The sequence below is a fragment of the Hyla sarda genome, chromosome 11 (assembly GCF_029499605.1).
Source record: "Hyla sarda isolate aHylSar1 chromosome 11, aHylSar1.hap1, whole genome shotgun sequence".
NCBI lineage: Eukaryota > Metazoa > Chordata > Amphibia > Anura > Hylidae > Hyla > Hyla sarda.
The window spans coordinates 91,849,902-91,970,762 of NC_079199.1; the positions used below are offsets into that span (position 1 = coordinate 91,849,902).

A 120,861-nucleotide genomic window follows, 5' to 3' on the forward strand; every position below is an offset into this window, starting at 1 on the left:
TCCATCGCTGTCGCCGTGTCCTCGTCTCTCCGGAACGTCTCTGCTGGCGGCCGGGTATCCTCGCTCTCCGTCGCCGCCATCACGTCGCTACGCACACCGACACACGTACGCCACGACGTGATGACGAGGAAGGAGAGCGCCGGCCATACAGGGGATCCCTGAACGGAGAAGACACCGAGGAGGCAGGTAAGGTCCCTCCCGGTGTCCTGTAAGCACTAACTCGGCTATTCATTCGGGCTGTTCGGGACCGCCGCGGTGAAACCGGGTTAGTGTCACTTTCCCTTCAGAAGCGGCGGTCAGGTGTGATCGCCGCGTCTGAAGGGTTAATACAGGGCATCACCGCGATCGGTGATGTCCTGTATTAGCCGCGGGTCCCGGCCGTTGATGGCCGCAGGGACCGCCGCGATAGGGATGTATTCGCCGTATAAGACGCACCGACTTTTTCCCCCCAGTTTTGGGGAAGAAAAAGTGCGTCTTATACGGCGAAAAATACGGTACCTGCCGCAGAGGTCTACACATCTCCGAGGATCATACAGATCAGTGCCGGCAAGAAACAACTTACACAGCCCGTGACATCGGAGTTGCGTTGTCAACTCCAGGAGCTGCAGGATCGCACCGCAACGATCCGCACTCCCGTCTCCCGTGATCGGTGGGACAGGTAAGAGGTGCACAGCACCGCCGCACTATATACTGTAACATTATTTCTAACTTGCTGAATATTACTATCAATTGCCGGAGCAAGCGCATTATCAAATTCCTTGCTGGAATTAGCGCTATTCATCTTGCGAGGACATTAGAATGTATAATCACCTGAAAGTATAAAACATTTATGTGCACGGACTACAAGTGGCACAATGCCCTACTTACTTTATATTTTTTTGCACTTGATTTCAGCAGCAGTTCCCACGGCACTATATCTTTTCTCTATTTCCCATTATTTGTATCATTATTTCATGTTTTAATCGTTATTTTTACATAGCTAGAGATCAGCCACAAGGGCCCTATGGCTTTTCAGACGGCTATATATTTTATGTATTTTTTATATTGTTATTTTTAAAGGGGAATTCCGGTGGAAATTATTTTATTTTTTTGACAAATCAAGTGGTGCCAGAAAGTTAAACAGATTTGTAAATGACTTCTATTTAAAAATCTTAACCCTTCTAGTACTTATCAGCTGCTGTTTACTACAGATATACTACACAGGAATTTGTGAATTTCTTTTCTGCCTGACAACAGTGCTCTCTGCTGACACCTCTGTCCGTGTCAGGAACTGTCAGATTAGAAGCAAATCCCCATAGAAAACCTCCTGTACTGGACAGTTCCTGACACGGACAGAGGTGTCAGTAGAGAGCACTGTTGTCAGGCAGAAAAGAAATTCACAAATTTCTCTGTAGTATATCTGTAGTATACAGCAGCTGATAAGTACTAGAAGGGTTAAGATTTTTAAATTGAAGTCATTTACAAATCTGTTTAACTTTCTGGCACCAGTTGATTTGTCAAAAAAACATTCCACCGGAGTTCCACTTTAATAAACACATACAGTGACCCCTCGACCTACAATGGCCCCGACATACGATAATTTCAACATACGAAGGCAGCATCAACATACGATGCTTTTGTATGTCGGGCCATCGCATAAACGGCTATCCGGCAGCGCAGACTGCTTCAGCTGCCACCGGATAGCCGTTTATGGTGCCCCGCGTGGTCCGCTGACGATCACTTACCTGTCCTCGGGGCTCCAGCGCGTCCTCTTCGGGATCCCCTGCATCGTTGGCGCTCTCCATCGTCGTCATCACGTTGCTGCGCACGCCGTCCCATCATCAAATAGGAGCGACGTGCGTAGCGACGTGATGGCGGCGACGGAGAGCGTGGTTGCCGGGGAAGCAGAAGCCTTGCCAGTGCGTCGGGGACACCTCGGGGACGCGGCAACAGCGATGGAAAGCGACATCCCGGGCAGCGGTGACGAGCGGTGAAGGTTCGGATCGGCGGGGACAGGTGAGTACAACTTTCTCTAAAAGTGGTCTACAACCTGCGGACCTCCAGATGTTGCAACACTACAACACCCAGCATGCCCGGACAGCCGTTGGCTGTCCGGGCATGCTGGGTGTTGTAGTTTTGCAACATCTGGAGGTCCGCAGGTTGTAGACCACTGTCCTATACTTTACATCGCACGGATCCCTCAACGTACGATGGTTTCAACAAACAATGGTCCGTTTGGAACGGATTACCATCATATGTTGAGGGACCACTGTACTTGATATATTATATCCATGTAACTTTGAGCACCGTCATTCTTTCCCTAAATTTACATTATTTATTTAACACCTAGGGTACAGGTGCTTAGACGGGTTTTGCTCGGTTTTTGGTATTAAAGGCTAGGTGAGCGCCTTCCATTTCTTTTGCATGTTGTCCAATTTTGCCTGTGTGAATTGTAGCCTCAGTTTCCTGTTCTAAGGCTGGGTTCACACTACGGTTTGTAATTACGGTTCCCGTATACGGCTGGGAGGCGGGGTGGGCGGGGCTTAATCGCGGCGCCCGCACTCAGCCGTATAGGGAACCGTAGTTAATGTATGTCTATGAGCCAACCGGAGGCTGGTCGACCACGTTTTTGCCTGCGGTCGGCCGAAAAAGCAGCCGACCGGAGGCTGCGGTTCACTCCGGTCGGCTCATAGACATACATTAAAGGGGTACTCCGGTGAAAACCTTTTTTCTTTTAAATCAACTGGTGGAAGAAAGTTAAACATATTTGTAAATTACTTCTATTAAAAAATCTTAATCCTTCCTGTACTTATTAGCTGCTAAATACTACAGAGGAAATTCTTTTCTTTTTGGAATGCTCTCTGATGACATTACGAGCACAGTTCTCTCTGCTGACGTTATTATAATAATAATAACGCTTTATTTATTGTTGTCCTTAGTGGGATTTGAACCCAAGTCCCCAGCACTGCAAGGCAGCAGTGCTAACCACTGAGCCACCATGCTTCCCTTAGCATACGTTTGTTATGCATGGTTGCTAAAATGGACAGAAATGTCAGCAGAGAGCACTGTGCTCGTGATGTCATCAGTGTTCCAAAAATAAAGGAATTTCCTCTGTAGCATTCAGCAGCTAATAAGTACTGGAAGGATTAAGATTTTTTTAATAGAAGTAATTTACAAATATGTTAAACTTTCTGCCACCAGTTGATTTAAAAGAAAAAAGGTTTTCACCGGAGTACCCCTTTAACTACGGTTCCCGAATACGGCTGAGTGCGGGCGCCGCGATTAAGCCCCACCCACCCCTCCTCCCAGCCATATACGGGAACCGTAATGACAAACCGTAGCGGGAACCCAGCCTTAGCTGACAAGAGCGGCCCCACTTATGGTCTTCTGCTGTAGTCTATCTGCTGTAAGGTTTGACCTGTTGTGTATTCGGAGATGGTATTACTTTCGTTGAGCGGTTATTTGAGTTGGGCTGGGTTCACACCACGTTTTTACAATACAGTTCCCATATATATTTTCAATTTGAAAACAGTACAGAACCGTATTGAAAACCGTGCGCATTGACTCTCCATTGAAAGCTGTATACCAAAAGATGCATCAGGTTGTGTCCGTTTTGCATCTTGTACGGTTTTGTCCATTTTTTTCCTGTACCCAAAAAAAAACTTAGTCTACCACAGTTTTTGGTCTGGGTGAAAAACCGTATTGAAACGTATACGTGCTTTTTTTTTTTATACATGGGACTCGATGGGAACCATACAGAATCGTATGTGCGCACGGTTCCATTCGGTTTTCACTGTACGATTTTTGACTTTGCAGTTTTTTGTTGTTTTTTTTTTGTGGGGGGGGGGAATTTCAATCAAACAATTGAAACTTTATTCATAATGGAATGAAAAGTTAAAAACGGATACGTTTTTTTTTTTTGCTTTAAAAAACGGATGGAACCGGATTTAATTTTTCAAAACATAGATGGATTAATATTTGTACACACGTACAAAAACCTGATTGCAAAAACGTGGTGTGATTCCAGCCATTTACTGTTGCCTCTGTCGTCTTGGACTAGTCCACCCATTCTTCTCTGACATCCAAGGCATGTTTTGTGCACACTCCTGAAGCTTATTGGATATTTTCTCCTTTTCGCACTGTTCTCTAGAAATGGTTGTGCATGAAAATCCCAGTAGATCAGCAGTTTGTGAAATACTCAGACCAGCTCGTCTGACGCCAACAACCGTGCGACGTGTAAAGTCCCCCATCTTCCTTATTCTGGAGCTGGGTTTGAACTTCACCAGGTTGTTTTGACCACTTCTACATGCCTGACTGTATTAGATTGCTGCCATGTGATTGTCTCATTAGCTATATGTGTTTACAAGCAACTGAACAGGTGTACCTAATATAGTGGCCGGTGAGTGTATGTATCCAAATCGCTGCGCACTTTCATTTATTTTTGGTATAAAACTGGGACATTGGGGGAGATTTATCGAAACCTGTGCAGAGGAGAAGTTGCTGAGTTGCCCATAGCAACCAATCAGATCGCTTCTTTCATTTCTCAGAGGCCTTTTCAAAAATGAAAGCAGCGATCTGATTGGTTGCTATGGGCAACTCAGCAACTTTTCCTCTGGACAGGTTTTGATGAATATCCCCCAGAGTTTCTACCGCTTCATAATTAGGGTTGCCACCTTATTACCGGCCATGCTAATTTGCGTAATTAATTATGTATGCGTGACATCACAGGATACACATATGCGGGGGAAATTTTGTCCTATTTTGACCCCTATAACTTTATTATTTCTCCTTATACGGGGCCTGTATGAGGGCTCATTTTATGGGCCCCGATCTGTAGTTTTTAACAGTACCATTTTTGTTTCGATGTGACTTTTTGATCGCTTTTTTTAATTAAATTCGGGAGTTGTAGTTAGTTTATAACTACAACTCCCAGCATGCCCTGATACAACCTGTGGTTTAGCAGCTGTCTCAAACGAAAACTACAACTCCCAGCATGTTGGACTATATAGTAGTATATAGTATAGGTCAGTGTTTCTCAATCAGGGGTGCCTCCAGATGTTTCAAAACAACAACTCCCAGGAAGTTGGACTATATAGTAGTATATAGTATAGGTCAATGTTTTCCAACCAGAGGTGCCTCCAGCTGTTGCAAAACTACAACTCCCAGCATGCCCGGACAGCCGTTGGCTGTCCGGGCATGCTGGGAGTTGTAGTTTTGCAACAGCTGGAGGCTCTCTGATTGGGAAACATTGGTATAACATGGTGCAACATTCTGGGAGTTGGAGGATTGGTTGGATAAATTCCGCCCATTGCATTGCCAGTATTTTTAATATAAAAATACAAACAATGTGGACAACATACTGGCTGTGCCAGTAAAATACCGGCCAGTTGGCAACCCTATTCATAGCATGTATAAAGAGTATAGCTATTCCACAAGTGCTGTACATGTAAAACACTACATTTTCTTAGCCATTAAAGGGGTACTCCGGTGAAAACCTTTTTTCTTTTAAATCAACTGGTGGCAGAAAGTTAAACATATTTGTAAATTACTTCTATTAAAAAATCTTAATCCTTCCTGTACTTATTAGCTGCTGAATACTACAGAGGAAATTCTTTTCTCTTTGTAATGCTCTCTGATGACATCACGAGCACAGTTCTCTCTGCTGACGTTATTATAATAATAATAACACTCTATTTATTGTTGTCCTTAGTGGGATTTGAACCCAAGTCCCCAGCTCTGCAGGGCAGCAGAGCTAACCACTGAGCCACCATGCTGCCCTTAGCGTACAGCTGCTATGCATGGTTGCTAAAATGGACAGAGATGTCAGCAGAGAGCACTGTGCTCGTGATGTCATCAGTGTTCCAAAAAGAAAGGAATTTCCTCTGTAGCATTCAGCAGCTAATAAGTACTGGAAGGATTAAGATTTTTCAATAGAAGTAATTTACAAATATGTTTAACTTTCTGCCACCAGTTGATTTAAAAGAAAAAAGGTTTTCACCGGAGTACCCCTTTAAAGGAGTAGTCCAGTCCTGAAAAATACAATACAGTGGTCCCTCAACACACGATGGTAAACCGTTCCAAATGAACCATCGTTTGTTGACACCATCGTATGTTGAGGGATCCGTGCAATGTAAAGTATAGGAAGTTGTACTCACCTGTCCCCACCGCTCCGGACCGTCACCGCTCGTCACCGCTGCCCTGGATGTCGCCCTCCATAGCTGTCGCCGCGTCCCTATGGTGTCCCCGACGCTCCAGACATCTCTGCTTCTCCGGGATCGTCGCTCTCACGTCGCCGCCATCACGTCGCTATGCACGCCGCTCCTATTGGATGACGGGAAGGTGTGTGCGGCGACGTGATGACGACGATGGAGAGCACTGGCGATGCAGCGGAGCCCAAAGAGGACGCGCCGGAGCCCCGAGGACAGGTAGGAGACCATCACCGGAGCACAGGGGGCACCGTAAACGGCTGTCCGGTGGCAGCTGAAGCAGTCAGCGCTGGCGGATAGCAGTTTATGCGATGGCCCCGACATACAAAAGCATCGTATGTTGATGCTGCCTCTAAGAGACCATCGCATGTTGAAATTATCGTATGTCGGGGCCATCGTATGTCGGGGCCATCGTATGTCGGGGGGTCACTGTATTTGTTTGCTGTTTCTATTGACCCTTTTGTATGATTTGTCCCTGGCAGCTTTTTGAGATGCTTATTACTGATCCAGGCCTAACCTTTTTGCTTGGAGCCATAAGCCTTTATTGTAGTCTTTCTTCAGCTGCCCAGGACACTATACTTGCTGTCATATAGCCTGCCCATATACCCACCATTGTTCTGCTGTACCTGGTGCCTTTTGTTCCTTTTTCTTGTATCATTTCTTATTTGTTGTTTAATATTTTTCATGAATAAAATAAAGTTTTCTATTTTTTATCATTTATCTGCTGTGCTTACATCTCTTCTTATCGGTGTACTCAGTTCTACACACAGTTACTTACCTAAGTGTAAGATCTTTTTGTTTTTGGTGTTCATACTACTATATAGTCCAACATGCTGGGAGTTGTAGTTTTACAACAGCTGGAGGCACCCCTGGTTGGGAAACATTGACCTATACTATATACTACTATATAGTCCAACATGCTGGGATTTGTAGTTTTCATTTGGGGCAGCTGCTGAGCCACAGGCTGTATCAGGGCATGCTGGGAGTTGTAGTTAGTAACTAACTGCAACTTCCGAATTTAATTCAAAAAAGCGATCAAAAAGTCACATCAAAACAAAAATGGTACTGCTCAAAACTACAGATCGGGGCGCAAAAAATGAGCCTCATACAGGCCCGTAAAAGGAGAAATAAAAAAGTGATAGGGGTGTATGTGTAAGTGTATCCTGTGATGTCACACATATATAATTAATTATGCAAATTAGCATGGTGTTTTTTTTTTTTTAAAGAAAGGTGGCGACCCTACCTGGAGCTGCAGATGCCACATCATCATTCATTTCTATGGGAGTGCCAAAGATAACCCAGTGCTGTACTCAGGTATCTCCGAAATAAATGTAAGATGTAGCGTCTGTGAATAAGGGATACGTTGTTTTTCATGGAACAAATACTAATAACTATTCTCTTTTGGATCTTCGAAGTAAGGGGTAAACCCAGTTTAAACACTTACCTTCTTTTTTCAAGATTGGGGATACGTGTCAGACTGTGGTGGGTCTGACCACTGGTTTTTGTGATCTTAAGAACGGTGACCTAAGTCACGATTTGGAATGGAGTAGTAACATTTTCTTTCACTCAACAACCCCATTAAAGGGGTACTCTACTGGGAAACATTTTGTTTTAAATCAACTGGTGCCAGAAAGTTAAACAGATTTGTAATTTACTTCTATTTAAAAATCTTAATCCCTCCAGTACTTATCAGCTGCTGTATGCTCCACAGGAAGTTATTTTCTATTTGAATTTCCCTTCTGTCTGACCGCAGTGCTCTCTACTGACACCTCTGTCCATTTTAGGCACTGTCTATAGTAGGAGCAAATGCCCATAGCAAACCTATCCTGCTCTGGACAGTTCCTAAAATGGAGAGAGGTGTCAGTAGAGAGCACTGTGGTCAGATGGAAAATAAATTTAGAAAGAAAAGAACTTCCTGTGGAGCATACAACAGCTGATAAGTACTGGAAGGATTAAGATTTTTAAATAGAAGTAATTTACAAATCTGTTTAACTTTCTGGCACCAGTTGATTTAAAAGTATTTTTTTTTCCAGTGGAGTACCCCTTTAAGAAATATATAACAGTGGGTATCTACCCATCTTACTAAGCAGTCATCCTCTTACTTGTAGGTGAAATTGTTGGAGTGCTGATGCATTTGGCCTCGTTTGCACCAAAATTGGAAACAATACATCGGGAAAATGGTAAAATGACATGCCGAGGTATCCATGCCCGGACAGGCACAAAGTCCATTTATTTCACTGTTCTGAGTGTAGTCAGCCAGGGACTATGTTTAGGTAATTTCCAGAGTGTGTACAAGTTTTGGATCAGACAGAGAATTGTGTCTTTTAGCAATTTTCAGTCCGAGACAAAACTCTAATATGTTGGGAAAAGTACCCGAACATAGTCACTAGCTGACTACACTCAGGTCATTGAAATGAATGGGGCCTGTGCCTGTCCAAGCACAGATACGTCAGCATATCATTTTGACATCTTCTCAATATAACCTAGCCTTACATATACCTTATATTTTTTTTTAATTATGATTAGAGATGAGCGAACTTACAGTAAATTCGATTCGTCACGAACTTCTCGGCTCGGCAGTTGATGACTTATCCTGCATAAATTAGTTCAGCTTTCCGGTGCTCCGGTGGGCTGGAAAAGGTGGATACAGTCCTGGGAACGAGTCTCCTAGGAATGTATCCACCTTTTCCAGCCCACGGGAGCACCTGAAAGCTGAACTAATTTATGCAGGATAAGTCATCAACTGCCGAGCCGAGAAGTTCGTGACAAATCGAATTTACTGTAAGTTCGCTCATCTCTAGTTATGATGGTAACAATAATTATTATTATTTCCAGAAACATTCATCATGGGATCGGTCAACGACACTAAAAACGAAGACTTCATTTTGATCGGCCTATCCAGTGACCCGAAAACAAAGATTGCATTATTTGTATTCTTCTCCCTGGTTTACATGACTTCGATAACAGGAAATGCGGTATTGATCCTAATAACCCAACTTGCTAGTGATCTCCACAAACCAATGTACAGGTTCATCTGCAGTCTCTCTCTTCTGGATATTACATTTACGTCGGTGACTGTTCCCAAAATGCTGAGTGGGCTTCTCTTGGAACATAACTACATATCGCGTGTTGGATGTTTTACTCAACTCTATTTCTTTCACTTCTTGGGAAGCGCGGAATGCTTTCTCTTAAGTATTATGGGTTATGACCGATATGTGGCTATTTGCCATCCTTTACGTTACTCCCAAATCATTGACAAGAAGACCTGTATCCAATTGGCCTCCGGTTGTTGGATAACTGGGTTCTTTTACTCATCTGTTCATACAATACTCACTTCGGCTCTATCTTTTTGTGCTTCCAAGGAAATTAACCACTTCTTGTGTGACATGCCGCCCCTACTGAAACTATCCTGTACAGACACAAAAATCAATGTTATTGTTATTTTGGGTCTAGGTGGTCTTGCTGCTGGGGCCTCATTTTTATTGACCACCATTTCTTATTTTTATATCATTTCGACAATTCTGAAAATTCGTTCTGCGGAGGGTAGACAAAAAGCCTTTTCGACCTGTGCATCCCATCTTCTGATTGTGTTAATGTTTTATGGTACCATCCTGGTTATGTATCTAAGGCCCCAGTCAAGTTATTCCATGGAACACGATAAAATACTCTCCGTATTTTATAATATTATAACTCCGATGTTAAACCCAATGATATATAGCTTAAGAAATAAGGAAGTCAAGTGTGCCCTTTGTAAAAGCTTTGTAAGGAAAAACCAATTAGGTAAATTAAACTAGACTGTACAAATTTAAAGGAAATCTGTCATCAGTTTCACCTGCACTAACCTGTATATACCTGTATTAGACGTGTATAGTGCAGGTGACAATGATGTCAACAATACTTACCTGATCCCGTTTGGTGCTCTGGTTCATCTGTTATCTTCCACTGTATCTTCAGAGCTTCCTGACGTTACTGCTTTTGTTTGCTAGCAGTGGGACCCAGCAGAGAAGCAGCAGCAGAGACGTCAGAAGCTCCGCCCATGCTCCTAGTCGGCCCTGGGACGGAAGATACGGAGGAAGATAGCGGGAGTACTAGAGCATGGAACTGGATTAGTAAGTATCATTGTCATCACCTGTGCTACCAGTCTGTACTGTCAGGTTAGTGCAGGTGATACTGATGACAGATTTCCTTTAATATTAATTCCTAGTGTTTTAAAAATTGAAAAATCAAAAACAATATATGGATTAAAAAAACACTACTGGAAAAACTATGACTACATTTTTGACCCACAGTAAACAGAGCATATGGGTTAACTCCTTAAAGGGGTACTCCACTGCTCAGTGTTTGGAACAAATGCTGGACCCGGCGCCGGGAGCTTATGACGTCATAGCCCCGCCCCCTCATAACATCACGCCCCACTCCCTCAATGCACGTCTATGGGAGGGGGCGTGAAAGCCACCACGCCCCCTCCCATAGACTTGCATTGAGGGGACGGGGCTTGACGTCATGAGGGAGCGGGGCTATGACATCACAAGCTCCCGGCGCCGGCTCCAGCATTTGTTCCAAACACTGAGCAGCAGAGTACCCCTTTAATGACCAGGCCATTTTTCATTTTTGAATTTCCTTACCTTCTAAGAGCCATAGGTCTTTATTTTGCCATCTACATAGGGTTTGTTTTTTTTACAGAACCATTGTACGTTGTAATAATATTCTTAATTTTACCATAAAATGTACTGCAAACCAAAAATAAAAATTGGGTGCACTAAGGGGCATACATTTTAAGGGGTTACTAGGAGCATAATGACTAGGTTAAAGGGGTACTCCACTGGAAAACATTTTATTTGTGTAAATCAACTGGTGCCAGAAAGTTAAACAGATTTGTAAATTACTTTTATTTAAAAATCTTAATCCTTCCAGTACTTATCAGTTGCTGTATGCTCCACAGGAAGTTATTTTCTTTTTGAATGTCCTTTCTGTCTGACCACAGTGCTCTCTGCTGACACCTCTGTCCATTTTAGGTACTGTCCAGAGAAGGAGTAAATCCCCATAGCAAACCTCTCTTGCTCTGGACAGTTCCTGACATAGACAGAGGTGTCAGCAGAGAGCAATGTGGTCAGAAAGAATGTTTTCCAGTGGAGTACCCCTTTAAGGCACTAAGGGGACAACCATACTTAGTAGGAATACTACAATTTAGCATTATTGCTAAGCTGGTGGCTCAAATACTGTGTGTAAGACAATAAATGTACACCTGTAATAGAGGGAACATTTTCCTGTGTGTGGATGCACCATTATTGTGAGGTGAATTATAGGGGAACTCCGGTGGCAGAATGTTAAACAGATTTGTACATTACTTCTATTAAAAAAAAAAAAATCTTAACCCTTCCAGTACTCCAGTATCAGCTGCTGTATGCTCCACAGGAAGGTAATTTCTTTTTTAATTTCTTTTTTGTCTGACCACAGTGCTCTCCGCTGACACCTCTGTCCATGTCAGGAACTGTCCAGTGTAGGAGGGGTTTGCTATGGGGATTTGCTCCTACTTTGGACAGTTCCTGACACTGACAGAGATGGCAACAGAGAGCACTGTGGTCAGACTGGAAAGTACTGCATAACTTCCTCTGTAGTATACAGCAGCTGATAAATACAGGAAGGATTAAAACATTTTAATAGAAGCAATTTACAAATCCATTTAACTACTGGGACCAGTTGATATGAAAGAAACAAATTCCACCACCCTTTAAGGACACACAGGAGGCACTAGTACTGTGTTGATCACAAAGAGGGCACTACTACTATGGGAAGACAGTAACTCTCTTTTTTTTTTTTTTTTTGTGGCTCATTAACCTTTTAAGGACACAGCCCATTTTTGCTTTGGAGGCAGAGTCAATTTAAATTTTGTGTTTTCATTTTTCTTCCTTGCCTTCTAAGAGTCAAAACTTTTTTCTGTTCATCCACAGAGCCACACGATGGCTTGTTTTTTGTGAGATTAATTGTACTTTGTAATGATACTTTTCATTTTAATATTTAAACTACAGCAGAATGAAAACATTTTTATATATGGGGGCAATATAAAAAAGAGCAACTCAATTTTGCATCTTTTATGGGATTTGGTTTTTACGCAGTACACTTTACTTATTCATATACATGGCTGAATGAGGCCTCATTTTTTGTGACATGATCTGTAGTGTTTATCGGTATTATGTTTACATATAGGTGACTTTTAAAACACTTTTTAATCCCATTAGTTCTGGTATGTGATGCGGCCAAAAATCGGCAGTTTTGACGTTCAATGTTTGTGAATATTATTTGTAAGATGGTGGGAAGGTGCTAATTTATATTCTTTAAACATGTTTTTACTATTTGTTTTACATTTTTATGTCCCTGTAGTGGACTATTTCTGGAAAATTTCGATTGCTATTAATGTTCAGTGCTATACAGTGGCATAGTACTGAGCAATAATATTGTCAAACCACTTGTACAGCCTGCCTGATGGCAGACTACACAAGGAGATCCCTAAAGAGTGGCTCGGAGGAGGTTAAGAGAACTCCGGACGCCATCTTCACTCATCAGACCCCCGCAATCACACTGCAGGTCAGATGAGTGTCCCCAAAGTCCGCAACTGCTTTAAAGATTTCCATACGTACAGCGCCAATGGATGCTTCCAATGTATGGTGATGTATAGGAATAGAGTGGCTATTATTAGCTTCCATGTTATCAAAAAGAAAAGAAAAAACATGTTCAGCACCTTTCATCCATGTACTAGATGACTCAGAATAGAAAAGAGTAGTCAACTACATCATTCTATAAAGCAAAAGTCATTTCCAGCTCAGCTTGTTAAAAATCCTGTGTGTGCAGGTGATACAACTCTCATTATTTAGTTATGTGTACTGTAGCCACCATAACCCCCTAACCCCGGTGGCAGATGTCATTGACACAGTGGCAACCCCAAACTAGCCAGAACTTTTATTTTGTAAAGTTTGGTACTTGGTCCCCACACTGGTCCAAAGATGATGGTGCACTAGTGCTTCTGTCTGTGGTGCAAGGTGTATAGATGTGTCATGCCAGTTTTGTGGTGGTGGCTCATGTTTGGAAATTACCCTGTTCGTGACTCAGGTGGTTAAATATCACTTTGTGATGTCAGGGCACTGTTAACCTACATGGACCGAGCATACCACAGCTTCTCCTGGGCCAGGCGCGGGATAATGAAGTAGACTCTTTACTGTGCTGGAGGTAGCAGAACTTGAACAATACAGACTTTAGTTGCAGAGGGATGGACAGAGTGAAACCCGGGGAGGCTAATGCCTTGCTGGGAGTTGTAGTGGCTGTTGAATGCAGCCTGAAGATTAGTGGCAGCACATGCTGACTGAAAGCTTCAACTTGACTGACTGAAGTAGATATTTTCCCCACTGAGCTTTTGCTTACTGACAGGCTTTGACAATACACCAGCGCACCAGGGTCTTTTCCTGAGATTTTGCGTGGCTGTGGAATTTAGCAGACTTCTCCCTTAGGCTTCTCCTTAGCTTGATAGCTGGAACACACTCTCTTTTCAATCTCTCTGCAGCTCACACTGAGCTCTGACTAGATACTAACTGACACTCCTCCCCCCCTAGGTTTGGGGGTCTTTCATTGGGCGTCAAGGTCTTCTGGTCACTCTGCCTTAATTTCTTAAGGGTACTGTGCATAAGTAAATCCATAACAAAATATAGTGAAACAATACAGCAGTGGGCCCAGTAAGCAGTCAGGCAGGGTGGGTGTTCGGGGCAATCTCTTCCCCACAGGACAGACTTTGGTGCTGGGACACCACATTAGATTGATCAGTTCAAATGGTTCACAAAACTACAAACTATACAAATAGGCATTACATATCCTAGTTTAGTCCCCGAAAAGGAAAAGGTGGAGCCAAAAAAGGCAAAGGTTTGGCATAAAAAGAAAATGTGGGACCAAAAAAAGGTAAACAGGAAAAGGTCTGGTCTTGATTAGAAGGGTGTTGCTGGATTTCCGCCCTTCATGGTGTAGTTTGTTACCAATTGTTTTCTTGGTGACTATGGTCCCAGCTGCCTTAAGATTATTGACAAGATCCTTCCATTTAGTTCTGGGCAGATTCCTCCCCATTCTCATGATCATTAAGACTCCATGAGGTGTGAACTAACATGGAGCCCCCAACCGTGGGATATTGACGGTTGTTTTGCGTTTTCTTTTATTTGGGGAATAATACCATCAAATGATGTGAACTTCTCATCAAGCTGCTTGGCGATGGTCTTGTAGCCCATTCCAGCCTTGGGTAGGTTTACAATCTTGTCCTTGACATCCTTGGACAGCTCTTTGGAGAGTTTGGAATCTGATTGCCTCAGTGGACAGGTGTCTTTTATACAGGTAATAAGCTGAAAGAACAATCCCTTTAAGAGAGTGCTCCTAATCTCCGCTTGTAACCTGTAGAAAAGACACCTGGGAGCCAGAAATCTTGCTGATTGATCAAATACTTTTTTTTACTAAACTGTGTTTTTCTGGACTTTTTTTGTTGTTGTCATTCTGTCTCCCACTGTTAAAATAAGCCTACAATAAAAATGATAGACTGATCATTGCTTTTCTTCACTGTACATGAGCTCAGTCAGGCCTAGGGAAACACAAACCTAAATACAGCACTGAGTATACTGATGTATACAGGCCCCATGGAGACCAAAAGGAAAATATTTTGCCCTCTGTGGGCAAAATGGGGACCTAAAAATACATTAGACTTATACACTTTGGTAGTTCATATGCCAAATATACTCTGCACATTTAAGGCTCCTTTCACACTGACGTTTGTGCCGTCAGTGTGATTAGTAGATAGCGGGATAAAAATTTGTGCTTGCAACTTCTTTTTCTCCCGCTATCTTCCGGCGGAATAACGGGAGTCATAATGGAAGTTAGAGGTATCCCATTCAAGTGAAAGGGATCCTCTGTGCCCGTTATGACTCCCGTTAGGCTCCGTTACAATAACGGACGTTAATGGCATTAAAAGTGAAAAAAAAGAGCCCTTAACATCCGTTTGTAACGGAGCCTCACACATAGTGTGAAAGTAGCCTAATGGGAATTCACCCTTATGTGCAAAAGTGCTGTAATACAGACCTATTTCTAAGTATTATAATATGCACCAGGAGTTGATATCGGAGGCTACATGGGAGTGAAAGGGGTTAAGTAGAGGTTTTTATTTTCTCATGTAGTCTGGGCATAAACTTATATGCCCAGACTGCATGATAAAACAAAAACCTCTACTTAAGGGCGTACTCCAGCCCTAAAACATCTTATCCCCTATCCAAAGAATAGGGATAAGATGTCTGACAGCGGGGGTCCCGCCTCTGGGGACCACCGCAATCTTCCATTCAGCACCCACCTCGGAGAGATGCATGCCGCTCTGCCAGCTCAGAATCTGCCGTGTGACGACCACGGGGCCAGAGTATCATGACATCACGACTCCGCACCTGTGTGACGTCATGACCCACCCCCCGCTATGCAAGTCTATGGGAGGGGGCGTGGCGGCAGATTCTGAGCTGGTAGCGCGGTGTGCAGCTCCCCGAGGTGGGTGCTGAATGCAGTGGCGGGACCCCCGCGGTCAGACATCTTACCCCTTATCCTTTGGATAGGGGATAAGATGTCTTAGGGCTGGAGTACCCCTTAAACACCTTTCGCTCCCACGTAGTCTCAGGTATCACCGCCTGGTCTAAGCCTCCACAGCTGCAGGTGCCACATCACATCACTGCTCAGCCAATCACTGACTAGGGCACTGATACCGGAAGCTACAAGGGAGCAAATTAGGGGAGTAAACATTTAAAAATTTTAATATGCAGTCTAGGCACATAGGTTAGATAATCATTTTCACTGGGTAACCCCTTTTAAGTTCCATATGTATATTACTTACCTTACTCAATATTAGTGTTGAGCGGCATAGGCCATATTTGAATTCGTGATATTTCGCAAATATATGGACGAATATTCGTCATATATTCGTTAAATTTGCATATTCGTAATATTCGCGTTATATTTTCGCATATGCATAAGCGAAAATTACCATATGCAAATTTCCGCATATCCGAAAATTCGCACGCAAGTCTCACACAGTAGTATTAGAGCCTTCTTTACACCACACAAGCTGGAAGGAGAGAGGGGTGATCACTTTGATGTGTACTGTGAAAAAAAAAAAATATTCGTAATTACGAATATATATTGCTATATTTGCGAATATTCGCGAATTCGCCAATATGCGATATTCGTGAATAAAATTCGCATTGCGAATATTCGCGAGCAACACTACTCAATATGACAATTAGTTATGCTGCAATGCATTAAATTAATTCATAATTATGGTTGTTTCTATAACTATGCAATACCCCATTGTTCATTATTAAGACCTAAGGGATTAATTATTAGGAATACAATACCAATGGAATCTATAAGACAAATCATCATGTTCTATATTTACATTAATTGTATTTCCTCCACATATTGCTAATTGGCACAGCTGTTTAATTCCCCAAAGGCTTCACTATAGTATCTGCCCTCATACCCCATATATATAGACGTTCACGAGAATGTTGTGACTGCCGCCTTATATAGGTTGTGTCTGGCTGGTAAAAGACTCCAAGTTTGATTCATCAGGTCAGTAGCCATACATTTTCAACTTAAATTTGTTAGTTTACAGTATATGAGATGTATTTTTGGTTTTGTGTTTCTTTAGTACTTTGTAATACTTCATATGAGAAACCTGTGATAGATAAAGTCGCTTCATAATGACTAAAAAGAATTCCGCAGGTTCACAGATTTTTTCGTATTTCATAAAAGGCTTTACATTTTTTTGTTATCTAGTTGTTGCAACATTTCCACATGATGGTAGTTTTAGTTTTGCAACAGCTGAAGATCCTGTTCAGTAAAGGGCTCATTTCTGTGTTTTTAACTCATTCATTTCCCTAGAGAGTGGACGCTCATAACCTGCTCATATAGACTTAAATGGATAAGAGAATTAAAATGCCTTTGAAAAGTCTTTAGATCCTTACAGTTTTGTGTGTTTTGTTATGTTGAAGCCTTGTGCTAAAATAAAATAGAAAACCAAGCCTACCACCAAGTGATCACAGAATGTTAGAAATTGTTGCTAATTTATTTAAAGCTAAACCTTTGCACTGACTTCAAACTCTTTTCCCCAGTACCTAGTTGAAGCCCCTTTGGCAGCGATTCCAGCCTCCAGTCTTCTAGAAGATGAGACCACAAGGTTTAAATGATGCTGCTGGTATTGGGCTGGTGATGGACAGTGCCTTGTCTCCTCCAGACATGATGCTGCCCCCACCATGATCACTGTAGGGATGGTATTGGGCTGGTGATGGACAGTGCCTTGTCTCCTCCAGACATGATGCTGCACCCACCATGATCACTGTAGGGATGGTATTGGGCAGGTGATGGGCAGTGCCTGGTCCCCTCCAGACATGATGCTGCCCCCACCATGATCACTGTAGGGATGGTATTGGACAGGTGATGGGCAGTATCTGGTTTCTTCAGACATGATGCTGCCCCCACCATGATCACTGTAGGGATGGTATTGGGCAGGTGATGGGCAGTGCCTGGTTTCCTCCAGACATGATGCTGCCCCCACCATGATCACTGTAGGGATGGTATTGGGTTGGTGATGGGCAGTATCTGGTTTCTCCAGACATGATGCTGCCCCCACCATGTTCACTGTAGGTATGGTATTGGGCAGGTGATGGGCAGTGCCTTGTTTCCTCCAGACATGATGCTACCCCCACCATAATCACTATAGGGATGGTATTGGGCAGGTGATGGGCGGTGCCTGGTCTCCTCCAGACATGATGCTGCCCCCACCATGATCACTTTAGGGATGGTATTGGGCAGGTGATGGGCAGTATCTGGTTTCTTCAGACATGATGCTGCCCCCACCATGATCACTGTAGGGATGGTATTGGGCAGGTGATGGGCAGTGCCTGGTTTCCTCCAGACATGACGCTGCCCCCACCATGATCACTGTAGGGATGGTATTGGGTTGGTGATGGGCAGTATCTGGTTTCTCCAGACATGATGCTGCCCCCACCATGTTCACTGTAGGTATGGTATTGGGCAGGTGATGGGCAGTGCCTTGTTTCCTCCAGACATGATGCTGCCCCCACCATGATCACTGTAGGGATGGTATTGGGCAAATGACGGGAAGTGCCTGGTTTCCTCCAGACATGATGCTGCCCCCACCATGCTTCACTGTAGGGATGGTATTGGGCAGATGATGGACAGTGCCTGGTTTCCTTCAGACATGATGCTGCCCCCACCATGATCACTGTAGAGATGGTATTGGGCTGGTGATGGGCAGTATCTGGTTTCTACAGACATGATGCTGCCCCCACCATGATCACTGTAGAGATGGTATTGGGTTGGTGATGGGCAGTATCTGGTTTCTCCAGACATGATGCTGCCCCCACCATGATCACTGTAGGGATGGTATTGTGCAGGTGACGGGAAGTGCCTGGTTTCCTCCAGACATGATGCGGCCCCCACCATGCTTCACTGTTGGGATGGTATTGGGCAGATGATGGACAGTGCCTGGTTTCCTCCAGACATGATGCTGCCCCCACCATGATCACTATAGGGATGGTATTGGGCAGGTGATGGGCAGTACCTGGTTTCCCCTAGACATGATGCTGCCCCCACCATGATCACTGTAGGGATGGTATTGAGCAGGTGATGGGCAGTGCCTTGTTTCCCCCAGACATGATGCTGCCCTGAACATGCTTCACGGTAGGGATGGTATTGGGCATGTGACAGGAGGCAATTTTTAAGCACCAGGCCGTAACATAACAAAATGTGAAAAAAGTGTCTAAAAACTTTCCGAATGCTTAGTAGGTGTCAACCAGAGACCATCACATTCAATAGTAATAATAATAACTTTATCCAAAATAATACCTTTATCCAGAACAAAATACATTAGAAAAATATGAGTGCACCTAGAACTATCCAAGCAATCCCTTTGTGCTCCTTTACTGTGGGTGTTACTACAGCAGGCTCCTCTAGATTGTATAGACTAATTGTATTGTTGTGCCTACTTTATCACCTAAAACGGTTGACTGCCTATCCCCAGATTTGGTCAGAAATATCAGATCTATGAGAGAGTCTGACTTCTCAACACCCAGTGATCAAAAAGGTGCATTGACTGTACCAGTGCTACCGCCTAGCCTACATATTTCTTTGTATTAATTGTAATGGTTGTGCAAAGTGTAATGTTTCATTGCCATATTTAAGTAGTGTTTAAAATATTGGGCAGATTAGATGGGCCAAATGGTTCTTATCTGCTGACTCATTCTACGTTTCTAGTTGAGACAATGCCGTAGTACCTTGCACCCCCATTACAATTAGTATGGCATTTGCCAGACTGGCAGGGGACCCAGAAGTTAGATGCCTGCTTATCTTTTACTAATGGTCATTCCTGAGGACAGTTAACCTTCTTTCTAGAAATATCTGCATGATTTATTTATGTCACATTACACAACATGTTTTGTACTATTGCTGATCTTGTTAATAAAGTATATATATATATAAAAAAAAGGCTGCATAAACCCCTTAAAGGGTTACTCCACCGAAAAACATCTTATCCCCTATTCAAAGGATAGGGCATAAGATGTTAGATTGCGGGGATCCTGCCACTGGGGACCCCCGCGATCTCTCCTGCAGCACCCCCGTTTTTCAGCTGCACAGATCATAATCGCTCTGTGGCTGATGACGGGCGGTGCAGGGGATGGAATATCGTGACGTCAATGCAAGTCTATGGGAGGGGGCGTGGTGACTGTCACACCCCCTCTCTTAGACTTGCATTGAGGGGGCGGATCCGTGACGTCACAATACTCCATCCCCTTCACCGCCTGTCATCAGCCACAGAGCGATCCTCACTCTGTGCAGCTGAAAAACGGGGGTGCTGCAGGAGAGATCCCCAGCAGCGGGATCCCCACGATCTAACATCTTATCCCCTATCCTTTTGATAGGGGATAAGATGTTTAGCGCCAGAGTACCCCTTTACTCTAAATGATAGCTGAGCTTTAGTTACCAGATATGGCCACTACTCAGAACTAACTGCTTCTGGCCCTAGTCACAGCATAGATTTATCAATTGCAGCCCTACAGAAGAGCTGATCAGTGGGGGTGCTTGGTGTTGGCACCCAATAGATCAGCTATTAATGGCTTATCTTGAGAACAGGCCATCAATCACTTTTTTATAATCTCACCTGTTTAATCTAACAAGAAGTGCAGTGCCGCCTTATTAAAGGGGTATTCCGGTGAAAAAACTATTTCAACTGGCTCCAGAAAGAAAGTAAATTACTTCTATTCAAAAATCTTAATCCTTTCAGTACTTATCATCTGCTGAAACTGAGTTGTTCTGTCTGACACCTCTGTCTGTCTCAGGAACTGTCCAGAGCAGGAGAGGTTTGCTATAGGGATTTTCTCCTGCTCTGGACAGTTCATGAGACAGACAGAGGTGTCAGCAGGGAGACAGAAAAATACAACTCAACTTCAGCAGCTGATAAGTACTGGAAGGATTAAGATATTTTGATAGAAATAATATACAAATCTGTTTAACTTTCTGGAGCCAGTTGATGTGAAAGAAAAAAAAAACATTTTCACCAGAGTACCCCTTTAACATTAAATTACACAAATCACCTGGTCCAGATGGTAACCATCCCAGGGTTTTCAGGACTTATCTGCCATAAATACAGATTGGGAAGTCACTTGAGGTTTAAACCTGATGAGAAGCCCTATTTGGCATTAGCCAAATTCCTGCTACATTCCTGCTGATAAATCTGCTTTATGAAACATGGATAATGATGATATTAACACGTTTTTTTTCTTCCCTTTTTTTCCCCTTCATTTTAAGCTTTTATTATTGTGGTTCAATCATTCTAATAACCACAAGGAAGCACCAATAGGAACTTCTTTTTGGAAAATCTGGAAAATATTGACTTGTGTTTCGGTAAAAGTATTTCAGATATACAAACAATTTGGTCACTATGGTGATTCTCTAAATACCAACCCATTTTTGGGTGGTATTTAGAACTGTACTAATTTGTGAAATTTTACATAATTGCATATTTATTTAATTTTAAAGTATAATAAATGCGTAAACAAAGTATTGATAACAGATGATTCGGATTATATTGATAGTTCAACACAACAATTTATTGATTTCATTTAAAAATTAAATAAAGATTAAGGTAAATTGATGTATGGCCATATTTTGATGAATTTGATCTAATATTGAACAATGTATAATAATCAGAGCGTCATTGAATTCGTTGTGGTTGGGTTCGCCAGCATCGCTCCTTACCACACGTTACTTTTTATAGTATTTCTTTTCCTCTATATTATTATCACTAGCGGTAACGGAATTACCTTTGTCGTCATCGTTTTGAATGACCGCCTTCACATACCTATGTACCTTTTCATAGGTGCATTATCCATTGTGGAGATTTGTATTGTCACAACAGTTTATCCGACCACTTTTACCCTTTTCCTCAAGGGACGGGCAAACATTAGTTTACATTTTTGTTTATTGCAAATGTATGCTTTTGATGCCTTCTTAATAACAGAGAATTTCCTTCTGAGTATTATGGCTTACGATCGCTATCTAGCTGTTTGTATGGCTCTTCGATATCACTCTATAATGACTTCAAAATTATGCAAGATATTCATATGTCTATGTTGGCTTCTCGGTATGCTTAGCCCATTGGCCATGATCAGCATGGTGTATAGATTACCTTTCTGTGGGCCCAATGAAATTGAGCATCTCTTCTGCGACTCTTCGCCATTGTTAACCCTTGCTTGTGCCAATAGTAACCTTGACGTCACAATGGACCTAACCGTCACCTCCTTCTCGATCATCCTTAATTCTATCATCACTGTTATAATATACACAAACATCTTAGTCACAATATTTAAAATGAAAACGTCAGAGGAACGTCGAAAAGCCTTCTCCACCTGCTTGTCCCATCTTCTAATGTCCCTTTTTTTCTACGGAAGTGCCGCCTTCATGTACATGAATCTTCAGTCAACCTATTCTCCTGCATACGATTTAGCTGCATCGATACATCATTCTGTGTTTACTCCACTTTTGAGTCCACTTGTCTACAGTTTTCGGAACAAAGAGATCAAAAACTTTTTGAAGAAACAACTTCTGCCCAAAACTCTATTGATACGTAGGTTGAACAAGACACTTGGAAACAAATGTTGATGTAAATGATGTGCTTTATTTTATTTTGTGGTAACAAAATAATAAAGACTAGAGATCACACAGTGGATTTGATTGTCTTTTAATTTATAGTCTTGTCTGTTTATTATTGTCAAATAACTTATAGAGTTGAACTTTTTTAACTTGTAGAATTTCAAATCTGCACCTGAATTGACTTAGATTCGGTTTTCGTCACAATCAAGAAATCCATTTTGATACAAAAATATAATTTATAGATTGATAGTACCTCTAACTTATAGATGCAAACTTAATATTTATTAGTTAATCAAAAGACACAGATACTGGCACTGGCGGTTTTCTTTATGAGGTTTTTGGTAGGCTTACTCGGCTGAATAAAGAAACTCTGCTTGGAACGAAATACCGTGAGTGCCCTCGTATTTTCCTTTCTTCTTTACATGTTAATATTAATTAGATTTCAAAGTTTGGGACCCCCCGCGATCTCCCTGCAGCACCCGCATTCTATGAGGGGCTGCATCTCCAGTTTCAGAAACCTCTGGGTTTCCGGGACTGGAGACATGATGTAATGCCATGCCCCCTCCATTAATGTCTATGGGAGGGGGCGTGAAGGCCACCACGCCCCCTCCCATAGACATGAATGGAGGGGGCGTGTTGTGACATCACGTCTCCAGCCCCAGAAACCCTGCATAGAATGTGGGTGCTGCAGGGAGATCGCGGGGAATCCCAGCAGCGGGCCCCCCGCAATCAAACATCTTATCCCCTATCCTTTGGATAGGGGATAAGATTTTTTTTCCCGGAATACCCCTTTAATTGATAGATCTGTCCCTGTTTGGGTTTAGGGGGGAGAAATCTAGATCAAGGCAGGTTTGGAGAGGTGAGGCAATAGAGGTCCACCCCAATGGCTTGTAATTTAGGCAGCATGAAAGCGATGACAGGTTCCTTTAAAGGGAACCTGTCACCTTTTTTATGCTGCCCAAACCACTGACAGCATAAAACAGGAGCAGGAAGTAAAATCCCAACACACTATGATTAACATGGAAATGCTCAGGTGTTTCAGAGAAATCATAATTTAAGAAAGGTGGGTAAATAGTCATGGGGGGGGTACCTTAGGCCCCGAGTCACAAAGCAGCTACTGAGAATTGCCCCAACGACTAGATATTGGGTCCTGGCAGCTTTTTAAACTATGATTTTATTAAGTCATAGCCTTTTGGGATAGTGCTCTCCCCCGCCCCCCCCCCCCCCTATTATAAGCTGTCAATCGATGGCTTATATAGATTAATTTAATGTTAATGCATTACATTGATCCATGTAATTGGTGCTCTATTGCTAAAGCCTGCTAAAGCCTGGCTTTAACAATCGGCAATGTTAGGCCCCAGGCTTTCCCAGCAAACCATCAGCACCCCCCGATCACATCAAAGGGGCTATGGGGCTACTACACATTAGGAATGACCGGCCTTTAATGTTTAAACATGACAGACAGAGCAATCTCCGATGTATGTCATTACTGGCAGATATATACTGATAATGGCAGCATCGTTTGCTGGTTATGGCACGGACCTGACTCCCGAGCCCATCCCATGACGTACATGTACATCATGGGTCAGGAAGGGGTGAAATAAAAATTAAAATAAAAAAAAAAGACGAATCCACAGCTTGGATATCCCATTAGTACCGAACTGCTATTTAGACATCTGATCAGTTTAACATTGAGAATATAGGGATGATGCATACCCTGGATATTTACATTGAAGTTTTGGTTGGATTAAAACACTTCCCTTAATTTCAAAATGTAAAGATCTCCAGTTGATCACGTTTCCTGTCTGATCATTGGTTACCACTTTTTGGATATCGTTCGGCGTAAGAACATAATCCCACATATGGACATCACCTATTTCTCCCACAAAGCATTGATTCAAATCAAACCCGCCCCCAAATGAGTCTTGTTCCTGCCCAAGAATAATACTAATTTCTGGTTTAATAGCAAATCCTTTTTTGGAGACCCTTCGAGGGTAAAGTTTTCCATTGATCCATAGTTGAATTATTCCAGTATCTGAGTCCCAAGTCACACAAGTGTGTTTCCAATCTAGAGCTTCTGGATCGGTCTTTATGCTGTTGTGTATCTGATCTACATAGACAGAACATACATTGGGTGGTCTGACTAAGATGAGGAATGCATTATGTTGGTTTTCTCCAGACATGGCCAGAGAAAAAAGGCTGTAGTTGCGAGTAAGCTCCGTGTAGGATCTCAGGCAGACAGTAAGCTTGCCAAGTGATGTTTTGGCTTCAGGTTTTAGGATCACGTGTGCGGTGGAAGATTGTTTTGGGAAGAGGAAGACCTTGTTTCCCAGATCTATAAATAATATAAAACAATCAAAAGGGCAAGATGATAAAAACAGAGTTAGGAAAAGTTGAGCAAATAGATAAGGAGGAGCTTACACATAATGCAACTTTCAGTTTCATCAAGACTATGAGCCATAACTATTCTAATTTTTTATTTATTTTTATTTATAAGAGGACCTGTTTATTCTAAAACAATTGTACATTAAAAACGAAATATAGGAAGAAAAAAAAGAAAAGAAAAGAAAATTTGAGGGGTTAACTTGCAATTTTGGCAGCAATCTGAAGGAGGAGGAGGTGTATCATCTCTTTTTTTTATTTTACTTCTGTAAAAAACACCAGAAGAATTCCTCGGATCTCTGGATTCCATTACTCACCACTGAAGCAGCAACAACAGGTTCAAGGGTTCTTTTGGTTCTACTATGGAGTTGTAGAAATAAGCACCCGCTCATGACACATATATTTATCAATTGGCGATATATAAGAAAAAAAAACTAAAACTAATTTAAAAACTAATTTATCTATTTTGTTTGGGGGGAGGGGTTTCGACCCCATTCATGTTGTCGGCATCATGTCAAAAAATGGATGCCAATGTATGCTGTTTTGGACCCTTTGTATTCAGTGGGTATTTTAGGTGCGCTTCCTTCTCGTTTACGCTAATTTGGCCAGATAAAATATTGCAGCAGACTATGCTTTGGTGTATGTACCATCAAATTGGCGTAAACTAGCGGGAAGCTAGTCACTAGGAGAATCTCTTTAGGCCACTGAAGCAGTATGGACAGGGCCTTTATACAATAATATTTAATAAAATGTATATTTATTTATTTATTCATTCATTCATTTACTGTAAAGGGATTTTATTAGGTGCTTTTGAATACATAAAATTCATCAGCCATGATAAGAACCAGCACCCCACGATCGTGTTGCAGGGTACTAATGAAGTTACCATGTGTGACAACTGACCTCCTGCCATAATCTTGAAGGTACCCTGGGCAGTACCCACGAGATCATCATGACCCGTATACGCGTGCATCTATCCATGACATGTATACACATCATGAGTCATTGAAGGGATACTCCGCCCCTAGACATCCAAAGGATAGGAGATAAGATGTCTGACCAGGGGGTCCCACCACTGTGACCCCCACGATCTTTTTGTAGTATACGGCATTGTAAACAGTGGAGGCAGTGGTCGCTGCCCGGCACTACGCCAGTGTTTAGGCTAGGGACCCACTCTAAATAGAAGGCCTTGACGTGGCGAGTGGACTTGTACTTTTTGATCAAAATGTATACTAACAACCCGTTTTGTATACTAACAACCCGAATTTATGCTGAGAATCAAGTAGATCAAAATACAAATTGTGGATGTGCGGCTGTGTTTCTTTTTCTCTTTGTGTCTTACAGTTGTAAACAGTCTGTTTGGAACGCTGGGTTCCCATAGCGGGGTTTGTGACGGCCGTCACTCCCCCCTCCCATAAACCTGAATTGAGTGGGCATGGCATGACATGATGTCGCAAATCCTGCCGCGAGAACCCAGCGATCCGGGTGCTACAGGGAGAACACCTCCAGGCTCTGAGATCCCCCGCGATCAGACATCTTATCCCCTATCCTTTGGACAGGAGATGAGATTTCTAGGGGCGGAGTATCCCTTTAAGGGCTAAATCTAAAACGTTATCATACTTCTGTATACTGCACATAAAAATACCATACCTTCTCCTGCATGACATTCCATGACACCCATCAGCAGCAGTGCATATAAAATCATCCACCTTAATAAAAAATAAAAAAAATCTGACATTTAATAAGTTTTGCTCAACATGCAAAACTCTTATCTGGCAAAACAGTATATTGTCATTGAACACTGAGAGTGGATACATTAAACAAAAATAACGTAGAGCTCGCTGCAATATGCCATCCAGCCGGGATAAACAGTAATCTCCTACACCTAACATAGACTAAAAACTAGTAAAACTGAGGTGGTTACTTTTACAAACAGCACCACATCTGTCCTCAGGTTGTGTATGGTACTGCAGCTCAGTTCTTTTGAAGTAACCACAAAATATACTTAGTTATACTGAGTTTTTAAGGTCGGAATTACAAGATAAATTAGGCATTTATTAAATCCCATTAGACAAAAGACAATTTATTGTAAGAACAACTAGGGTGCTACTTAATGTATGCCCTTGCAACAGTGATGGCATATACTCAACACACATTTAAGGTATACATCACATCATGTCTTTCTGAGCAAGGAGAGGGGGGTCTATGAGAAGGGGATTTTTTAATAGTGTTGAGCGGCATAGGCCATATTCGAATTTGCGATATTTCGCGAATATATGGACGAATATTCGTCATATATTCGCTAAATTCGCATATTCGTAAAATTTGTGAATGCGAAAAATTCGCGTATGCGGAAAAATTAGCATATGAAATTTTTTTCCAGCGTATAAGACGACTGGGCATATAAGACGACCCCCAACTTTTACAGTTAAAATATAGAGTTTGGTATATACTCACCGTATAAGACTACCCCTCTACCGCGATGTACGGTACCTTACCAGTGATTGGCTGATTGTTGTATACAAACCCTGCTTAGATTAGTCAGCTCTCCCTGCCTTCCCAGCCCTCCCTGTCTCCAAGACTATCAGAGCGGTACATGCCTCTTTCACCCGTCTGGCCCACCCTTGTATCCTATTACCGTACCTCCATCTCTGCCTCTCAGATCTCGCATATGCACCACCCTTGTATCCTATTACCGTACCTCCTTCTCTGCCTCTCTGATCTCACAAATGCGCACCAGCGCCTCCTGTCAGATTTCGCACATGCGCACCTGTGGCGCCTCTCAGATCTCGCACATTTACACCTGCGCTGCCTCAGATCTCACACATGCGCCGCTTCACTGCAGTCCTCAGGACTGAAGCGAGATCTGAGAGGCAGAGAAAGAGGTACGGTAATAGGATACATACAAGGGCAGGACGGACGAGTGAAAGATGCATGTTTTTCTGGGCACAGCGCCGCTCTCTCTCTATCCATACCCCGAGAGCCCCGCTCTATCTCTATCCATACAGGGGTGGATCCAGAGTCTAGCCTTGGGAGGGGCACAATCGTGTAGTGGTCGACACGCCCCCTCCGATAGACTTGCAATGAGGGGGTGTGGCGTGATGTCACAAGGGGCATGGCCGTGAAGTCAGAACCCCCGCAGCCCACACCCAGAGTTCAGAACAAAATGTTCCAAATGCTGGGGCAGTCAAGTACCCCTTTAAGTATGCAGCATTGTTCCTCCACACTAGGTAGGGAGCATAGTTCCCCCCACATTAGGTTGTCAGCATAGTTCCCCCCACATTAGGTTGTCAGCATAGTTCCCCCCACATTAGGTTGTCAGCATAGTTCCCCCATATTAGGTTGTCAGCATAGTTCCCCCACATTAGGTTGTCAGCATAGTTCCCCCACATTAGGTTGGCAGTATAGTTCCCCCAACATTAGGTTGGCAGTATAGTTCCCCCACATTAGGTTGGCAGTATAGTTCCCCCACATTAGTTTGGCAGTATAGTTTCCCCCACATTAGTTTGGCAGTATAGTTTCCCCCACATTAGGTTGGCAGTATAGTTTCCCCCATATTAGGTTGTCAGCATAGTTCCCCCACATTAGGTTGTCAGCATAGTTCCCCCACATTAGGTTGGCAGTATAGTTCCCCCAACATTAGGTTGGCAGTATAGTTCCCCCACATTAGGTTGGCAGTATAGTTCCCCCACATTAGGTTAGCAGTATAGTTCCCCCACATTAGTTTGGCAGTATAGTTTCCCCCACATTAGTTTGGCAGTATAGTTTCCCCCACATTAGGTTGGCAGTATAGTTTCCCCCATATTAGGTTGTCAGCATAGTTCCCCCACATTAGGTTGTCAGCATAGTTCCCCCACATTAGGTTGGCAGTATAGTTCCCCCAACATTAGGTTGGCAGTATAGTTCCCCCACATTAGGTTGGCAGTATAGTTCCCCCCACATTAGTTTGGCAGTATAGTTTCCCCCACATTAGTTTGGCAGTATAGTTTCCCCCACATTAGGTTGGCAGTATAGTTCCCCCACATTAGGTTGGCAGTATAGTTCCCCCACATCAGAGTGTAGTTCCCCCCACATTAACCTGGCAGTATAGTTACCCCACATTAGGTTGTAGTTCCCCCACATTAGGTTGGCAGTATAGTTCCCCTACATTTGGTTGGCAGTATAGTTCCCCCCACATTAGGCTGGCAGTATAATTCCCCCCACATTAGGTTGTAGTTCCCCCACATTAGATAGGCAGTGGCCCCCCACAGACATACAGCCTTCAGCCATGTGTATGGTTGTATGTCTGTGTACTGCCCCACTTCAGTGCTCCGACCACCGCTCCTCCGGTCAGGGGTCATGATCTACTGCTATGGCCTATAGGCCATAGCAGTAGGTCCTGGGACTGGAGGAGCGGCGTTCGGAGCACTGAAGATGAAGTGCCGCTGGTAACTTACCATGCGCGCGTCCTCCTCCTAGCTGCTCCGCTCCACTTTGCTCTGTTTCGATGGGCGCACACATGGGAAAACAGTGATGTCCCTGCGTGCGCTACATCCCGGCGGCCCTTGTGTTTTAAAAGTTAATGCGTGGGCTGCAGAAAGGTAAGCGGGACATCCTTGCATCCCAAAAATATCTTTAGGGACACAGGGATGTCCCGAATGTGACAGAGGAAATTAATCTCGGCAGGGAAGCCCGGGGTATGGATAACCCATGCCCCGAGCGTCCCGGCTGTCTGCAGCACCCGCCCTATAAGATGACCCCCGGCGTAAAAAGTAAAAAGTCATCTTATATGCTGGAAAGTACAGTATTAACCCCCTTCCCATTACAGGACATATGCATACATCCTTGCAAGACATGTTCGCACAACTATATGTATGCATATGCCCTGCATTGTCTCTGCGCTGCTGGATGTGATGCAGGAGATTGGTGACAGGACACAGCTGTCAATCACAGCCACAACGACACCCGCAACGCCATAGGCTGGAGCTCACAGCCAAACTGTTAGCATATAATGACAGTACTGCAGTATACTATAATGGGTAAAAAGTATAAACATAAATGGGGGAATTTACCAAAACCTATGCAGAGAAAAAATTATCCAGTTGTCATTAGCAACCAATGAGATTGCTTCTTTTATTATTAAAAAGGCCTCTTAAAAATAAAAGAAGCAATCTCATTGGTTGCTATGGGTGCAGGTTTTGATAAATTGCCCCCATTTCTGTTTTTGAATAAATAAATAAATACAGTGTAAGAAAAAATTAAATAAATGTTTCTTTGCCAATAAAGCCCTATATGCAGGGGCGTACCTAGAGCATTTGGCACCTGGGGCGGACCCTTTGTTTGGCACCCCCCCCCCACCTGCACCCCCCCCCCCCCTTAATTACACCCCCCTCCCTTCCCCCCCTTTTAATTACACCCCCTCCTCCCCCCTTTAATTACACCCCCTCCCTCCTCTCCCCCCAGGGGCAGACTGACAACACTCGGGGCCCTCGGACCAAAAATAGGCAAGGGCCCCTGCTAGGCTCTGCAGCTCGTCAATCTTCTGCCACGCCCCTATTCCACCCAAATCCCAAACACAATAAACTAAAATTTATATATGTAAGAAACATTTTAAACATAGGGAAATTTCCATGACCAATAATACTGGTATACAAGGAGTAAATATATACCACCACACAATAACTGGATAATACCGCCATACTGTACTGAATAAAACCACTATACACAGACCACTATACTATTAAGGATCTGTATAAATGATTATATACAGGACCATATGGCAGTAGATATCAGCTGTACACAGGATGTGTATACCATATAAGTGATTACTGTTACATTTTGGGACTCACAATTACGTCTTTTCTGATCAGCGGCGTCCTCTTTCCTTTTCTTCTCCGTCCGCATAAGACCGCCATGTGGATCTCTTAACATCTGCAGGACACACATGTCAGACTTTACATTTTTCCAGTGCCCTCCCCTCCTCTACACAATCTTTCCATCTATAGGCCGACAAACTGTAATAATGCCCTCCTTTGTGTCCTGCACAGGAAAAGGGCAGGTAGGTAGGTAGCCAGGTAAATAGGTAACTAGGTAGGTAGATCAGGAAGCTAGATATGTAGGTAGGTGACAAGTTAGGTAGGTAGGGGGCTAGCTAGGTAGTTAGGCAGCCATGTATGAATGCCAGGTATGTACATAGTTAGGTAGCGGGGTATGTAGGTAAGTAGTTAGGCATCCAGGTATAAAGTTAGGAAGCCCCCCTTCCCTGTAGGTATAGGCAGCAGAGTTAACCCCCCCCTTCCCCAAAGGTATAGGCAGCAGAGTTAGCCCCCCACCCTTCCCTATAAGTATAGGCGGCAGAGTTAAACCCCCTTCCCTATAGGTATGGGAACAGAGTTAACCCCCATTTCTCCTTAGGTATAGTCAGCAGAGTCCCCCCAGCCCCTTTCCCCGTAGGTATAGGCAGAATTAACCCCCCCCCCCGTTCCCCATAGGTATAGGCAGAGTTAAACCCCTTTTTTCCCATAGGTATAGGCAGAGTTACACCCCCTCCTTTCCCCATAGGTATAGGCAGAGTTACCTCCCCCTCTTCCCCATTGGTATAGGCAGAGTTACCCCCCTCTTCCCCATTGGTATAGGCAGAGTTACCCCACCCCCTTTCCCCACAGGTATTGGCAGAGTTACCCCCCTCTTTCCCATAGGTATAAGCAGACACACCCCCTCTCTTTCCCATAGGCATATGCTGAGTTACACCCCCCTCTTTCCCATAGGTATATGCAGTTACACCCCCCCTTTCCTCCCCTTTCCCCATAGGTATAGGCAGAGTAACCCCCCCCCCCTCTTTCCCATAGGTATAAGCAGTTACACCCCCCCCTCTTTCCCATAGGTATTTGCAGTTACACCCCCCCTCTTTCCCATAGGTATATGCAGTTACATCCCCCCTCTTTCTCATAGGTATATGCAGTTACACACACCTCCCTCTATCCCATAGGTATATGCAGTTACACCCCCCCCCTCTTTCCCATAGGTATATGCAGTTACATCCCCCCCTCTTCCCCATAGATATATGCAGTTACACCCCCCTCTTTCCCATAGTTATATGCAGTTACACACCACTCTCTCCCATAGTTATATGCAGTTACACCCCCCTCTTTCCCATAGGTATATGCAGTTACACCCCCCCTCTTTCCCATAGGTATATGCAGTTACATCCCCCCTTCCCATAGGTATATGCAGTTACACCCCCCTCTTTCCCATAGGTATATGCAGTTACACACACACCCCTTCCCATAGGTATATGCAGTTACACCCCCCTCTTTCCCATAGGTATATGCAGTTACATCTCCCCTCTTTCTCATAGGTATATGCAGTTACACACACCTCCCTCTTTCCCATAGGTATATGCAGTTACCCCTCCCTCTTTCCCATAGGTATATGCAGTTACACCCCCCCCTCTTCCCCATAGATATATGGAGTTACATTCCCCCTCTTCCCCATAAGTGTATGCAGTGACATCTCCCCCCCTCTTCCCCATAGGTATATGCAGTTACACCCTCCCCCTCTTTCCCATAGGTATATGCAGTTACACCCTCCCCTTTTTCCCCATAGGTATATGCAGAATTACACCCCCTCTTCCCCATAGGTATATGCAGCTACACCCCCCCTCTTTCCCATAGGTATATGCAGATACTACCCCCCCCTCTTTCCCATAGGTATATGCAGTTACTACCCCCCCCCTCTTTCCCATAGGTATATGCAGAGTTACACCCCCCCCTCTTCCCCATAGGTATATGCAGAGTTGAGAAAAAAAGGATGCTCACCTGATTTCCCACGCAGCGATCTCCTCAGCAGCAGGGCCCACGTCTTCGCCCCTTCATAGTACAGGCGTGATGAGTGACGTCATCGGCGCATGTACTGCATGCTGCGTGGGGGCGGAGGTGACGTCTCCTCTGTGTAGCTGCAGATGCGGCTCACACAGAGGGGACGCCTACTCCGGTATGTACGTGTATCACGCATACAGGAGAAGGCAGCTCTGTCTGCTGGGGATTTGGGACGAGTGTCCCGGATCCTCAGTAGTGGTGCCTGGTCAGTCTGTCCCTGGCACCCCCCTTGTGAGCGGCACCTGGGGTGGGCCACCGTGGGTCACAAACCCCATGCCCCCCCCCCACCAATTCCCCCCCCCTTGGTACACCACTGCCTGTGTGATCACAAAAAAACTATCTATCCAAATTAAGTATTGCCACATTTGTAACAACGTAAATTGTAACACAAAAAAGGGGTAAAAAAGGATTTTATTGTGAAAAGGAAAAAAAAACATGTCTTAATATTATGCACAATAATCTATATATATATAAAACTCATTGTGTGTGTGTGTGTGTGTGTGTATGTATGTATGCATGTTCCAGCATCACGTCCAAACGGCCAAAGATATTAACATGAAACTTGGCTCACATGTTACTTATATGTCAACAACAAACATAGGATAGGTGATTTAACCCTTACCCACCCCCATTTGCCAGGGTCGGGGTTTATGTTTAAAGTCCCATACAAGTCTATGGGAAATATATGTTACTGGATAACTTCCAAACGGCTGGAGATATTTCGATAATAGTTGGTCACATGTTACTTATATGTCCACTTAAAATATAGGATTGTTAATTTAACCCTTAACTACCCCGATTTGTGAGGGTTGGGGTTTTTGTTTAAAGTCCCATGCAAATAAATGGGAAATGTATGTTCCCACATAACTTCCGTACGGCTGGAGATATTTCAATAACTGGTACACATATTACGGGTGGGGATAGGAGGTCGACATAGGACGGGATAGGAGGACGGGATAGGAGGACCGCGATAGGAGGACGCAATAGGAGGTCGGGATAGGAGGTCGGGATAGGAGGTCGGGATAGGAGGTCGGGATAGGAGGACGGAATAGGGGGACGGAATAGGAGGTCAGGATAGGAGGTCGAGATAGGAGGTCGGGATAGGAGGTCGAGATAGGAGGTCGGGATAGGAGGTCGGGATATGACAACAATATATGAGGACGGGATATGAAGTCAAAAGCTTCCTCCTTTGTTTATTTTTCTCCCCAACAAGGATTAGGAAGGAAAAACCAGGCAACGCCGGGTACACAGCTAGTAATAATAATATGATACAATAATGTTACACACACTCATACCTCATGTTGTTCAAGTCAACGATTTGTCTTATTTCTTAAACCTCTTCTTCGCTCTATGTTTGGATGTCAGAATCCATGTATTTTATACTGAAGTCTTACAGCCCACCCATGTTTTGTAACCCGTAAATTTCACAATTATTTCATCAGAAATGTCCAGGTAGCTAATGTGCAAATACAGTTTTATTGATTTTTGAAAGGAATAAAAATATTTGTGAATAGATGTTTATCTGCACCAGTGTAAGGCTTGCCACAGACATAAGTTTTTTTTTTTTTTTTGTTCGTAGATTTAAAGGGGCACTCTACTGGAAAACACTTTTAATAAATCAACTGGTGCCAGAAAGTTAAACCGATTTGTAAATTACTTCTATTAAAACATCTAATCCTTCCAGTACTTGTCAGCTGCTGTATGTTCCAGAGGAAGTTCTTTTCTTTTTGAATTTCCTTTCTGTCTGACCACAGTGCTCTCTGCTGACATCTCTTTCCATTTCAGGAACTGTCCAGAGCAGAATAGGTATGCTATGGGGATTTGCTCCTACTCTGAACAGTTCCTAAAATGGACAGAGGTGTCAGTAGAGAGCACTGTGGTCAGACAGAAAGGAAATTCAAAAAGAAAAGAACTTCCTCTGGAACATACAACAGCTGATAAGAACGAGAGAGAGTTGTAGTTTTGCAACATCTGGAGGTCCGCAGGTTGGAGACCACTTTTCTAGGGGATAAGTTTTAGATTGCGGGGTGTCCAACCACTGGGGCCCCCTTGATCTCTCCGGGAGCAGCACATCACAACCCCGGTAGGAAGCGAGGGCTGCCCACACCCTCCATATATCTCTATACGAGAGCCGTTCGGCTATCTTCGGCTTTCCCATAGAGATATATGGAGGGGGCATGGTGGCCCCCGCTTCAAGCAGGGGTCATGACGTGATGCTCCCAGGGAGAGCTTGGGCCCCCTACAGGAGATCCTAGAGGGTCCCGTCAGTCGAATCCCCCGCAATCTTAAACGTATCCCCTATCCGCAGGATAAGTTTTTCAGCATGGGACTTCTCCTTTAAAGGGGCACTCCTGTGGAAAACTTTTTTTTTTAATCAACTGGTGCCAGAAAGTTAAACAGATTTGTAAACTACTTCTATTAAAAAATCTTAACCTTCCAGTACTTATTAGCTGTTGAATACTACAGAGGAAATTATTTTCTTTTTGGAACACAGTGCTCTCTGCTGACATCACGACCACAGTGCTCTCTGCTGACATCTCTGTCCATTTTAAGAATTGTCCAGAGTAGGAGAAAATCACCATAGTAAACATATGCTGCTCTGGACAGAGATGTCAGCAGAGAGCACTGTGGTCGTGATGTCAGCAGAGAGCACTGTGTTCCAAAAAGAAAATAATTTCCTCTGTAGTATTCAGCAGCTAATATGTACTGGAAGGATTAAGATTTTTTTTTAATAGGAGTCATTTACAAATCTGTTTAACTTTCTGGCACCAGTTGATTAAAATAAAAAAAAAGTTTTCCACCGGAGTACCCCTTTAACAAGCAGCCAGGTGAACCTAAGAAAGTGGCCAATGAAGGTGCATTTCACAAAATTGTATATATATATTTTTTAAAGCTGGTGTGACACATGCCAGGGTATGTAAAGCCAATGGGGAAGGTAAGGAAGGTCATGTCTATACTCAATAAATAATGACATTGGGCCAGAATGCATTGTCACCCTTTGGTTATGCACTAGTACTCAGTCTCTGTATAAAGTATATAGAAAAAAGAGTTAACAGTTACAATAGGCCAAAGGGGACTAATAACAATTACATATAGTTAGATCTCTAGTCTCCCAGAAGAATAACAACATTGAAAACTCCTGGGAGCTTCTGTATAAAATGATGTATAAATAGTCAGTGTACTAGAGCCCGATCTCTGCTATACAGCTTCAACAATACGTGCGGAATGTGCACAGATCGGTATGTATAGGAGCAAAGAAGGAAAAAACAACAACAATGTTTTCTTCTGTATTTATTTATATTGGATAACAAAACTGGGCAGTATTAAAAAATAATAAAGATAGAATAACTGCAGTAAAGGAAATGCTGTAGTAAAGCTGCTGCTTCTACTTAAAGGGGTACTTTGGTGGAATTTTTTATTTTTTTTTCCAAATCAACTGGTACCAGAAAGTTAAATGGATTTGTAAATTAATATGCCAAATTCCAAGATAGAAATGTAGGGAAAGCACACATAGAGACCTAAATCACCTAATGATGCGTATAGTTAAGTTCTCGGCTACCTCCGATAGGAGTCTCCTGCGGGAAGAAAAAAAATCTTAATCTTTCTAGTACTAATTAGTTGCCAAATACTACAGAGGAAAAAAAATGTGTTTCTTTTTGGAGCACAGTGCTCTCTGCTGACATCTCTGTCTGTTTTAGGAACTGTCCAGAGCAGCATAGGTTTGCTATGGGGATTTTCTCCTACTCTGGACAGTTCTTAAAATGGACAGAGATGTCAGCAGAGAGCTCTGGGTTTCAAAAAGAAAAGAATTTCCTCTGTAGTAATCAGCAGCTAATAAGTACCGGAAGAATTAAGATTTTTTTAATAGAAGTAATTTAGAAAATCTGTTAAACTTTCTGGCACCAGTTGACTTAAAAAAATATGTACGAATACCCCTTTAAGTTGCTTCTCTAGTCATTTACTTAAGTTGTTTCCATTCTTGACCAAAGCAGTGGAGAGACTGTTCTTGTACCATACACATTACTAACACATGTTCACAAAGTTGACCCCTTCTCTTTATTCTGTAGGTCCATACGATTAAAATGATACCCTACTTATATAGGTTGGATATTGTCGTACTTCTGAAAAAAATCATAACTACATGCAGGAAAATTTATACATTTAAAATTGTCATCTTCTGACCCCTATAACTTTTGTATTTTTCTGCGTATGGGGCGGTATGAGGGCTAATTTTTTGCTCCATGATCTGAAGTTTTAAGTGGTACCCATCTTGTATTGATCGGACTTTTTAATCGCTTTTTATTAATTTTTTTTCTTGATATATAAAGTAACCAAAAATACTCTATTTTGGAATTTTTTGGCGCGTACGCCATTGACTGTGCGGTTTAATTAAAAATATATTTTTATAATTTGGACCTTTCCACACGTGGTGATACCACATGTTTATTTTAATTTTAATTTACACCGTTTTTTTTTTTTTTTTATGGGAAAAGGGGGGTGATTCAAACTTTTATTAGGGAAGGGGTTAAATGATCTTTATAACCTTTTTTTTCACTTTTTTTTTTTTTTTTTTGCAATGTTATAGCTCCCATAGGGACCTATAACACTGCACACACTGATCATTGTTATCCCATAGGGACCTATAACACTGCACACACTGATCTTTTACACTGTTCAATGGTTTCTCATAGGAAACCAGTGATCGATGATTCTGCCGCTTGACTGCTCATGCCTGGATCTCAGGCACTGAGCAGTCATTCGGCGATCGGACACCAGGAGACAAGGTAGGGACCCTCCGGCTGTCCTACAGCTGTTCGGGATGCCGTGATTTTACGGCAGCAATCCCGAACAGCCCGAATAGTAATACCTAACAGATCCTCTGATCTTAATTATTAGTCATTCACTTAGCCATGAATATGCTGAACACCTGGTCGCTCCCCTAAGTCAGTGTTTCCTAACCAGGGTGCCTCCAGCTGTTACAAAACTACAACTCCCAGCATGCTTGGACAGCCTTTGATGGGAAACACGCTGCATATTCTGCATGCACACATAGGGCTACCGGTGGCGTGTGTGTGCGCGCAGAGGTTTGGGGGTAGGGTCATTGCACCAACGTAACTGACACTCGGGCCTGCCCCAAAATCCGAATAGGGTGCTGATAGACGAACCCATAGAATATTTACCTTTTGCACAGCGGATTTTGCACAGCATGAAATACGCTACGTTTACGTTACGTGGGACCCTTCCCTAAAGGGATTCTTTTTAAAGTTGTCTCAACAAAACAACAATCGATCCCATATTTTTAGAGCACATGATCATTACCAGGGCAGGTCGTGTGTCATGTCCTTTTGGTAGCTACTGGCCACCTAGCACAAACTGATCCTACTCCAACATTTTAAAGGGGGATTCTGGGCAAAAACATCTTATCCCCTATCCTAAGGATAAGGAATAAGATGTCTGATTACGGGGAGGCCCACCGCTGGGACCCCCGCGATCTCTCTGCAGCACCCGCATTCTATGCGGGGGCTTTGTCTCCAGTTTCGGAAAGCTCCAGTGTTTCCGGGACTGAGGACGTGACGTCACACCACGCACCCTCCATTCATGTCTATGGGATGGGGCGTGACGGCCATCACGCCCCCTCCCATAGACATGAATGGAGGGGGCATGGCATCACGTCCCCAGTCCCGAAAACCCGGAGCTTTCCGAAACTGGAGACGCAGCCCCCGCATAGAATGCGGGAGCTGCAAGGAGATCGCGGGGGGTCCCAGCAGTGGGCCCCCTGCAATCAGACATCTTATCCCCTATCCTATGGATAGGGGATAAGATGTTTTTGGCCGGAATACCCCTTCAACAAAATTCAAATGTTTTGTATATTTTTTATGTTTAGTGTTCTTCAATAAGATCAAGACTGAAGATGAACATCGACAATCACAGCCATCACAGCACGGATTTGCTTCTTTGGTTTTCGAATGCTCCCAACCTCCAAAAACCACTTTTCGTCGTGTTCCTCCTCATATATCTTTTCACTGTCGTTGGAAACTTTCTCATCATAATGGTCACCTGCATCAGCCGCGAACTGCACAATCCCATGTATTACTTTATCGGTAACCTGTCATTCCTTGATATATCGTACTCCTCCGTAACTCAACCTCAACTTCTTTCCCTACTCGTCGCGGGTCCAAGAGTCATCTCATTCCAAGCTTGTATTACACAACTTTATGTTTTTATGTCTTTAGCTTGTACTGAATTTCTTTCCTTGACAGCCATGTCTTATGACCGGTATGTGGCCATTTGCAAGCCATTACATTATTCCACTTTAATGAACAAAAAGGTGTTTTCACAGTTGGCAGCAACTTCATGGGTGGTGGGATTTCTGGATCCCTTAGCGCACACAGTGGTCATATCTAAACTTCCTTTCTGTAGACCACGTGTCCTCAATCATTTTTACTGTGATTTGTCAGCTTTATTAAATTTATCCTGCGTTGATAAGTTTTTTATTGAAATTATGACTTATGTTGTTGGCTCGGTAGTAGCACTTCCGGCCTTTTTACTTACTCTGATCTCATACGTTTTCATCATATCTAGTATCCTTCAAATTACTTCTTCTGCTGGAAGACAGAAGGCCTTTTCCACATGTGCGTCCCACTTAACTGTTGTCATCCTGTTTTACGGGACTGTACTAGTCATGCATATGAGACCTTCATCCCAGAATTTGCTTGCTCAGGACAAATACTTGTCTGTGTTATACACTGCCATCATTCCAATGCTAAACCCTCTCATCTATAGCCTGAGGAACAAAGACGTAAAAAAAGCTTTGCTAAAAATTACAACTGGCAAAAAAAATTAGGTAAAGACCTGTAAACAAAAGTATACAAATTGGGGATTGTCATCATAATCATACTGACCCGTAATATAGAGATGTGATTTATACCGCACACTAAACCAAATTAAAAATATATATACAGTCGTGGCAGTAAATGTTGGCAACCCTGAAATTTTTCAAGAAAATGAAGTATTTCTCCCAGAAAAGGATTGCAGTAACACATGTTTTGCTATACACATGTTTATTCCCTTTGTGTGTATTGAAACTAAACCAAAAAAGGGAGGAAAAAAGCAAATTGGACATAATGTCACCAAACTCCAAAAATTGCCAGGACAAAATTATTGGCACCCTTAACTTAATATTTGGTTGCACACCCTTTGGAAAAAGGAAATTAACCCCTTAAGGACCAGGCCATTTTACACCTTAAGGACCAGAGCGTTTTTTGCAAATCTGACCACTGACACTTTAAACATTAATAACTCTGGAATGCTTTTAGTTATCATTCTGATTCCGAGATCGTTTTTTCGTGACATATTCTACTTTAACTTAGTGGTAAAATTTTATGGTAACTTGCATCCTTTCTTGGTGAAAAATCCCCAAATTTGATGAAAAAAATGAAAATTTTGCATTTTTCTAACTTTGAAGCTCTCTGCTTGTAAGGAAAATGGATATTCAAAATATATATTTTTTAGGTTCACATATACAATATGTCTACTTTATGTTTGCATCATAAAATTTATGAGTTTTTACTTTTGGAAGACACCAGAGGGCTTCAAAGTTCAGCAGCAATTTTGAAATTTTTCACAAAATTTTCAAACTCACTATTTTTCAGGGACCAGTTCAGTTTTGAAGTGGATTTGAAGGGTCTTCATATTAGAAATACCCCATAAAAGACCCCATTATAAAAACTGCACCCCCCCAAAGTATTCAAAATGACATTCAGTAAGTGTATTAACCCTTTAGGTGTTTCACAGGAATAGCAGGAAAGTGAAGGAGAAAATTCAAAATCTTCATTTTTTACACTTGCATGTTCTTGTAGACCCAATTTTAGAATTTTTGCAAGGGGTAAAAAGGAGAAAATTTTTTACTTGTATTTGAAACCCAATTTCTCTTGAGTAAGCACATACCTCATATGTCTATGTAAAGTGTTCGGCGGGCGCAGTAGAGGGCTCAGAAGGGAAGGAGCGACAAATGTTTTTTTGGGGGGATGTCACCTTTAGGAAGCCCCTATGGTGCCAGGACAGCAAAAAAAAAACACATGGCATACCATTTTGGAAACTAGACCCCTCAGGGAAGGTAACAAGGGGTAAAGTGAACCTTAATACCCCACAGGTAATTCACGACTTTTGAATATGTAAAAAAAAAAATATATTTTTTTTTACCTAAAATGCTTGGTTTCCCAAAAATTTTACATTTTTAAAAAGGGTAATAGCAGAAAATACCCCCCAAAATTTGAAGCCCAATTTCTCCCCATACAGAAAACACCCCATATGGGGGTGAAAAGTGCTCTGCTGGTGCACTACAGGTCTCAGAAGAGAAGGAGTCACATTTGGCTTTTTGAAAGCAAATTTTTCTCTGGGGGCATGCCGCATTTAGGAAGCCCCTATGGTGCCAGAACAGCAAAAAAAAAAACACATGGCATACCATTTTGGAAACTAGACCCCTCAGGGAACATAACAAGGGGTAATGTGAACCTAAATACCCTACAGGTGTTTCACGACTTTTGTATATGTAAAAAAATGTTGTTTTTTTAACCTAAAATGCTTGTTTTCCCAAAAATTTTACATTTTTAAAAAGGGTAATAGTTGAAAATACCCCCCAAAATTTGTAACACAATTTCTCCCGAGTACGGCGATACCCCATATGTGACCCTTAACTGTTGCCTTGAAATACGACAGGGCTCCAAAGTGAGAGCACCATGCGCATTTGAGGCCTAAATTAGGGACTTGCATAGGGGTGGACATAGGGGTATTCTACGCCAGTGATTCCCAAACAGGGTGCCTCCAGCTGTTGTAAAACTCCCAGCATACCTGGACAGTCAGTGGCTATCTGGCAATACTGGGAGTAGTTGTTTTGCAACAGCTGGAGGCTCCGTTTTGGAAACAGTGGCGTACCAGACGTTTTTCATTTTTATTGGGGAGGGAGGCTGTGTATGTGTATATGTAGTGTTTTTTACTTTTTATTTTATTTTGTGTTAAATAATTTGCCACAGCTCAAACTTGCAGCCGGATACTTACTGTAATCCTCTGCCCATGTGAGTGTACCCTGTACGTTCACATTGGGGGGGGAGAAACATCCAGCTGTTGCAAAACTACAACTCCCAGCATGTACGGTCTATCAGTGCATGCTGGGAGTTGTAGTTTTGCAACCGCTGCAGGCTCCATTTTGGAAACAGTGGCGTACCAGACGTTTTTCATTTTTATTGGGGAGGGGAGGGGGGCTGTGTAGGGGTATGTGTATATGTAGTGTTTTTAACTTTTTATTTTATTTTGTGTTAGTGTAGTGTAGTTTTTTTAGGGTACAGTCGCATGGGCGGGGGTTCACAGTAGTTTCTCGCTGGCAGTTTGAGCTGCGGCAGAAAATTTGCCGCAGCTCAAACTTGCAGCCGGATACTTACTGTAAACCTCCGCCCATGTGAGTGTACCCTGTACATTCACATTGGGGGGGGGAGAAACATCCAGCTGTTGCAAAACTACAACTCCCAGCATGTACGGTCTATCAGTGCATGCTGGGAGTTGTAGTTTTGCAACAGCTGGAGGCACACTGGTTGTGAAACACCGAGTTTGGTAACAAACTCAGTGTTTTGCAACCAGTGTGCCTTCAGCTGTTGCAAAAGCTACAACCTCCAGCATGTACGGACAGCGGAAGGGCATGCTGGGTCTTGTAGTTATGCAACAACGGGAGGCATACTACTTTGGCTAGGGATGCTGGGGATTGTAATCATGCAACTGCTGGAGACACACTGGTTTGCTACTTAACTCAGTGTGCCTTCAGCTGTTGCAAAACTACAACTCTCAGGAGTCACCGACAGCCAACGGGCATGCTGGGAGTTGTAGTTATGCAACCAGCAGATGCACCACTACAACTCCCAGCATGCACTTTAGCTGATTGTGCAAGCTGGGAGTTGTAGTTATACAACAGCTGAAGGTACACTTTTACATAGAAAAAATGTGCCTCCAGCTGTTGCAAAACTATAAGTCCCAGCATGCCCATAAGGGAATGCTGGGAGTTGTGGTGGTCTGCCTCCTGCTGTTGCATAACTACAGCTCCCAGCATGCCCTTTTTGCATGCTGGGAGCTGTTGCTAAGCAACAGCAGGAGGCTGTTACTCACCTCCTACTGCTGCTGCTGCTCCACGCCGCGCAGGTCAGTCCCTCGTCGCCGCCACCGCTGCTCCTGGGGCCCCGATCCCAACAGGGACGCCGGGGATCGGGGTCCCCAGCACCCGGGGTCTTCTTCCCGCTCACGTCCTCCGGAAGAGGGGCGGAGCGGGTTGCGGGAGTGACACCCGCAGCAGGCGCCCTGATTGGTCGGCCGGGCCGACGAATCAGGGCAATCGTGAGGTGGCACCAGTGCCACCTCACCCCTGCTGGCTATGGCTGTTCGGGGCCGTCTCTGACGGCCCTGATCAGCCAATAATTCCGGGTCACCGGGTCACTGGAGACCCGATTGACCCGGAATCCGCCGCAGATTGCTGGACTGAATTGTCCAGCGATCTGCGGCCATCGCCGACATGGGGGGGCATAATGACCCCCCTGGGCGATATGCCCCGATGCCTGCTGAATGATTTCAGCAGGCATCGGGCACCGGCTCCGCTCCAGATGGCTGCGGGGGCCGGTAAAACACATGACGTTCTCATACGTCATGTGTCCTTAAGGACTCGGAAATGGAGACGTATGAGAACGTCATGTGTCCTTAAGGGGTTAAACATCTTGTTAATTGAGCTTCAAAGGGGTACTCCACCTCTAGACATCGTATTCCCTATTCAAAGGATAGGGGATAAGATCTCTAATGGTGGGGTCCAGCCTGAGGGACCCCCGCAATTTCTATTCAGCACCCAGCGTTCATTTAGAATGCTGGGTGCTGGCGGCAGGCGGTGTGATGTCATGACCCCCCCCCCCTCGTGCCCCCTTAATGCAAGTCTATAGACTTGCATTAAGGGGGCAGGGCATGTTCATGACCACGCCTCTTGTGAAGTCACGCCACCGGCTCCAAGCGATCGGAAACAAAATGTTCCAAACGCTGGGGCAGCGGAATACCCCTTTAACTTGCATTTTTTCACTTTTATGTGAGTTCCAGCGTTTAACACCTTAAAAGAATCAATCAATCAATAATGAACTAATCAATAATTAAACCAATGACACTTCAGGAAATGCAATAACTAAGTGACATCTGCTACTACTCTTCATGTCGGCAATATGACTTTCTCACCAGACAAATAATTTCTTCAGAAGACTGGGAAAGCTGGATAAGTACTGTGAGCCTTGCACTCTGTCCTGTCGGCCACCCAGTTTTTCCAGTCTCCTGAAGAAAATATCTGTTTGGTAAAGCAGCCATATTGGAGCTCTTCAGGAGATTGGGAAAGCCCGGTAGGATACATACTCGTGCCACCCAGCTTTCCCAGTCTCCTGTAGCCCCAGCAGTGACAGGTTCCCTGCACTCCTCATTGCAGCAGCACTGCCATACCCCTAAACTGATGTCTTCTCCCCCCCCCCCTCCCCTTCTCTCTGCCATGCAATTAATCTGGATTTGTAGTTATACATTTTTATAGTAGTCTGGCGTGGATAAGTATACCGATAGAGTTGAAGCAACATTGTGTGACTATTGGCAACTGCATGTGGGCGTGGTTTGACTAGTAGTCACAACAAAGTACATGGTCAGGCAACATGGCCCATCCCATTGAAGCAAAAGGAAAGTTATCAGGCTGCATTGTCAGATGCTTTGAAGGAAATCTGTCAGCTCTATATCATGCTCGAAGCTGCAGAATTGGGCAGAAAGTTGATGGGCAGATAAAACAAATGACACCCGCCTCTTAGCTGTTGTCTGTTCTCAAATTGTGACATTATGTTTTTCTTTCAAACTCATGTGTCATAAAGGCAGTGCTAAGTTTCAGCATGCACACTTTCTCCCTCCCCCACCCTCCCTGCTTTACTTCCAGCACTGAGCTTTGTTCATCAATCACTGAGGGCAGGGAGGGGTGGGGGAGGGAGGAATCATGCATGCTGCAGCTTGCTCAACACTTTTTTGACACTTAGGCTCTAAGCATGATATAGAGATGACAGATTCCCTTTAACCCCTTAAGGACTCAGGGCATACAGGTACGCCCTCGTCCCCTGGTACTTAAGGATGTGTGGCGTACCTGCTGTGCGCAGTTAGTATCGGCTACCATCAGTAGCCAGACACTCACTGCTTATGGCGAGCATCTGTAAACCATCTCTACATTATTATTAATGGAGCGGTGAGTCCTGCATTCATGCTTCCACACTATTCATTCTCTATGGGAGCTGCCGTAGGGGTGCATGGCTAAGAGGGAATTGCCACTCCCCCGCACTTGCAATGCAAAAAACACTGACAAATAGCCAGCACAACAACCAGACACGTTAGCTGCATGCCACCATGGCAAATATAAAATACACAAAAAGAAGGTTGCAGCAGCAGATATATCTTCTCACAGAAGTAAAATTAAAGGGGTACTCCACTAGAAATTATTTTTTTTTAAATCAACAGATTTATAAATTACTTATATTTAAAAATCTTAATCCTTCCGGTACTTATCAGCTGCTGAATGCTCCACAGGAAGTTTTTTTTTCTTTTTGAATTTCCTTTCTGTCTGACCACAGTGCTCTCTGCTGATACCTCTGTCCATTTTTGGAACTGTCCAGAGGAGGATAGGTTTGCTATGGGGTTTTTCTCCCACTCTGGACAGTTCCTAAAATGGACAGAGGTGTCAGCAGAGAGCACTGTGGTCAGACAGAAAGGAAATTCAAAAAGAAAAGAACTTCCTGTGAACCATATAGCAGCTAATGAGTACTGGAAGGGTTAAGATTTTAAAATAGAATTCATTTACAAATCTGTTTAACTTTCTGGCACCAGTTGATTTAAAAAAAAAAAAAAATGTTTTCCAGTGGAGGACCCCTTTAAGGTTCTTAGTAATGCAACCCTCTCTATCCACATGGAGGTTTTAAAACTGATAGCGGATCCTGCATACACCCAGTCAGAGGCTTTATGCCTAAAAGAGGTGAGCAGAGTGAGCGAGTTAGGTTCCCATTGAAAGTGAGGGCACATCCCAGGGGTGAATTAGGGAGACATTTTTTTTTTTTTTTTTTTTGGGGGGGGGGCACATATATTTTTATAAACCTTAGCAGTCACCCACTAATAGTCATACAAGGTACTGATAAGTGCAGGACATCCTGCGCCCACATGTGATGCCTCGCTTGGGCCCCTACTGGCATTTTTCAGCAAAATAATGCTCTCTCACACACAGAAGGGTTTCTCAACAATGTATCCACCATATTGCCCCACTATCTTGTCCGGTGCATTGCCGTGGAATGAGATTTGCCATAGAATGAGATGGTCCGCCTCCATCACATCCTATTGGCTCTCTCTTGTCACGTGACATATTTAAACGTCACGCATCGATGCGCACAGTAGTGTCAGTTTGGCTATCACAGGGAGAGGATCTCCTCACCCTGTGATAGCTGAAGCTGCACGGAGCTCTCATGGCTTCTGTGGCCCGACAGAAGTTCACACGTACGCAGCTCATACGGCTGCCTCATATACACTTACTCTATTATTACATCCACAGCGCTATCGGGATCCCTATGCCCGATGGCGCTGTCATCAGTGTGCGTCCCCGCGAGCGCCCCACGCCCGCAGCTCCACTCCCCGTCCCCCGCAGCTGTACTCCCCGTCCCCCGCAGCTCTACTCCCCATCCCCCGCAGCTCTACTCCCCGTCGCCCGTAGCTCTACTCCCCGTCCCCCGCAGCTCTACTCCCCGTCCCCCGCAGCTCTACTCCCCGTCGCGCGTAGCTCTACTCCCCGTCCCCCGCAGCTCTACTCCCCATCCCCCGTAGGTCTATTCCCAGTCCCCTATTAACGCTCAGGGAGCGATCAACAGCGCTATGGGGATTCCTATGCCCGATGCCGCTGTCATCAGTGTGCGTCCCCGCGAGCGCCCCACGCCCGCAGCTGTACTCCCCGTTCGTTAACGCTCAGGGAGCGGGGAACAGAAAATAGAGCATCGGGCGCAGGTAAAGTAGTACTGCGCATGCGCAGCACTACGCGAATAACTTAACCTGCGCCCGATGCTCTACTTTCTGTTCCCCGCTCCCTGAGCGTTAACGGGACGGGGAGTACAGCTGCGGGCGTGGGCCGCTCGGGGGGAGGCACACTGATGACAGCGGCATCGGGATCCCGATAGCGCTGTGGATCAACAGTAAATGTATATGAGGCAGCCGTATGAGCTGCGTACGTGTGAACTTCTGTCGGGCCACAGAGGCCATGAGAGCTCCGTGCAGCTTCAGCTATCACAGGGAGAGGAGATCCTCTCCCTGTCATAGCCAAACCGACACTGCTGTGCGCATCGATGCGTGTCGTTTAAATATGTCACGTGACAAGAGAGAGCCAATAGGATGTGATGGAGGCGGACCATCTCATTCTATGGCAAATCTCATTCCACGGCAATGCACCGGCATAGTCACCAGATTTATCAATAATCGACCATTTATGGGACAAGCTGGGACACATTGGAAACCTGAGTGTGTAAGATCTATAGGCCCAGCTATAAGTGCTATGTGTGAGCAAATGTGCTGCAGGGTGCCATAAGGAACCTGTAACCCTTCATGCCCCACTGTATCTCCTCTTGTATCCAGGCTAGAGATAGCCCGAAGAAAATGCCACAAAAACAGCCTTTCCTTTCATTCAGCATGTGGCAATTTATTTCACTATGGAAATTTCGTGGCATATCTATTAAAGGGGTACTCCGGTGCTAAGACATCTTATCCCCTATCCAGAGGATAGGGGATAAGATGACTGATCGCGGGGGTCCCGCCGCTGGAGACCCCCATGATCTTGCACACAGCACCCCGTCCACAATCAGTCCCTGGAGCATGTTCGCTCCGGGTATGATTACTGGCGATCGCAGGGCTAGAGCATTGTGATGTCACGGCTCCGCCCCCGTATGACGTCACGCTCCGTCCCCTCAATGCAAGCCTATGGGAGGGGGCGTGACAGCTGTCATGCCCCCTCCCATAGGCTTGCATTGAGGGGGCGGAGCGTGACGTCACACGGGGGCGGAGCCGTGATGTCACAATGCTCCGGCCCCGTGATCGCCAGCCAGAGCATTCCACTCTGGTGGAAAAAAAATCACATCAACTGGCTCCAGAAAGTTATGCAGATTTGTAAATTACTTCTATTAAAAACTCTTAATTAATTCCAGTACAGCTGCTGTATACTACAGAGGAAGTTGTGTAGTTCATTCCAGTCTGACCACAGTGCTCTCTGCTGACACCTCTGTCTGTGTCGGGAACTGTCCAGAGTAGGATCAAATCCCCATAGCAAACCTTTCCTGCTCTGGACACTTCCTGAAATGGACAGAGGTGTAAGGAGAGAGCACTGTGGTCAGACTGAAAATAAATTCAAAAAGAAAAGAACTTCCTGTGGAGCATAGAGCAGCTGGAAGGTACTGGAAGGATTGCAATGTTTACATTGTATTGACCTAAAGAATAAAGAAGACCATGTCATGTTTTAACATAAAGTGTACTGTGTAAAAACATAACCCCCCGCAAGTTGCAAAATTGTGGTTTTCTTTTTAATCCCCCCTACATACACACAGACAAATAATAAAAAAAATGTTGTTTTGCCATACATGTTTTTTATGGTAAAATAAATTATGTCATTGCAAAGTTCAATTGGTCATGCAAAAACAAGCTATATGGATCTCTTAGGATGCATGCACACCATATTTTCACTGTTCGGTTGCCGGATTCGGCTGGGGGAGGGAAAAACCGTGCGCTTCCGTACCTCAGCCGGACCGGCACTGAAATCCATTGACTTTAATGAGCCGACCGGAGTCACCGTTTTACTCCGGTTACGGGTAAAAAATTAGCCGACCAAAGTAAAATGGTGACTCCGGTCGACTCATTAAAGTCAATGGATTTCAGCGCCGGTCCAGCTGGGGTACGGGAGCGCACGGTTTTCCCCTCCCCCAGCCAGGTCCAGCACCCATACAATGAAAATATGGTGTGCATGCACCCTTAGAAGGCGAGGAAGAAAAACACAAAAATCTAAATTGCCTGTGTAAGTGAAAGGTTTAACCCCTTAAGGACATGCATTGTAAATGTACGGTGCTGCAGCGATGTACTTTGCGCACAACACCGTACATTTACGGCCAGGCTATGAAGCGAGCGCAGGAGCTACGCTCACTTCATGCACTGCGGGTCCCAGCGGCTGTCAGCAGCTTTGGACCCACTGGTAATGGTGGACATCAGCGATCGCACTGATATAAGCCATTAACCCCTCAGATGCCGTGATCAATACAGATCATGGCATCTGCGGCACTTATAATGGCCGATCTGATAGCCCGCCACACTGCCGCGGGATCAGATCAGCCAAGATGGCGGCCAGAGGTCCCTTCACCTGCCTCTGCCGCTCTCCCATTGTTTTCTGATCTGCCTTCTAGCAGACCAGAGCAGAAGATCGCTGATTACATGGATCAGTGCTATGCCTATGCATAGCACTGATCAGTATTGGCAATCTAATGATTGCTATGGATAGTCCCCTATGGGGAATAAAAAAGTTTTAAATAAATGTAAAAAAAGAGTTTAAAAAAAAGTGACAAAAATTTGAAAAAGCCCCTCCCCCTTTAAATATTTAAATCATCCCTTCCCCCATTTTAATAAAAAAAAAGCGTAAAAAACATAAAGAATAAACACATTTGATATCACCACATGCGTAAATGTCCGAACTATAAAACTATAATGTTAATGACCCCATACGGTGAACGGCGTAAACGTAAACATTTTTTTTTTAAAGTCCAAAATTTCTGCTTTTTGTTCACATCCCATTGCAATTTTTTTTTATGAAAATCAATCAAAAAATCACATATAAGCAAAAGTGGTACAAAAAAGAAAACTACAGAATACCTGGAAAAATTAGAAAGTTATAGGTGGTCACAATAGGGCAATTTTAAACGTACTGATTTTGTTAAAAAAAAGTTTGAGATTTTTTTTAAAGTAATTCAATAATGGAAAAGTATGTAACCATGGGTATCATTTCAATTATTATTACCCAGAGAATAAAGACTGCATGTCATTTGTACCGTAAAGGGAACAGCGTGAAACAACCCCCCCCCCCCCAAATTTGCAAAATTGTGATTTTCGTAAATATTTCCTTACACAATTTTTTTTTTTTTGCTTTTGCCATGAATTTTAGGGTAAAATGAGTGCTGTCATTACAAAGTACAACTGGTCACGCAAAAAACAATCCCTCACATGGGTCTGTGAATGGAAATATAAAATAGTTATGGATTTTAGAAGAGGATGGAAAAAAACGAAAATGCCAAAATAAAAATGGCTCCTTAAAGGCGTGTTCCAGGAAAAAAAATGATATATATCTCAACTGTTTCCATGAAGGTTAAACAGATTTGTAAATTACTTCTATTAAAAAATCTTAATCATTTCAATAATTAACAGCTGCTGAAGTTGAGTTGTTCTTTTCTGTCTGACAACAGTGCTCTCTGCTGACATCTCTGCTTGTCTCGGGAATTGCACAGAGTAGAAGAGGTTTGCTATGGGGATTTGCTTCTAAACTGGGCGGTTCCCGAGACAGGTGTCATCAGAGAGCACTTAGACAGAAAAGAACAACTCAACTTCATCAGCTCATAAGTACTGAAAGGATTAAGATTTTTTAATAGAAGTAATTTACAAATCTGCTCACTAAAGATACCCCGGCACTGCCCGGCTCAAGCACTAGTCCTTCACAAAATGACGCTCACCTTCAAGCAGATCCCATATATTCAGTATTCGGCTGTGCTCACTGCAGTAAGGTAACAGGTAACCAAGTATAGCTTCTTCCAAGAACAGAAAAAACGCAGGGCACTCACCACTTAGCTGAAAAATACTCCTTTATTCAGTGGATCATAACATCAATGCAGTAAGACGCTCGACAGGGGTGTGTTTCGGGGCTCGAAACACCCCTGTCAAGCGTCTTACTGCATTGATGTTATGATCCACTGAATAAAGAAGTATTTTTCAGCTAAGTGGTGAGTGCCCTGCGTTTTTTCTGTTCTTGGAAGAAGCTATAATTTACAAATCTGTTTAACTTTCTGGAGCCAGTTGAGATATAAAAAAAAGTTTTTTCCTGGATAACTCCTATAAGGTCAAAATGGGCTGTGTCCTTAAGGGGTTAATTTTGAGCCTTTAAAATAACATTACAAATAGCAACTTTACCACTCATTGTTATTATGTTTCCTGTTTGTGTGATCTTTACTGGCCATCTATTTTGTGGTCTCATAGTTTACCGACAGAAAGCTTATTATTTTGTTGTAAACGTTACTAAAGATATGGGGAAGGGGGGGGGGGGGGGGGGCATTTATCAAAACCTGTGCAGAGTAAAAGCTGACCAGTTGCCCATAGCAACCAATCCGATTGCTACTTTCATTTCTCAGAGGCCTTTTCAAAAGTGTAAGAAGCAATCTGATAAGTTGATATGGGCAATTGGTAAACTTTTCTCTACACATATTTTGATACATTTCCCCCCATATGGAGTATATATGCTAATTTGAAACCACACCCCTCTAGTGGGGTTTCTTGTGGTTTTGTCCAGATGTTCATGGATTTCTAGTGCATGTATGGCAGCCATGGGAAGTCAGACAGACTGTGGTATGGTACATGACTCAGGGTGGTGAGATGTATCACTTTGTGGTGCCAGGGCACCGTTCACCTACTCGGTCCAAGGATAGGACAGCTTCTCCTGGGCCAGGCGCGGGATGATAAATACACTGATGCCAGGTTACGGATAACTGTCTTTACTGAGGCAGGAGTAGATGTTACAATCCTCACAGCACAGATTAGAGTACATGAGATGCAGAGTAACCCTTGGGAGCCCTGTAGGCTTCCTTTAACTTGTAGTATTTTACTTGAAACTTAGACTTAATTCTGAGGCCTCCCACGCTGACTAGGGTTCTGATAGTGTCCAATTAACGCTACACCGCCAGGGTATGAAGAATAACTGTGTGGCCCGTTGACTCACCGGGTATTATGCTCAGAATTAGGAATTTCTGACTCCTCCTGGGCGGGGAACACTTGCAGAATGGCGCGGTTGCTTGCTTGAAGATTTACTTTAGGCTTCGGTACTGGGACACCTCACATGATGTCGCATTAAGGTTTCAATAATGTTGCACTATGTGTGCACAGAAAAAAGAAATATAAAAACAGGTTAGATTAAATTAAAGGACTACTCTGGGACATGAAAACGTATCCCCTATGCTAAGAATAGGGTATATTTTTTCAGATCGTGGAGGGTCTGACCCCTGAGACCACCCGCGATCACATGTACAGGGCTCTGAAAGTCAGCAGGAAGGAAGCATGTTCGACCACCGCACGAAAAGGAGGCTGTCACGCCCCCTCAATACAACTCCATGGGAGAGTCAGAGCACTGCATCTCCAGCTCTCCCGTAGCACTGCACCGAGGGGGTGTCGGCTGCCAATTTGTGCAGTGGTCAATACGCTCTATATAGCAGGAGAGAAGGGGCCCTGTACGAGAGTCGGACCACCCGCAATCTGAAACTTAGGATAGGGGATACGTTTTCAAATCCCGGAGTATTCCTTTAAGAAAAATAAGGCCCATTGGGTGGAAAGAAGAAGATCTCGCAGATCTTTGGCAAAGATTATTTCCAACTTAGAAAGAAAAATGTAATGGGAAAGCATATCAACTGCAGTGAAAGTAAAGCCAAAACTTTATAAACAGTGACCCCCCGACCTACGATGGCCCCGAAATACAATTATTTCAACATACGATGGCCTCTCAGAGGCAGCATCAACATACGATGCTTTTGTATGTCGGGGCCATCGCATAAACGGCTATCCGGCGGCGCAGACTGCTTCAGCTGCCACCGGATAGACGTTTACGGTGCCCCGTGTTGTCCGCTGACGATCACTTACCTGTCCTCGGGGCTCCGGCACGTCCTCTTCAGGATCCCCTGCATCGTTGGCGCTGCGCACGCCGTCCCGTCATCCAATAGGAGCGGCGTGCGTAGCGACGTGATGGCGGCGACGGAGAGCGACGATGCCGGGGAAGCAGAGGCCTTGCCAGAGCGTCGGGGACACCCCAGGGACGCGGCGAATGCTGGGTGTTGTAGTTTTGCAACATCTGGAGGTCCACAGGTTGTAGACCACTGTCCTATACTTTACATTGCACGGATCCCTCAACATACGATGGTTTCAACAAACGATGGTCCATTTGGAACGGATTAGCATCGTACAAAACATAAGCTTAGTAATAGCTCTGCACATCCAGTTGAGCTGTGTTTGCAGAATGTTTGCTGCCCAGTCTGTTGCAGAAGAAAAGTCTAAATTTTACTGGTGCCAAATTCCTGGTCACTGATCGTCAGTGTGGTCTAAAAAAAGAAGAACCGTTATCTGCATTACTACATTTTATTATTTAACATCTGATTCGGAGATTTCTATTGAAACCCTGATGTCTTGTGAAATCACCGGATTATTGCCAAAGAACATTTTAAATCTGCCGGTATCAAAAGTACTTACAGTACATTATTGATTCACTTAGAACTTTAAACAAAACTGCAGTTAAAGGTGTACTCCACTGATAGACATCTTATCCCCGATTCAATGGATAGGGGATAAGATGTCTGATCGCGGGGGTCTCGCCGCTGCCCCCCCCCCCCTCGATCTCCCGCAGCGCCTGACATTCTAAGCAAACGCCGGGTTCCTGTGGCAGTGGTCGTGACGTAAAGGCCATGCCCCTTGTGATGTCACTCCACACCCCCTCCATTCGTGTCTAAGGGAGGGGGCATGCCGGTGTGAGGTGGTTTTTTGCGCCCCCGTAGATCCATGCGTCCGCTCCTCCCCCAGCTCTCCGAACATTTCCGAAGCTAGAACTGGGGGATGGCAGAGCAAGGGGAGAGAAAAGGTTCACGCCCCCTCCCTCATCTCCCCTCCCTGAGTTCGGCTGGACGCAGATCTCCACGACACGCCCCCTCCCTGAGGACATAGATCACCAAGGCAGGTCCCTCCCTCATCTCCCCGAGCTGAGGACGTAAATCTCCACGGCAGGCCCCTCCCTCATCTCCCCGAGCTGAGGCCATAGAGCAGTGCTCCCAATGAGCTCTATGTGTAAAGGGGGACATACTGCACGGGCTAAAGGGGGACAAACTGTACAGGCTAAAGGGGGACATACTGCACGGGCTAAAGGGGGACAAACTGTACAGGCTAAAGGGGGACATACTGCACGGGCTAAAGGGGGACAAACTGTACAGGCTAAAGGGGGACATACTGCACGGGCTAAAGGGGGACAAACTGTACAGGCTGAAGGGGGACATACTGCATGGGCTAAAGAGCCCGTGCAGTATGTCCCCCTTTACACATAGAGCTCATTGGGACCACTGCTTTATGTCCTCAGGGAGGGGGCGTGCCGTGGAGATCTGCGTCCAGCCGAGCTCAGGGAGGGGGCGTGTACCTCCTCGCTCCCCTTGCCCCAGTTCTAGCTTCGGAAATGTTCGGAGAGCTGGGGGAGGAGCGGACGCATGGATCTACGGGGGCGCAAAAAACCACCTCACACCGGCCGATGCGTCCCCTCCTGTAGACAAGAATGGAAGGGGGCGTGGCCTGACGGTACAAGGGGGCATGAACGTGAAGTCACAATCACGGACTCCAGCTCCGAGCGCTCTAAACAAAATCTTCAGAACACTGGAGCACCGGATTACCCCTTTAATGGAGTCTATGGAAATTTTAGTTTTAAATTAACCCCTCCCCTGTATTGTGATCTAGGTCTTAAAGTGTACCTGTTATATCACAGAAAATAAAATTATGCTTATATGTTATATACTAGGTCATTCAGAATCTTCACGTCATTTTTTACGTCTTTTTATGTGTTTAGGTTCTGAATTTGACTTACAAATCCCTCAGTCCTGCTGTTCACTCATTCTGACATCCACTGCTCAGGAAAGGGTGCACTGGGACCGCCCTCAAACAATACACATAGAAAGAAAAAATCCGGCACAGCGGTATTTGGACTGTAATGTATAGACTGTAGTAAAAATCTGGCACAGCGGTATTTTGAGTGTAGTATTTAGACCAGTTCTTAAAGGGGTACTCCACTGCTCAGCGTTTGGAACAAAATGTTCCGATCACTTAGAGCCGGGAGCTCGTGACTACATGGCCCCTCCCCCTCATGACTTAACGCCATGCCCCCTCAATGCAAGTCTATGGGAGGGGGCATGGCGGCCCCCTTCCACAGACTTGCAATGAGGGGGCGGGGAGTGATGTCGTGGCTATGAGGTCACAAGCTCCCGACGCCGGCTCTAATCGTTCGAAACATTTTGTTCCAAACGCTGAGCAGCAGAGTACCCCTTTAAAGTTTAGTCAGCAACAGATGGGATCTCAGGGAAGTCCACAGCAGAAAGTGATTGGCAACAGCAACAGATCCAGCACACCTCTCTCGAGTGGTAATCCTTAGGCTATGTTCATACGATGGCATTTCTGTGTGGAATTCAACAGCATAATTCCACATGAACATGCCACTGCAGCAGAGTCCCATTCATTTCAATCCCATTCATTTAATGGAAATCCCAATTCCTGAGTCTGAAGAAAGAATAGACATGTCCAGTGGCGTTTCTAGGGTTGGTGTCACCCGGTGCAGTAGAAAATGGTGTCACCCTATACATACCCCATACCCCCCTCGCCCCCCAAGGTAATTTTTTGTCCTGTTGTGACAGACACCATTGGTGTAGAGCATTGTGAAAAATTCCAGCATAATAATCAAATATAACAATTGCCACAGAATGGGAAAGCGCTAAAGAAGCTTTCACCATAAAAACTACAGCTCCCAGAATGCCTTAAAGGGGTACTCCACTGGAAAACATTTTCATTTAAATTAACTGGTGCCAGAAAGTTAAACAGATTTGTGAATTACTTATATTTAAAAATCTTAATCCTTCCAGTACTTATCAGCTGCTGTATGCTCCACAGGAAGTTCTTTTATTTTTAACTTTTTTTTCTGTCTGACCACAGTGCTCTCTGCTGACACCTCTGTCCATGTCAGGAATTGTCCAGAGTAGGAGAGGTTTGCTATGGGGATTTGCATCTACTCTGAACAGTTCCTGACATGGACAGAGGTGTCAGCAGAGAGCACTGTGGTCAGACTGGAAATAACCAAAGGCAGTCTAGGCGTGCTGGGAGTTGTAGTTTTTCAACATTTGGAGGGTCACAGTTTGGAGACCACTGTTACAGTGGTGCCCAAACGGTAGCCCTCCAGATATTACCACACTACAACTCTCAGCATGCCTGGACTGCCTAGGCATGCTGGGAGTTGTAGTTCTGTAACCTCTGTCCCTTCAAATTTTGCAATTTTCATGAAATGTTAGAAAATTGCTGCTCCACTTTGAAGCCCTCAATTTTTTTCAAAAAGTAAAAACATGTCCATTTTATTATGCCAACATAAAGTGGACATATTGTATTTGTGAATAAAAATAACATTTATTTGGAATATCCATTTTCCTTACAAGCAGAGAGCTTCAAAGATAGAAAAATGCAAAATGTAAAAAATGTTCATGAAATTTGGGGATTTTTCACCAAAAAGGATGCAAGTAACAATGAAAATTTACCACCAAAATAAAGTAGAATATGTCACGAAAAAACTATCTCAGAATCAGAATATTCGGTAAAAGCGTTTTAGAGATATTAATGCGTAAAGTGAAGGTGGTCAGAATTGCGAAAAATGGCTCCGTCCTTAAAGGGGTTGTGCGCTGCCCTGACTTTCGGAGCTCCGCTCACAGCGTCCGGAAGTTCATTACTCCGAACGCTGTGTGCGGGCTTCCGTGTTCGCGGCCGCCGGGCGTGACGTCACGCCCGGCCCCTTGCCCACCCCCTCGTGACGTCTCGCTCGCCCCCTCAACGAAAGTCTATGGGAAGGGGGTGCGACCGCTGTCACTTTGGTAGAGGGGGCGGGCGTGATATCACGAGGGGGTGGGCGAGACGTCACGAGGGGGCGGGCGAAGGGTCGGGCGTGACGTCACGCCCGGCGGCCGTGAACACGGAAGCCCGCACACAGCGTTCGGAGTAATGAACTTCGGGATGCTGTGAGCGGAGCTCCGAAAATTAGGGCAGCGCACAACCCCTTTAAGGGGAAAAAGGGCTGCATCCTTAAGAGGTTAATTTTAGCTGCTATTCCTTAACGACTAAGCGGAACATGCTTAAGTGGGAGGAAAGATGTGCTAGTGACCCAGTAATTACAATGCAACAATATACCAACTACAACCATAGCAGCAGGAATAGGTCCAATAAAGTGCATTCAGAATTCATGATTAAAATGCAATACAGAACCGTAAAAGAGAACAAATGCAATGAGACTTATCTGTAAGGACAAGGCCTTGTCAACTTTTAAAAATGCTGTGTTTTGCTAAAACCATCAGAAAATGCTTAGTTTTTCTGATAAACCCAGAAAAATCAGCAGCAGGAGTTTGGCGGAGAAAAAAATAGTGCATTCACTACCAGATCCCTGTTTGACCCCTGTTGGGATCCGTCAGGACCTGGTGGTCACTCTGTGGAGTCAGTTGTGCTCTGACCCATTTTGGGGTGTTTGGTGCAAAAAAAAAAAGAGTCAAATTGATGCAGAAAGGGACAGAGAACAACGGCAATGTGAACATAGCCTAACGTGGTGTAAAAGGCCTCTCACTCTCACAGCTAGAAATGCTGTTTTTTGTTAAACCTAGCTTTGAATGTTTTGCATTTTGTGTCACCTAGAATATATAATTTTTGGAAAACCCACTGCACAACTGAACTGCTACAATGCTATGCCTTGTGTTGTAGACAGTGTGAAGTCTTTCTATGGCTGGGCTCGGTAGTGCAGTCACGCTGATGAGAACTAAGGTGTAGAATGACTGGACAATAATGCTGTTCAGCCCACTGCACAATTCTTTCCTCAAATTGAATTGTGTTACGTGAAATCTTTCTATGGGATTGTTAGTGCAGTCACACTACTGGGGCTTGTAGTGCATCAGAATCACCTTGGACACAGCAATGCTGTTCTACCCCATGCACAATACTTTGTGTTGTAATGTGAAAGCTTCCTATGGCTGGGCTCTGTGGTTCTACAGTGAGCTGTTCTGTGCTCACTGCTCAGTTTGTGTGTCCGATATGGCCACCGCAACATAGTTCATAGGATTTTTTCACTCCTTTTAGGCCCACCCCTATGCTGTCTCCTGATTGGCCTGGAAGCTGTATGCAAGCAATGATTGGCTAACCTTCAGTCATGTGATCTTACTGCTAACTGCAAAGTATTCTGGGCTACCCTGACATCATCTCAGGGTTCCTATTTCCTACTATCCATCCTATGCTGAAATGGTGCCAAAACGCTGTGTTCCTCATCCCTTCTTCTATTACAGCGCAGTCGCCCGGCTCGCACGCAGTGACCCCGTTAAAGTTCTTATGTTCCCTGAATATACAATAACTTTTGACAAAGTACTGAGCAAAACCGGCTTCTACAGTTTGGTGTTGCACATCTCTATTCCTAACCTTGTGTTGTCTCGCAATCCCTAAACACCCCTAAGGTGTTAATGGCAGAATTTTGTCGTAGACCATATCCATTGGGGCACGTAATTATTATTAGCCACGTGGGAAATATTTCACACTTTATACAGTATATATTGTCCCTGAATTGGCTTTGTAGTCAGATTGCTGATGGAGAACAACAATTTCCAGATAATTTGGAAAATAAAAATATCCCTGTTTCATTACATCAATAGCGAGAGAATTTAGAACAAAAAAAATGTGAGCATGATTGTTCCTCTGCAAGAATAAATAATATATTGTATATCATATAGCAATATGTAACATATGACTGTAAGTATATATCAGTGTACTCAAACAGTGTAGAGGGGAACCAGCGGGCTCTCTGGAGCTCTCCCGTTCATGTCACCTTTTTTAAAATGGACATTGATTAAAAGGATTTATCCAAAGATCTGACAAGTGGCACTGCATTTTGTATACATACACCAGTCCGGCAACCTTTTTTTATTTTTTTATTTTTTTTAAGTTTTACTAAAAATTGTTGTATCACATTCTTGAACCACTAAAGGACCCCGTAGATCTAAAAAGCAAAACCTCTGTCAATATTGGTGACTAAAGTTCAAAATCAGTCATTGGCTTGTATTTGTTATACTCTTATTTATTGGTTTATGAAAGAAGCGATCTGATTGGTTGCTATGGGCAACTCAGCAACTTTTCCTCTGGACAGGTTTTGATAAATCTCCCCCATGGGCTTTTTCACCTTCCCTTGTTGATAGCTCATTGTCTATGTTACAGACCACCTCTGTGCTCTAGAAGCAGTGGTCGGTAGGGCTGGCGACATCAATTGCTTTCTGCACATATCAGGTAAGTGCGTCAGGCTGGGAGGTTGCAGGTGCCCTGGCCGGTGACCTTATCAATGTGTTTACAGTATTAGTGTAAGCTCTCTTAACCCTGTATACAATATCTCATACAAGTAAGTCCACTCCTCACATTATATATACACAATATTAATCTCTTTATTTTTGATGCACTGTAATATGCATCTTTTGAAATGAAAAACTCTTTAATAAAACTTCTTGAACCACAAGTAAGACCACCCCTCATATAATATATAAAGTATCTCACATAAGTGAGAACACCCCCTCACTTTTTTGTAAATATTTTATTCTATCCTTCCATGTGACACTGAAGAAATGGCACTGTTAAAATGTAAAGTAGTGAGTGCATGGCATGTATAACAGTGTTTTAAAGGAGATATCCAGTGCTGAAAAAGGGGATAAGTTTCAGATCGCGGGTGGTCCGACCGCTGGGACCCCCCGCGATCTCCTCTATGGGGCCTTGCTGCCTTCGGCAATCTTCGGCTCTGCCATAGCGCTGTATTGAGGGGGCATGTCGGCCGCTGCTTAGTGCGGTGGTCGACACCAGCTATCTGGCCAGCGAGCTGGGGCCCCGTACAGGAGATCTCGGGGGGGCCCAGCGGTCGGACCCCCGGCGATCTGAAAATTATCCCCTAAAAGGGGTACTCTGGGGATCTAAACCCATATCCCATACTTTCCATCTTACCAGCCTATCTATTTGTCTAAATATCATTCATTAGCTATACAGAGCAGGTTCCCTCTTTAAGCTGTCACTTACATGCAGGGAGTGAGAGAAAGACATTGGAGGACATTTTTAATTAGTTTTACTGTAAAACTAATTAAAAATGTCCTCCGACTTCAATGTTCTAAATGCCCCTGCAAATTTTGCACAGTTGCATTTTTTGCACAATTTTTTGTGCAATTTTCGGTAGAACATCTTTCAAAGTTGCCTACTGTTTGGGGTACCGTACCCCACTTTTTTGCAGTGGAGCTGTATTTATTTGCGCAAATTAAATTTAGAAGTGTTTTTTTTTTTTTTTTTTGCAAAAGCCTACTTTTTTTTTTTTTTTTAGCAAATCTGCACCATCTAATAGAACAGGTACAAAAGTGCCAGATACCAGAGCACAAAGCTTAAACCAATCTCTACTCAAGTAGAAAACAGACATGGTGCACATCTACAATCTTGCACAATGATCCAATTGCTTCTCAGCATAATTTCAAAAACTAACAGGTTGTTAGTATATACGTTTTGATCAAAAAGTACAAGCCCACTCGCCACGTCAAGGCCACCTATTTAGAGTGGGTCCCTAACGTCCCTAGCATAAAATGGCGTAGCACTGGGCGGCGACCACCACCGCCGCGACACCAGTGCCCACAGGGGGAACGACCCACTGGCAGAGCGGCCCCAACGCCACTCAAACCAGTCCATGGGTCGCACCTCCCCGCAGACACGGCACCACGGCAGCAACAAATGCTGTACAGCACCACACCAGTGTGAACAGGATGTTATAGCACACTTACCATGCTCTCCCAGTCAAATTGGGAGGCTGCCAGGAAAGAAAAGGCCCATGTGTAGCTAACTACTACTTATATAGGGTTGTCGTGGCGGTGGTGGTCGCCGCCCAGTGCTACGCCATTTTATGCTAGGGACGTTAGGGACCCACTCTAAATAGGTGGCCTTGACGTGGCGAGTGGGCTTTGTAGTTTTTGATCAAAACGTATATACTAACAACCTGTTAGTTTTTGAAATTATGCTGAGAAGCAATTGGATCATTGTGCAAGATTGTAGATGTGCACCATGTCTGTTTTCTACATGAATTCACATTAAACCAATCTCTGCAGCTCACTGGTTTCTATAGTTGAGCAAAATTTATCAAGTCCTGTGCACCTTTTTAGTACATTTTGAGCAACAGAGCAAACAATGCCCCAAGTAAACAGGGGTAAAATCTATTCTAGATTCCCACTAAACATATCCCATTATGTTTAGATTCTGCTTGTCTCTGTGTATACCCCTCACTGAAACCTAGCCCCTAGTCTTCTGGAAGACAAATACAATGGGATTTCTGGCTTCACAGCTTCTTTAGCCAGGCAGTGGTGGTCATTAATGTTATCATGTTGGAATATTGCCCTGCGGTACAGTCTCCGAAAGGAATGGATCATGCTCTGCTTCAGTATGTCACAGTACATGTTGGCATTCATGGTTCCCTCAATGAACTGTACTTCCCAGAGTCAGCAGCACTTATGCCACCCACACCATGACACTCCCACCACCATGCTTGCCTGTAGGCAGAACACACTTGTCTTTATTCTCCTCACTTGGTTGCTGCCACACAAGCTTGACAACATCTGGACCAAATAAGTTCCTCCTAGTCTCATCGAACCACAGGAAAGGGTTTCAGTAACCCATGTCTTTAGTCTGCTTGTCTTCAGTTGATTGTTAGCAAGCTTTCCTGTGCATCATCTTTAGAAGGACTTTCTTTTGGGAAGACAGACTGTTTCAATTTCAGGGTCTTGCCAATCTTATAGTCTAGTCCATCTTTACGTAGAACAACAATTTTTTTTCAGACCCTCAGAGAGTTTTTTGCCATGAGGTGCCATGTTGAACTTGCAGTAACCAGTATTAGAGAGCTTGAGATTTAAGACACCTCCTCCCCATCCACATGACATCGAGAGGGAAAAATGGCTAATGGGGCCCAGCTTGAACATTTCAACTTATGGGTGTACTCACTTTTGTGGCCAAGGCTTAGACATTAATGGCTGTGTGTTGAGTTATTTTGAGGGGACACAACATTAAGCACTGTTATACAGGCTGTGAACCCACTACTTTACATTGTAGCAGAGGGTCATTTCTTCAGTGTTGTCACAAAAATGTTAGGGGTGTTAAAATAAAACCTATATAAATTGAGTAAATCAGTGTAATTGTATGGACCTACAGAATATAAACAATGGGCCTCATTTACTAAGAGTGTTGGGTTTTTACTAGTGTGAAATGTTGTTTCAGACTTTCTGACCAACTTTTTCTAGGTGGAAATTTCCAGCCATTTGTTCACAGGATTTTCTGTGAATTCAATAGTAAATAGGTCAGGTTGTTACACCATGCCCCTTTTTGGGCCGACCACACCCCTTTGTACCAGACCATGCCCCCTTTCCGGCTTTTCACAATGCAATGTTGGGTTAGTTGGATATTCCTGGTGCACACTGTTGCACAGTGTCTGAGACATGTCTCACACACAGTCTCAGACACTGTGCACCAAAATAACTTTTATTTGCCCCACAAATAATTTTTGGGGTAAAATGAGTGTCAGTACAAAGTACAATTGGTGTTGCAAAAAAACAAGCCCTCACATAGGTCTGTAGGTGGAAAATTTTAAGTTTTATAATAATTAGAAGGGGAGGAGGAAAAAACTAACGTGCAAAAATGAAAAGTCCCTGAGTCCACAAGGGGTTATGTATCACTGGCTTACTGTTAGTAGGTTTCCTTGGCCACTGTTTAGAAGTGATATATACATTTTCAGCTTATTTCTTAACAGTCTCTGGGCCCCTGACTGTATTGTGTGAGGCACAGGGTTTTTCTTGTCAATAGCAGTAGGCGGTCCATATTGGTTAACCCATGCAACAATAGTTCAGGTGCTAGAGGTGAAGCTAAGGATCCACCTGTATACTGTCAGAATACCCATTACCACTGCTTATGCAACAACAATAGGTCATAGGGCAGGACTCCAGTCAAAGACATGTGTCCCTGTTCCTTGAAAAACAAGCTGATAGTGTAACTCACTTTGAGCCAGATGTAGTGTATCAACCATAAAGTTGACACTGGCAAAAGTTGTCATTGTAGGGTTATCATATTTTGTTTTGTTTTGTTTTTTTTGCTTACAATATAAAATTGTCCATGTGCACACTTTTGTAGTATGCAAAAACCTTTCAAATGTCAGTTTTTAATTTGCAATGATAACAAATTTATCAAGTGCGAATGTCACACAAAAAGTCCCAAACCCCTTAAAAACACTGCAAATCTACACAAGCCCAGACCTGGCTTATAAAACTGTCTTTGGACAGCATGTTGGAACATTTGGCGCAGAGGGTTAAAATATCCCAGAGAAAGTGCCGAGACCCCCACTAATCAGCACATACCTGGCAAAGTGCTTATTTATCTGGCACAATGGACTCACTGCAGTTTCTATTCATTTACAATGGAGCAAATCTCCTGCAATGAGATAGAAAAGGCAGCAAGTTGGGGAGAGAAGCTCTTAGCCGAGCTTTACTGTCAGCTGTATCTGAGTGTAAGTGGGGGTCTTACACTGAGACCTTGACCAATCAAAACTCCAATGTGTCATAAACTGATTGATAAGTTTCCCACTTGGTGTCTGTAATGTGCACTAACTGTTTCTATTTAACTGTGTTAGGGGTCAACTACATTACATACAATGAGGTCACACAATTTCACCTTAGTATCTGACTTTATCTTGGCCGGTCTAGTAATTCACGATGATCTTCGGGTCATTGTCTTCCTTTGTCTCCTGTTATTATACATAATAAACTTGGCAGCAAATCTGTCTATATTGATGATTGCCATTACTGATCTGACTCTCCATACGCCCATGTATTTCTTCTTGGCTAATGTGGCTTTCCTTGAAATCTGTTACTCGTCAGTGGTCGTCCCCAAGATGCTCATAGATCTTTTTATGTCTAAGAACAAGATGATCTCATTTTGGGGTTGCATGCTACAAGTACATTTCTTCCATTTCTTTGGTAGTACAGAAGTCATTCTGTTTTCTGTGATGTCCTATGACAGATACGTGGCCATTGCACATCCCCTGAGATACTCCGCCATCATGAGTTCCAACATCTATCAAGGTTTAGCCTTGTGTTCTTGGGTTATTGGATTCTCACATGCCTTGCTACACACCATAATGACTGCAAGGCTTCCATTTTGTGGACCAAATGTAGTGAAACATTTCTTCTGTGATGTGAAACCAATGCTGAGCTTGGCCTGTACAGATGTGTCACTTAATTTTAACCTACTCACTAGGGTCACTGGGACAATTGTTATAACAACCTTAATTTTAACCATCTTTTTCTACATCTTTATTGGTAAATTTCTTTTCAAAATCAAGACCTCACAAGGACGAAAACGTGCCCTGTCTACGTGTAGTGCTCATTTTACCGTTATCACTCTCCAATATGGAACGGCCATTTTTACTTATGCTCAACCACCTACAAAAGACTCTTTAGACCAAGACAGATCAGCGGCCATTATGTTTACCATCATAACTCCAGCTTTAAACCCAATAATATATACATTAAGAAACAAAGATATGAAGAAAGCTTTGAAGAAGTTTTTCACGAGATACCATTGAAAAAATGTATACAATATAATTCACTATAAATACCTCCATTATTACACTATGTATTGTTATTTTACATGTAGAAGAAAATACCAGTATTAATAAAAGTAAGGGTCTAGTATTTATCTTGTGGGGTATATGCGCTAAGCGGGCGGGCAGAACTCAATTATGAATTATGAAATATGGTAACCAAAAATGATGACCTGTTAATTGCCCAAAAATATAACCCATGAAATTCACATCTGAGCTGACTGGTTCTGAGATATATTAAAGGGGTACTCTGGTAAAAAAAAAAAAAAAAAAATTTAATCAACTGATGTCAGAATGTTAACCCCTTAATGACCAAGGACGTAAATGTACAACCTGGTGCGGAGGTACTTAGCGAACCAGGACGTACATTTACATCTTGTGCATGCGACGCTCAGCGACGCTCACTTCATGCAGGATAGGTCCCGGTAGCTGGGGACCCGCTGGTAATGGCCGACATAAGCAGATGCCGTGATCAATACAGATCACAGCCAGGGCCAGATTAAGGCTGCCTGGAAGACGGAGCACTTCATTATGATGTCGTCCCCCCCGACAGTTCCCCCACATTAGGTGCAGTATAGTTCCCCCACATTAGGTGCAGTATAGTTCCCCCACATTAGGTGCAGTATAGTCCCCCACATTAGGTGCAGTATAGTTCCCCACATTAGGTGCAGTATAGTTCCTCCACATTAGGTGCAGTATAGTCCACCACATTAGATGCAGTATAGTTCCCCGCATTAGGTGCAGCATAGTTCCCCCACATTAGGTGCAGTATAGTTCCCTCACATTAGGTGCAGTATAGTCCCCCACATTATGTGCAGTATAGTTTCCCACATTAGGTCCAGTATAGTTCCCCACATTAGGTGCAGTATAGTCCCCCACATTAGGTGCAGTATAGTTCCCCACATTAGGTACAGTATAGTTCCCCCACATTAGGTGCAGTATAATTCCCCCACATTAGGTGCAGTATAGTTCCCCACATTAGGTCCAGTATAGTTCCCCACATTAGGTGCAGTATAGTTCCCCACATTAGGTGCAGTATAGTCCCCCACATTAGGTCCAGTATAGTTCCCCACATTAGGTGCAGTATAGTCCCCCACATTAGGTGCAGTATAGTCCCCCACATTAGGTGCAGTATAGTTCCCCCACATTAGGTGCAGTATAGTCCCCCACATTAGGTGCAGTATAGTTCCCCACATTAGGTGCAGTATAGTCCCCCACATTAGGTTGGCAGTATAGTTCCCCCACATTAGGTTGGCAGTATAGTTCCCCCACATTAGGTTGGCAGTATAGTTCCCCACATAAGGTGCAGTATAGTTCCCCCACATTAGGTGCAGTATAGTTCCCCCACATTAGATGCAGTATAGTCCCCCACATTAGGTGCAGTATAGTTCCCCACATTAGGTGCAGTATAGTTCCCCCACATTAGGTGCAGTATAGTCCCTCACATTAGGTGCAGTATAGTCCCCCACATTAGGTGCAGTATAGTTTCCCCACTTTAGGTGCAGTATAGTTCCCCCACATTAGGTGCAGTACAGTTCCCCCACAATAGGTGCAGTATAGTTCCCCACATTAGGTGCAGTATAGTTTCCCCACATTAGGTGCAGTACAGTATAGTTCCTCACATTAGGTGCAGTATAGTTCCCCCACATTAGGTGCAGTATAGTTCCCCCACATTAGGTGCAGTATAGTTCCCCACATTAGGTGCAGTATAGTCCCCCACATTAGGTGCAGTACAGTTCCCCCACAGACATACAGCCTTCAGCCATATACAGTGCATGGCTGGAGGCTGTATGCCTGTTTACTGCCCCTCTTCAGTATTCTGACCACCGCTCCGGGGTCACGATCTACTGCTTTGGCCTATGGGACCGGAGGTGGGGTGGTCGGAACACTGAAGATGACGTGCCGCTGGTCACTTACCATAGAACCAATAAAAGGAAAAACCACCAAACGGACTATGTAAGATTAAATATCATACTTTATTAGTTTATAAGTTAAGCAACATTTAAATCTGCAACGAGACATGGACAAAAATGGTGGTGTGGACCAGGGAGGTAGGGAGGACAAAAGGAAAAAGTAAGTTGATAATCCAAGACTGTGGTAAAAGATTTTTTTTTATTTTTTTTATTAACACCCAGAAACATATGTCCCAAGTAAGACAAACTGCATCAAACTGTCATAAAAGTCATGACAATAGTAAAGCAGAAAACCGGTACAAGTGTCAGAAATAATAGTAGACACACCAGGTGATTGTAGTACAGAGGAAGCCGGAAAACAGTGCCGACTACCTCATACAAAAAGACATCCGCAGGGTGAAAGACAGAATACAACAGAATGCACTTGGTGGAAACTGTGCACCTGCACCAGATTTATTACATGGCTCGGGACATGTTATAAATCTGGTGCTAATCATATTTCTTACTTAAGTACTCCACTTTGTATGGTGATTCCTCTGTGACATTTTGTGCAACTTTTTATTCTATGCGACAGATTTGAGCCTAAGCTAGCACAGTTGCAACAAAAGATGCGCCAAACTTAAAAGTCACATATGATGAATTCCTTACCACTGCATGATATCAACTGAAATCATGACTTGTTATGTTCCTTTTGAAAACCTTCTAAAGCAAAAGTTGCAATGAAAAGTCTCAAACAGCATATGAGACAAACTGGGAGACAAATGTACACCACAAAACCCGGGTAAAACCAATGATTAATTTCCCCCCATTGTGTTTTCTATCCCTTCTTTTTTTTATTGGTCAGCACTCCGCCCCACCCCCTCAGCCCAACCCTATATAAAGTAGCAGGTAGCTACACAAGGGCCTTTCTTTTCTAGTAGCCTCCCAGTTTGACTGGAAGCACATGGTAAGTGAGCTTTTCCACCCTTTTTCCACTGGTGTGGTGCTGTGCGGCATCCGTTGCTGCCATGGCATCATGTCTGTGGGGGCGTGGCCCAGGGACTGGTTTGAGTGGTATTGGGGCCGCTCTGCCAATGGGTCGTTCCCCCTGTGGGCACTGGTGTCACGGCCCAGTGCTACGCCATTTTATGCTAGGGACGTTAGGGACCCACTCTCAATAGGTGGCCTTGACGTGGTGAGTGGGCTTGTACTTTTTGATCAAAATGTATACTAACAACCTTTTAGTTTTTGAATTCATGCTGAGAAGCAAGTAGATCAAAATACATATTGTGGATGTGCGACCATGTCTTTCTCTACTTGAATTCACATACGGTCAGGGACAATACATGTCCTTTACGGCCAACTGGGTGAATGTGGTTCCTGCACAGCCACAACAGCAACTTGGACAGGTCACGCTGCTTCTGCCTCCACGCTCTCAGGCCATTGGTGCTTTGACAGTGTGCGAATCCTCCTCCTCATCCTCCACCATGTCCTCAGCCTCCACTGCACGGACAAGTCTCAGTGCCCCTCCAGCATACCATGAGTGCAGGGCAGGGCGGTGTCACGCTGTTCTTCACATGGTTTGCCTTGGCAAACGGAGTCACACAGGGGAGGATTTGCTAAAAGTCATTCATCAAGAAATCGAATCATGGCTTACTCCACGAAAACTTGAAATGGGAACCATAGTTACCGACAACGGGAAGAATATCTTGTCTGCACTGTGACAAGGAAGCCTGAGACATGCGCCCTGCATGGCACACTTGTTCAATCTGTGTCATTCAGACACTATATGGTCTCTTCATGCTGCCACCAGCACCACGCTGGGTCATTAAGCCACTATATGGTCTCCTCATGCTGCCACCACCTCCAGGCTGTCTCAATTAGCCGCTATATATTGCTTCCAACTCCAGGCTGTGTTATTCAGCCACTATGTGTTCTCTTCATGCTGCCGCCACCTCCACGCTGTGTCATTCAGCCCCTATATGGTCTCCTCATGCTGCCGCCACATCCACGATGTGTCATCAAGGCACTATATGGTCTCCTCATGCTTCCGCCACCTCCAGGCTGTGTCATTCAGCCACTATATGTTCTCCTCATGCTGCTGAAAACTCCAGGCTGTGTCATTCAGCCACTATATGTTTCCACCAACTCCAGGCTTTGTCATTCAGCCACTATGTGGTCTCCTCATGCTTCCACCAATGCCAGGCTATGTCATTCAGCCACTATATGGTCTCCTCATGCTGCTGTCGCCTCCACACTGTGTAATTCAGCCACTATATGGTCTTCTTATGCTGCTGCCACCTCCATGCTGTGTCATTAAGGCACTATATGGTCTCCTTATGCTGCCGCCACCTCCATGCTGTGTCATTCAGCCACTATATGGTCTCCTCATACTGATGCCACCTCCAGGTTCTGTCATTGTGCCGCTCTGCGATAGTTATTCTAATAGCAATGCCTCTGATCTGCATGTCATACTGAATAACAGTATTATTTCACTAACCCAGCACACACCCTATGCACTACACCCCTATTGAGGCTCTCTGTAGGCCAGAAATAGACATTTTTAATAGCGATTCACCGCAGATAAATTTGGACCACAAGATTTTTTGGGGAAAATTCGGCAAATCGGGCGAATAATATTAGCAAAAAATTTGCTCATCTCTATAAATAGTGCACATAAATTTGGATAAGCCAGACACCAGCCAATCTTTCTGTGCTTAAATGAAAAGGGAGTGAAGTATAGGGGGACACTGCTGAAGAAAAGGTAAGGGGAACCCTTTTTCCACTTTCTGCAATTCAACCTAACATATGTTGGATCTGCCTTTGCCAGTAGCTGAAAGTGGTTGATAAATGATTTCCTAATGCAGCAGATGGGTAGATTTTGGAGCCTGTGTAATTTTCAGCCAATTCACTTTGTTTTTAAGTTTTTTTATTTACATTTTTGCGAATTTACTTTGAATTTTCTGCCAATAATTTCTGGAGGCATAGCTTAACCCCTAAAATGTACCAGTGCACCCTGAGCAGATATGACGTGAGTGCAGGAGCTGCACTCGTATCATAGACCACGGGTCCCGGCTGCTTTCAGCAGCCAGGGCCCCGCCAGTAATGGCGGACATCAGCGATCGCGATATTATAAGCCATTAACCCCTCAGATTCAGTGATCAATATTGATCAAGGTATCTGCATCTGATAACTGATCTGATCGCCTGCAGCACGGCTGCGGGGGTCAGATGAGCTAAGATGGTGGCTGCCTGCCTCCTGCTGTGATCATGGGGTCTTCTCTTCTCGTCTGGCATCAAGCAGACCAGAGAAGCAGATCACAGATACTACTGATCAATGCTATACCTATGCATAGCACTTATCTGTATTTGCAATCTAAATATTGAAATATATATAGTCCCCTGTGGGGACTATAAAAGTGTAAAAAAAAAAAAAAGGAATAAAAAGTTTTAATAAAAGTGAATACGCCCAACAATAAAAAATAAAATTCCCCTCTTTTGTTACTTTGAAAAATTAAAAGTGTAAAAAATGTAAATAGATCAACATATTTGGTATCGCCGGGTGCGTAAATGTCTGGTTCATAAAAACATTATGTTAATGATCCAGTACGGTGAACAGCGTAAGCATTAAAAAACTAAGCAGTCTAAAAATATAGATTTTTTTAATAACATCATATATCAGGAAGAAATTAATTAACCCCACCAGGACCAAGGGCGTACAGGTACGCCCTGGCATCCTGGGACTTAAGGACCAAGGGCGCAGCTGTACACCCTGGTCCTATTAATGTGATCCAAATAAAGTGAATAAAAGTGAATTAACCCCTTGCCTATTAAAAGTTTAAATCCCCCCCCTTTCCCATTTTATAAATAAAATAATGCAATAAAAAAAATTAAATAATCATATGGGGTACGGCCGCGTGCATAAATGTCTGAACTATTAAAATATAAGGTTAGCTAAACCGTATGGTCAATGGCGAACACTTGTGCAAAATTGTGCATTTTTCATATACCATAAGAAACTAATAAAAAGCATCAAAAAGTCCCATTAAAACAAAAATGGTGCCGATAAAAACTACAGACCACGGCACAAAAAAATGAGCCCTCATATAGCACTGTATGCGGAAAAATGTAAAAGTTATAGGGGTCAGAAAATAAAAATTTTAAACATACAAATTTTGGTGCAAGTAGTTATAATAAGTTGTAAAATAAAATAAAACCTACATAAATTGTGTATCCTTGTGACTGTATGGACCTACAGAATAATAAGGTGTAATTTTTATCGAAAAATGCACTGCGTAGAAACAGAAGCCCCCAAAAGTTATGAAATGTCCTTTTTTTCATTTCACCCCACAAATATGTAGTTTTTTTTTGTTTTTTGCAGTAGATTTTGTTATTAAATAATTGATGTCATTACAAAGGACAATTGGTGGTGCAAAACACAAGCCCTCATATGGGTCTGTGGGTGCAAAATTGAAAGCGTTATGATTTTAGAAGAGGAGGAGGAAAAAACTTTCAAAAAAAAAAATTGGCATGGTCCTTAAGGGGTTCAAAGACCAACAAAACAAACCATCAAACCATTAACCGGTTGCCGTCTAAGGACGAGCCAGCTCATCCTACAATGGCAAGCGTTGTATGGCGCATTCTCCTGACTCGAGCCTGCGCATTCTTGTAGCTGGGGGCCGACGTTCATAGCCGGCATGCGAAGATCGCCGCAGCTGGCTATTGACCCTTGAAAGTTGAAAGTGCAAAAATAGAAAAATCCTGCATCCTTAACTCCTTGGGGATGGAGGGCGTACCTGTACGCCCTCAGCCCGCTCCCTGTCTATAACGCGGGGCCACGGCGTGGCCCCACTTAATAGCGGGTCGGGCTCGGCCTCTAACAACGGTCAGGACCCGTGGCTAATAGCACGCGGGATTGATCGCGGTGCCGCGCACTATTAACCCTTTAATCTAAAGTGAAAGTAAAGCACTGCCGGTTAGCTCATGGTGCTGTTCGGGATGTCCACGCTGAAATCGCGGCATCCCGAACAGCTGTAAAGACAGCAGGAGGGTCCCTACCTCCCTCCATGCTGTGGTCACTACCTTCCTCCAATTTTTTCTGTAGATTTTTGTGTAAAATTACTGATGTCAATACAAAGTATAATTGGTGGTGCAAAAAATAAGCCATCATATGGATTTTTAGCTGCAAAATTGAAAGGGTTATGATTTTTAAAAGGTAAGGAGGAAAAAACAAAAGTGCAAAAACTGGAAAATCCTCTGTCCCCAAGGGGTTAAGGGGGTTAAAAAAAACATCAAAACAAGAATAGTACCGATAAGAACTACAGGTCAAGACGCAAATAATGAGCCCTGTATACGTCAAATTTTAAAAGTTTTAGGGGTCAAAAAGAGGACAATTTTAAATATACAGTGATCCCTCGACTTACAATGGCCTCAACATACAATAGTTTCAACATACAATAGTCTTTTCTGGACTATTGTAACTTGAAACCAGACTCAACATACAACACTACAGGCAATCCAGATCTGCAAAACATGTCAATGACTGGAAGAACTGACCAATCAGAATGGGCATTCACTGGTAAAACACCTATATTACTGAAGCGTATGCACTGACTGTCTGTCTGGTAGCTCCTTCCTACAGTACAGGTTGGTACTGCATGTTCTGCCCCACTCGTTACCTGTGCCAGGGTTAGCTGTTCCTTTGGACACCAAGTAAGGGTGGCACCATGTTACTTTTTTAGCACACTGTGTGTTCTGTACAGGACCCTGAAGAAGCTCCTGTCCTGTACATAGACAGTGATTACAGCTTCGAGCAGATCTTTCTTACTCTTGTATGTAAGGATTTGCTTTATCTACATTAGTTATCTACTTTTTTTCTTTAATCCACACTTTTTCCTATTTTTGGATGACATTTTGTGGCTTCAGAAGCAATTGCCAGGTTTCCATACAGTTATGGTCTCAACCTATAATGGTTTCAACATTGTAACTTGAAGGACCGCTGTACAAATTTTGTTCAATAAAGTTTGACTGCTTATTAAAGTAGAGCAATATTAGAAAAACGATTTAAATTGGGTATCATTTTAATCACAATGAGCTACAGAATAAAGGGATCCTATCATTTGTAACCATGAAGTGCACTGTATGAAAACAAAACCTCCCAAAAATTGCCAAATTATGGTTTTCTCTTCATTTATCTCACGCAAATGATACCTTTTTTGTTTCACCGTACATTTTATGGTAAAATTAAAGGTGTCATTACAAAGTACAATTGGTAATGGAAAAAAACAAGCCTTCCTATGGGTCTGTAGGGGGAGAAATAAAAAAGGTAATGGCTCTTAGAAGGGAAAAAGCGAAAATGCTAAATTGGAATTTTCCTGTGTCCCAAGGCCAAAATGGGCAGTGTCCTTAACCCCTTAAGGACGCAGGACGTAAATGTACGTCCTGGTGAGGTGGTACTTAACGCACCAGGACGTACATTTACGTCCTAAGCATAACCGCGGGCATCGGAGCGATGCCCGTGTCATGCGCGGCTGATCCCGGCTGCTGATCGCAGCCAGGGACCCGCCGGCAATGGCCGACGCCCGCGATCTCGCGGGCGTCCGCCATTAACCCCTCAGGTGCCGGGATCAATACAGATCCCGGCATCTGCGGCAGTTCGCGATTAAAATGAACGATCGGATCGCCCGCAGCGCTGCTGCGGGGATCCGATCATTCATAACGCCGCACGGAGGTCCCCTCACCTTCCTCCGTGCGGCTCCCGGCGTCTCCTGCTCTGGTCTGTGATCGTGCAGACCAGAGCAGGAGATGACCGATAATACTGATCTGTTCTATGTCCTATACATAGAACAGATCAGTATTAGCAATCATGGTATTGCTATGAATAGTCCCCTAGGGGGACTATTCAAGTGTAAAAAAAAATGTAAAAAAATGTAAAAGTAAAAGTAAAAAAAAAGTGAAAAATCCCCTCCCCCAATAAAAAAGTAAAACGTCCGTTTTTTCCTATTTTACCCCCAAAAAGCGTAAAAAACATTTTTTATAGACATATTTGGTATCGCCGCGTGCGTAAATGTCCGAACTATTAAAATAAAATGTTAATGATCCCGTACGGTGAACGGCGTGAACGAAAAAAAATTTTAAAAGTCCAAAATTCCTACTTTTTTAATACATTTTATTAAAAAAAAATTATAAAAAATGTATTAAAAGTTTTTTATATGCAAATGTGGTATCAAAAAAAGTACAGATCATGGCGCAAAAAATGAGCCCCCATACCGCCGCTTATACGGAAAAATAAAAAAGTTATAGGTCATCAAAATAAAGGGATTATAAACGTACTAATTTGGTTAAAAAGTTTGTGATTTTTTTTAAGCACAACAATAATATAAAAGTATATAATAATGGGTATCATTTTAATCGTATTGACCCTCAGAATAAAGAACACATGTCAATTTTACCATAAATTGTACGGCGTGAAAACGAAACCTTCCAAAATTAGCAAAATTGCGTTTTTCGTTTTAATTTCCCCACAAAAATAGTGTTTTTTGGTTGCGCCATACATTTTATGATATAATGAGTGATGTCATTACAAAGGACAACTGGTCGCGCAAAAAACAAGCCCTCATACTAGTCTGTGGATGAAAATATAAAAGAGTTATGATTTTTAGAAGGCGAGGAGGAAAAAATGAAAACGTAAAAATTAAATTGTCTGAGTCCTTAAGGCCAAAATGGGCTGAGTCCTTAAGGGGTTAAAGGGTACTCTGCCGAAAAGCATCTTATCCCCAACCAAAGAATAAGGGATAAGATGTCAGATTGCAGGGGTCCCACCACAGGGGACCCCTCGATCTCTGGCGCGGCACCCCAGTTATCCATGCACTAAGCAAATCCATGCCTGATGACTAGCAACTACAGCCGCCTCGCCCCCTCCCATAGACATGAATGGAGGGGGAATGGCGTGACATCACGAATGCAGAAGCTCCAAGCTTCCGTGTTCTGGATACCGCCGTTGCCCGCCCGGAGATCACGGAGGTCCCTTTTGATAGGGGATAAGATGTTTTCGGCAGAGTACCCCTTTAAGTCATTAAAGTGGGGCCTGGCTTGGAATTTACTTAGGCAAGTACGGCAGAAGAAGCGCAGTTGGCGCCAAGTACCAGAAGAATCAACACATCTCCCCGAGGATCGGCACGTCTGAAGCAGGGCCAGTAGTTTATAAGGGGGCCAGTTTAGTATACAGGGCACAAGGTTTATTTTATTATTATTATTAGCATGGAGTTTTTAATTTCAAGTTACTTAAATTCACAAATTTATTTAACTACAAAATGCCAAAAACTCAAGCACAGCCTAAATTTTCAGTTTCAGTCCAAAATTTCCCTTTTGGTAAATCCCTGGTTTACATCCATTAGGCTGACCTATCACAAATCATTAGCCAAGAATTGTTCACCAGAAGCATTGCCACCTTTCTAGTTTCAGGTAAATAATTTACTTGCGATGAGCACGCGTTGTCTGGTTAACCCACTCAGAACTTTTGGCAAAATTAGGCTCTCCGAACATTTAAACTTTGCCAGGCTTGGCTCGTTCAAGCCTGGCAGTGGCACTATTTTATCAGTAGGCAACAAGGGAGAAGAATCCAACATAGACTGCCCTCATCATCCACGATACTTTATTCAAATGCGTTTAGGCATACAACGGCAGGGGCACACCAGGACAAGTCGTTTCCGCTGTCTTGTGGTCACACCCCGGCTTGAAGAAGCGCAAGACAGCGCAAAACAACTTGTCCCGGTGTGCCCATGCCTCTGCTGTTGTATGCCTACACGCATTTGAATGAAGAGTCGTGGATGGTGAGTGCAGTCTCTGTTGGATTCTTCTCCCTTGTTGTGTACCTGTTGTGATTTGCACCACCTACAGCCACACTTGTCTCCAGACTGCAGCGTTACCCCTCCTACCTGCTCCATTTTACCCTAGTCCTGAATGTGCCGGATTCCCATCTTCCAGTTATCCATATTTTATCAGTAGGGATCGGAAACGCATGGCGTTTTGGTGCCATGTCAGCTTAGAATGAGGAAGTGGGAACACTGAGATTACTTCAGGGTAGCTTAGCATACTTTGCAGCTAGCATCAGGATCACATGACCGCAGGTTAGCTAATTATTACTTGCAAATCATTCCCAAGCCAATAAGGATAAAGCATATGGTTAGGTTTATCAGACTGAGAAAACCCCATGCCTTGCATTGCAGTCACAATTTTGGAGAAAAACCTGACAAGTGGGCAGTGCACAGAAGAAGTCACTATGGAACTACTGATCCCAGAAAGCTTTTGCAAATACCATACAAGACAGTTTCAGAAAATCATTGCCGTTGGATGACCTCATGGATCTGCATTACTGTGTCCAGTTGTTGCACTAAAAATCTCAGCAGTGTGTGCAGGAAAAAGCTCCTAGAAATCTATCACACTACAATGCTAAGCAAGTTGAACAAAGCATAGTGTAGTGGGCTAATCTGTATTTGAACAAAATTCTGCATTTCTAGCGTTGAGAGTGAATGTGGAATAGGCCTTTTACACTAAATTACCTGTATTTTCTGGGTTTAATCAAAAACATAAAATTATTAGTTGGGTTTCCCATAAATCCACATTTCTAGCATTGAAAGTGAGGGTTGAATAGGCCTTTTACACCAAGTTACCTGTATTTTCCGTATTTAATTAAAATCATAACATTTCTAGTACGGTTAAACATAAATCTGCATATCTAGCATTAAGAGATAATGTGGGAGATGCCAAGTTACCTATATTTTGGTCGATGACCCTAGCAGTGTTATACATGGCTTTAGCATTCTTTGACAGTCTTATACATGTGTTTTGAGGGTTATTGCATTGCTCGTTCATGTAAAACTTTGCCATGAACCAAACTTTTTCGGAAAGTTCTATGAGCCAGGCAAACCAAACTTTTGAAAAGCTTGCTCGACTCTAAAATTGAAGAAAACCTGTCATCAGTTTCACCTGCCCTAACCTGTCGGTATAGGTGACACTGATGACACCCATATTTACATTATCCCGTTCCATACGCCGGTTCTCCTGCTATCTTCCTCCGTATCTTCAGTTCCAGGGCCAACTTGGAGCATGGGCGAAGCTTCCTGATGTCACCATTGCTGTTTGCTAGCAGCGAGATCCAGCAGAGAAGCAGCAGCGGTGATATCAGAAAGCTCCGGAACTGGAGAGAACTGGAGCACGGAATGGGATCATGTAAATATGGTTATCATCAGTGCCTGTGCCAACCGGTTAGTGCAGGTGAAACCAAAGACAGATTTCCTTTAAATGTGTTCACAGATTTTTGAAGGTATTTCATGGCACATAATACATCCATGTCTTGCACAAAGATCCTTTGCATCTCAGCTTATTAATAAAATGAGCAGGTCATTAGTGTACTTTTTTATCAAAATGTGCAAGCCAGCTCCCCAATGTCACGGCCACCATGATAGAGCAGGTCCCTAATGTCCCTAACTTAAAATGGCATAGTAATGGATGGTAACTAAAATGTTCATGCCCATAGGGGGAACATCCCAGTGGGGACTTGCACATTATAATTAAACAATGCACAACTTAAATTTGCTAAAAAGTTATGAATCTTTGTACAAGATGGGGATGTGCGGCCTTGTCTGTTTTTCTACATTTATACTAAAAGAAAATTGGTATAAAAATAGGCGGGTTTGTAGTGTTTTCTTGTTCTTGCCTGTATAGACAGATTTGCCTATATAAACAAATGAGACACATTTTTGGAACACAACCCAATGGGTTTAAAACTACCAAAGGACATGCACTTACATGATAAATTTGTTACATATTTTATCATGGTTTAGGATATAGTGTAATTCTTGACATCGATGAGCTCAACCAATACAGACACAACACTAGTTAAGATAATATAATAATAATAATTATTATTATTATTATTTTGGTCCTGACGTTTGTGTTTTTTAATAAAGGTCAAACATAAAATTCCCTAATGTTATATTTATTTCAGAAAGTTATTGTAGAACTTATCCATTGGGGAACTTCATGTTAATTAACCACATGGGAAATATTCCACTCAGCACTGCAGTATATATTTCATTCAATTGGCTTTATATTAGAAGATGACATTCTCTAGTAAAATTGCTGGTGGGGAAGAAAAAACGAGGATCCTTATGTTTTTTTGACAAAGTAAGAACAAATTTAAGGTAAGTCAACATGACTGTGTCTTTACGTGAATAAATATTATACCTATATAGACGAAGTGTAAAGCATGTCCTTCACCCCTTAGCTTGGTAAAGGACACATTATAGGACAGGTAAAATCAGACCTGCAGGGGCATCTCAGGCTACAGACAATTTGGGCCTCTCTGGCACTTCCCAGGCACCATTATTATCTTATACCATTAAGTAACATATGATAAGGTAAGTATTCATGTATAGTGTGCATCATTTTTGGATTGGGTCTGATGTTAAAGGGGTACTCACTCCTGTGGGGAAAAAAATTAAAATCACCTGGTGCTAGAAAGTTAAACAGATTTGTAAATTACTTCTAGTTTATAATCTTAATCCTTCCAGTATGTATCAGCTGCTGTATACTACAGAAAAAGTTGTGTAGTTGTTTCCAGTCTGACCACAGTGCTCTCTGCTGACACCTCTGTCTGTGTCAGGAACAGAAGAAGTTGTATAAGACCTTGTATTTTCCATGAAAAGTTGTAAGTTTTATAGGAACCATTTTGGCATATATATATATATATATATATATATATATATATATATATATATAGTATTGAATAATTTTGTAAATGTTTTCCTAGGGATAATATGTATATATTTGCTTTATATTATAGTATTTTTTATGAAAGATGTCATTTTTGTATCGCTGTACCCCCCCCCTCCAAGAACCAAGGGTAAGTTGTATTTTTTATTGGTTGTAGCAGGGTTCCTACTATACAATGCGATCTAACCTGAGCCTTGCTTGGGCTGAACTGATATTGGCCTAGGCCATCAGCCCCACCAGATCCTAGAAAAAACTTCAAAGGGGTATTTTGGCCTTAGACAACTTAGAATAGGGGATAGGATGACTGAGCGTGGGGGGCCTGCCGCTGGGACCATGCAGCACCCAGTATTTTGTGCCAGGCTGCTGCTCCAATCTCGGAAACCTCAGAATTTTGGGGTTTAGAGACGTGATGTCATGCCACGTCCCCTCAATTCATGTCTATGGGAGGGGGCATGACAGAAGGCCGGGTGCTGCTTGGAGATCGCGGAGGGCCCCACACGATCAGACATCTTATCCCTTATCCTTTGAATAGAGGATAAGATGTCTATGGCTGGAATACCCCTTTAAAATTCCTAGTATCCTATTTATTCTAAAATGATTTTGTATTATTCAGGTATTTTGTCTTTGTATACTATTAGTTTTAAATATGTTATATTACCGTGATATCAAATTCTTTGCTTTCATGGGCTGTGTTCTTAAATTTAGGAAAATCTGGAATTACACATATCTGGAAGAGTGCCTTATGTTCAGCCTTGGAAGACTTACCCTGGAGAGATCAATGTCATCAACTATTGATAAGACAAGAATAGCAACTCAATGACCTGAAGAAAAAGTTGAGGAAGCAGCTAAGTTAATAAGGTAGATTATATGGGGAATTATATGTCATAATATTCACCAGGGCCAACAGTGTTTTTCTTTTTGCTAAATTGGTTACTTAAAAATATTTTAAATACCACCTTTTGGTTATTATTGTTTATTTTTTTGTATAATATAATGATACCACTACTACTTATAATAATAATAGTAATAATAATAATATTCTCAGAAGTGAGACCCAGCGTGGTCATTCCCTCAGCCCCTGTACTACAACCCCCATCATGGAACAGAGTCTGTTCCATGATGGGGGTAGTAGTACAAACACTAATGTAGCCTCCCCAGCCACCAGCAGACTCCCGCAGCCGGGGAACTACTACTTTCATCATAGAAACAAGTCTGTTCTATGATGGGAGTAGTAGTAGTCCCAGCTGTGGGAGTGTGTAGGCAGAGGTGTTAAAACGGCAGTACATGATGGATGTTATAACGTGTCTTAAAGGATGAATATGCCTGTTATTTTGATGGATGTTATTCAGCCATTAGCACCCGTTATTTCATCTGTTTTTATACATCAATTTATGTGGGCGGGCAGGGCACTAAAAATTTCGCCAACAATAATAAAAATGTAGAATGTGTGTTTTTCACTTTTTTTTTACATGTTTTAGGTAGTACTACTACTCCCAGCATGGAACACACTGTAGTAGTAGTAACTGTACTAATTGAAAGATCGCCCGTGTCACTTCGGACACCCGTTGCAATCCTCCTGTATAATGTATAGATGCGGCCAGCCACTCTATAATGGTCCCTTGCACTGCTATATATATATATATATATATATATATATATATATATATACATATACCTATTCATATTTCCCGCAGAGAGCTGTGATTGGCCAGATGGTTCCAGCCAATCACAACTCTCTGTGGGAAATATGAATAATTGTTATATGTACGGCATATACTTATACTACAGTGGGACCAGAGAAGAGAAGAGTGGCCGGCTGCATCTATACATTATACAGGACGATTGCATCAGGTGTCAGAAGTGACACTCGCTGTGGTCTGTCTATTAATGCAGGTACTACAGCTCCCAGCATGGAGCAGAGTGTGCAGAGCGTGGTCCATGTTGGGAGCAGTCGTACCTGGAGTTGAGGATAGATCACAGCGCGTGTCACTCCTGACACCTGATACGATCGTCCTATCTATTGCAGAGATGCCAGCGCAGGAGAAAACCACTTGAATCAATACATTATACAGCACGATTGTAGGGGTGTCACTAATGAAGAAATACGTTATTTAGAATCGAGTCGAAGTTCGGATTCTGTCCGAATCAAATTTGTCATGAAATTCGGAACTAATTCGACTTTGTTAGATTTGATTCACTCATCTCTAACACAGATTATGCATTATTTATTTATTTGTTTACACGTACAAACATGTAATGGTTGGTTTTGCATTTTCTATCACATTGTTCTTCCATTGAATCACAGATTATGTATTTTTCATTAATAATTTACTGATATAATTTTTTATTTTTAAATGTATTTATTTATTTATTGATTGATTCTCTTATGCATTTATTTATTTAATTAATTAATGATGTTCATTTAAATGTATTGGCCCTGATTTACTAAGAGTGGAGTGTAGGCTTTGTTGTGTTTTTTGCTGTTCCGACCATTGTATCTTCATGGTATTTAATAATTTACTCCGCTTTCGGTAACTTTATACATGCTTTAAAGTGTAGGGTTTTCTTCCCAGAAGATTCACATTTTCAGAGCGTTTTTTCAGAAAAGACGAGTGATTTGGATGAAATGTAGGGAACATGCCCCTTTCCCTGAAAACCACGCCCATTTTGTAGTTTTTTTTCACTCTGAGTGATTCTGAGTTTGTCAGGTTTTTTCTGTCGCACATTCTGTCGCATGGTCCGTGCTACAGAATTTAGGCGCCAAACCCGACAAAAAGAGTAGGAATTCTGTTAGTAAATGAGGGCCATTGTGTCTATCATACGTATTATTATTTCTGTTTAACAATATTAGGTTCAAGATACGTTACAATGAGTTCAGACAATTCTACCAAGGTTTCTTACTTTGTCTTGGCTGGCCTAGATATTGAAGCAGATCTTCAGGTTATCGTCTTCTTAAGTTTTCTCTTATTTTACATAATAAACTTGGCAGCAAATCTCTTTATAATGATTGTCGTTATTTCTGATCTCACTCTCCATACGCCCATGTATTTCTTCTTGGGGAACTTGGCTTTACTTGACATCAGTACCCCATCAGTGATAGTACCCAAGATGCTCATAGATCTTATGTCTCAGAAGAAGATGATCTCGTTTTATGGTTGCATGATGCAAGTACTTTTCTCTCATTTCTTTGGTAGCACCGAAGTCGTACTGTTGTCAGCCATGTCCTATGACAGATACGTGGCCATTGCACATCCCCTGAGATACTCCACCATCATGAGTTTCAATGTCTGTTTATGCTTGGCCTCGTGTTCTTGGGTTATTGGATTCTCACATGCATTGTTACACACTATCATGACCTCAAGGCTACCATTTTGTGGACCAAGTGTAGTAAAACATATCTACTGTGATGTTAAACCAATGCTGAGCTTGGCCTGTACAGATGTGTCCCTAAATTACAACCTGCTCACTGGAGTCACTGGAACAATTGTTATAATAACCTTTATTCCAACAATCCTTTCCTATATCTTCATTGGAAAATGTATTTTTAAAATCAAGAGCTTACAAGGAAAAAAACATGCCCTGTCTACGTGTAGTGCTCATCTTGTTGTAGTTACTCTCTTATATGGAACGGCCATATTCATTTTTGCTCAGCCATCTACAAAAGGCTCTTTGGATCAAGACAAAACAGCTGCTGTTATACTCACCATCATATCTCAAGTTTTACACCCAATCATATATACATTAAGGAACAAAGTAATGAAGAAAGCTTTGAAGAAATTTTTCTTCAGATTCCATTAAAAACATAATATTACAAATAATATATATATATATATATATATATATATATATATATATATATATATATACAGGGTGGGCCATTTATATGGATACACCTTAATAAAATGGGAATGGTTGGTGATATTAACTTCCTGTTTGTGGCACATTAGTATATGTGAGGGGGGAAACTTTTTAAGATGGGTGGTGACCATGGCGGCCATTTTGAAGTCGGCCATTTTGAATCCAACAATAGGAAGAGGGTCATGTGACACATCAAACTTATTGGGAATTTCACAAGAAAAACAATGATGTTCTTGGTTTTAACGTAACTTTATTATTTCATGAGTTATTTACAAGTTTCTGACCACTTATAAAATGTGTTCAATGTGCTGCCCATTGTGTTGGATTGTCAATGCAACCCTCTTCTCCCACTCTTCACACACTGATATCAACACCGCAGGAGAAATGCTAGCACAGGCTTCCAGTATCCGTATACACTGCTATATACTACTATATACACCACAGGAGAAATGCTAGCACAGGCTTCCAGTATCCGTATATACTGCTATATACTACTATATACACCGCAGGAGAAATGCTAGCACAGGCTTCCAGTATCTGTATATACTGCTATATACTTCTATATACACCGCAGGAGAAATGCTAGCACAGGCTTCCAGTATCTTTAGTTTCAGGTGCTGCACATCTCGTATCATCCCAGCATAGACAATTGCCTTCAGATGACCCCAAAGATAAAAGTCTAAGGGGGTCAGATCGGGAGACTTTGGAGGCCATTCAACTAGCCCACGAGGACCAATCCACTTTCCAGGAAACTGTTCATCTAGGAATGCTCGGACCTGACAAACATAATGTGGTGGTGCACCATCTTGCTGGAAAAACTCAGGGAATGTGCCAGCTTCAGTGCATAAAGAGGGAAATACATTATCATGTAGCAATTTTGCATATCCAGTGGCCTTGAGGTTTCCATTGATGAAGAATGGCCCCACTATCTTTGTACCCCATATACCACACCATACCATCAATTTTTGTGTCCCAACAGTCTTGGAGGGATCTATCCAATGTGGGTTAGTGTCAGACCAATAGCGGTGGTTTTGTTTGTTAACTTCACCATTCACATAAAAGTTTCTTCATCACTGAACAAAATCTTCTGCGTAAACTGAGGGTCCGGATCCAATTTTTGTTTTACCCATTCTGCAAATTCAGTGCACCGATCTGGGTCATCCTCATTGAGATGCTGTAGTAGCTGGAGTTTGTAAGGGTGCCATTTGTGAGTAGCTAATATCCGCCGAAGGGATGTTCGACTAATGCCACTCTCCAGTGACATGCGGCGAGTGCTATGCTGTTGGCTCTTGCTGAATGAAGCTAGGACAGCCACTGATGTTTCTTCATTAGTGACAGATTTCATGAGTCCACATTTTGGCAAATCCAACACTGAACCAGTTTCACGAAACTTGCAAGCAGTGGGAGATGGGTGGTCTCGTAGGGTGTCTTACATTGAAATCTGCTGCAATGACCCGGTTACTGCTTTCAGCAGACATCAACACAATTTCTATCCGCTCCTCACGTGTTAACCTCGACGACATGTCAATGGCTGTAAACAAAGAGAAACTTGCAAATAACTCATGAAAGAATAAAGTTACGTTAAAACCAAGCACACCAGTGTTTTTCTTGTGAAATTCCCAATAAGTTTGATGTGTCACATGACCCTCTTCCTATTAAAAACAAAAGTTGGATTCAAAATGGCCGACTTCAAAATGGTCACCACCCATCTTGAAAAGTTTCCCCCCACACATATACTAATGTGCCACAACCATTCCCATTTTATTAAGGTGTATCCATATAAATGGCCCACCCTGTATATATATATATATATATATAGAAATATATATACATATATATATATATATATATATATATATATATATATATATATATGTTTATTTATTTATTTTTTTATTCATTTATTTGTTTATTTATTTATGTATTGCTTACATATAGAGGTTCTTGTTTATGTCTTGTTCTTACTTGTTTTAGCTCATATGGCATGCATATGAAATGGTTTCTAATGCTGCCTACATTCCCTATGAGTCCTCTGGCTTTGCAGAGAAAGTAACTGGAGTCTCATCCTTGCCAGGTGAACTGATTAGACTCATAAGTGGATTGGAGTCAGTTTACAATATGTGCAGTTTTGATGTGATTTATTTTTTATTGCTTAGAAAAATATTAATTTTAATTGTGCTGTACCATACATACCTGTCCTGGGTGCCAAAGCAATATAAAAGCAATATAAAAAAAACTGTGCTCATTAAAATGTCTACGGTATATTATTTTTAGTTAAACATAATATTTGTAAACAAATAAAAACAAATTAGCAAATTTGTTGCTATTTAATAAATGATCCTACATGCAAGACCAATCAAAGTTTTCCACATAAATTCTTGTATTCTCACGACCTTCCACATGGTAAGAAAAGTTTATTGATTTTTCACACTTTTTAATGTGAATTCTCAAGAAGATAGACTGTGATTTTGTGAATTCATGAAGCCGCTCAAAATTTTCGGTGCTGAAACAAATCAAAGCCACTCAGATCCACATTAGTAAATGAGGGCCAAAGTGTTTAGAAACCTTACGGAAAGCTTATTTTTTGTACAATTTTCCCCCATTATACAGATGCCCCTACTACAAACTTGCACACTTATTTGCGTAAACGGTGTTTTTTTTTTTTTCAACTATTTTCCCAATCTATTTATCTACCACTACAAACAACTGGTATGCTTGAATGTTCAATTAAATAGTGGGCCTCATTTACTAAACTGAATCCAACCTTTCTTATTTGTTTTTGGCACATGCTAATTGCAACATTACTGCAACCTTTATGCAAGGTCATGTATCATGGTGCGCCAGAAATCCCCAAATGTCCTGACAAAACCACCACAAACCATAAAAAAGGGGCGTGGTTTCAAATTAACCCGGCAATCCAAAATACAAAATAGATGGTCAGAAAATATCACACAAACAGTATCTTACTTCTATTAAAAAATCTTAATCCTTCCAATAGTTATTAGCTTCTGAAGTTGAGTTGCTGTTTTCTGTCTAACTGCTTTCTGATGACTCACGTCCCGGGAGCTGTCCAGCTCCTATGGGGATATTCTCCCATCATGCACAGCTCCCGGGACGTGACATCATCATTGAGCAGTTAGACAGAAAACTTCAGAAGCTAATAACTATTGGAAGGATTAAGATTTTTTAATAGAAGTAATTTACAAATCTGTTTAACTTTCCGGAGCCAGTTGATATATATATAAAAAAAAGTTTTTGCCTGGAATACCCCTTTAACTTAATATGTTCCCTATTTGTAATGTGTGTAGAATTATAGATATTGAAATATAATTCAATGAGTAAAAAAGGTGTTTTTAATTTATTTTATTTTTTATTAAGGCTCAAAATGAAAACTTAAACTGCTACAGGGGCTGTAAAGTTAGTGTAGTTCATAATATAGTGTCTGTACCTGTGTGTGACGGTTTTCTGACAATTCTTCTGGGATTTTCACCCCAATATTTATTTTAAACAACATACAAAATGACTCATTTCACAGGATTTCCCAGGTTGCAGTGCGTCGAGACCTGACATCACTAGTCAGGTGATCATAGGGAGTTTGTCCTGCTTCAATGGATAGAGCGACCTCTGGGTGTTAGAGAGTTCATTTTGCAACAGCTGTAGGCAACCAGATTAGGAAACACTAGTGTATTGCATTGAAGAGATCACAGGTTTATTTCAATGGGTGGGGTGGCTGATGTGTGGGAGGGAGGAAAGTGACCTCAAACTTACAAACTATGGAGCTACGGGATGCGTAGTTTAAAGAATGAAATTCAACAGGAAATACTTAGTTCTGGCAGGTACATACTACTAAAATCACCTTATGGTGGATAACTCCTTTAACAGAAATGTCAAAAAGTTTCTATAGTGACGAATTGTTTTGGGTTGCCAAATGCTGAACGAGTGAAAAGGCCATTTTTTGCAGTATTTTTATCATCATGTACCACACTTGCCATGAGCACCACATGTCCACCAAAATTTCCCAACAAAAGCAACACCTTAGTAAATAACATAGGAAAAAAATAACACCTATAAAATGAACCCCACAAAAGCAAAACCCCACTCTGTTAGTAAGTGAGGGCCAATGTGTTTGCAAAATCGGGAAAAAAAAGTTTGTTCGCAGTTGGACCCCCGTGATCAGACATTTATCCCTTATCCTTCTTTAAATTAGTTCAAGGGGGGGCCTGGATGTTTTTATCAAAAAATATAATATTAAGGATTATGGATATTAGATTTATATGGATAGAACATTGATCAAGGGCCTTATTCTGATTGTCATATTGGACTCAAGAAAGAATTTTACATCTGTCATGGGACATTTGGCATCAGCCCAATGGGGGGGAGGGGGTTATAGGATGAACTTAATGGACTTTTGTCTTCAACCTTATAAACTTTGGGAGAGATTCATCAAAACCTGTGTAGAGGAAGGTGGCATAGATTGCTTTTTTATTTTTTTAAAGTCCTGTGAAAAATGAAAGAAGAAATCTGATTAGTTGCTATAGGCATCTGAACCACTTTTCCTCTAGACAGATTTTGTGAAATCTTACCCTATGTACAGCTGGTTTTACATATGTCCAGCATCCATCCATCATAGCTGAACTCAGCCTATTTCTCAACGCAACTGATGAATAGTTTTCATCAACTGTATGGCATCTGGCGTCTATTGTTTCTGGACGGAGGACAGGGGAACGCAGCAAGCTTCCTATCCCCTGTCCAGTACCCTCCGGCGTGTCCAACCATCCGGCATCAAAATTGAGATGCTGGATGATTGTGAACTGTCCCACTCAAATTAATGGGATCAGTTCTAGCATCAGTTTCCCTCCAGTGCATGCTGGAGGGAAACCTAGGCCAAAGAATTGATATATGTGAACCCAGCCTAAATCTGCTTTTCTTGTGCCACTGACTCACCCCTATACCTCCTCCTGACTGGCTTCAAGCTGTTTGCAAGGCATTAAAGAAGAGATCCAGCATGGATACCCTATTCGCAGACACTTATCCCCTCTCAGACTTCCGATCAAACTTTATGATGAGACACCCCCCCCCCCCACGATCAGAAAATGCAGTGTCCTGATCAGCTTAGGGGACAGCGGGAGGGCCCTTACCTGCCTCCTCGCCATCCGAAGCCTCAGCAGCCTGGAGCAATGGAGCACCGATAACACTGATCAATGCTATGCTATGGCACAGCATTGAACCCCCTATGCAATCTAAATATTGCATGTTAAAGTCCCCTATGGGGACTAAAAAATTGTGTAAAAAAAGTTAAGAAATGTGATTTAACCCCTTCACTAATAAAACATTAAATCACCCCCCTTTTCCTATTTGAAAAAAAAATGGAAACAAAAATAATCATAAAAATATAAAAAGTCTTCTCAACCCTGGAACAGCCTGTTAGGATCCTAATTCAAAGAGTGCTGCAGTAGCTTAGAGGAATAGGCTAGTAAGTTGATTTACAGCCTGTGAAGGAGTAAGCCTGAAACCCCTATTTCCCTGTTTTACAACAGGACACCCTGAACTCACATACAGATAAAATACCTTGATATCCATTTGCTGTCATTTTGAGAGTTTCAGCTCACTTCAAGTGAGAATGTGAAACAGAACTTTGTCTGGGCCCCATCTATTCAATGTGCACCAGCTGAAGGTACCCAACAGCCACTAGGGCAAAGATTAGGGTGGAATGCAGGTGTGCTTACGGGTGGGTGAGACCTATATGTTTATATATATATATATATAACTTTTGTGCTATATTGCACCTTACTATTTTATGCATGGTTGTTTTTATTTAAGCAATAGAAAGTTAGTTTCAAGTTAGAGAACTCAGAGATGTTTTTAATGGGATCCCACATCCATACCCTGATAACACTGATCAATGCTATGCTATGGAATAGCTTTGGACATTGTGTGTATTCTAATGATTGCATGTTATATTCCCCTATAGTCTGTAGGTGGAAAATGTAAACACTAAAACATGATTATTATGATTTTTAGAAGGTGAGGACGAAAATGAGATGAAAGTGCAAAAATGAAAAAAACACTTAGCCCTTATCTGTGGATAGGGGATAAGAACGTCTGTACCCGAGTTTCCCTTTAAAACCACTTTAAAGTGGTAGTCCAGTGGTGAAAAACATATCCCCTATCCTAAGGGGCCCGGCATGCTGGCCAGATAGCGGGTGTCAACCACTGCACGAAGTGGTGGCCGACACGTCCCCCTAATACAAGTCTATGGCAGAGCAAGAGATTGACGAAGGCAGCGCTCCAGCTCTGCCATAGAGTTGTATTGAAGGGGCGTGTCAGCCGCAGCTTCGCGCGGTGGTCAACACGCCCCCTTCCCGTGGGCTGTCAGGGCCCCATACCGGAGATCACTGGGGGCTCCAGCTCTGCCATAGAGTTGTATTGAAGGGGCGTGTCAGCCGCAGCTTCGCGCGGTGGTCAACACGCCCCCTTCCCGTGGGCTGTCAGGGCCCCATACCGGAGATCACTGGGGGCTCCAGCTCTGCCATAGAGTTGTATTGAAGGGGCGTGTCAGCCGTAGCTTCGCGCGGTGGTCAACACGCCCCCTTCCCGTGGGCTGTCAGGGCCCCATACCGGAGATCACTGGGGGCTCCAACGGTTGGACTCCCCGCGATCTGAAAATTATCCCTTATCCTTAGGATAGGGGATATGTTTTTCACCACTGGACTATCCCTTTAAAACTTAATTGAATACATTCCTAGGTGTTATACACCTGTTTAATGGCTTATTTCATTGCAGGTTTGAGAACCTGTTCGACACAAACCAAACTTTTTCGGAAAGTTTGGCTAGCCCAATGAAACGAACCTTGGAAACGTTCGCATAACTCTAGCCTTTACTGTTCCCTATTCAGGAGACATAACAGTTAAATATTATGTCTCCTGATGTTGGGGGAATTTCAGAAATCCTCTATAGACTGTACCCATTGGGGCACTTAATGGTAATTGCGATGTCGAATAAATCCCTATATAAGATGCAGACAAAAAGTCCTTTCCCTTGTAAAGAAATGACTGCGCTGTTTAGCCAAGAACTAAAGAACATAAGGATAACGGTAAGGCATGGGAACCTAAATGTTTTTGGGCAGGAGGTAGAAATATGTTGTTTCCATAAAATATGTTCTGTCAAAGGAAATGGGGTGCAAGAGATTTAGCATACGGGGCATTTCATGTAGAATACTACAAAACACCATGAAGAAGATGTGTTAGACTGGTGCACAGAAAAATTGAGGGAATTATCTTTTACAACCAGTCAGATTTTAGGTCACATGTTATCAAAATCCAATTATTATTATTATTACTAGCTGAGTACCTGGCGCTGCCCGGTTTTTCCTACCTTATCCTTGTGGGGGGAGGAAAAGCAACAAATGAGGACACTTTTGTCCCCATATCCCGTATTTTTTTAGATCAACTGTTGCTAGACAGTTAAACAGATTTGTAAATTACTTCTGTTAATAAATCTTAATTCTTCCAGTACTTTTCAGGGGCTGTATATTACAGAGGAAATGATTTTCTTTTTGAATTTCTCTTCTGTCACAACCACAGTGCTCGTTGCTGACCTCTGCTGTCCATTTTAGGAACTGTCCAGAGCAGCATAAGTTTGCTATGGGGATTTTCTCCTGCTCTTGACAGTTCCTAAAATGGTCAGCAGAGAGCACTGTGGTCGTGAAAGAAGAGAAATCCAAAAAGAAAAGCATTTTCTCTGTAGTATACAGCCGCTAATAAGTACTGGAAGGATTAATATGTTTTAATAGAAGTAATTTACAAATCTGTTTAACTTCCTGGCACCAGTTGAATTAAAAAAAATAAAAAAAATAAAACGTTTTACACCGGAGTACCCCTTTAAATTCTGACCCCCTATCCCCTCCTCATATCCCAAACCCAAATCCCAACACATACATACATACACACATTGTGCTTTATATATGTGTGTGTATATGTGTGTGTGTGTGATTTTTTTTTTTTATAAAAGCTAAAAACTGAAGAAAATGTAACAAAACATCATAGCAAGGAATTACTTGTAGTGCATTTCATATGCTATAGCAATGTTTCCCATACAGTGTGCCTCCAGCTGTTGCAATACTACAACTCCCAGCATGATTTAGCAGCCAAAGGCTGTGCAGGCATGGTGGAGGTTGTCAGGATCCGGACTGGTATGCAGAGAGGACACTGGTGGTGGATCCTCTGTGTCAGTGGGGTGATGGCGTGGGCCGTACCAGGGGAACGGAATCTAAGGGGTTACTGGTTTTCACCAGAGCCCGCCGCAAAGCGGGATGGACTTGCAGCGGCAGGTAACCCCCAGGTCGTTCCACCCGATATCGACTCAACCTTACTGACAGCTGAGACAGGCGCGGTACACAGGGACAAGGCAAGAGCAAGGTTGGATGTAGCAGAAGGTCTGGGCAGGCAGCAATGGTTCATAGTCAAGGGCAACGGCAAGGGTCTGGATACACAGGCTTGGGATACACAAAACGCTTTCTCAGGGCACTAGGGCAACAAGATCCGGCAGGGACAGGAAGGGGAAGTGGGTATAAATAATGTAGGGAGGTGATTAGAACTAATTGGGTCAGGCACCAATTAACGGTGCGCTGGCCCTTTAAATCTCAGAACATCGGCGCGTGCGTGCCCTAGGGAGCAGGGCCGCGTGCGCCGGGATGAGACAGACAAAGGAGGAGGGTGAGTAGAACAGGGTGCGATCCGTGAACAGGTCTGACCAGTCCCACGGATCGCGTCCCCGCCGGCGCGAACACAGCAGCGCTCGCGGTCAGAGACAGAGACCGGAGCGCTGTTGTTACTACGATGCCGCGAGAGCTCTGGGGAAGCCTTGGGACCCGGAGCGCTCGGCGTTACAGATGGGATATGAGGTTGGGATATGAGGTTGGGATAAGAGGATGGGATATGAGGTTGGGATATGAGGTTGGGATAAGAGGATAGGATATGAGGTTGGGATAAGAGGATGGGATATGAGGTTGGGATAAGAGGATGGGATATGAGGTTGGGATAAGAGGATGGGATATGAGGTTGGGATAAAAGGATGGGATATGAGGTTGGGATAAGAGGATGGGATATGAGGTTGGGATATGATATGAGGTTGGGATAAGAGGATGGGATATGAGGTTGGGATAAGAGAATGAGATATGAGGTTGGGATATGAGGTTGGGATAAGAGGATGGGATATGAGGTTGGGATAAGAGGATGGGATATGAGGTTGGGATATGAGGTTGGGATAAGAGGATAGGATATGAGGTTGGGATAAGAGGATGGGATATGAGGTTGGGATAAGAGGATGGGATATGAGGTTGGGATAAGAGGATGGGATATGAGGTTGGGATAAAAGGATGGGATATGAGGTTGGGATAAGAGGATGGGATATGAGGTTGGGATATGATATGAGGTTGGGATAAGAGGATGGGATATGAGGTTGGGATAAGAGAATGAGATATGAGGTTGGGATATGAGGTTGGGATAAGAGGATGGGATATGAGGTTGGGATAAGAGGATGGGATATGAGGTTGGGATAAGAGGATGGGATATGAGGACAAGTAATTCCTCCTATGTTGCTTTTCCTCCCCCCACAAGGATTAAATTGGAAAAAAACAGGCAACGTTGGGTACTCAGCTGGTTCTTTATTTTTTTTAAATATATATTGTAAAATAGGGAAAATGTAAAAAAAAAGTAATTTATTATTTTAAGGAAGCAATAACTTTCCAAGAGAATATGTAATTATTCCAAGATCACATCTTGCAGCATTTCACCATCCAGGCTGCGGCGATAAATGGGTGCCGGACTTATAGACAACCGATGGCCTATGCTGTCAGTTGCGGCCAGTCACTGAGCTGCTTTGCTGCATATATGTGATGACGCCCTTAAGTAATGAAATGCATTATCCTGGACCCAAAATGTACTTCACATCTATTCTATGATTACAATATTTTTTTTATTCTGTTGTGTTTCAGATACAATACATACAATGAACGCAGACAATTTCACCTCAGTAACTTACTTTGTCTTGGCTGGCCTAGGAATTCAAGACAATCTCCAGGTCATTCTTCTTCTATGTTTTCTATTATTATACATAGTAACCTTGGCAGCAAATCTATTTATTATGATTATTCCTATTTTTTATTTCTCTCTCCATACGCCGATGTATTTCTTCTTATACAACTTGGCTTTCCTTGACATCTGTTACTCATCGGTGGTTGTCCCCAAGTTTCTTATAGATCTTGTATTTAAGGAAAAGATGATCTCATTTTGGGGTTGCATGTTACAAGTCCATTGCTTCCATTTCTTTGGTAGCACAGAAATTATACTATTTTCAGCCATGTCCTATGACAGGTACGTGGCCATTGCACATCCCCTGAGATACTCCACAATCATGAGTCCCAATGTCTGTTTATGTTTGGCCTCGTGTTCTTGGGTTATTGGCTTCTCACATGCATCAATACACAGTATTATGACCTCAAGGCTTCCATTTTGTGGCCCTAACGTAGTGAAACATTTCTTCTGTGATGTTAAACCAGTGCTGAGCTTGGCCTGTACCGATGTGTCACTAAATTTCATGCTGCTTGCTGGAGTCACTGGAACAATATGTATAACAACCTTAATATTAACTCTTCTTTCCTATGTCTTTATTTGCAAATTTCTTTCAAAAATTAAGACCTCCCAAGGACAAAAACGTGCGCTGTCTACATGTAGCGGCCATTTTACCGTGGTCACTCTCCAATATGGAACGGCCATCTTTACCTATATCCGACCTTCAAATGGCTCTTTAGATCAGGAGAGATCAGCTGCCATAATGTTCACTGTCATAACTCCAGCGTTAAACCCCATTATATATACATTACGAAACAAAGACATGAAGAACATAATAAAGAAGTTCCTTAAACTATCTCGTTGATCAAATAAATGCAATATCATAAGATATCATAAGTACAGGGGTAATCCAACGTCAAGTAAAAAAATGCTGCAGAAGCATGCAGAATTGCTTGTTTGTCTGCTCCAGTCCTGAAACCACCACAAACCAATTTTTTCTGGGTGTCCAGTGGTGAATCTAGCCTCTCTGCTGCCCAAGGCAAAGGGCCCCGGAAGACTGCTGAAAGGGGGCGTGCGGACCCCCGTACGAAGCGGCGGCCGACACGCCCCTTCCATGTATCCCATAGAGATACATAGAGGAGGCGTGTCGGTAGCGGCTTCCTGTGGGGGTTGAAACTGAAGCTTCCAGCAGACTGCCAGGGCCCCGTTCAGGAGATCATGGGGGGTCCCAGCAGTCTATAAGGCTGGGTTCACATGAGTCTAGCATCCGCCATAGGTGAACTCAGCCTAGATCTCAACGCAACTGATTCCGCAACTGATGAAAAGTTTTCATCAGTTGTATGGCATCCAGCATCCATTGTTTCTGCATGGTGGGCAGCAAGCTGTGTTCCCCTGTCTGTGCCCTCCGGCGTGTCCAACCATCCGGCGTCAATATTGAGACGCTAGATAATTGTGAATTGTCCCATTCAAATAATTAGGATCATGTGTATATGCCAGATGCCTTATATATGTTAACCCAGCCTTACTTGTTCCCTATTTTTTGGATAGGGGATAAGTTATGTTTCACTGCACTACTCTTTTAATGTCTAAACCTTGGCAGCAAAAGTGAGTACAACCCTAAGTGAAAATGTCCAAATTGGGCCAAGAGTGTCAATATTTTGTGTGTGCATCAATATTTCCCACCACTCCCTTAAGAACATGGAGTTCACTAGAGCTTCACAGGTTATCACTGGAGTCCTCTTCCATTCCTTCATGATGACATCACTGAGCTGGTGGATGTTAGAAACCTTTAAATCACCCAAAAAATTTAAATAAAATATTAATCCTCCCCTAAAATGTAACTTTTATTCCATAAATAAATGTTTAAAAAATGTAACACTCCCTGATAAAAATATATAAAACCAAGTACTGTAATAGAGTATATATATATATATATATATATATATATATATATATATATATATATATATATAAAATGTCACTTATGATATACAGGGTACTCCCTGTTGTCGAAAGGTGAACGGCACTGCAGTATAGTGTTTATGGATACTATTACAGAGTGAATTTAACCCCTGAAGGACAGAGCATTTTTCCATTTTTGCGCTTTCGTTTTTTCCTCCTTACATTTTAAAAATCATAACCCTTTTAATTTTGTACCTAAAAATCCATATGATGGCTCATTTTTTGCGCCACAAATTCTACTTTGTAATGACATCAGTTTTCTTACCCAAAAATCTACGGCAAAACCAAAAAAAATAATAATTATTGTGTGATAAAATTGTAGAAAAAACTAAATTTTGTAACTTTTGTGGGCTACCGTTACTACGCAGTACATTTTTCGTTAAAAATGATACCTTCACTTTGTTCTGTAGGTCCATGCGAATAAAATGGTTCCCTACTTATATAGGTTTGATTCTGTCTTACTTCTGGAAAAAATCATAACTACATGCACGAAAATTAATACGTTTAAAATTGTCATCTTCTGACCCCTATAACTTTATATTTTTCTGCGTATGGGGTGATGTGAGGGCTCATTTTTTGCGCTGTGATCTGAAGCTTTTAGCGGTACCATTTTTGTATTGATTGAACTTTTTCATCACTGTTTATTCATTTTTTCATTATATAAAAAGTGACCGTAAATACGCTATTTTGGAGTTTGGATTTTTTTTTTGTGCATACGCCATCTACCATGTGGTTTAATTAGCAATATATTTTTATAGTTCGGACATTTATGCACCTGGCGATACCACATATGTTTATTTTTATTATGGTAGCATATTTTTTATATACAGGAAGGGGTTAATGGGTGTTTCCTTTAAAGGGGTACTCCAACGCTTAGACATCTTATCCCCTATCCAAAGCGAACACACTCCAGGGACTGATTTTAAACGGGGTGCGACGTGCAAAATCACGGGGGTCCCCAGCGGCGGGACCCCTGCGATCAGGCATCTTAAGATGTCAAAGCGCCGGAGTACCCCTTTAAAGGAAAACAGTCAGCAAAGGAAAACAGTCAGCTTGCTACCCCCCACCCCCCCGCACTAAACAGCGGTACTGACTGGTAGTGCGGGCGACGCTGATCAGTTTGATGCCTACTGTGCCCGGACCCGCCCCGCCGTTCGGCCGAAATCTTCCATTTTCTGTATGTGCTAATTAGGTGCTAACTGACACAGGCAGCGTAACTGGCACTCTGACATCAGCGCTGCTCTCCCACAGCGCTGCCCAGCTCGTCAATATTCCTCCCCTCCCTCTGCCTCTCCCTCTTCTCCCCGCTCTGTAATGAAGAGGTAGAGGCAGAGGAGGGGAGGAATATTGATGAGCTGGGCGGCGCTGTGGGAGAGTCGTGCTGACGTCAGAGTGCCAGTTATGCCGCCTGTGCCAGTTAGCATCTATTTAGCATATACATAAAACAGAAGATTTCGGATGAACAGCGGGGCGGATCGGGGCACGGTAAGCATCAAACTGATCAGCATCCCCCCACTACCAGCCAGTACCGCTAATTAGTGCGGGAGGGGGGGAGCAAGAGGGAGCAAGCTGACAGTTTTCCTTTAAACTTTTTATTCAACTTTTTTTTTCACTTTTAGTCCCCTTAAGGGAATTTTAGGAGGAATCATTAGATTCCTCATACAGATAATTGTGGTTTCATAGAACCACATTGATCTGTGTGCTCTGTGCTCGATTGATGAAGCCTGGTCCTGTCAGGCTTTACCATTCACAGCGCAGCAGCCGACATAGGAAGTGAGGTAAGCACTCAGGCTACCTCAGAAGTGAATCGCCCCACCCCAGTCCAGGGATGGTTTAAATGTCCCTTTAGACGCTGCTGTCAACTTTGATAGAGGCAATCTAAAGGGTTAATGGCCAGCTATTAATGCCGGGCCCCCAGCTACAGGAATCAGCTGGTGGCCAGCCGGTATGGCACGGCTTGAGTCGGTACCCTGCGCCATACAACGGTTGCCGTCTCAGACGGCAACCGGTTAAAATATATCTGTCATCAAGGCTGGTTCTGCCTATAGGGAAAATACAATTGTAAACAGTCCTACTAGGTTAGAGGATTAAATTATCCTTTAACCTAGGATATAGTATTTTGACACATAGGGTAGTGTGTATCATTGTATCCTCAGTTCACCGGTCTTTAGGAGGCGCTGCTCGCATCTGTAACAGAACGGAGAGACTCAGGCCAACATAGGACAAAATTATTTATTTTGCAAAAAAAGGCGGACAACTCGTTTTGGCACATACAAAGTGCCTTCCTCGGGTCCAAAACATGCAATGCTAAAAGACATTAAAATTGAGAGTATGATAAAAAGATGAAGAAGAAAATTGTTACAGAAAGAATATGTAGTATGGGGTAAAGACTCAGATGCTGGCCTGAGTCTCTCCGTTCTGTTACATACGCGAGCAGCGCCTCCTAAAGACCAGTTTTTGTAACTTCCAGTTGCCTATCGTGATTCCCTACTGGCTCTTGCATATGAGCCCAGCCCCGGTCGGAGTGCAGCAGCTCCCACAATTCCACTCACAACTATCTCTTGTGAGCTACTACCTAAATTCGACACAAGATTAAGCATTGCATTCTATACTGGGAGCACCCCCTATTTTTGTTTCTCTCTCTATCTATCCAGTATCCTCAGTTAGGATTTATCTTGATTTATGTTGAGCTCCCACAACCATTACTCTTTTATATGGGCAAAATATAATAAAATAAAAAAAGAACATACAATGCTTTGTGTTGTGATATCCTTTGATGCAACAGGATTCGTTTCAAATCAGTAACTGCTCACCGATGTGGGTTGTACAAGCGCTAAATATATATATATATATATATATATATATATATATACATATAGTCATATGCTAACTATATATATATATATATATATATATACTCATATGCTAAACATGAGGGATTAGTTATTATTTTGAACAAAATACACAAGCTCACAACCTTGGCGTATGGTCTAAGCACTGAAAGGCTGACACTGAGCATGTGCACAGCAGCTTAGTGGTTACCACTGTTTTCTTGCAGCATTGGGGTCCTGGTTTAAATCCCACCAAGGACAAAAAACTGCAAAAAGTTTGTATGTTCTCTCTGTGTTTGTGTGGGTTTCCACACTTCAAAACATACTGATTGGTTTAGATTGTGAACCCCAATGGGGACAGGGACCAATTTGAGTGTTTAGCACTTCAGAATTTGTGTGCGCTATGTGAAAAATGTATTATTGTTATTATCCCTTCCTAGGTTGATCATAGCGAGGCCTGTTCTGAGAGGAACCTATCCTGTGAATCGCTGTATGGTCTTACCCACTATGCTGCAGCTCAGGGTCTTGGCAATCTTCTTATAGCCCACACCTTCTTTCTATAGAGCAAAAATTCATTTTTTAGATCCTCAGAGAGTTCCTTGCCATGAAGTCCCATGTTGAACATCCAGTGACCAGTATTAGAAAGTGTGAGAGCGATAACACCAAATGTAAGATGCCTGCTCCTCCTTCCACACTTGAGACCCTTTAACACTAATGAGTTACATGACATTGAGGAGGGAAAACGGTTTATTGGGGTCCAATTTGGACATTTCCACTTAGGGGTGTACTCACTTTTGTTTCCAAGGTTGAGACATTAAGGGCTGTGTGTTGAGTTATTTTGAGGGGACACAACATTAAAAAGTAGCTCCCACGGCCATGGCCGCGGCGCTGCGGCGCTACCCTGCTCCTATATGGAAGTGGAAAGACAATTATTTTACCATAAATTTGCTTCGACCAGGTGCTCCTCACAAGATCTCTGACAGAGGAGATCAGAAGAGTTGACCAAGTAATGCATTCCACCACCATGGCCTGTATGCATGCTCACCACACAAGTCTCCATTGCTGAATAAAACGCATGGTGAAGTTGTATGTTTGCTGCACAACTTTTAGGAAAGCCAGTGAAATACTGGGAGAATATAGTGTGGTCAGATAAGAGCAAAATGAAACTGTTTGGATGCCATAATACACACCAAGATTTATCTAAACCTGTGTAGAGGAAAAGTGGTGCAGTGGCGAATAGCAACCAATCAGATTGCTTCTTTTCTGAGGCTTTGTTAAAAATGAAAGAAGCAATCTGATTGGTTGCTATGGACAATTGCACTACTCTTCCTAGACACAGTTTTTGATAAATTTCCCCCCATGTTTGGGGGGAAAATGGCACTACACATCACTCTAAAACACCATCACAACAGTGAAGTTTGGAGGTGGGAACATCATGGTGTGGGGCAGGTTTTCAGCAAATGGTTCAAGTTGAGCATCATTGGAATCATACCGAACCATAGAATTACGTTTGCATGTCAGTTTTACCGTATTGTGAACTCAGAGAAAAATTATTGCCCCACAAAATTGTGCAGTTTCATATATTTTTTTTCAAATTTGCATATAATTTTTTCTGGCTTAGTAATATATTATATGATAAAATAAAGTCTACCAATGAAAATGAAACTTGTCTAGCAAACAGTAAGCCCTAATACAAGTTTGTTAGTGGAAAAATAAAAAGTTAAGGGTCTAAGAAGGGAAGGAGGAAAAAATGTAAACCAGAAATCTAAATTTTCTGGGTCATGAAGGGGTTAATTGCACTGCGATGTCACAACCAGGTAGATATAATGCGTGTTTGCTAAAATCAATAAGATTCACGTTATGTGGCATTACAATGCTAATATACTCGGATGCAAACGCTAATAATTGAGCTGCTATGGTACAACCTATAGGTATACAGTGTGCACGATTCATACCCCAAACTGTAAGTAAAGGCGCTATGCAGCATTTATGGCTCTTTCAATATGTCTTGCAATCACGCAGGTCAGCAACATCTTTGCTTAGTTCAGTAGTTGTTCAGTTAGTTTGTCTAAGCCTTTTAATAGGCTTGCTGGAACTGTAGTACAAGATGAGCGTTCTGTAGTAATGGACAGGACCTCACCCTAAAATCAGTGAATGATCACTTTGCTGTAGATTTTTGTATAGCCCCTATAGGATTTGTGCTAAGCCTGCTGTGGAGGGTTTTGATAGGATAAGCCTTTTGGGATTTTGCAGGATTCTGCAGGATTTGGGCTCGTGTTCACACACACACACACACACACATACACACACTTTCTGTATCTCTTTCTGTATTACTCTCTGCATCTCTCTTTGTTCTTTTCTTGGTATGTGCCTCTCCGTGACTGATGAAATCTCCATCATATTTGAAACTGAGCAAAATTCCCTACCCCCCTTGTTGTCTCCTATTGATCTTTGAAGCTGACTGACACAAAAACCATATGATAACCTGGGTTATCATGTGATATACTGCTCACACTGAGGTCATGCCATTGTCTCCTGCTACTCCTGCTTTCTCTGGGCGCCAAAATGTAATGCTTTTCATGCAATTTCGCTTTCGGGGTAAGCAGGGCATCCTTAAAAAAACTGCTGCATTTTTTAGTGCTTGTCCAGTCTGTGTGCAGAATAAATCACTTTGTCCCCTTTCAGTAAAATTTCTCCAACCCTTACCAAAAATGGTACCAACACAATCATACTCATGGTTGTCGACAGATTTTCTAAGATGTTCCACTGCATACTATTCCAAAAACTCCCATACACTAAAGGGTTGGCTACAGTCTTTATCAAAGAACATATTGTTTTCTCTCTGGGAGAAAGTATGGGCCACCCAAATTGGTGCACTTGCTGAGACTCCCTCGGGAGCTATTGTTTATCTGTTAACCTGTGTACCAAGGTACTTTCTACTCACCACAAGGCCAAGTCAGCAGGCATCCTGAAAAAAACAACTGCTTTTCTGGTTGGTTTCCCGTCTCTTTTGGTGGCCAAACATGAACAGAGATACTGCTGCATTTGTTGCTGCCTGTCCAGTCTGTGAATAGATTAAATCACCCTGTCAACTCATCATTGGGTATTCTCCAACCCATACCGAATGGTGAATAAAAAAAAGTCACATCTTGCCATGAACTTCTTTGACAACCTCTCTGTATCCAAAGGTAACACAATCATACTTATGATTGTCAACAGATTTTCTAAGATGTTCCACTTTCACTAAAGAGATGTCTATGATCTTTAATAAAGAGGTTTATCGGCATCATCATTTCCCATATGAGTAGCAAGTCTTGAAATTCTGGAGGGCCCTCTGTATACAGGGTCTCCCCCGAGCTCTCCATCCTCAAGGTGACTTACTAAAAAAATCACAGGAGCTCAGCACTATTTGTAAACACTTACCTGCACTTTCCTACCAGGTCAGAGAGAAGGTCTGGTTATCCTCCTGAACAATAAAAAAGTGTAAGGCCATGTTCACACAGTGGAATGTCCACACAGAAAATCTCAGTGCGGACATTCCACCGACAATGGTGTGCCGGCAGAACATGCCAGCGCTGGGGCCTCTTGGAAATGTGGGGTCTCGTAGACAGCAATGCATTTCCGTGCGGACTTCTAAGAAACATTTGACATTTAATAGTAAACATTTCATGAACTCTTTGCACAGTACATATAAATATATACAACATGTTAGAATATAAAGAAAATGTTTATTTATTTTTATTTTCATGAATTGTTGCATTTGAAATTAAAAAATATAAATGATATCAGCCTACTTTTACTATATTATTATAGTGCAACTTGTGGGGGGGAAAAACAATGTCAGAATTATTTGGATAGGCTAAACATTACATTAGAGTTGTTCTCTAATATAGTCACACATGCCACATATCGAAAAACAGGCTCGGTCATTCAGTGGCATGCAGGTCTATGTGGTTCAGTCCTTAAAGGGGTACTCTGGTGGAAAACATTTTTTTTCAAATCAACTGGTGTAAGAACGTCAAACAGATTTGTAATGTACTTCTATTTAAAATCTAAATCCTTCTAGTACTTATCAGCTGCTGTATGTTCCACAGAAAGTTCTTTTCTTTTTTTAATTTCTTTTCTGTCTGACCACAGTGCTCTCTGCTGAAACCTCTTTCCATGTCAGGAACTGTCCAGAACAGGAGAAAATCCCCATTGTAACATGTGTAACAAAGCTGGTACACCAAATGATATCTCTAAATAAAATGAAATATTATAAAATAATATAAAATTATATCAAATACAATCCACTCCGAATTAAATCATTAATTGGTTTATTCATTACTTGATAGTGGCACATAAATGAGTAAGGCTGGATTCACATATGCATATCATCCAGCACAGATGAACTCAGCCTAACTCTCAACGCAACTGATGCCACAACTGATGACAACGTTCATCAGCTGTCATCAGTTGTATGGCATCCGGCATCCATTGTTCCTGGCACCGGACAGGGGAACGCAGCAAGCTGCGTTCCCCTGTCCGGTACTGTCTGGCGTGTCCAAAAGTATGGCATCACAATTAGGATGCTGGAGGTTTGTGAACTGTCCCATTAAAATGAATGGGATCGGTTATAGCATCAGCTTCCCTCCAGTGCACGTCGGAGAGAAACTATGCCGGACAACTGATATATGTGAACCCACCCTTTCAAATATAAGAACTGCACTCTTTATTGTTTATGATATTCCATGCATTTCTTCAGTGGGATAGTTTAAGAAGCTTCTTCATTGCGTTCTTCATATCTTTGTTTCGTAAAGTATATATAATGGGGTTTAATGCTGGAGTTATGACAGTGAACATGATGGCAGCTGATCTCTCCTGATCTAAAGAACCTTTTGGACGCATGTAGGTGAAAAGGGCCGTTCCATATTGGAGAGTGACTACGGTAAAATGGCCGCTACATGTAGACAGCGCCCGCAATCGTCCCTGGGAGGTCTTTATTTTTAACAGACATTTGAAAATGAAGAAATAGGAAAGAAGAATTAACACTACCATTACTACAGTTAGTGTCCCAGTGATTCTAACAAGCAGCTTGACATTAAAAGACACATCGGTACAGGCCAAGCTCAGCACTGGTTTAACATCACAGAAGAAATGTTTCACTACGTTAGGTCCACAAAATGGAAGCCTTGAGGTCATAATACTGTGTATTGAAGAATGTGACAATCCAATAACCCAAGAACACAAAGCTAAACCAAAACAGACATTGTAACTCATGATGGTGGAGTATCTCAGGGGATGTGCAATGGCCACGTACCTGTCATAGGACATGACTGCAAACAGTACACATTCTGTACTACCAAAGAAATGGAAGCAATGGACTTGTAGCATGCAACCCCAAAATGAAATTATTTTTTCCTGAGATATAAGATCTATGAGCATCTTGGGGACGACCACCGATGAGTAACAGATGTCAAGGAAAGCCAAGTTGTACAAGAAGAAATACATTGGTATATGGAGAGTAAAATAAAAAATGGGGAAAATGATAATAGAAAGATTGGCTGCCAAGGTTACTATGTACGAGAACAGAATGATGAAGAAGAGAAATATCTGAAGATCAGCTTGAATTTCCAGACCAGCCAAGACAAAGTGAGTTACTGAGGTGGCATTTTCTATGTTCATTGTATGTATTGTATCTGAAATACCAAATTATTTTATTTTATTACATGAAACTGTATTGTACAACTTTAAATCAAGTTTACTAAAAACAAACAAAACCAAAGTAAAAAAAAAATATATAAATATATCCATAAGAATACTGAAGAAGGAGTAAGAGACTCCAAAACATGTTTAGTCTGGAGAAATTCAGTACAACAGCCAGCATGTTCAATGTGTATTTAATAACTCTAAAACAAGCTTGAAATACCTGGGAACATGTTGTTAGTGTTTAGCACGAATATTTGTAATGCAAATTTTTATCACGTATATCGGCACTTTGCGATTTCATGAGTATTTAGAATATATATTCGTAATGATGAATATTAGGGGTTTTTTTTTTCGTTTTTTTTCACATGCACATTTTTATGCAAATTTCTATGCAGATTTTCCATGCAAATTTTAGCATTGAAAAAAAGTGAACAAACAGCAAATATGCGACTTTCGCGAACATAGGACTAATAATCATCGATATATTTTAAAAAATATCGCTAATTTGAATGTGGCCCCTGCTGCTCATCACTAGTCACCATTCCTGCCAGCCTTCTCGCAGCTCACACCTGGTAAAAACTAAGGAGAATGACCCCGGTTCATTACACTCCAGGCAACTGTGTGTACAACAGCAAGCGTGAGCTCCCATACAGGCACCACACAACAGTGAATGTTATTGCTGCTCAGTGCTCCACATCCTAAGCTTCTGCACAAGGCAATTTAAAGGGGTTGTCCAGGATTAGAAAAACACTGCTTCTTTCTTGCAAAAGCAGACAGGTTGTGACTGGTATTGAAGCTCGGCTCCATTAAAGGAAGTGAGACTGAGCTGCAATACTACACATGACCTGTGGATAAGAGTGGTGCTGTTTTTGCAAAAAGGAAGCATTTTTTTTCTACTCCTGGACAACCCCTTTAATTTGTAGCCAATGCGTGGAAAGTGCTAAGAGTCTGCTACTCACAAACACCCAGCTTTCCTGAAAGATCACAGAGCATACACTCTTTTTTTTTTGGGAAATGATTGAAGACATTCTGTTAAACATAAGTCTATAATTGTCCCGCTAGACCTATACAACCCAACCTTCTGGGGATACTAAGAAAGCTATTATCATGCATTACCATTGAACCCACAGTGCTGCTGAAACTATTTTAAATTTAATGTCTTTGTACTAATTTTTGCTTTATTCTTCGGGATCCATTTATATATATATATATATATATATATATATATATATATATATATATATATTCCTCAATATATTTGTTTCTCCCCTTTAATCATTTGTTTTTTCTTATATACAACCAACCTCACATTATATCTTCTTTAATATATATATATATATATATATATATATATATATATATATATATATATAGATATGTATGTATTTAGCTATACCTATGCCCTTGCTCACACGTTTTGTTTTAACTTTTAATATTAAATGCTTATTATTTTATAGATATACATTAGAAATCCTTGGGTATCTGTCCATCTTTATATTATTCCCTATATCCATAATCCAGTGTGTAGGGATATGTTGCCAATTACGTATGAAAATCTGTGTGTAAAATATAATATGTCGCCGATTTTTCCTTTGTATAAACCCCATCTAAGTATATGTTCACACGGTGAAAAATAGAAGTTCAAAAATGCACCTGTATTTTAAGACTGGGTTCACACTGCATAAAATCAAAAGAAAAATATTGGCATCAAATAGGTATAATTTTTTTTTTTTTTTTTATTCAATAATGGGCGGCTGTCAGTGCGTACACTGTTAAAAAAGGTGCCAATTCCACTTTTCCATAAACTTTAATTGTGCACCTTTTTTTTGCCATCTTATAGATGTATTCAGCCATTTATTTACTAGTAAAATACAGATGTAAAATAGGAATAAAATACCAAATAAACATTATCTCCTACCAAAAATATGTCTACATACCTTATTCTTTTTCTTATATTTTTTTATTTATCGACAAAAATAATCAAGTTATTTCTTCCTCTCAGGCTGGTAAGGATAGTGAGGCTTTTTGCTTGTATATATTGGGTTTAGTATGTGTTTTTCTATGTAATAATTAACGATAAGTGCCCCAATGGATATGGTCTATAGAGCTATTCTGCAATTCCCCCAGCATAAGGAGACTTAATATTTAGCTATTACTTTTATGGTGTCCTCCTCAAGGAGAAATATTACCCTTTTGACCTACATCAATAGGCCTCTCAACAGGCAAGCCAGCACACCCTGTTTTGTACAGACAAGGGGCAGTCACCCAAAAACAGCTGGTTCCTCTTCAGAAAGCAAAAATCTTAAAGGGGTACTCCGCTGCTCAGCGTTTGGAACAAACTGTTCCGAATGCGTCGGGAGCTAGTGATGTCATAGCCCCACCCCCTTATGATGACATGCCCCACCCCCTCAATGCCGTCACGCCCCCTCCCATAGACTTGCATTGAGGTGGCGTGGCGTGACATCATGAGGGGGCATGGCTATGATGTCACGAGCTCCCTGCGCCAGCTTCAGCATTCGGAACAGTTTGTTCCAAACGCTGAGCAGCGGAGTACCCCTTTAAAGGGGTACTCCGGTGGAAAACATTTTTTTTTAAATCAACTGCTGCCAGAAGGCTAAACAGATTTGTAATCGATGCTACCGAGGAAATTATTTTCTTTTTTCTTTTCTTTTTTTGTCTTGTCCACAGTGCTCTCAGTATGATGTTTTTGGACAGCTGGAACACTGACCCCTTTCTGCTTCTCTCCAGGGTCCAGCAAGAATGCCATCTTTCAGCTCTTCTTTTGGTTTATGTGATAGAACTCTTCACAGAATCTAACTGGCAAAACCCAAGGGGAAGAGGGATCACCATACTGGGACCAGAATGTTAAGTGGCCAAGTGGTTGCTATACATGGCCAACATGACCTTCTTCTGGGCTGACCAGTTTTCGTTGATGTTCCTCATCTAGACCTGCAAAGCATTTGGCCAGACTTCAGGAGCAAAAGAAATCTGCAGAATGTCAGAGGACTTGCTCTTTGTAGAGTAGGCCCTGGCCCCCAAGGACCCATTCCCCTTTTCCATCCAACCAGACTATAAAGAACTTGAGAGTCTGGTTAAAAAAGAAAGGAGTGTCCCTAAAATCTTCGCAAGATTGGACATTGAAGCCACAGACAAATGACCATGGAGGAAAAGACTCTTGTGCTGCATAATGAGATGTTGCCCATACTCCAATACATCACACAAGCCTGGCCCCCTAATTCCACAATATGCTTTATCATTACCAGGACTGTCTTATGCTTCATCTAGGGCTCCAAATTGGACAGATGAAAAGAATGGTCATGTACAAGGAGTTACGCACGGGTGGAAATGGTGCTCAAGATATCCCCATTCTACTGTGGGTCTTCTTTGCACGTGACACTGTCGCAGGGCTGACAACAGAAGGAGGTTCGGCAAGCCGATCAATGTCTCACTTTTTCATCCTGCCTCTCTTGAAGAAGCATTTATGGGAAAAGTGGGAAAACTTCTACCTTTAAAACTGAAACCCCTCTTGTACTATGATGAAATTCTCAAGTTCGTGAGGGAATACCAGCTGGAGGGATCTAAAGGGGTACTCCACTGCTGTGCAATTTTTGGTACAATGTGTGCTGCTCCTATGTGTCATCCTGGTGTTGCGGACCTTATTGCTAGCTGTTTGAGGCTAAAATTACCTTTTGTTCTGGCAGGATGTTGTGTACATTTTCTGACTTTCCTTTGATGGCAACCACATTCCTTGCTCCCTCTGTGGCCATGTTGAGTTTGTGACGTGTGTGTGGTTGTGCAGGATGCTGTTTGTTCCTTTCCCCTTGCTCCAAATCTGGTACCAGCCTTCTTTTGAATATTCCATTTTTGTGTTTTTGGCACTTCTTTCAGTGGTGCGGCTCCTGCCGCATCTCTCCGTGTATTGGCTGCGCGTGGCCAATAATGTGGAGATGCCTTACATATCGAGTGGTGATTCCTTGTTTCTTAGTGAGGCATGTGAGGCATTTGTTTATCGGTGTTAGTGATGACATGTAGGAGCTTTTTTGCGCTTGCGCCTTTCACACGCTAGCAAGTTTGCAAACAATTCAGGATCCTCAACACGATGACGCAACCAGAAGGAGGGACAAGGGGCGGAACTAGGGTGGAACAACATATTCTTTTCAGCAAAAAAACGTGGAGACGAAGGACCAAAAAAGGGCGAGTAAAATTAGGCAGACCCAACCTCGCTAGGCAGAACAACAAGGGAAAATTGGGAAAAAACACGGCCACAACACCTCCTGGGAACTGTAGTTTCACTGCTGGGCAAAACTGGAAGACAGGGAGGGAAAGGAAAACAAGACAGAACACAAATGGAGTGCAAGACAAGCAAATTTGCAGGGTAAGTCAAACGTGTACGGGATTTGGGAGAGGGAAAAACAACAGTACCAGTGGAATCCCCCTTTAAGTCTGACTTGTGGAAACCAAAGACTGTCCACAAGGTCATCCGAGCAAAGGATTCAGTGGAGTCTATTCCATGGCTCTCTGCTGAGACAGTGGGTGTGAAAATCTGTCTTATGTCATTATGATCCCTTATATGATATGATATATGATTATACCATAATATATTAACTCCAAATCCAAACGCCAATCCAAATGTAAGATCTATCTTTTCATTTTGCCAACATAAAATAATATATTAACTATGAATGGTGCTGGGCAGACCAAAACATTTGCTGTATAGACCTGGGATCTCTATGGAGTTTACTATATATCAAGTGGGGCATTGCAACTGTCCTCTCTATCTACTATAAACGGTGACTCTACAAATTTTCACATTGGAGGAGATTTATTTAAACCTGTCCAGAGGAAAAGTTGTTGAGTTGCTCATAGCAACCAATCAAATCACTTCTTTCATTTTTTACAGGCCTTTTTTTTAAAAAAAATGAAAGAAGCAATCTGATTGGTTGCTATGGGTAACTCAACAACTTTTCCCTCTGAACAGTTTTTGATAAATCTCCCCCAACTGTGTTTTGTTTTTAACCTCTTAACGACGCAGGTTGTAAATGTACGTCCTGGTGATCTGGTACTTAATGCACCAGGACGTACATTTACGTCCTAAGCATAACCATGAGCATCGGAGCGATGTCCGGATCATGTGTGGCAGTTCCCGGCTGCTGATAGCAGCCAGGGACCCACCGGTAATCAATACAGATCACAGCATCTGCAGCATCGCAGTCACTAAAATGGATGATCGGATCGCCCGCAGAGCTGCCGCGGCGATCTGATCATCCAGCACGGCAGCTGGAGGTCCCCTCACCTGCCTCCACTGCCTTTCCGGCGTCTTCTGCTATGATCTGCCTTCCCGCAGACCAGAGCAGAAGATGACCGATAACACTGATCAGTGCTATGTCCTGTACATAGCACTGAACAGTATTAACAATCGAATGATTGCTATAAATAGTCCCCTATGAGGACGATTAAAGTGTAAAAATAAAAGTAAAAAAAGTTAAAAAAATAAAGTTAAAAAAATTTGAAAAACCCCCTCCCTCAATAAAAACGTAAATTGTCCCATTTTCCCTATTTCACCCCCAAAAAGTGTTAAAAAAATATTTTATATACATATTTGGTATCGCCACGTGCGTAAATATCTGAACTATTAAAATAAAATGTTAATAATACCATACGGGGAACGGCGTGAACGTAAAAAAATAGCTGCTTTTTTATAACATTTTATTCAAAAATAAATTTATAAAAAATGGATTAAAAGTTTTATATCAGCAAATATGGTATCAATAAAAAGTACAGATCATGGCGCTAAAAAATGAGCCCTCACACCGCCGCTTATACGTAAAAATGAAAAAGTTATAGGTCTTCAAAATAAGGGGATTTTAAACATACTAATTTGGTTAAAAAGTTTTTGATTTTTTTTAAGTGCAACAGTAATAGAAAAGTATGTTATCATGGGTATCACTTTAATCATATTGACCCAAAGAATAAAGAACACATGTCATTTTTACCGTAAATTGTACGGCCTGAAAACGAAACCTTGCAAAATTTGAAAAATTACGGTTTTCTTTTTAATTTTCCCAAACAAATAGTATTTTTCTCGTTGCGCCATACATTTTATGGAGAAACTGGAAAATATATATACAGCTCACCCTCGTAGTGTTTGGTCTCTGCTGTTCATCCAGTCTGGCTGTACGGAAAACGTGGCGGCTCCACAAGGCAACAATACAGGAAGAGATCACTTGAAAAAATCCATAGTGAAAAACTCCAGTACTTCCAGAGTGGATAAAAAAATTATAGAATTTATTCAATCTCCGTGGAGGTAAAAAAACATGCATAGAAGGCAGGTAAATACGATAAAAACCGACGCGTTTCGTTAGCCTTTGTCAAGGTATATGATATGTCAAAGGCTAATGAAACGCGTTGGTTTTTATCATATTTTCCTGCCTTCTATGCATGTTTTTTTTTACCTCCACGGAGATTGAATAAATTCTGGAAGTGCTGGAGTATTTCACTATGGATTTTTTCAAGTGATCTCTTACCATACATTTTATGGTAAAGTGAGTGATGAAATTACAACCGACAACTGGTCGTGCAAAAAACAAGCCCTCATACTAGTCACTAGTCTGTGGATGAAAATATAAAAGAGTTATGATTTTTTGAAGGCGAGGAGGAGGCGAGTCCTTAAGGGGTTAAATATCTTTATCATTATTGTTTTTGAAATCTCCCCCAGTTGTATGTAAATAAAATTCACACTTGCTTACAATCTGGAGTGCCATAAATTAGTGGAAATCTGTGGCCTTTAGCTGGCTTATCAATGGGCACAAGGGCCTGGCAGTGGTGGCCATTCAGGAGACCCTGCCCCTCAGAAATGTCATGCATGGCTGCTGTACTGGCTCCCTGTTGTGCCCCAAATCTACCGTTCATCTCTTTACCATCTCCCCATCTGCAGTTTACTTCTGGCCTCTGTGTGATCGAAACACTGGAAGTGGTGTCCTGGCATACTGAGTAGGCCCGCAACCGATTACCACAGACAGCATGAAAAGAGTGTTTCTATCGGTCTAGATACAGCATCATGTTAGGCCATAATAACGATAACATAAATAACTAATAACAGATAGCATAACTAACGCTAACGGGATGACAAGGAGGGAATAATTGTAACATACTAATCCCATAATCCACAGGGCTGTCATAATAATGTGTATGTAGAACAAAAAGTCCCGGCACTCACCTGAGTGCCGGGACTTTTTGTTCCATATGCCTATTTTTTCCACGTGCACCACCCACCACAGAAGTGCCGACTCTTTTTCCTATAATAATGTGTATGAACAGATCACATATATTAAAAGGTCCAGACACATGGTCAATCTTGTATATTTAAAGGGGTACTCCGCTGCTCAGCGTTTGGAACAAGCTGTTCCGAACGCTGGAGCCGGCGCTGGGAGCTCGTGACGTCATAGCCCCGCTTCTCATGATATCAAACTCCGCCCCCTCAATGCGAGTCTATGGGAGGGGGCGTGGCAGATGTAGAGCAGAAGCAAATCCCCATAGCAAACTTCTCCTGCTCTGGACAGTTCCTGACATGGACAGAGGTGTCGGCAGAGAGCACTGTGGTCAGACAGGAAAGAAATTCAAAAAGAAAAAAAAGCTTCCTCAGAAGCATACAGCAGCTGATAAGAACTGAAAGGATTAAGATTATTAAATAGAAGTAATTTGCAAATCTGTTTAACTTTCTAGCACCAGTTGATTTAAAAAAAAAATAATGTTTTCCACCGAAGTACCCCTTTAAGGGGTTAATATATCATTAACCTCAGAGCAATGGTGTAATATTCTTTATTGCTATTTTTATTATAATGCTCGTCTTTATCATTTCATCTGAATGGTGAAATATTCGGTCACAACTCTGAGGAATTGCAGAATTCCTCTATAGACCATATACCCATTGGGGCACTTATTGTAAATTTTTATATATATATATATATATATATATATAAAAAAAAATAAAAACACTGAACCCAATATATATACAGGCAAAAAGCCTTCCTATCTTTACTAGCCAGATTGTTTGAGAGGAAGAAACAACTTGATTTTAGTCCATAACAAAAAAAAACATAAGAATTAAAGTTAAGGTATGTAGACATATTTATGTTACTAGTTCCTATAAAATGGTGTGCTATCACAGATAACAATATGACAAAGAGAAAGAGAGAGAGATACTAGAGAAACAGATAGAAAGAAAGATAGATGGACAGAGAGATGGATGGACGGAGGGATACCGTATTTTTCGCCCTATAGGACGCATCGGCATATAAGACGCACCCTATTTTAAAGGTGCAAAATCTAGAAAAAAAAGATTCTGCACCCAACAGTGATCTTCAACCTGCGGACCTCCAGATGTTGCAAAACTACAACTCCCAGCATGCCCGGACAGCCGTTGGCTGTCCGGGCATGCTGGCAGTTGTAGTTTTGCAACATCTGGAGGTCCGCAGGTTGAAGACCACTGGTAGGAGGTAATACTCACCTGTCCCCGCCGCTCCGGACCTGTCACCGCTTGTCACCGCTGCCCTGGATGTCGCTCCATCGCTGTCGCCGCGTCCCTCTGGTGTCCCCGACGCTCCGGACGTCTTCTTCCCCGGGATCCACGCTCTCCATCGCCGTCATCACGTCGCTACGCACGCCGCTCCTATTGGATGACAGGACGGCGTGCGCGACGACGTGATGACGTCGAAGGAGAGCGCCGGCCATGCAGGGGATCCCGGCACGGAGCAGACACCGAGGAGGCAGGTAAGTTCCCTCCCGGTGTCCTGTAAGCTGTTCGGGACGCCGCGATTTCCCCGCGTCGGTCCTGAACAGCCCGACTGAACAGACGCGGCGGTCAGCTTTGATCGCCGCGTCTGAAGGGTTAATACAGGGCATCAACGCGATCAGTGATGTCTTGTATTAGCCGCGGGTCCCGGCCGTTGATGGCCACAGGTATTCGCCGAATAAGATGCACCAACTTTTTCCCCCCAGTTTTGTGGAAGAAAAAGTGCATCTTATACGGCGAAAAATACGGTATATAGATATGAGCTTGAGACAGTGAGAAAATGTAAAAAAATATATTTTTGATTTAGAAGCTAAAAACGATTTTCGGGAGCGGGCTAGGGATCTAAAAGAGAGCAGCCGACGATATATTGACAATAGAAGCGTGGTAAGATAGTGTATGAATTGAAACGATAGATTAAAACATGAATGAATGACAAATGAGTGAGGAATTAATTAGTGAAGTGTTTTATGTAATTAATGGCTAATTCAGCGTGTTCGTTCACATTTTTTTTTTTTACATGTATACATTTATTTTTATTAATTTGTTTAATTGTTCATTTTTTTATTATTATTTGCTTAAACATGTATTTACAGGTCCTTTGTTATTTTATTTAATAGTTAAAAATATGTTGATGGTTATTTATATCCCCTTTGCTCATATAATTTAATTTTTTATTTTCGATTTTAACTCTAAAGGCTCTGAACTGAAAACTAAGTGGATGATATCTAGGTCAATGGCTCAAACCACAATTTAATTGGATTAGAATGTTGGGGATTTGTGGTTTCACCCCGAAATTCTAATCCAATTAAGTTGTGGTTAAATGTCAGGTGAAATACAACAAAATAAGGTACATGTCACTGTTCTAACCCAGGAAGAAGTACAGTGCCACCTTAAAAAAAAATCTAAATAGACAAATCACCAGGCATTCAGATGGCCTTAGGAATTATAGGCCTGTAAATTTAACCCTGTTATATGTAAACTGCTATTTTGGAGTATCTTAATAAAAATAAAATGTATGACTCCGTATCAGCATGGGTTTATGAGGGATCGATGCTGTCAGACTGATCTGATCAGCTTTTATTTGGAGGTCAGTTATAGATTGGACCGGGGTGAAGCTGTGGATGTTGAATTCTTGATTTTTCCAAAGCATTTGATACTGTGCTACATAAAAGATTGGTACATAAAATGAGAATATTTGGGCTAGGGAAAATGTATGTAGTAGGTAACTAGCTGGGTGATAGGAAACAGAGGGTGGTTATTAATGGTTCATACTCTGAGTGGGTGACTGTTACTAGTGGGGACCACAGGGGCCAGTTCTGGGCACTATTCTTTTCAATATATTTATTTATGACCTTGTAGAGGGATTATATAGTAAAGTAGCAATCTTTGCAGATGATACTAAGCTCTGTAAAGTGGTTAACACAATAGAGGACAGTGCACTGTGTGTAGAAGACAACACGATAGGAGACAGTACTATGTGTGTAGTAGATAAAACAATAGAGAACATTGCACTGTGTATAGTAGATAATATAATAGAGGACAGTGAACAGTGTATAGCAGATATGACAATAGAGAATAGTGTACTGTTACATATGGATCTGGATAGGTTGGAGACTTGGTCTAAGAAGTGGCAGATGAGGTACAACACTGATAAATGTAAGGTTAGGAATAGGAAAAAAAACTCCAGGCTGGGCATATGTATTAAATGGGAAAACACTGGGGATGACTGACATGGAAAAGGATTTGAAAGTTTTATTCGACAGCAAATGTAAATGCAGTGACCAGTGTCCGGCAGCAGATGCCAAGGCAAATAAAATCATGGGATGCATCAAAAGGGACATAGATGCCAACGACAAGGAAATCATTCTACCACTGTACAAATCACTAGTCAGACCACACATGGGATACTGTGTACAGTACTGGGCACCAGTGTACAAGAAAGATATAGTGGAGCTGAGGAGGGTTCAAAGACATGCAACCAGGGTAATACGGGAGGACTACAGTGGCCAGAAAGATTATCAGAATAAGGGTTATTTACTTTAGAAAAAAGAAGGCTTAGGGGTGACAAAAAAAAATTGTAAATACATCAGGGGTCAGTACAGAGATCTCTCTCATGACCTATTTATACCCAGAACTGTATCTATAACAAGGGGGCATCCTCTACAGCTAGAGTAGAGTAGTTTTCTACACCAGCCCAGACCAGGGTTCTTTACTGTAAGAGCAGTGAGACTGTGGGATTCTCTGCCAGAAGAAGTGGCTGATGTGTGTACATAGTCTAAGTGTATGTCCACACATAGTGGAAATGCTGTGGATTTTATGCAATCAAAAATCTGCCCCAAAATATGTGATATGAGGTGTGGATTTGTTGTCTTCCAATTTCCAATTTCCAGTGACTCTGTTTAAATTTTAATGAAAAAGACATTGAAAATCTGAAGTGAATTTTACATTTTAATTTTATTTTTTTTAGATGAGAATTCATTTTTAAGTAATACAAAATACTTTCATGAAATACAACTTGTGTTATGTAAGAAATCTAAAGTAAAAAGTGATCAATTTATCATATGGAGGAAATGGTTTTCCAACAATTAGTGAATGCATGGGTCTATAACATGTATTTGATTTATTTTCTATACATGTAACTTCTGCTTAATGATTTTGTATTTCAGATACAATACATACAATGAACATAGAGAATGCCACCTCAGTAACTTACTTTGTCTTGGCTGGTCTGGGAGTTCAAGGTGATCTTCAGATGATTCTCTTCTTCATCATTCTGTTCTCGTACATAGTAACCTTGGCAGCAAATCTTTCTATTATCGTTTTCCCATTTTTTTATTTCTCTCTCCATACGCCAATGTATTTTTTCTTGTACAACTTGGCTTTCCTTGACATCTGTTACTCATCGGTTGTCGTTCCCAAGATGCTTATAGATCTTATATCTCCAAAAAAGATGATCTCATTTTGGGGTTGCATGTTACAAGTCCATTGCTTCCATTTCTTTGGTAGTACAGAAGTCGTACTGTTCACAGTTATGTCCTATGACAGATACGTGGCCATTGCACATCCCCTGAGATACTCCACCATCATGAGTTCCAATGTCTGTTTTGGTTTAGCTTTGTGTTCTTGGGTTATTGGATTTTCACATGCATCAATACACAGTATTATGACCTCAAGGCTTCCATTTTGTGGACCAAATGTAGTGAAACATTTCTTCTGTGATGTTAAACCAATGCTAAGCTTGGCCTGTACCAATGTGTCTTTTAATTTCATGCTGCTTGTTAGAGTCACCGGAACACTAGCTATAACAACATTAACATTAATCCTTCTTTCGTATAGTTTCATTATTAAATTTCTTTTAAAAATTAAGACCTCCCAAGGACGAATGCGGGCGCTGTCTACATGTAGCGGCCATTTTACCGTAGTCACTCTCCAATATGGAACGGCCATTTTCACCTACATGCGTCCAGCTACAAAAGATTCTTTAGATCAGGACAGATCAGCTGCCATTATGTTTTCTGTCATTACTCCAGCGTTAAACCCCATTATATATACATTAAGGAACAAGGACATGAAGAACGCAATGAAGAAGCTGCTTAAACTATCCCAATGAGGAAACACATGCAATATCATAAACAACGAAGAGTAAAGTTCTAATATCTCTAAATCATTTGTGTGAAGTTACATTATTCAACATAAAGAATAAACTAATTCATGATTTTACTAATTTCATAAAATATTACTGCTTTGTTATCATTGCAATAGAAATAAAAAGGAATTTGGTATTTGTGCATTATAAAGTATTTCACTTTTAAAGTGGCAAAATATTTGTTGGTTTGTTGGTTGATGATTTGGTTGTTGTTCTTATTCTCAGTTTTCTTACCATAAAACAATTTTTTCTATATTATTATTTTAATGTAAGTTGTTATTATTACATTTTTTCCACTTTCTGTCTATTTAACCTGTTGAGGACACAGCACCTGCCTTTACGCCCTGGCTGCCTGGTACTTGGTAGCGTGGATAGGGGATGAGATGTCTAGGGTTGGAGTAACCCTTTAATATAAGCACAGTAGCATGTCAATATGTGCCACCTTTCCCAGTAGTGCAGTTCCGCTCATTCAACCCCTTCGAGAGATTGGTCATGCGAGAAAAAGTAAGTGAACCTCTGGCTTCTTCATGAAACTATGGGCAAAAGGTGTTTAAATTGAGAAAATGAGATTCATAGTGTGATGTGATTTTTTTTCCATTAAAATGGTGCACAAGGCCTTGTTACTGGCAAATCTGCTTTTCTTGAAAAAGACTGGTTAATGTGAACCATGCCTAGATGCGAACTACTGGCAGAATTCCTCAGAAGACATTCTATAGAGACAGATGAAGCTGAAAAAGGCTACAAAAGCTTTGATACCCTATGTTTGGAGGAAAAAGAACACCAAGGCCTAATGTAAACTGTGAGGTCATGTGGAGGGAATCTCATGTTTAGAGCTGCTCTGCTGCTTAAAAGGGTACTCCACTGCCCCAGCGTTCTGAACTTTTGTTCCAAATGCTTGGAGCAGGCATCGGGGAGTCATGATCTCACGGCCACGCTGCCCGCACCCAGTGTTCTAAACAAACGCCGGGACCCCCGCGATCAGACATCTTATCCCTTATCCTTTGGATAGGGAATAAGATGTCTAAGAGCGGAGTACCCCTTTAAGGGCCAGAAAGGAACTGCATTGTGGCCATGCCTGGTTACTGCAGATTATCTATCGTTCATCTGTAAGAAGAAGAGTTACAGTAAGGCAGCGCTGCCACTACACAGTGAACTGGAAATTTAGATTCCTATAGAGGGCAGGCAAACATTTGCTTTTAAAGTTTTGTATCCAAACACAAACAAGCAGTAAATGGGCACTGTCACCAACTTTTTTTTTGATATGTTGTAGTACATATGTACTACAACATATCTCTAATATAGTTTCATTATTTATTTTTTTATTAACATGGTGTAATTTACATTTGAAAACCGGCCACTAGGGGTCTCCCTCCTAGTGGCCGGCTGCAGCCTGGCGTGACGTCAAGCCTGAAAAAGGACTGATTTTGGCCTGGCAATCAGTCCTTTTTCATTTAGGCTGCTCTCGCTCCCTGCCTGTCAATCAGACAGGGGGGAGCGAGCGCATTGGCTCCCCGGCCACTGGCTGGGAGGCCACTCCTCCCGCAAGTGTCGTCGCCGCCGCTGCCCCTGCATGCCCGCTGCCGGACTCTGCAGTATCTGTAAGTAAGAGGGAACGGGGTATGCGGGCAGGGGGTTTGTGATGGAGGGAACGGGGTATGCGGGCAGTTGTGATGGAGGGAACGGGGTATGGGGGGGGCTTTGATGGAGGGAACGGGCTAGCGCCGTAGCGCCGCATTGCACTAACTTATAGTTTATCTACACAGGGTGCCTCCGGCTGTTTCACTACTACAACTCCCAGCATGCCCTGACAGCCTATAGATGTCAGGGCATGCTGAGAGTTGCAGTGGTGAAACAGCTGGAGGCACCCTGTGTAGATAAACTAAGGGCGGAAGTGTTGTCACCAGCAGGCATCAGTGACGTGGTGCCTGCTGGGGAAGTCTGCCTGGTAGTGAGCACACTACCAGGCAGACATAAAGTTATTTTTAATATAGTAAAAAGAAAAATTAAAAGCAGGGAGGGGGTTAGGGATAGATTGGCAATAGGCAGGGACAGAAAAAAAAATAGGATGGTGGGAGCTACACTTTAAATGCAAGCAAATAAGTAAGCCTGTGCAGTGGAAAAATACTACATCATATTCCAAAAAGAAGCACTACAAATGAATAATGTATATCAAAAACCATATTGCTTTATTAAAAAAAAAAAAAGGAAAAAACAAAAAAGGAAAAAACAAAACTAAAATCCAACAAAGACATATGTCAACCTCTTATCAACATTGGACGTAAATGTATGTCCTGGTACCCTGGACACACCAGAATGTACAATTACATCCTAAGGGGCATTCAGAGTATGAAGCGAGCACAGAAGCTGCGCTCACTGCATAGACAGAAGGTCCTGACTGCAAATGGCAGACATGAGCAATCACATTAACCCTTTAGATACAGTGATCAGTACTGATCATGGCATCTAAAGCAATTGTGGTGCTTGTATTCACTCATCAGACCACCAGCAGACCGATTGCTGGGTCCCTATGAGTGAAAATTGTAGCCAGAGCTCTGCTTACCTGTTCCACGCTGCTCCAGGGATCTTCTTGCATAGCCTGCCTACAGAGGTAGATCGACAATAATACTGATGAGTGCTATGCCTATGCATAACACTGAACAGTAATAGCAATACAAAGATTGCTTTAAATAGTCCCCTATGGGGACTTAAAAAATGTAATATAAATAGTAAAAAAAAGTTTTAAAAAAATGTGTACTTGCCCCTCCCCATAGAAAAACTTAAACTCCTTACTTAAATTTGATAAACATTCTTGGTATTGTTGCATGTGTAAATGTACAAACTAATGAAATATAATGTTTAGTGATGCTGTGCAGTGAACATAAATGCAAAAAAAAAAAAAAAACTTGAATAAAAAGTAATCAAAAAGTTCCATATATGAAAAGAACAATTGGTCACACACACAAAAAAAAACCAAGCCCTCCTATGGCTCCGTGGATGGAAAAATTAAAAAAGAGTTTTGTCTCTTAACCTTTTAAAGATGCAAGGCGTACCTGTATACCCTGCACCCGTTCTCGGTCTATAACGCGGGGTCACGCCGTGACCCCACGTTATAGCAGGTCGGTCCCGGCAGCTAATGAAAGCTGGGAACCTGGACTAATAGCATGCGGCACCGATCGTGCCGCCCGCTATTAACCCTTTAGACGCGGTGATCAAAGTTAATCGCTGCGTCTAAAGTTGAAAAAATTACATCCCGGCAGCTCGGGAACACCGTGGTAAAAGAGGATGCAAAAGGAGGGTCCCTTACCTGCCTCCAGCGCATCCGATCAGCAATTGACTTCTCCATGCCTGAGATCCAGACAGAAGTCAATCCCCGATAACACTGATCATCCGCATGTAGTTCTATGCCGATGATCAGTGTTAGTAATCAATGTAATGCATGTTATAGCAAAAAAAAAGTGGGGAATAAAGTTACTAATGATGAATTAACCCCTTCCCAAATAAAAGTAAGAATAACCCTACCTTTTCCCTTTTAAAAATATAAACTGTGTAAATAAAAATAAAAATAAATATATGTGGTTTCACCGCGTGTGGAAATGTCCAAACTATAAAAATATATCATTAGTTAAACTGCACGGTCAAAGGCGTACACGCAAAAAAAATTCCAAAGTCCAAAATAGCTTCTTTTTGGTAACTTTTTATAGAACAAAATCAAAAAATCCAATCAAAACACAAATTGTACAGATAAAAACTTAAAATCATGGCGCAAAAAATTAGCCCTCATACTGGCCCATACGCTGAAAAATAAATAAGTTATAGGGGTCAGAAGATGACAATTATAAACGTATAAATTTTTGTACATGTAGTTATGATTTTTTTGTAGAGGTAAGACAAAATTAAACCAAATGGACGTACAGAATAAAGATAAGGTGTCATTTTTGCCGAAAAATACACTGCGTAGAAACGAAAGTCCCCAAAAGTTACAAAATGGAATTTTTTCTTCAATTTTGTCAATTAATTTTATTTCCATTTTGCCATGGAATTTTTGGTAAAATGACTAATGTCACTGCAAAGTAGAATTGGTGGCGCAACAAATAAGCAATAATATGGAATTATAGGTGCAAAACTGAAAGGGTTTTGGGGGGAAATTACTCAAAACCTGTCCAGAAGAAAAGTTGCCCAGTTGCCCATAGCAACCAATCAGCTTGCTTCTTTCATTTATAACAAGGCCTCTGCAAAATTAAAGAAGCGATCTGATTGATTGCTATGGGCAACTAGGTAACCTTTCCTTCGCACAGGTTTTGATAAATCTCCCATATGGTTTTTAAAAGGTAAGGAGGAAAAAAACAAAAGTGCAAAAACGTGAAAAAGTCCCCAAGGGGTTAAAATGCTAGGAGAAAATATACAAAAACAGAAATTGGCTCTTTCCTAAGGGCACAATGGGCTGCGTCCTTACAGGGTTAAAAGTCTCAAAACCCTATAAATTAATATATAAAGTGTACCTGTTGTCAACAATTTTTTTTTATATAATGTAGCTAATACCATTATATATCTATATTTGTAATATACATTGGTTGAAAAATGTGTACATTTTTGTCCCTGCAGCTAATGCCTGTGTGTCTCTATGAGGAGTCCAAATACAGGAAGTGAAGGTGGAAAAGAAGGGCTCTGTGTTTTGAGGACAAGAAGGGTCTGTGCACTGAGGACAAGCTGGGCTCTGTACACTGAGGACAAGCAGCGATCTGTACACTGAGGACAAGCAGGGCTCTGTGTTTTGAGGACAAGAACGGTCTGTGCACTAAGGACAAGCAGGGCTCTGTACTCTGAGGACAAGCAGGGCTCTGTACACTGAGGACAAGCAGGGTTCTGTACACTGAGGACAAGCAGGGTTCTGTACACTGAGAACAAACAGGGATCTGTGCACCTAGGACAAGCAGAGCTCTGTACACTGAGGACAAGCAGGGCTCTGTACACAGAGGACAAGCAGGGCTCTGTACACTGAGGACAAGCAGGGCTCTGTAAGGTGAGGACAAGCAGGGCTCTTTACACTGAGGACAAGCAGGGCTTTGTACACTGAGGACATGCAGGGCTCTGTACACTGAGGACAAGCTGGGCTCTGTACACTGAGGACAAGCAGGGATCTGTACACTGAGGACAAGCAGGGATCTGTACACTGAGGACAACAGGGCTCTGTGCACTGAGGACAAGCAGGGCTCTGTACACTGAGGACAAGCAGGGCTTTGTACACTAAGGACAAGCAGGGCTCTGTACACTAAGGACAAGCAGGTCTCAGTACACTAAGGACAAGCAGGGCTCTGTACAATAAAGACAATCAGGGTTCTGTGCACTGAGGACAAGCAGGGCTCTCTACACTGAGGACAAGAAGGGCTCTGTGCACTGAGGACAAGCAGGTCTCTTTACAATGAGGACAAGCAGGGCTCTGTACACTGAGGACAAGCAGGGTTCTGTACACTGAGGACAAGTAGGACTCTTTACACTGAGGACAAGCAGGGCTCTGCACACTGAGGACAAGCAGGTCTCTGCACATTGAGGACAAGCAGGGCCCTGTACACTGAGGACAAGCAGGGTTCTGTACACTGAGGACAAGCAGGGCTCTGTACACTGAGAACAAACAGGGCTCTGCACACTGAGTTTATACTAGTTTATACTAATTTTGGTGCATGTAGTTATAAATAAGTAGTAAAATAAATTAAAACCTATATAAATTAGGCATCCTTGTGACCGTATGGACCTACAGAATAAAGATAAACCGAAAAGTGCACAGCGTAGAATCAGAATCTTAAAAAGTAACAAAATTGCATTTTTTTTTTATTTTGCCCCTCAAATATATATATATATATATATATATATATATATATATATATATATATATATGTGGGAAGC

At 42.4% G+C, this 120,861-nt stretch overlaps 9 protein-coding genes across 16 annotated transcripts; 7 read left to right on the top strand and 2 right to left on the bottom strand.

The window, feature by feature from the left end:
* Positions 1-4,266: 4,266 nt before the first annotated feature.
* LOC130295322 (olfactory receptor 8H1-like) lies at positions 4,267-78,929 on the top strand. 8 transcript variants are annotated; one of them, XR_008848776.1, is made up of 4 exons: positions 4,535-4,644; positions 7,412-7,499; positions 9,021-10,294; positions 78,820-78,929. XR_008848776.1 is itself a non-coding variant. In XM_056545960.1 (4 exons), the coding sequence occupies exons 1-4, from the start codon at positions 4,606-4,608 to the stop codon at positions 10,229-10,231; spliced, it is 327 nt and encodes a 108-aa protein (XP_056401935.1). In that variant the 5' UTR covers positions 4,535-4,605; the 3' UTR covers positions 10,232-10,294. The 8 variants fall into 8 exon arrangements, 2 of the variants coding, with proteins under 2 accessions (XP_056401935.1, XP_056401934.1); XR_008848775.1 differs by lacking the exon at positions 78,820-78,929 and adding an exon at positions 21,072-21,457; XM_056545960.1 differs by lacking the exon at positions 78,820-78,929 and having other exon boundaries at positions 9,021-9,160; positions 10,172-10,294.
* Positions 21,459-22,750, top strand: LOC130295325 (olfactory receptor 6N1-like). The gene has a single exon (XM_056545963.1). It carries the CDS (start codon positions 21,459-21,461, stop codon positions 22,422-22,424), a length of 966 nt encoding a protein of 321 aa, XP_056401938.1. The 3' UTR covers positions 22,425-22,750.
* On the bottom strand, positions 23,719-33,981 carry LOC130295324 (C-reactive protein-like). Its single transcript, XM_056545962.1, has 3 exons — positions 33,949-33,981; positions 26,448-26,506; positions 23,719-24,750 (listed from the first exon to the last, which is right to left on the bottom strand). The coding sequence occupies exons 1-3, from the start codon at positions 33,951-33,953 to the stop codon at positions 24,101-24,103; spliced, it is 714 nt and encodes a 237-aa protein (XP_056401937.1). The 5' UTR covers positions 33,954-33,981; the 3' UTR covers positions 23,719-24,100.
* Positions 38,565-39,497, top strand: LOC130294945 (olfactory receptor 6F1-like). Its single transcript, XM_056545101.1, has one exon. The coding sequence runs from the start codon at positions 38,565-38,567 to the stop codon at positions 39,495-39,497; it is 933 nt and encodes a 310-aa protein (XP_056401076.1).
* Positions 63,498-77,242, top strand: LOC130294946 (olfactory receptor 12D2-like). The gene is made up of 3 exons (XM_056545102.1): positions 63,498-64,404; positions 69,894-69,959; positions 77,184-77,242. The coding sequence occupies exons 1-3, from the start codon at positions 63,498-63,500 to the stop codon at positions 77,240-77,242; spliced, it is 1,032 nt and encodes a 343-aa protein (XP_056401077.1).
* Positions 78,852-114,924, top strand: LOC130294951 (olfactory receptor 12D1-like). The gene is made up of 2 exons (XM_056545106.1): positions 78,852-78,972; positions 113,981-114,924. Exon 2 carries the CDS (start codon positions 113,995-113,997, stop codon positions 114,922-114,924), a length of 930 nt encoding a protein of 309 aa, XP_056401081.1. The 5' UTR covers positions 78,852-78,972; positions 113,981-113,994.
* Positions 80,983-81,912, top strand: LOC130294947 (olfactory receptor 12D1-like). The gene has a single exon (XM_056545103.1). It carries the CDS (start codon positions 80,983-80,985, stop codon positions 81,910-81,912), a length of 930 nt encoding a protein of 309 aa, XP_056401078.1.
* LOC130294949 (olfactory receptor 12D1-like) lies at positions 91,981-92,907 on the top strand. Its single transcript, XM_056545104.1, has one exon. The coding sequence runs from the start codon at positions 91,981-91,983 to the stop codon at positions 92,905-92,907; it is 927 nt and encodes a 308-aa protein (XP_056401079.1).
* On the bottom strand, positions 101,576-102,499 carry LOC130294950 (olfactory receptor 12D1-like). Its single transcript, XM_056545105.1, has one exon. It carries the CDS (start codon positions 102,497-102,499, stop codon positions 101,576-101,578), a length of 924 nt encoding a protein of 307 aa, XP_056401080.1.
* Positions 114,925-120,861: the final 5,937 nt, after the last annotated feature.

What these genes read in the sequence shown, in the direction of transcription:
- LOC130295322 (XM_056545959.1), top strand. Translation starts at nt 4,606, where the DNA reads ATGAATATCCCCCAGAGTTTCTACCGCTTCATAATTAGG. An exon ending in TCTACCGCTTCATAATTAGG is followed by an intron (nt 4,645 to 7,411) that starts GTTGCCACCTTA and finishes TTTTTTTTAAAG; the next exon opens with AAAGGTGGCGACCCTACCTG. An exon ending in TAACCCAGTGCTGTACTCAG is followed by an intron (nt 7,500 to 9,020) that starts GTATCTCCGAAA and finishes TATTATTTCCAG; the next exon opens with AAACATTCATCATGGGATCG.
- LOC130295325 (XM_056545963.1), top strand. Translation starts at nt 21,459, where the DNA reads ATGTATAATAATCAGAGCGTCATTGAATTCGTTGTGGTTGGGTTCGCC.
- LOC130295324 (XM_056545962.1), bottom strand. An exon ending in GGAATGTCATGCAGGAGAAG is followed by an intron (nt 24,751 to 26,447) that starts GTATGGTATTTT and finishes TATTATTTATAG; the next exon opens with ATCTGGGAAACAAGGTCTTC.
- LOC130294945 (XM_056545101.1), top strand. Translation starts at nt 38,565, where the DNA reads ATGAACATCGACAATCACAGCCATCACAGCACGGATTTGCTTCTTTGG.
- LOC130294946 (XM_056545102.1), top strand. Translation starts at nt 63,498, where the DNA reads ATGAGGTCACACAATTTCACCTTAGTATCTGACTTTATCTTGGCCGGT. An exon ending in AGATATGAAGAAAGCTTTGA is followed by an intron (nt 64,405 to 69,893) that starts AGAAGTTTTTCA and finishes AACATATTTGGT; the next exon opens with ATCGCCGGGTGCGTAAATGT. An exon ending in GATCCAGTACGGTGAACAGC is followed by an intron (nt 69,960 to 77,183) that starts GTAAGCATTAAA and finishes ATCATGGTTTAG; the next exon opens with GATATAGTGTAATTCTTGAC.
- LOC130294947 (XM_056545103.1), top strand. Translation starts at nt 80,983, where the DNA reads ATGAGTTCAGACAATTCTACCAAGGTTTCTTACTTTGTCTTGGCTGGC.
- LOC130294949 (XM_056545104.1), top strand. Translation starts at nt 91,981, where the DNA reads ATGAACGCAGACAATTTCACCTCAGTAACTTACTTTGTCTTGGCTGGC.
- LOC130294950 (XM_056545105.1), bottom strand. Translation starts at nt 102,499, where the DNA reads ATGAACATAGAAAATGCCACCTCAGTAACTCACTTTGTCTTGGCTGGT.
- LOC130294951 (XM_056545106.1), top strand. Translation starts at nt 113,995, where the DNA reads ATGAACATAGAGAATGCCACCTCAGTAACTTACTTTGTCTTGGCTGGT.